Consider the following 130,044-nt stretch of genomic DNA (forward strand, 5'->3'; position numbering starts at 1 on the left):
GGTCATGGGTGTGGATTTCCCCTTGCTGTTCTCGTGATAGTGAGTGACCTCATGAGATCTGATGATTTAAAAATGCGTGGTTTTCTTCACTTGCTCTCTCTCCTGCCACCTTGTGAAGAAGGTCCTTGCTTCCCCTTCGCCTTTCACCATGATTGTAAGTTTCCTGAGGCCTCCCAGTCGTTTCCTGTTAAGCCTGCAGAACTATGAGTCAATTAATCCTCTTTTCTTCATAAGTTACCCAGTCTCAGGTAGTTCTTTATAACAGTGTGACAACAGACTAATACAGATACTGTCCTTAAAGTAGTTGTTTTACAATCCATTTCAGTAAAGGTTTCTTAGGAAGCTGATGATACCAGTTTACAAAACAGAGCCATTCCTTTACATTATCCCCTCTGGTTTTAATAGTTACTTGGTTTTGCCTTTCCCTTGACCATCTTCTTGGCAACCATGGGTCTCAGAGGTAACTTTTGTTGCCCTGGCTTAATTTTTCGTTTTGTAAGTAGCTTTAAGGCTGGTGGCCTGAGCTGAGATAGACTCATATCTGAGCTTGGTCCAGTCTTAAGGCCCAACCCAGCACTCTTTTACTTTCCTTTTAGCTATTACAGATAATAATGAGCAAGGAATTTAATATTTTATCTTTTTCTCATTAGTTTGCATTTTCTTATGCATTCAATGAACCAACTCCCTGGGAGTTGGCCCAGCTCTAAATTCCACTGGAAACTGTTACCTTTAGTGACTGAATGCAATCCACTGCAGCTCCTTAAGATGAGTAACCACGTGGCCACCCAGAAGTCTAAGGTTTTCCATTTCCCACCTTTTTACCTTTCTCTTTATCCATTTAGATTTAGCTATATAATTTTTCCTTTATTTTAAAGCAACTCAAATAGCCTTTAGACTAGAAAAAAAAATACATTTTCTTCAGCAAACATCCTTGTGTTTTTACAAATTTCACCAAAACATTTTTTACTCTTTTGCTATTTTAACTCTTAGTAACCCAAATTCCAAGTGAAAAACCCAAGGTTACTTAATTTAACATAACATGACCTTAAGATTCTAAACTACTGGAGAGAATTTTGAGATTAAATTTACCAAATTAATCTTACCAAATATTACTATAGTCATGTGAACTAAAAGGCATCAGAGCTAGCTTTCGTTAGTCTGATAAGAACTTACTTTAAGCCAATTGATGAGAGCTCCTTCATATAGTTTGACAGTTAAATATCACTTCCACATAACACATTTAGATATAACAGATATACAGACAAAAGCAGATCCTATAAGATTTTTCTTTCTTTTTTTTTTTTTTTGAGATGGAGTTTTGTTCTTGTTGCCGAGACTGGAGTGCAACGGCACGGTGTTGGCTCACTGCAACCTCTGTCTCCCACCCAGCTAATTTTTGTTTTGTTTTGATTTGGTTTTTTTTGAGATGGAATCTCACTCTGTCACCCAGTCTGGAGGGCAGTGGTGCCATCTTGGCTCACTGCAACCTCCGCCTCCCGGGTTCAAGTGATTCTCCTGCCTCAGCCTCCCAAGTAGCTGGGATTACAGGTGTGTGCCACCACACTTGGCTAATTTTTTGTATTTGGTAGAGATGGGGTTTCACCATGTTGGTCAGGCTGGCCTCGATCTCCGGACCTCAGGTGATCCACCTCCCTCAGCCTCACAAAGTGCTGGGATTACATGCGTGTGCCACCATGCCCAGCAATTTTTGTATTTTTAGTAGAGATAGAGTTTTACCATGTTGGCCAGGATGGTCTCGGTCTCTTGACCTCATGATCCACCTGCCTCAGCCTCCCAAAGTGCTGGGATTACAGGCATGAGCCACCACACCCGGCTGGCTGTGTTTTTTTTTTTGTTTTTTTTTTTTTGAGACTCAGTTTCGCTCTTGTTGTCTAGGCTAGGGTGCAATGGCGTGGTCTTGGCTCACTGCAACCTCTGCCTCCCAGGTTCAAGCGATTCTCCTGCCTCAGCCTCCCAAGTAGCTGGGATTACAGGTATGTGCCACCACACCTGGCTAATCTTTTGTATTTTTAGTAGAAATAGGGTTTCATCATGTTGGCCAGGCTGGTCTCGAACTCATGACCTCAGGTGATCTGCCCGCCATGGCCTCCCAAAGTGCTGGGATTGTAGACATGAGCCACCACACCCAGCTATTTACCTTTTAATAACACATTTTTTAGAAAAATGTTTTTCTATAATTTTTAAAATTAGAAACTACCCAGACATTTAATGAATTATATTATTTAATGTAACTTTAGATTCTAAATTATATATCAAGTTTGTTTATAAGCATTTATTCCATTACATTTACCTGATTAATTTAATTTTGATAGTTTACTTAGGTTATTTATGAAAACTGTGATAGTCATCATTTAAAGCTATTTCCTGTTAACCTTTTTTATAGTTTCTTACTTAGGTAAGAAACTTAAGGTTAAATACCAGTATTTTACCAATAACTCAGAATTTAGCTGTTTTCATTAAACTAACAATAGTAAATGTCTTATTTATCAAAAATTACACAAGAAGGCTGGGCATGGTAGCTTACGCCTATAATCCCAGCACTTTGGGAGTCCAAGGTAAGCAGATCACTTGAGGCCAGGAATTCGAGACCAGACTGGCTATGATGGTAAAACCCTCGTCTCTACCAAAAATTCAAAAATTAGCCAGGTGTGTGGTGCACACTTGTAATCCCAGCTATTCAGGAGGCTGAGGTGGGAAGATCTCTTGAACCCAGCAAGTGGAGGTTGCAGTGAGCCAAAATCGTGCCGTTGCACTCCAGTTTGGGCGACAAGAGTCTGTCCCCCAAAAAACAGCAACAACAAAAATTACACAAGTAAAGATAATTTTGTTTTGGGCTGGGTTTACAGTTTTACAACTCTTACATCAAATTTTGACATCTTATAGTATTTGGCAGGCATAAGTTTGAAACTGCTTCCATCAATCAATGGAAACAAAAATGTTGACAATTCTTAAGACATGTCTAATATTTATCAATAATTTTAAAGCTGGCTTATTTATTAAAGATTTTACTTGTGTCACATGAACTTGAAAAACATTTGGGTTTATTATTTGAGTACTCTTCAAGCCAATTTGGTATATTGTGGCCACAACACATAAAGTACATGTACGTATATATAAACACGCACAGTCTTCAGACCAAGATCCTGTTGCTTTTACTTAGAATTCTAGACATGAAATATTAATACAAACTCACTAGTTTACAAAAACAAACAAATGGAGTGGCACAGTGGCTTATGCCTATGATCCTAACACTTTGGTAGGCGAAGGTGGGCAGATCGCTTGAGGCCAGGAGTTCCAGACCAGCCTGGACAACACAGTGAAACCCTGTCTCTACAAAAAAAAAAAAAAAAAAAAAAAATTAGCCAGGCATAGTGGTGGGCACCTGTGGTCCCAGCTATTCAGGAGGCTGAGTTGGGAGGACCACTTGAACCAGGGAGGCAGAGGTTGCAGTGAGCTGAAATCATGCCACTGCACTCCAGCCTGGGCAATAGAGCCAGACACTGTCTCAAAAAAAAAAAAAAAAAAAGCCAAATAAAAAGATTGAATCCAATCAGTGATTTTTTTTTTTAAATCTCAGCAGAATAGTAACTGTTAGGCAGGAATCTAGACCCAACATGGTGGCATTACCCGGCGTAGCAGGCCTTTTGTTAAAGACTCCCTTCACCCTTGTACACACCCGCAGACTTACATGCGTCACAGTTCCAGCTGGGCAACCACACTCCCCCATGACCTGCAGCTCACCTGCATTCCACAAGTTTGTAAACAGCAGTTTCGGTTAACAGTTTCCAAAGACCCCTTCCTCATGACCCTTACTCAACTCCTGCCCTAGTAGTTTCAAGACCCCCCAGGCCCTGTTTGCACAACCAGCTTCCCTATCTCTCAGGCTATAAAAAGCCCCTACCCTCCTCCCTTAGCGCGACTTCCTCGGCCCGCACCTTTGGACTGAGGAACCTCTGAGGAACCTCGCCCGCAAGCCCTAATAAAAGGCTATTCTCACTGCCATTTGCCTTGTGTCTTCGTTCCCGGTTTGGCTCCAGCCTCAGTTTACCTTTACAGTAACGACACATTTTAAGCAGCAGAAAATAAAACAGAGAAATAGAGAACTTAAGAACTCCATAGTTGCAGGTGGATGTTGGCAGCAAGCCCCCCAAAATCTGGCCATAAACTAGCCCCAAGACTGGCCATAAACAAAATCTGTGCAGCACTGTAACATGTTCATAATGGCCCTAACGCCCAAGCTGGAAGGTTGTGGGTTTACGGGAATGAGGGCAAGGAGGCCCACCCAGTGCGGAAAACCGCTTAAAGGCATTCTTAAGCCACAAACAACAGCATGAGTGATCTGTGCCTTAAGGGCACATTTCTGCTGCAGTTAACTAGCCCAACCTATTCCTTTAATTCGGCCCATTCTTTCATTTCCCATAAGGGATACTTTTAGTTAATTTAATATCTGTAGAAACAATGCTAATGACTGGTTTGCTGTTAATAAATATGTGGGTAAATCTCTGTTTGGGGCTCTCAGTTCTGAAGGCTGTGAGACCCCCGATTTCCCACTTCACACCTCTATATAGGGTCTCCCCAACCGAGCTGGTCTCAGCAAGTGGCATCCATTGTAGGGGCTCGAATCCAGGTCGAAGGGTCGCCGGAGCAACGATTGGAACGGAAAACTAGCTGGAGGACACCCAATTACTCTTAAAGCAATCTCCGTGGTGAATAAGAAGGGGAGTTCGGAAGCGTCAGGGTAACAATGGGACAGGTATGGGGTCTGGTTCGTTTCACCCTGGAACTTTTTCATACTGATAATGAGGAGGAACAAGAGTATAGCGAAGTAACAGAAGAGGTTACAGAGCATGTTTATTTACCAGCTAAAGCTAAAGCGGCAAAGGAAGGAGAGGTTCATCCCTACCCTTCTGCACTCCATCCTTACTATTTTGAAGAAACTGACCCCCCAGATCTTTCTTTTCCGGAGGACACTGGGTGAAAAGTAGTTGCCACAGTGACTGTTTGAGCAGTGCCTTGAGCGATGGCTCTTAGATTCAGGCAGGAATTCAGCAAGCTAGGCGAGAGGGTGATTCAGAGGCTTGGCAGTTCCCTGTTAGAATATACCCCCCAGATCAACAGGGAAATATTACAGCTACATTTGAGCCTTTTCCTTTTAAATTACTTAAAGAGTTAAAACAAGCTATAAATGAGTATGGACCAGGTTCTCCTTTTGTAATGGGACTGTTAAAGAATGTTTGCTCTTTCCAGTCAGATGATTCCTACTGACTGGGACACTCTTACTCGAGCTTGTCTAACTCCTGCTCAGGGTTCTTACAATTTAAAACTTGATGAGCAGATGAAGCTTCCATTCAGGCTGCTCACAATGCCCAGGCCCAACCTCAAATTAATATAACTGCAGACCAACTTTTGGGGTTGGCGGCTGGACTGGTTTAGATGCACAACAGGTCATGCAGGATGATGCCATAGAACAGCTTAGAGGAGTGTGCATTAGAGCTTGGGAAAAAATCACTTCAGGTGGAGAACAATACTCTTCCTTTAGTGCTATAAAACAGGGACCCAGAGAACCATATGTTGATTTTATGGCTTGGTTGCAGGAATCTCTTAAAAAGATTATTGCAGATTCGGCTGCTCAGGATGTAGTGCTGCAATTATTGGCTTTCAACAATGCTAAGCCTTGCTCTGCGACCTATTAGAGGGAAAGCACATTTAGTTGATTATATCAAGGCCTGTGATGGTGTTGGAGGTAATCTGCATAAAGCTACCTTGCTGGCACAGGTAATGGCAGGACTGAGAGTGGATAAAGGAAATACTCTGTTTCCTGGAGCTTGTTTTAACTGTGGGAAGCATGGTCACACTAAAAAAGAATGTAGAAAAAAATCAGCGAGTCAGGCCGCCAGAGAGGGGAAAAAAGAAAACTGCTGATCCTGAAATATGTCCAAAATGTGAAAAAGGAAAGCACTGGGCTAGTCAGTATCACTCTAAGTTTATAAGATGGGAACCCGATTTTGGGAAACGCCATGAAGGGCCTATCCTGGGCCCCATTCTTAACTGAGGCATTTCCAGCTCAGGCCATTCCCTCACCCCTGTACAATGTCTGTCCCCCGCCACAGCCAGTAGTGCCGCAGTAGATTTATGCTGCACAAAAGCTGTGAGCCTTCTGCCTGGGAAACCCCCGCAAAAGTTCCCAACAGGAGTCTGTGGACCCTTGCCAGTGGGGACAATAGGATTACTTTTAGGAAGGCCTAGTTTAGGTTTAAAAGGCACACAAATACATACAGGAGTCTTTGATTCAGATTACAATGGGGAAATTCAAATTGTTATATCTACTTCTGTTCCCTGGAAAGCAGAATCAGGAGATTGCATAGCAAAGCTCCTGATTGTACCATATGTGGGAATGAGACAAAGTGAAATTAAAGGAACAGGATGATTTGGAAGCACAAATAAACAAGGCAAAGCAGCTTATTGGGTAAATCAAACTACTGATAAATGTCCTACCTGTGAAATAACTATTCAAGGAAAGAAATTTAAAGGTTTGGTAGGTACAGGAGCAGACATTTCAATCATTTCTCTACAGCACTGGCCGTCCGTGTGGCCAATTCAGCCTGCTCAATTTAACATAGTTGCAGTTGGTAAAACTGCTGAAGTATATCAAAGTAGTTATATTTTGCATTGTGAGGGGCCCGATGGACAACCTGGGACTATTCAACCAATTATAACTTCTGTACCTATAAATTTATGGGGAAGAAATTTATTGCAACAATGGGGAGGACAAATTCTAATTCCAGAACAATTATATAGCCCTCAAAGTCAACATACAGTGCATGAAATGGGGTATGTCCCCGTAATGGGACTAGAAAAAAATTTGCAGAGTTTGAAAGAACCACTTCAAGCAGAAAAACAAAGTTCCCTCCACAGATTAGGAAATAATTTTTGATGGCAGCCATTGTTAAGCCTCCAGAACCTCTACCTTTAAAATGGTTAACAGATAAGCCAATTTGGATAGAATAATGGCCACTAAGTAAAGAAAAACTGGAGGCTTTAGAGAAATTAGTTACTGAACAATTAGAAAATGGGCACATAGCTCCAACATTTTCCCCTTGGAATTCTCCAGTTTTTGTAATTAAGAAAAAATCAGGTAAATGGAGAATGTTAACTGACTTAGGAGCCATCAATTCAGTTATACAACCTATGGGAGCATTACATCCAGGATTGCCTTCTCCTGCTACAATTCCAAAAAATTGGCCTTTAATAATCATAAATTTAAAAGAATGTTTCTTTACTATCCCTTTAGCTGAGCAAGACTGTGAATGGTTTGCATTTACAATTCCTGCAGTAAACAACCTGCAGCCTGCTAAGCGTTATCATTCAAAAGTGTTGCCACAGGGCATGTCAAACAGCCCAACAATTTGCCAAACGTATGTGGGGCAAGCAATTGAACCTACGAAAAATTTTCACAGTGTTACATTATTCACTATATGTATGATATAATTTGTGCTGCTCCCACTCGAGAAATATTACTCCAATATTATGATCACTTGCAAAATTTGATTTCTTGTGATGATTTAATTATAGCTCCTGACAAAATTCAGACTACTACTCCTTACTGCTACTTGGGGACCTTAGTAAATGACACTACCATTGTGCCACAGAAAGTAACCATACGTAGGGATCAACTAAAAACATTAAATGACTTTCAAAAATTACTAGGGGATATTAATTGGATACAACCTGCTCTAGGTATTCCTACCTATGCCATGAGTAATCTGTTTTCTATCCATAGAGGAAATCCTAGTCTCACTAGCCTGTGGCAATTAACAAAGGAGGCTGAGGTTGAGTTACAGTTGACTGAAAAACAAGTCCATTAAGCTCAGATAAATAGAATAGATCCAGAGAAGACTCTAGATTTGCTAATTTTTTCAACTCAGCATTCACCTACTGGTGTTATTGTCAAAGAACAGGACTTACTTAGTAAAGTGGCTTTTTCTTCCACATACTAATTCACGGACTCTAACTCCTTATTTAGATCAAATCGCTACTATGATAGGAAATGGGAGAACTTGGATTGTTAAATTACATGGATATGATCCTGGAAAAATTATTGTACCTCTCACGAAGGCACAAATACAGCAAGCTTTTATAAACAGGCTTACTTGGCAAACCCATTTAGCTGACTTTGTGGGTATTCTTGATAATCATTTTCCTAAAACCAAACTGTTTCAGTTTTTTAAATTAACTAATTGGATTCTCCCTAAAATAACTAAATTTAAACCAACTGAAGGTGCTGAGAATGTTTTTACAGATGGGTCTAGTAATGGCAAAGCTTCTTATTTTGGCTCAAAAAGTAAAGTTTTCCAGACGTCCTATACTTCAGCTCAAAAAGCGGAGCTTGTAGCTGTACTTGAGGTATTGACTGCTTTTGATACTCTATTAATGTGATTTCTGATTCTTCATACGTGTTTCATTCCACACAGCACAGTTAATTGAAAATGCTCAGTTATGATTTCATACAGACGAACAACTGATGACTTTATTTACCCAACTGCAAACAGCAGTTAGGAGTAGAATGCATCCTTTTTACATCACTCACATTAGAGCTTATACACCTCTTCCAGGACCTTTGACTGAAGGGAATCAAATGGCTGATCGCCTAGTTGCTACTGCAATATCTAATGCTAGACACAATTTAACCCATGTTAATGCCTCTGGTCTCAAACGCAGATACAGTATTACCTGGAAAGAAGCTAAAGTTATTATCCAGGGATGCCCAACTTGCCAAATGGACATTCCTCATCTTTTATAGGAGTTAATCCTCGAAGACTGGAACCTAACTCTATTTGGCAAATGGATGTCACACACGTTCCCTTGTTTGGGAGACTAGCTTATATACATGTATGTGTGGACACCTTTTCTCACTTTGTCTGGGCTACATGCCAATCAGGACAGTCTTCTGCCTGTGTTAAACATCATCTTTTGCAGTGTTTTGTGGTGATGGGCATTCCAGTTCTATTAAAACAGATAATGCCCCAGGTTATACTAGCCAAGCTCTAGCTACATTTTTCTCTATGTGGAATATTAAACACATTACTGGAATCCCATACAATTCTCAAGGACAAGCCAAAGTGGAAAGAATGAATCTCTCCCTAAACAGCAGTTGCAAAAGCAGAAGGGAGACAGAGAATATGGAACCCCACAGATGCAACTGAACCTAGCATTATGAACTTTAAATTTTTTGAGCCTGCCCAAAGGCCAGATGTTATCAGCAGCTGAACAGCATCTATAGAAACCAGCTGCAAAGACAGAAACAGAACAACTGATTTGGTGGAGAGATTCAATAACAAAAAGTTGGGAAATAGGTAAAATAGTAACTTGGGGTAGAGGTTATGCTTGTATTTCTCCAGGCCAAAATGAACAGCCTATTTGGATACCATCAAGACACCTGAAACCTTATCATGAGCCAGATGCCAAGGAAGAGACTCCGGGAGGATCCCGAGGACCCCCTGGTTGCAGCTGTTATGCCCAGACCGTTTGTTCCCCAAAGAAGACCACTAGAGTCCAGAGTCAAAGCCAAGCGGCAAGGATCTTTACTACAAGTTCGAACTTGGTCCCTCCATTACACAGCATACAAGAGGGCCTTGAACAATGCGAGTGCTTGCTTTTTATAGCCCGATGTAAACAGGATATGTAAAGTTACAGGGGAACAAGGTAATTCTCTCGGTTACAGCATTACAATTGGTTAATATTATATATTTGGCATTTTTTATTGGTTCCCACTGCGCCCTTATCGGAGATTTCCCAGGTGGTGTTTTTCTGAAGTTTGAAAGAAATATGGAGGAATGTGTTTGTGCTGGGCTCAGGAAGTTGGGAGATATATGGGGGATGTGTCTCATTCCTTTCACAGCCATGTCAAGACTGATGCTGAGGAGGACCCCAACTGTCACAAGCAACACCCGTCGAACACAGCCACCCACCTGAGGACAGATCAAGAAGCTGTCACAGATGGTGGAATAAAACCTGAAGAAAGCAGGACAACCAGTCACAATGAATAACTTAATGGTATCTATGATAGCTATTATCACCACTGCCATGAGTATTCCTTCAATAAGGGCTGGTAATATTGCCTGGATGCAATCACTCTATGACACAGTTACAAATGCTTTCTGATCTCCGTATTTACCATAATAAATCTGCTCCTATAATTGAGGCATACCACCCTCAAAAACCTATTTGTAAACAGGATTGGACCTGGTTAGAAAAAATGAACATACTTGTTTGGGAAGATTGCTTTGCAGAACAGACAGAGGTGCTGCACAACAATTCCTATGGAATCATTATTAATTGGTCCCCTAAGGGGATGTTTAGCTTGAATTGCACCTCTCAGTCTGCGTGCCACAGTCACACTATGTTCAGCTGATCTGAACAAAATGGACAGATGGTAGATATAATAAGTACGGCAAAAGTTCCTGTTATCTGGAACCATGTCAGTATAGTGTCACCTCAACCTCAAATGATGTAGCCCGCTCTAGGAGCTTAACATAAGGATTTGTGGAAACTATTAAATGCTCTTAATAAGATCAAAATTTGGGAAAGAATAAAGAAGCATCTAGAAGGACACTCTACAAACTTGTTTTTGGATATAGCAAAATTAAAAGAACAAATATTTAAAGCATCCCAGGCACACCTGACCTTAATGCCAGGAACTGGAGCTCTTAAAGGAGCTGCAGACAAATTAGCAGCCAGTAACCCATTAAAACGGATAAAAACACTTGGAAGCTCTGTGATTTCAATGATGACTGTGCTTTTAATCTAAGTTGTTTGTCTTTGTATAGTCTGCAGATGCGGATCCCGCCTCCTGTGAGAAGTAGCTTACCGTGACAAAGTTGCCCTTGCTTTTATCTCTTTGCAGACCAGAGAAGGGGGACATGTTGGGAGCAAGCCCCCCAAAATCTGGCAGTAAACTGGCCCCAAGACTGGCCATAAACAAAATCTCTACACACTGTAACATGTTCATAATGGCCCTAACACCCATGCTGGAAGGTTGTGGGTTTACAGGAATGAGGGCAAGGAACACCTGGCCCGCCCAGGGTGGAAAACTGCTTAAAGGCATTCTTAAGCCACAAACAATAGCATGAGCAATCTGTGTCTTAAGGGCGTGTTCCTGCCGCAGTTAACTAGCCCAACCTATTCCTTTAATTCGGCCTATCCCTTCGTTTCCCATAAGGGATACTTTTAGTTAATTTAATATCTATAGAAACAATGCTAATGACTGGTTTGCTGTAAGTAAATATGTGAGTAAATCTCTGTTTGGGGCTCTCAGCTCTGAAGGCTGTGAGACCCCTGATTTCCCACTTCACACCTCTATATTTCTGTGTGTGTGTCTTTAATTCCTGTAGCGCTGCTGGATTAGGGTCTCCCTGACCGACCTTGTCTTGGCAGATGGACCACTGGGCTCTGAATTTTTCCTTGATGTAATTTGTCCATCAGTTCAAAGTGTGCACAACAGACCATAATATGTAATCAGCTCGACTACTAGAAAACCTGACATGCCTTTGGACTTTTCCTTCTCTTTTCTTTTTTGCTTCCTTCCTTCCTTCCTTCTTCTTTTTTTTTTTTTTAAAGGCAGGGACTCTCTCTGTTGTCCAGACTGAAGTGCAGTGGCATGATCACTGCAATCTCCACCTCCCAGGTTCAAGCGATTCTCCTGCCTCAGCCTCCTGAGTAGCTGGGATTGCAGCATCTGCCATTGAAAGGAATGAGGCACATCCCCCATATATCTCCCAACTTCCTGAGTTCAGCACAAACACATTCCTCCATATTTCTTTCAAACTTCAGAAAAACATCACCTGGGAGATCTCCGATAAGGAATGCTAAATGTATAATGTTAACCAATTGTAATGCTGTAACCGAGAGAATTACCTTGTTCCCTGTAACTTTACATATCCTGTTTACATCGGGCTATAAAAAGCAAGCACTCGCATTGTTCGAGGCCCTCCTGTATGCTGTGGAATGGAGGGACCAAGTTCGAACTTGTAGTAAAGATCCTTGCCGCTTGGCTTTGACTCTGGACTCTGGTGGTCTTCTTTGGGGAACAAATGGTCTGGGCAAAACATCTGGGGGCTCGTCCGGGATTCCCCAAGCCCACCAGACCCCTGGTCAAGGGATCTACTAGGATCGATCTACTGATAAGTGAGCCAGCTCGTCTCCGTTTGTCTGTCTGTGTCTGTTCTGAATCTGAATCTGTGACTTGCGAGGTCTGAAACTGGAGCTGGTGCAGTCCTGGCGGACGTGCTATAGGACAGCCAGCGGAGACCAGTGGGAGACATCCCCTGGCTCTCGTCTGATCTAGATTGCGATCTGAGCTGCCGAGCAGCTAACTCTGACCTGGGCTACCTGTGCACGCTTGCGATCTGGGCTGCCGGAGCGCGATCTCGATCGGAGCAGCTAACTCTGACCTGGGCTTCTGGTGCGCGCTTGCGATCTGGGCTGCCGGAGTGCAATCGCGATCTGAGCAGCTAACTCTGACCCGGGCTACCGGTGCGCGCTTGTGATCTGGGCTGCCGGTGCGCACTTGCGATCTGTGCTACCGGAGCCGCTTGCGATCTGGGCTTCCGGTGCGCGCTTGCGATCTGTGCTGCCGGAGCTGCTTGCGATCTGTGCTACCGGAGCCGCTTGCGATCTGTGCTACCGGAGCCGCTTGCAATCTGTGCTTCCGGTGCGCGCTTGTGATCTGTGCTGCCGGGGAGCACTAGCGCGTTTGGGATCTGGGCAGCAGCTGTCTCTGACCCGGGCTGCTGGGGTGCGCTTGCGACTAGATATCATTAATAAGTCAGATCAGATTTCCTTTACAGGGATTCTAACCCACATTCCTTTACAGGAAGAGACTACAAATTATTACAGGATAGATAATACCCAGAGCACTCCTCTATCTCTCCTTATAAGTATTTTCAAAGAAGTAAGAGCAAGGGGCCATGATCTTGGTATAGAAATCAGGAAAGGAAAGCTAATTACTCTGTGCCACTCCAAATGGCCTGCCTTTGATGTGGGGTGGCCACCCGAAAGGACGTTGGACTTGCTGTCATCACTAAAGTCCAAGATTTTCCCACCTGGGCGTGCGGGCCACTTAGATCAAATCCCATATATCCTCATATGGCAGGACCTTGTTGAGAACCCGCCTCCTTGGCTGTCCCCTTTCCAATTAGCCCCTGAACCCTGTAAGGCACTGGTTGCTCGACCACTAAAATCCAAGCAACCAACTGCCCCCCCCATCCTGTTCTACCTGATAGCGGGGACCCACTGTTCACAGAACCCCCTCCATACCCCTCCGGGCCCCAGGCCCCAGCCCCCGGGGCTAAGCTGCGGGAGGGAGCAGGCGGACGGGAGGCGGCCGGCACACACGGGCCCACTGAAAGGGAAAATAACTTTGAAGGGGCCGCGGGGCGGATGCGAGGGTGCACTTCGCAGGCTAGCCCCCCCCCCCAGCCGCCTGACTCCACGGTGGCTTTACCCCTTTGGGAAATAGGACCCCTAGATGACACAGGAATCCCCAGGCTCCAGTACTGGCCATTCTCCACCAGTGATCTGTATAACTGGAAGACTCAGAGTGCTCGGTTTTCAGACAACCCCAAAGATTTACTGGCTTTACTGGATAGTGTCATGTTAACCCACCAGCCCACTTGGGATGATTGTCAGCAGCTCCTCCGAATCTTGTTCACAACGGAGGAGTGAGAGAGAATACAGGTAGAAGCTAGAAAGCTGGCCCCAGGGGACGAAGGTCAACCGACTGCCAACCCCGACCTCATAAATGCGACTTTTCCTCTGACCAGGCCGGCGTGGGGCTACAACACGGCAGAAGGTAGGGGACGGCTACGCCTTTATCGCCAGACTCTAATGGCGGGTCTCCGGGCAGCTGCTCGCAAGCCCACTAATTTGGCTAAAGTATACTCTGTTCTGCAGGGAAAGACAGAGAGCCCAGCTACCTACTTAGAAAGATTAATGGAAGCTTTTAGACAGTACACCCCCATAGACCCAGAGGCTCTAGGAAGTCAGGCAGCTGTTGTAATGTCCCGGAAGCAGACTGTTCTGCAGATCCCTAGGCCACAATCCACCCGACAAGTGAGGGAATTCCTGGGGTCAGTGGGATTTTATAGACTATGGATACCTGGGTTCGCAGAACTGGCTAAACCCTTGTATCAGGCAGCACGGGGGCAGCAGCCATTTAATTGGACAGACGAAGCCGAGTCGGCTATCCAACAGATCAAAACCGCCCTACTCTCTGCGCCTGCACTGGGACTACCTGATGTCACCAAGCCCTTCCACTTATACGTGGACGACAGTAAGGGTGTCGCCAAGGCGGTAATAACTCAGAACTTAGGCCCCTGGCAGAGGCCGGTTGCCTACCTGTCAAAGAAGTTAGACCCAGTGGCTGCCGGGTGGCCCCCTTGTCTCCGAATGATTGCGGCCACGGCTCTGATGGTACAAGATGCTGATAAACTTGTCATAAGTCAAGAATTGCGGGTCGTTACCCCACATGCCATCGAAGGTGTACTCAAACAGCCACCTAATCGATGGATAAGTAACGCCTGGCTCACCCACTACCAAGGACTATTACTAAATCCTATCAGGATAACCTTCCTGCCCCCAACGACCTTAAACCCTGCCTCGCTGCTGCCCAACCCTGACCTGGATGCGCCACTCCATGATTGCACTGAGATACTAGCTCAGGTGCAAGGAGTTCGAGAGGACCTGCAGGACCGCCCACTCCCTGACGCTGACCTCGTCTGGTTCACTGATAGGAGCAGCTTCATGCATCAAGGCCAGAGGTACGCTGGAGCGGCAGTGACTTCAGAGACTGAGGTAATCTCGGCGGAACCCCTGCCCCCGGGGACATCGGCCCAGAAGGCCGAGCTGATAGCACTCACCCAAGCTCTTACCTTAGGGGCAGGGAAAAAGCTGACAGTATATGCAGACAGCCAATAAGCTTTTGCTACGGCACACATACATGGGGCCATTTACAGGGAGCGAGGGTTACTAACGGCTGAAGGAAAAGAGATAAAAAACAAGCAAGAGATCCTAGCCCTGTTAACAGCACTATGGAAGCCAGAAAAGTTAGCCATTGTGCATTGCCCAGGGCATCAGAAACCAACCACTCCAACTGCTCAAGGCAACTTTCTGGCAGACCAAACTGCAAGAAATGTGGCAAACGCTCCCAGCCAACTCCTTGCACTCCAGCTCCCTGACCCGGGCCCCCGGGACTTGCCATATTTCCCTGATTATTCAGAACAAGATCTCCAGTGGATTGACAAGCTTCCCCTGAAACAGATCCAGAATGGGTGGTGAACTGATACTAATGACCAAACCATCCTACCAGAAAAATTAGGACAACAAGTGTTAGAACACATCCACCGAACCACCCACCTGGGTGCTCGGCAGATGATAGACCTGATCAGATGCTCTAAGCTCAAGTTCAGACATACAGCCGAGACGGCCAGCAGCATCGTGACAAGTTGCAAAGTCTGCCAGCTTAACAACGCCTACCCCCAGTCCCAGGCTGCGGCGGGAACAAGGCTTAGGGGAACCAGGCCCGGTATCTACTGGGAAGTAGATTTTACTGAAATAAAGCCAGGAAAGTACGGGTATCGGTACTTACTTGTCTTTGTAGATACTTTTTCAGGGTAGACTGAAGCGTTTCCAACCAAAAGAGAAACTGCTCAGGTTATAGTAAAGAAAATTCTGGAAGATATCCTCCCCAGGTATGGCTTCCCCATCCAGATAGGGTCAGATAATGGGCCGGCCTTCGTCGCTAAGGTAAGTCAGGATTTGGCTTCCATCCTTGGGGCAAATTGCAAACTACATTGCGCTTACAGGCCCCAGAGTTCAGGACAGGTAGAAAGGATGAGTCGGACCTTAAAAGAGACCTTAACTAAAATGACTATAGAGACTGGCGCTAATTGGGTGGTCCTTCTCCCCTATGCTCTGTTCCGGGCCCGTAATACCCCTTACAGACTAGGCCTTACCCCTTACGAAATCATGTATGGCAGACCCCCACCCCTGGTTCCCAGTCTAAAAGATGATCTGCTCAAATCTGAAACAGAAAATGTCTCTGAACTCTTATTTTCCCTACAAGCCTTGCAGAAAATTCATCAAGAGATCTGGCCCAAGCTGAAAGAGCTATATGAGACCGACACCCCCACCGACACCCCATCCGTACCAGCCGGGAGACTGGGTCCTGGTTAAGCAACACCGACAAGAGACCCTAGAACCCAGGTGGAAGGGACCACTCCAGGTACTCCTGACCACACCCACTGCCCTGAAGGTAAAAGGCATCGCGTCGTGGATCCACTACACCCACGTCAAGCCAGTGGACCCAACCTCCGACCTTCTGGAACCAATCACGGTAGCAGCTGAAACACCGGCCACGTGGACTGTGGACAGAGCTAAGAACAACCCCTTAAAACTCACCTTGCGCCAGCAATATAGCTCACTGCAAACATGCAGTTAGGTAGTCTAGCCCTAACGTTAGCCGCCCTAGTGGCCGCTGGGGAAAACACCAATTCCAGCCTCTGCAGCATCATTGCAGTGCCCCCTAATATCACCCTAAGGTCTCTGCCGGGCATATTCTTCTGGTGTAATAGGACATTATCTAAGGACCTATCTAGTCCCTCTGTTACCAACCTACTGTGTCTTCCTGTCACATTAGTTCCCCGGTTGACTCTACTAACTGCTGGCGAGTTCCTAGGGTACACCGGTAACTGGACTAGCACTGCTATTCACCCAGTCCCTAGACCGAGACCTGCACGAGCCATATTTCTCCCCCTCATTGCAGGAATCTCCCTCACCGCAACCCTCATTGCGGCCAGGATGGCGGGGAAAGCCCTAGGTCACACCCTCATAGAAAGCAACAAGTTGTATCAACAATTTGCCATTGCTATGGAGGAGTCAGCTGAGTCCCTTGCATCCCTTCAGCGGCAGCTCACGTCCCTAGCTCAGGTAACCTTGCAGAACCGGAGGGCCCTAGACCTACTCACTGCTGAAAAAGGTGGTACATGTATGTTTCTAAAAGAAGACTGTTGTTTCTACATAAATGAATCAGGGCTTGTAGAAGACCAGGTCCAACAGTTACTCAAGTTAAGCACTGAAGTAAAAACACGGCAGTTTGCTTCAGCTGCAGACCAATGGTGGAATTCCTCTATGTTTTCTCTGTTAGCCCCCTTCCTTGGACCCCTGCTAAGTCTACTATTTCTGCTAACCGTAGGACCTTGTGTTGTTAACAGAATTTTGCAGTTTGTCAGAAAAAGGTTTGACACTGTTCAGCTCATGGTCCTCAGAGCCCAATACCAACCTGTAAACGCTGAAACAGAGTCAGACTTATAAGACCCAAGATTGGCTCTAGAGTTACCTGAAAAGAAGGGGGGAATGAAAGGAATGAGGCACATCCCCCATATATCTCCCAACTTCCTGAGTCCAGCACAAACACATTCCTCCATATTTCTTTCAAACATCAGAAAAACATCACCTGGGAGATCTCCGATAAGGAATGCTAAATGTATAATGTTAACCAATTGTAATGCTGTAACTGAGAGAATTACCTTGTTCCCTGTAACTTTACATATCCTGTTTACATCGGGCTATAAAAAGCAAGCACTCGCATTCTTCGAGGCCCTCCTGTATGCTGTGGAATGGAGGGACCAAGTTCGAACTTGTAGTAAAGATCCTTGCCACTTGGCTTTGACTCTGGACTCTGGTGGTCTTCTTTGGGGAACAAACGGTCTGGGCATAACACCATCATGCCTGGCTAATTTTTGTATTTTTTGGTAGAGACCAGGTCTTGCCATGTTGCCTTGAGCTCAAACTGCTGAGATCAATCAATCCTCCCACCCCAGCCTCCCAAAGTGTTGGGATTACAGGCGTGAGCCACTGTACCCAGCCAGACTTTTTTATTTCGTACAAACAATTGCAAGTAGAGCTGCCATAAAACCAATGGGCTGCCCAAAAGGCAGTTGTTCTTTTTTTTTTCCCCCTCATTCTTAGATTATTTGTGTCCCACTTTTTTTTTTTTTAAAAGAGGAACTGAGCTGTGGCCTAGGGTTTACTGTGGTGGCACAAAGTGTGCTGCTTGTGGGCAGGACTCCAGTGTGTCACTACTGAGTCCTTTCTGCCCTCTGATGTGTGTCAGTTTCCCTCTCTGGAAGTCTGTCACTTTCAAGAGGGCATGAAACACAGTTATCAGCTCTTATATGCATTTCCTGGGTGTGCTTTTAAAACTAATTTTGTTGAAGGATTCCCTGTAGGGCCACTGCATATCACAAGGGGTCAATCCCTTAGATGCTCCCACTCTGGCCCCTTGTCATCTGGGGGCACCTTTAGGCTGAGAGGAGCAAAATCCCTTCTCTCTACAGAGCTAAGGAGCTCAGTTTCTCATCTATCTATGAAAAGGACAGTTCAGTTGCTTGTGCAAATGCACAGACAAGCAAATTGAGCTTAATTTTGGGAGAAAAAGCAATGGAGAAGACCCTTTAGAATGCACCTCGGGGGGCCGGGTGCGGTGGCTCAAGTCTGTAATCCCAGCACTTTGGGAGGCCGAGACGGGCGGACCACGAGGTCAGGAGATCGAGACCATCCTGGCTAACACAGTGAAACCCCGTCTCTACTAAAAAAAATACAAAAAAATAGCCGGGCGAGGTGGCGGGTGCCTGTAGTCTCAACTACTCGGGAGGCTGAGGCAGGAGAATGGCACAAACCTGGGAAGCGGAGCTTGCAGTGAGCTGAGATCCGGCCACTGCACTCCAGCCTGGGCGACAGAGCCAGACTCCGTCTCAAAAACAAAAAAAAAAAAAAAAAAAGAATGCACCTCAGAACTCAAATTAGGATCCTAAACAACTTCCCAGGAGAAAAAAAAAAAAAAAAACAGCTCAAAATAAATCAAGGATCATCAACCAAAAGGAGGTCCAGGGCTAATGAAGACTTCCCAGTTCCACCGGAGGAGAAGCTCGAAGTCGGGAAGGTTTCAATGGGCCCCTGCTGGTACCTTAGCTCCAAGAACAGGCAACTCCTTCTGGGTCATGAATCTTCTCTGAGGCCCCACATTTTGGGGCACCAAATTATTATTGACAAAAAGAGTCAAACTCTGTAAAATATTTGAAGAGATTTGTTCTGAGCCAAATATGAGTGAACATGGCCCATGACAGCCCCAGGAGATCCTGAGAACACGTGCCCAAGGTGGTCACGGTGCAGCCTAGTTTTATACATTTTAGGGAGACATGAGACATCAAATACATGTAAGATTTACATTGGTTCAATCTACATTGTGGTGGTGAGACTTCCAGGTCATAGGTAGATTTAAAACTTTTCTGATTGGCACCCAGGTGCCATAGTTCATGCCTGTAATACCAGCACTTTGGGAGGCTGAGGCAGGAAGATCACTTGAGGTCAGGAGTTCAAGACCAGCCTGGCCAACATGGTGAAACCCCATCTCTACTAAAAATACAAAAATTAGCTGGGCGGGGTGGTGCGCACCTGTAATCCCCACTACTCAGGAGGCTGAGGCAGGAGAATCGCTTGAACCCAGGAGGCAGAGATTGCAGTGAGCAACCACTGTGCTACTGTGTGGAGATCATGCCACTGCACTCCAGTCTGGGCAACAAAGCAAGACTCCATCTCAAAAATAAATAAAATAAAATAAAATAAAAATGTTTCTGATTGGCAATTGGTTGAGTTATTATCAATGGAAGGGAAAGTGAGTTATGATAAGGGATTGTAGAGACCAAGGTTTTATCATGCAGATGAAGTCTCCAGGTTGCAGACTTCAGAGAGAACAGATTGTAAATGTTTCTTATCAGACTTAAAGAGTTTTATCAGTAATTCCAAAAGGGAGGGGGTATAAACGAAGCATGTCTGGCTACCCCTCCCATCATGGCCTGAACTGGGATTTTTTGGTTTTGTTTTGTCTTTTTGAGACAAGGTCTCATCTGTTGCCCAGGCTGCAGTACAGTGGCACAATCTTGGCTCACAGGAACCTCCACCTCCCAGGCTCAAGCAATTCTCCCAACTCAGGTTCCCGAGTAGTTGGGACCATAGGCATGAGCCATCATGCCCAGCTAATTTTTTGTATTTTTGGTGGAGATGGGGTTTTACCATGTTGCCCAGGCTGGTCTTGAACTGAGCTCAGGTGATCCACCTGCCTCGGCCTCCAAAAATGCTGGATTACAGGTGTGAAGAACCACCCCCAGCCTGAAGCAGTTTTTCAGGTTAACTTTGGAACACCCTTGACCTGGAAGAGGGGTCCATTAAGATGGTTGGGGGGTCAAGAATTTCATTTTTGGTTTATGGAGTCTGGAGATAGAGTCACATACCTTCATTAATTTTTGATGAAGTTCCCAAGGCAATTCAATGAGGAAAGAAAAGTCTTTTCAACAAGTGATGCTGAAATAAATGAACATTTATGCGAAAAAAAGAACCTTGACCCCTACTTTATCACATATACGAAAATTAACTTGAAATGTATCTTAGACTTAAGTTTAAAACCTAACTCCAAAACTTTTAGAAGAAAATATAGGAGGAAAATCTCTGTGAACTTTGGTCAGGCAAAAATGTATTAGATAGGACACAGGTAGCACAGGCCATTACATTTTTTAAACAAATTTTACTTTATCTTACTTTAAAAAAGCCCGTTGAAAGACACCATCAAGAAAATAAAAAACAAGACACAGACTGGAATAAAATATTTGCCAAACACATATCTGATAAAGGACTTATATCCACAAAACATAAAGAATATTTAAAAATTAATAATAATTCCAGTGAGTTTGGCTAAAATTAAGAAACCTGGTTAGGCGTGGTGGCTCATACTTGTAATCCCAGCACTTTGGGAGGCCAAGATAGGCAGAATGCTTGAGCTCAGGAGTTCGAGACCAGCCTGGGCAACATGGTGAAATCTCATCTCTATAAAACATACTGAAGTTAGCCGTGCATGGAGGCACACTGCTGTAGTCCCAGCAACTTAGGAGGCTGAGGCAGGAGGATCACTTGAGCCTGGGAGGCAGAGATCACAGTGAACTGAGATCGCTCCACTGTACTCCAGCCCGGGCAATGGAGCTAGACTTTGTCTCAAAAATAAATAAATAAATTAATTAAATTAAATTAAGAAACCCAAGGATACCAAGTGTGGGTGAGTATGCAGGGCAAATGCCATTCTCATATATTGCTGGTGAAAAGGCAAAATAGTGCAGCCACGTTGGAAAGCACTTTGGCAGTTTCTTTTAAAGTTGACTATACAACCCAGCCATCTGACTTTTGGGGTTTTACCTAAGAGAAGTGAAAATACACACCCACACAAAGCCCAAATGTTTCTAGGGGCTTTACTCATAATCACGAAAACCTGGAAACAACCCAGTGTCCATCTACTGGTGAATGAATAAACAAATTATGGTACCTCTATACAATGGAATACTGCTCAATAACAGGAATGAGTTACTGATAACTGATATGCTACAACATAGATCAATCTCAAAAATGTGTGCTAAGTGAAATAAGTTAGATAAAAAGATAAATGATTCATTCAAGATGAATGAATGATTCCATCACATTCTGGAAAAAGCAAAATGATAGGAACAGAACTCAGATCAATATTTGATAGAGGGGCTAGACCATAGGAGGGGATTGACTTCAAGCGGCAAGGCAGAACTTTGGGCATCGAACCTGTTATGGTTATGGTACAAATTGAAATGCTGTGTTACAGTTTTCTTCTGCTTCGTAGTTTTAGGGAGAGAGTCATGGGCTGAAATATTCAGATTCTTTTTGTGGCTTTGTGTGGATAAAAACTGCCCATGTGCATGCATTCCATGAATGGGATTGGGAGTCTGGGTGGTTTACAAAATCCCTCCTCCCTCTTCTGTCACTGCCGGACTGTCCTTGCATTTTCCCTAATAGATGGCTTGGGGGAAGAGTGTGTGTATGACGAGTATTTCATGTATCCTTCAACTTTTTGGCTCTCTTCTGTCTTCCAATATTCTATTTCCCTCTCTTGTTCTTTCTCTTTCACTACCCAGGTTTCAAGAGCCATTCTTTCTCCTTTTTCTAGCTTTTATTTATTTATTTATTTTTTGAGATAGAGTCTCACTCTGTCGCCCAGGCTGGAGTGGTACAATCTCGGCTGACAGCAACCTCCACCTCCTGGGTTCAGTGATTCTCCTGCCTCAGCCTCCTGAGTAGCTGGAATTACAGGCCACCATGCCTGGCTAATTTTTGTAATTTTAGTAGAGACAGGGTTTCACCATGTTGGTCAGGCTGGTCTCGAACTCCTGACCTCATGATCCGCCTGCCTTGGCCTCCCAAAGTGCTGGGATTACAGCATGAGTTACTGCGTCCGCCCTTTTCTAGCATTTTTGTGAGGATGCTCAAATATACAGAAAATAATTTCCCAGCAAACACTCATATACTCATCACTTAGATTCTACAATTGGCATTTTATAATTACTGCTTTCCCACATGTTGCTGAAACTATCTCTCTCTCCCTGCACTAATCCATACTATGTTGATACATTTCAAAGCAAATTGTACACATCTGTCCATTTCCCCTTAGATACTTTATCATATGTATCATTAAATAGAGCTCAATATTTCTTTACAGTTTTTAAATGTAAAATGTACATACAATGAAATTCACAGATATCCAGTATGTACTGCTAAATTTTGACAATTGCATAGTTCTGTTTAACCCAAACTCCTATCAAGATATAGGATATCATCATCAACTCCAGATAGTTTTCTTACGTTTCTCAGTAAATCTTCCACCCCATATTCATAGACAACATCGTTCTGATGTCATCATGGGTTTTTTTTTTCTGCCTGTTCTAGAATTTCATATGAACTGCAACTATGTGGTGTGTACTCTTTTGCATAACCTTATTTCACTTAGCATGTTTTTGAGATTCATCCATATTGTTTTTATTAGTAATTTTATCAGTAATTCATTCTTTTTTAGTTCTGAGTAGTTTGAATATACCACAAATTGCTTATTTATTCTCCTGTTGGACATTTGGGTTGTTTCCAGTTTGACGCTATCAGGAAAAAGCTGCTCGTTATTCAGAGATGCGCTTTATCAGTGTAAGGGCTTCCTTCCCTAGCTTGCTCAGAGTTTTTATCAGGAAAGAATATTTAATTTCCTTCCTAAAAAAAAAAATCCTCCTTTCCAAGAAGCCATGCTTTTCAAGGCTGTCACCATGAGTCCCATAAACTTTTTTTTTTCCCCCCAAAAGAGCATCAGTTTCTCAACCCATAAACTTTCAAGGCCCATCCCTTTAGTGTTCTGATTTACTGTTTTGCAAAATTTAGTTCACATACACAAAGTGTACAATTCATTGGTTGTCAGTCTGTTGATAAGTGCAACCATCACCACGGTCCATTTTAGGACATTTTTGTCACTGCAAGAAGAACACCATACGTATCCTTTGGCTATCACCCTGTTTTCCCTTCATCCCTGCCCCCAACCCTAAGCAAAAATTCTATTTTCTTTCTCTATGGATATGCCAGTTCTGAACTTTCCCATGAATGGAATCATACAAGATGTGGTCTTCGGTGTTTGACTTTTTTTGTTAGTTTGTTTCTTTTTTTTTTTTTCTTAGACAGGGGCTTGCTCTGTCGCCCAGGCTGTGATCCCAGCTCACTGCAGCTCAACCTCCCTGGTTCAAGCAATCCTCCCACCTCAGCCTCCCGAGTAGCTGGGACTACAGATGTGCACCACCATGCCCTGCTAATTTTAGCTTCTTTCGCTTATCATGTTTACAAGGTTCATCTGTATAATAGCAAGTATCAGAACTTTATTCCTCTTTATGGCAGAATACCATTTTATTGTATAAATATCCCACATTTTATTGGCTCATTCACTTGCTGATACATCTGGGTTGTTTCTGTCTTTCAATTATTGTGAATAATGCTCCTATAAACATTCATGTGCAAGCTTCTGTGTGGGCATGGGCTTTTCTTTCTATTGTCTATGTAGCTAGAGTAGAATTGCTGGGTCACGTGGTAAATTTCCCTGGAGTAACTGCCAGACTGTTTTCCAGAGTGACTGGCCTATTTTCATGTTCCCACCAGCAGTGTTGGGGATTCCCATTTCTCCACATTCTTACCAGCAACTGTCGTTATCTTTTTGATTCTAGCCATTCTAGTGGGTGTGAAGTGGCATCTAATTGTGGTCTTGATGTGCATTTTCCTGATGGCTAACGATTTCGAGCATTGTTTCAAGTGCTATTTGCCATTTGTGTATCTTCTTTGGAGAAATTACTATTCAGATTCTTTGCCCATTTTTTTATTGGTTTATTTTTCTTCTTCTTATTGCACTGTAAGAGTTCTTTATATATTCTAGATACAAGGCCCATATTAGATATATGATTTGCAAAAGCTTTCTCCCATTATGTGAATCATCTTCTCATTTTCTTGATGGAGTCCTTTGAAACATGAAATTTTAAATCTTGATTAAGTCAGCTTATCTATTTTTTCTTCTGTTGTTTGTACCTTTGGTGTCATATCTAAAAATATTTTGCCACATTTAAGGTCACAGAGTTTTTTTTTTTAATTTTATTTTTTATTGTGGTAAAATATATCAACCACATATATATAATATATATATTTAATATATATATTGTTTACCATTTTTAACATTTTCAAGTTAGGTTCAGTGGCATTAAATGCATTCACATCGTTCTGTGCAACCATCACCACCATCCATTTCCAGAACTTTTTCATCTTCCCAAACTGAAACTCTGTACCCATTAAACAATAACTCCCTGTATCCCCCTCACCCTCCACCTGGTCCCTGGTAACCAGTGTTCTACTCTCTGTCTCTATGCGTTTGACTACTGTAGGTACTTCATATAAGTGGAATTATATAATATTTGTCCATTTTTTATCTGGCTTATATTCCACTTGGCATAATGTCTTCAAACTTTATCCACGTTGTAGCATGTGTCAGAATTTCCTTCCTTTTTAAAGCTATGTAATAATTCATTGTATGCGTAGATCACGTTTTGTTTATTCATCTATTGGTGGACATTTTCCACCAACTTCCAATTTCTGCCTATTGTGAATAATGCTGCAGTGAACATTGTGTACAAATATCTGTTTGAGTCCCTGCTTTCAACTATTTTGTCGATATACTCAGAAGTGGGATTGCTGAATACAATTAATTAAAAAATTAATTCAGGCCGGGTGCAGTGGCTCATGCCTGTAATCCCAGCATTTTGGAAGGCCAAGGTGGGCGGATCACCTGAGGTCAGGAGTTCAAGACCAGCCTGGCCAACATGGCAAAACCCCACCTCTACTAAAAATACAAAATTAGCCAGGCATGGTGGCCCACGCCTGTGATCCCAGCTACTTGGGAGGCTAAGGCTGGAGAATCTCTTCAACCCGGGAGGCAGAGGATGCAGTGGGTCGAAACTGAGCCATTGCACTCCAGCCTGGACAACAGAGTGAAATTCCGTTTCAAAAAAAAAAAAAAAAATTAATTCAATGTTTAAATTTTTGAGGAACTGAAAGGCCATCAAGATTTACACCTATGTTTTCTTCTGTGAGTTTTATAGCTTCTGCTGTTACATTTAGATCTTTGACCCATTTTGAGTTTGTTTACATGTGGTATGAGGTAAGGTTCCAACTCAACTCTTTTGTATGGAGGCTATCCAGCTGACTCATCATCATGGTTGAAAAGATTATTCTTTCCTCATTGGATGATGTTAACACCCTTGCATAATCGTGCATTTATTTCCAGATACTTAACCTATCCCAATAATCCATATGTCTCTCCTGGTGCCAGCAAGTTTTGCAATTAATAAATGTGAGTCTTTCTAGTTTATTCCTTTTTTTTTTTTTTGAGGCAGAGTCCCACTCTCTTGCCCAGGCTGGAGTGCAGTGGCGCGATCTTGACTCACTGCAACCTCTACCTCATGGGTACAAGCAATTCTCCTGTCTCAATCTCCCAAGTAGCTGGGATTACAGGCGCATGCCACCATGCCCAGCTAATTTTTGTATTTTTAGTAGAGATGGGGTTTCACCATATGAGTTAGGTTGATCTTGAACTTCTGACCTCAGGTGATCCAACTGCCTCGGCCTCCCAAAGTGTTGGGATTACAGGCGTGAGCCACTGTGCCTGGCCACTTTATTCTTTATTTTCAGGATTGTTTTGACTCTTCTGGCTCCCTTGAAATTCCATGTGAATTTTAGAATCAGTTCATCAATTTGTATAAAGAAGTCAGCTGGGGCCGGGCGAGTTGGCTCATACCTGTAATCCCAACACTGTGGAAGGCTGAGGCGGGTGGATCACCTGAGGTCAGGAGTTCGAGACCAGCCTGGTCAACACGGCAAAACCCCGTCTCTACTAAATATACAAAAATTAGTCAGGCATGCTGGCGCACACCTGTAATCCCAGCTACTCAGGAGGCTGAGGCAGGGAGAATCGGTTGAACCCGGGAGGTGGAGGTTGCAGTGAGCCGAGACCGAGCCACTGTACTCCGAGCCTGGGTAACAGAGCAAGACTCCATCTCAAAAAAAAAAAAAAAAAAAAAGTCAGCTGGGATTCGGATAGGGATTACACTGACTATCCTCTAACCTCCAGTCAAACCTCAGCCTCCAGATCACTTCTTAGCTAGCCCCCTGCCTCCAAGACCAGCTAACACCATATTTTGTGGTCAGCATCTTGTCTCCAACAAAAGCTCCCAGATCCTTCAGAATTATTCTGTTGAGGCCAAGGCCCCTACCTCCTACCTGGCCAACCTGCCTTTGTGGCCTTCCAGCACCTAAATTTCTCTGTGTTACTATTTTGACTACAACAATGTGTCCCAGGTGGGCGTGTGCCTCTTCTGTGACTTGTCAAGACAGAAACCCAAGGGCACCAAGTGTCTCCATGAAAAAACCAGTGTGGTGTTAGTGCCTTCTTGGAGGATGCAGAAGCTATCTCAAGATGAGTCAGATCACACCTTAGATGCCCTTGGATCTCCCTTGTCCTAGAAAAGACACTGAAGCTGCCCCCATTGGATCTGCACGGACTCTGCCAGCACCGGCCCACATCTCTGTGGCTTCCTGAAGAACTACTTCCTAAAGTAGGTGATGAAAGTCATGGAGAAGATGAGCTTCCACCTGACCAACCTCCACAGGTTGGGCTCACGCAGTACTTCCTTGGAAGAGTCACTCTCAAGCGTGATTAGGGACCCCCCCCCAAGTTCAGTGACCACGAGGAACACTGCTGCAGCCCCTTCACCTCAGGGAGTCCATGAACTTCTGTCCCCATCCCCAGGGCAGATGGCTGACACACTCCCCAGACATTTTCCCAAGCTACAAATCAAGTGGAAACACATTTTAAATGGAAAATAATTAAGATAATTGAAGTGGAGAGCAGAATGAAATCTAAAATAGATCCAATCAGAGTCCCAGGAAATAGGAGAGAAAACGAAGGAGAAACAATCTTTGAAGGTAATTTTTAGGCCTGATAAATACATGAATCAAAAGGTAGGTGCAGGAAACCACAATATATATCAAGCAAAATCAATACAAAGGAAATCAGAGTTAAGTTGCAGAATAGCAGGAACTAAAAGCAGATCTGAAAATCAGGGAGGTGAGACTTTTCAAGAACAAAAAAGCCATGAAGGGCCAGGCATGGTGGCTCATGCCTGTAATCTCAGCACTTGTGGGAAGCCGAGGCGGGCGGATCACTTGAGGTAAGAAGTTCGAGACCAGCCTGGCCAACATGGTGAAACCCTGTCTCTACTAAAAATACAAAAATTAGCCGGGTGTGATGGCGCACACCTGTAATCCCTGCTACTCGGGAGGCTGAGGCAGGAGAATTGCTAGAACCTGGGAAGCAGAGGTTGATGTGAGCCAAGATTGGGCCACTGCACTCCAGCCTGGGTAACAGAGTGAGACTCTGTCCCCTCGCAACCCCCACCAAGAAAAGCCATAAAAGTGTATTATATCCAGGATATAGTTGGGTTTTTGTTTTTGGTTTAGCATTTATTCCATTTTACTGCTTAAAAGCAGAATTTTTGAGCCCTTTCACAGCTGTAGGGCCTGGTAAACTAAAACCTCGATATATGGTGCAAACGTGTGTTGAATTTAGGCTTAGTGTGTTTTAGAGAGAAAGAGGAAGAGATAAGGTCTTGCTCTTTCATCTAGGCTGCAGTGCAGCGGTGCCATCATAGCTCACTGTAACCTCCAACTCCTGGGCTCAAACAATCCTCCCACCTAAGCCTCCTGAGTAGTTGGCACTACCGGGTGTGGGCCACCATGCCCTGCTAAGTTTTTACTTATTTAAAAAATATTTTTTGCAGAGACAAGGTTTTACTGTGTTGCCCAGGCTGGTCTCAAAATCCAGGCCTTAAGGAATCCTCCCACCTCAGCCTCCCAAAGTGCTGGGATTACAGGCTTGAGTTATCACAAGTCAGTCCAGTTTCCCCTGTTTTATCTTGCATTGCTGTTATACAGTTGTAACTGCTGGAGTTGTATCGATACATTATTATTAACTCAAGTCCATTATTTACATGGGGGTTCACACTTTGTGTTGTACAATTCTATGGGTTTTGACAAATGCATATGTCATGTATCCACCATTACAGTATCATAGAGAATAGTCTCATAGTCCTAAAAATCCTGTGCCCCCTTTTTCACCCCTCCCCTCACCTCTCCACTCACCTTGAACCCCTAGAAACCACTGATATTTCTACTATCTCTATATTTTCACTTTTCCCAGAAGTCATATAATTTGAATGATACAGTATGTAGCTTTTTCAGACCAGCTTCCTTCATTTGGCGATATGCATTTAAGGTTATTCCATGTTTTCTAGTGTTTTGACAGCTCATTTCTGTTTAGCACTGAATAATATTCCATAGTCTGCATAGAATGGTTCATAGTGCATTCACCTACTGAAGAACATCTTCATTGTTTCTATATTTCAGCAATGAGAAATAAAGCTGTGGTAAACATTCATGTGAGGATATTCTCTGGATATATTTTCAATTCACTTGGGTAAACACCTGGGAGGTCAGCTGCTGGTTCGTATGGTAAGACTACGTTTACATTTGTAAGAAGCTGTCTTCAAAAGTGGCTGTACCTTTTCCATTCCCACCAGCAATAAATGAGAGTTCCTGTACCTCCACTTCTGACCAGCGTTCAGTATTGCCAGCGTTTGAGGTTTTAGCTATTCTAATAGTTCTGTAGTGGTATCTCTTTGTTGTTTTATTTTGCGGTACACTAGTGACCTAGGATGTTGGGCATCTTTTCATATGCTTACTTGCCATCGATATATCTTCTTTGGTGAGGTATCTGTTCAGATCTTCTGCCTAGCTTTTTTTTTTTTGAGACGCAGTCTCACTTTTTTGCCCAGGCTGGAGCGCAATGGTGTGATCTCGGCTCACTGCAACCTCCGCCTCCCGCGTCAAGCGATTCTCCTGCCTCAGCCTCCTGAGTAGCTGGGATTACAGGTGCCTGCCACCACGCCCAGCTAATTTTCATATTTTTAGTAGAGATGGGGTTTCACCATGTTGGTCAGGCTGGTCTCGAACTTCTGCCCTCATGATCCACCTGCCTCAGCCTCCCAAAGTGCTGGGACTATTGGCATAAGCCACTGTGCCCGGCCTCTGCCTACTTTTTAGTAGGGCTGCTTTCTTACTGTTGAGTTTTAAGAGTTTTTTTGTACACTTTAGATACATATTCTTTCTTTTTTCTTTTTTTTGAGACATCCTTCTCTGTCGCCCAGGCTAGAGTACAGTGGCTCAATCTCCTCTCACTGCAACCTCCATCTCCCAGGTTCAGCCAATTCTCCTGCCTCAGCCTGCAAAGTAGCTGGGACTACAGGTGTGTGCCACCATGCCTGGCCAAGTTTTTGTAATTTAATAGAGACAGGGTTTTGCCATGTTGTCCAGGCTGATCTTGGACTCCTGAGCTCAGGCAATCCACCACCTCGACCTCCCAAAGTGCTAGGATTACAGGGGTGAGCCACCGCGCCCAGCTAGATACATATTATCAGAGTAGCTGGGACTACAGGCATGTGCCACCATGTCCATCTTTCTATTTTTTGTACAGATGGGGTATCACCATGTTGCTCAGGCTGGTCTTGGACTCCTGAGTGCAAGTGATCTGCCTGCCTCAGCCTCTCAAAGTGCTGGGATTACAAGTGTGAGCCACTGCGCCTGGCATTGTCTTTTTTTTTTTTTTTTTTTTTTGCATGGTTTGTGCTTTTGATGTTATATCTACAAACTCATCACCGAACCTAGGTCACCTAGATTTTGGCCTTTAGTATCTTCAAGAAATTTTATAGTATTGTGCTTTGTATTTAGGTCCATGATCCGTTTTTTAGTTTAATTGTTGTAAAGGTATAAGGTCAGTGTCTAGATTCCTTTTGCACATGAATGTCCAATTTGGATGTTGGTTAAAAACAGTATCATTTCAGCCAGGTGCAGTGGCTCACACCTGTAATCCCAGCACTTTGGGAGGCCAAGGCAGGTGGATCACCTGAGGTCAGTAGTTTGAGACCAGCCTGGCCAACATGGTGAAACACTGTCTCTACCGAAAATACAAAAATTAGCTGATGGTGGGCACCTGTAAACCCAGTTACTCGAGAAGCTGAGGCAGGAGAATCGCTTGAACCCAGAGGCGGAGCTGCAGTGAGCCGAGATCATGCCACTACACTCCAGCCCGGGCAACAGAGTGAGAGTCTCCCTCAAAACAAACAAACAAACCAAAAAAACAAACACACACACACTATCATTTCTACATCAAATTGCATTTGCTCCTTTGTCAAAGATTAGTGGGTACACTGGGTCTATCTCTGCACTCTCTATTCTGTTCCATTGACCTATTTGTATTCTTTTACCAATCCCAAACTGTCTTGATTATTGTAGCTATATAGTATGACTTGAAATCTGGTCATGTCAGTCTACCAATGTTCTTTTTCAGTACTGTGTTGGCTGTTTTGAGTCTTACTGTTCCATACAAACTTTAGAACCACTTTGTCAATATACAAAAATAACTTGCTGGATTTTGATTGAGATTATGTTGAATACATTGATCAGGTTGAGCCTCGGTAACAATGTTGAGTCTTCTGATCCATGAACATGAAATATCTCTCCATTTATTTATTATTTATTTATTTATTTATGATGGAGTCTCACTCTGTCACCCAGGCTGGAGTGCAGTGGTGTGATCTCGGCTCACTGCAACCTCCCAACCTGGTTCAAGTGATTCTCCTGCCTCAGCCTCCTGAGTAGCTGGGATTACAGGTGCGCACCACCACGCCTGGCTAATTTTTGTATTTTTAGTAGAGATGGGGTTTCACCATGTTTGTCAGGCTCGTCTCAATCTCCCGACCTTGTGATCCGCACGCCTTGGCCTCCCAAAGTGCTGGGATTATACACGTGAGCCACTGGGCCTGGGCTGGTATCTCTCCATTTATTTAGGTATTTTTTATTTCTTTTGTCTGAGTTTGGTAGTTTTCTTCATATAGATCTTGTACATATTTTGTGAGCTTTATGCATAAGTATTTCATTTTTTAGCACTAATGTAAATGATATTGTTTTTAATTTGAAATTCTAATTGTTCATTGCTAGCATACAGCAAGGCAATTAACTTTTGTATACTAAACTTGTAACCTGAAACCTTACTACAATAGTTTATTAGTTTGTTTTCTTTGTCATTTCTTTAGAATTTTCTAGATAATCATTCCATTGGGAATAAAAGCTGTTTTATTTCTTCCTTCCCAGTCTGTATGGCTTTCTAAAATTTTCTTTTATTGTCCTATTGCATTCACTAGGATTTCTAGTAGAATGTGGGAAAGTAATGGTGACAAGAGGCAGCCTTGCCCTGTTCTTGATCTTAAATGTGAGAAATCTAACTTTTCAACATTGAGTATGATGTTAGCTATATATTTTTATAGCTTCTTTTAAAAAAATCAAGTTGAGGAAGTTCCTCCTCATTCCTAGGTTATTGAGAGTCTATTAACATGAATGAATTTTGAATTTTGTCAGATGCTTTTTTCTACATCTTTTGATTGATCATATGACTTTTCTTCTTTGGCTTCTTGATGTGATAGATTACATTTTCAAATATTGAACCAGCTGGGCATGGTGGCTCACACCTGTAATCCAGTACTTTGGGAGGCTCGTTAGGTGGAACGAGAGACTTGAGAAAAGAAATGAGACACGGAGACAAAGTATAGAGAAAGAAAAAGTGGGCCCAGGGGACCAGCACTCAGCATACAGAGGACCCACGCTGGCACTGGTCTCTGAGTTCCCTCAGTATTTATTGATCATTATCTTTACCATCTTAGAAAAAGGGATCAACTAGAGAGGTCAGCAGTAAGACATATGAATAAAGATCTCTGTGACATGAATAAGTTTAAGGAAAAGTGCTGTGCCTTGATATGCATATACAAACATCTCCATAAACGTTTTTAGTGCATAAAGAGCAGCATTGAGCTAGCAAGTCCCACCTTTTGCCCTAAGGTGGTTTTCTCCTTTCTCGGTAAACAGAACATACAATCAGGTTTTACACTGAGATGTTCCATTGCCCAGGGACGAGCAGCAGGAGACAGACGCTTTTCTCTATTTCAACTGCCAAGAGGTCTTCTTTCCTCTTATACTAGTCCTCCTCAGTGACCTTCTTCAATGGGTGTCAGGCTGGGGAAGGGAATCAGGTCTTTCCCTTCCCACGAGCTATTTGGCATCATCACATGGGGAGAAACTGACAATACCTGCAGCTTTTCTCAGCAGAGGTATCCCTAACACCTTTGGTGTGTATGTGTCCCTGGGTACTTGAGATTAAGAATGGTGATGACTTTTTCACAAGATACTGCCTTCAGGCCCTTTGTTTAACAAAGCACACCCTGCACAGCCAAAAATCCATTAAACTTGAGTCACCACAGCACATGCCCTGCAAGCACAAGGCTAGGTAGGGTCACAGATTAACAGCATCTCAAATACAGAACAAAATGGAGTCTCTTATGTCTACTTCTTTCTATATAGACACAGTAACAGTCTGATTTTTCCCACAGGCATGCAGGTGCAGCACATGCCTGTGGTCCCAGCTACTGGGAGAGGCTGAGGTGAAAGGATCAGTGACTCTGTGTGGTCACTCACTGCACCTGTCTGAATGATGTGGGTGAGACCCTGTCTTAAAACCCAAAAACCAAAAACGAATACAATTAATCCTTTATATCGGCAAACCCACCTCATGCCTAATTCTATTTGCTATTTGCTAAGATATTTTAGGTAGTTTTGAAAGGACAAAGATAGATGTGTAACGCCCCTTACACCCTTTTTTGTTCTGTTTCTAATACACTAGAGATTTCAGTTCTGTGAGTAATTGTTTTTCTTGTACAGATTTTGTTTTGCGCCACACCAGAGATTTGTGTTCTGGTAAGGTCACAAGATGTGTTTATAAGATAAACTCTTGCTGCCATAACTCCGTTTCTCCCGCCAAAGGCTGAACCAAATATCAGAAATGCATGGAACCAACTTAGTTAAAGCCAAATCGCTTTGTTCAAACACTCCAGCTAATCATATATCTGATTTGGCACAACCTATGCCTACTTTTCTTGTATTTATATAACACTGCTCGAGCTCAGTGGGAGTTTCCTGCCCTGCCTCGCTTCTGGGTTTTAGCCATATTCCAGGTTCTAACCTGTAATAAAGATCCTGCTGCTTAGCTTTGACTCTGGACTCTGGTGGTCTTCGGGGAATAAACGGTCTGGGCATAACAGTTTTGCATCCATATTCCCACAGGATATTGGTCTGTAGTTTTTTTTAATTTACTTTGGTTTTGGTATTAAAAGGAATTGGGAAGTTTTTTCTCCTCTTCTATTTTCTGAGAGATTGTATAGACATGGCATAATTATTCCTTAAATATTTGCTAGAATTCTCCAATGAAACAGACTGGGCCTGAAGATTGCCTATTGTGAGTTATGAAATTAGAAATTCAATTTCCTTACTAGCTATATGGTTATTCAAATGATAAATTTACAAAATTAAACATACTCTTACAATATGATCTAGCACTCATACTCCTTAGTATTTATGCAAATAAAAACTTATGTTCACATAAAAGTCTGCATGTAGATGTTTATAGCAGCTTTATTAGTCATTGCCAAAATTTGGAAGCAACCAAGATGTTCTTCAGTAGGTGAATGAAGAAACTGTGTTACATGAAACAATCGAATATTATTCAGTACTAAAAAGAAGTGAGCTATGAAGCCATGAAAAGACATAGAGGAAATTTAAATGAATTTAACTACGTGAAAGAAGCCAGTCTGGGCCGGGGGCGATGAGTCACACCTGTAATCCCAGCAATTTGGGAGACTGAGGTGAGCAGATCACTTGAGATCAGGAGTTCAAGACCAGCCTGGCCAACATGGTGAAAGCCCGTCTCTACCAAAACTACAAAAATTAGCTGGGCATGGTGGCGTGTGCCTGTAATCCCAGCTACTCAGGAGGCTGAGGCAGGAGAATCATTTGAATCTGGGAGGCGGAGGTTGCAGTGAGCCAAGATGGCGCCACTGTACTCCAGCCTGGGCAGCAGAGCAAGATTCAGTCTCAAAAAAAAAAAAAAAAAGGAAGCCAGTCTGAAAAGGCTACACACTAACACACTATGTAATTCCAACTATATGACATTGTGGAAGACACAAAATATCAGTCGTTGCCAGTGCTTGGGGGGAGGGAGGAATGAACAGATGGAGCACAGAGGATTTTTAGGGCAATGTATTCAATCAGTTGTAGCAATTTGTACTTTTGGAGTTTTTGGTCCATTTCATCTAAGTTGTAAAAAATATGTATAGAGTTGTTTGAGCATTCCTTTATTATCCTTTTTGAGATTTGGAAGGTCTGTAATAATAGCCCTTGTTTTATTCCTGATACTAGTAATTTGAATCTTATTTTTTCTTTCAGTCTTGTGAGAGATTTTTTTTTTATTTTGTTGATTATTTCAAAGAACTAGCTTTTTGTTTCATTGAGTCTCTCTTGATTTTTGTTTTTCATTTTCATTGATTTCTGCTCTTTATTTTGTTGAATTATGCTCACTTTGGGCTTCTTTTACTCTTTTTACCAGTATCTTGAGGTGGGAGCTTAGGTTATTGATTTGTGAGTTTTCCTCTTTAAGTATGCACTTACTACTATAACTTTCCCATTCAGCACTGCTTTAACTGCATCCCACACATTTTGATGTTTTCATTTTCACTCAGTTCAACATATATTTCAGAAATTTCCCTTGAGACTTCCTCTTTGATGCATTTATTAAAGTGTGCTGTTTAGTTTCCAAGTCTTTAGAGATTTTTCTTTTATCTTTCTGTTATTGATTTCTAGTTGATCCACCGTGCCAGAGAACACATTTATATGATTCCAAATTTTAAAAATCTGTTTCATGGCCCAGAATACAGTCTATCTTGGCATGTGTTCCACGGGCACTTGAAAAGGATTTGCATTCTGCTGTTTTGGGATAGAGTGTTCCATAACTGCCATTTAGACCCTGTTGATTTATGGTGGTGTTGTGTTCCTCTGTATTTTTGCTGATTTTCTGTCAAGTTGTTTTGTCAATTGTTAAGAGAGGGGTGTTAAAATCACCAACTGTAATTGTAGATGAGTCTATTTAATCTTTTATTTCTATTGGCTTTTACTTCACATATTTTACAACCTTGTTATTTTGTGCATAAACATTTAGAATTGTTGTCTTCTCAGTGGCTTGACCCTTTAATCATGTAACATATCTCATTCCCTGACAACTTTTTTCGCTCTAAGGTCTGCTTTACTTCATATTATACAGCCAATGCTGTTTTCTTTTGATTAATGTTTGCAAGGTATGCATTTTATTCCACTCAAAATTCACTTTGAATCTACCCATATTACTAGACTGGAAGTAAGTTTGTTACAGACACCATATAGTTCATATAACTGCATTCGTTTTTATAAGCTCAGCCAATCTGTCTTTTATATTTAATGTTCTTAGAGTTCATGTAACTACTAACGTATTAGGGCTTAGAGTCTGCCACTTTTTAAATTAATAAACTTCACATTTATAGTTTTAGGTTTACAGCAAAAGTGAGCAGAAATTAGTTTCCATATAGCTTGTTCCTGCACATACGCAACCTATCTATACCCTGTATTGCATTGGTACATTTTTTTTTTTTTTTACAATCAATGAACCTACATTTACACGTCATCACCCAAAGTTCATAGTTTACATTAGAGTTCACTTTTGGTGTTGTACATTCTATGGGTTTTTATAAACATGACGACATATATCCCCACCATTGTAGTATCATACAAAACAGTTTCATTGCCCTAAAAATCTTCTGTGCTCCACCTATTCATCTCTCCCTCCCCATAAGCACTGGAAACCACTGATATTTTACAGTCTTCAAAATTTTGTCTCTTCCACTCTGTCATATAGTTGAACTATACAGTATGTAACCTTTTCAGATTGACTTCTATCACTTAGTTATATTCATTTAAATTTCCTTCATGTCTTTTCATGGCTTGATAGCTCACTTTTTAGTATTGAATAATATTCCATTGTTTGGATGTACCATAGCTGTTGTTGTTTTTGTTTTTTTGGCAGAGTTTCGCTCGTTGCTCAGGCTGGAGTACAGTGACGTGATCTCAGCTCACCAGAACCTCTGCCTCCTGGGCTCAAGTGATTTTCCTGCCTCAGCCTCCCAAGTAGCTGGGATTATAGACATGCTCCACCACGCCCAGCTAATTTTGTATTTTTAGTAGAGACGGGGATTCTCCATGTTGGTCAGGCTGGTCTTGAACTCCCGACCTCAGGTGATCCACCCACCTCGGCCTCCTAAAGTGCTGGGATTATAGGCGTGAGCCACTGCGCCTGGCCAGGATGTACCACAGTTTCTTTATCCATTCATCTACTGAAGAACATGTTGGTTGCTTTCAAATTTTGAAAATGATTAATAAAGCGGCTATAAACATCTATGTACAGGTTTTTGTGTTTTCAATTCATTTGGATAAATACTAAAGAGTGTGAGTGCTGCATCATATGGTAAGAGTATGTTTAGCTTTGTAAGAAAATGTCAAACTGTTTTCCAAAGTGGCTATAAAATTTTGCATTCTTACCAGCAATAAATGAGAGTTCTTGTTACTCCACACCCTTGTCAGCATTTAATGCTGTCAGTGCTTTTGGTTTTGGCAGTTCTAATAGGTATGTAGTGGCATCTCATTGTTTTAATTTGCAGTTTCCTAGTAACACGTTATTATTGAGTATCTTTTCATACATTTACTTGTGATTTGTGTATCATTTTTGGTGAGATGGCTGTTCAGTCTTTTGTTCTTTTTTTTGGAGACAGTTTCCCTCTGTCGCCCAAGCTGGAGTGCAGTGGTGTGATCTTGGCTCACTGCAAGCTCTGCCTCCCAGGTTCACGCCATTCTCCTGCCTCAGCCTCCTGAGTAGCTGGGACTACAGGCACCCGCCACCATGCCCAGCTATTTTTGTATTTTTAGTAGAGATGGGGTTTCACCGTGTTAGCCAGGATGGTCTCGATCTCCTGACCTTGTGACCTGCCTGTCTCAGTCTCCCAAAGTGCCGGGGATACAGGCATGAGCCACCGCCCCTGGCCCTTTTGTTCATTTTTAATTAGGTGTTCTTTCTCTTATTGTTAAGCTTTGAGTCCTTTGTATATTTTGGAGAACAGTTCATTATCAGATCTTTTGCAAATATAAAACTTGTCTTTTCATTCCCTTAACTGTGTCTTTTGGAGAGCAGAAGTTCTGAATTTTAATGAAGTCCAGTTTATCAGTTATTTCCTTTATGTAGTGTGCCTTTGGTGTTGCATCTAAAAAGTCAACCAGGTTTTCTCCTATGTTGTCTTCTAGGAGTTTTATAGTTTTGCATTGCACATCTAGGTCTATGATCCATTTTCAGTGAATTTTTGTGATGAGTGTAAGGTCTGTATCTAGATTTATTATTTTTTTTAACATTAAAAAAATGGTAGGATTCACCAGAAATCTGGGTCAAATGCTTTGTTTGGAAGGTCATTAATTATTGATTCATTATCTTTAAGAATCAAAGGTCTAGTCATAGTCTAGTCATAAAACAAATTCTCTATTTCTTCTCATGTGATTTAAAGCAGATGTGTTTTTCAAGGAATTGGTCCATTTCTTCTAGCTTATTAAATTTGTGAACATAGTTGTTCATAATATTCCTTTATCATCCTTTTAATGTCATGGGATATGTAGTGATGCCCTCTCTTTCATTTATTATTATTATTTTTGAGATGAAGTCTTACTCTGTCACCAGGCTGGAGTGCAGTGGTGCGATCTCAGCTCACTGCAACCTCCACCTCCCAGGTTCAAGCGATTCTCCTGCCTCAGCCTCCTGAGTAGCTGGGACTACAGGCACGTGCCACTACACCCAGCTAATTTTTGTATTTTTAGTAGAGACTTGGTTTCACCATATTGGCCACGATGGTCTCGATCTCCTGACCTCATGATCTGCTCGCCTTGGCCTCCCAAAGTGCTCAGATTACAGGCATGAGCCACTGAGCCTAGCCATTTTTTATATTAGTAATTTTGTATCTTTACTTTTTTCTTAGTCTGGTTAGAGACTTATTTATTTTATTGATCTTCCCAAAGAACCAGCTTTTGGTTTTTCTGCCTTTTTTTTTTTTTTTTTTTTTCCACTGGTTTTTCTTTTTTTCTTCCTGTGGGTTAATGGACTTTTTTTTTTTTTTTAGAATTCTATTTTGGTTTATCTATAGTGTTTTTGAGTATATGTCTTTTCGTTGCCTTTCTAGTGGTTGCTCTAGCTACTACATTGTATTATGTATAGCTTTTCACAGTCTACTGGCATCAACATTTTACCTGTTTGTGTGAACCGAAACCTTACCTGTATGCCCCTTTTCTTTCCCACATTTATAACAATTATTTCCTGTACATTCAGTGAAAACCCCAATAGACAGAATTATAATTTTGCTTCAATAAATGTAACTTAGAAACCTATGAAGGTGTACTGTATTTACCCGTATTTTTACTCTTTCTACTCTTCCTCCCTTATCTTCCAAGATTCCTTCTTTGATGGTTTCCTTTCTGTTTCAAGAACTGCTTTAGCATTGCAGCCAGAACCACCATTTTCCAATAATTCACCAAAATGACAAACGCAAAAGGAAAGAGGAGAGGCACCTGATATATGTTCTCTGGGCCTTTTATAACATGCAGTTGTTCCTTTGGCCACATACACATGAATCTAACAAGAAAAGTCATACCATAGACATCAGTATGGGAACTGTTTGAAAAGGAATGTCCCACAAATGTTACCATGGCAAAACTGGGAGTCCACAATGTTACCCACCATGCTGTTGGCATTGATGTAAACAAATTAAGGGAAACACTCTTGTCAAGAGATTAATGTGCATATTGAGTGTAGTAAGGACTCTAAGGGGTGAGATAGCATACTGAGAAGTGTGAAGGAAAATGACCAGAAAAAGAAGGAAGCCAAAGAGAAAGGTACCTGGGCTTAACTGAGGTGCCAGCCTGTTCTGCCCAGAGAAGCACACTTTCTGAGAACCAATGGCAAGGAGCCTGAGCTGCCAGAACCTATTCTCTACTAATTCATACCATAATAGGTGTTCAACACAACAACAAAAAGACCTTTGGATTGTTAAACAAACAAACAAAAAACTTCCTTTAGCCATTTTATTAGGACAGATCTGCTGGCAACTAATTCTGTTAGTTTTCTTTTTTTGTGTTTGTTTTGTAGACAATGTGTCATTGCTTTTGGTTGCACTTTCCTGGTCCTTTAGCTACAGCGAACGGGCTCTTCTCGAACCTTTGTCTGTATGCAGCCTTTCCAGGTTGTTGGGTTCTCCAGTAACCGGTAGTAAGTATGGGATACATAAGGCAGTAAGAAAATCCAGGGAACTCACCACTATTTTATTCCTTGATTCCCAAGGTCTCTAGCGATTCTGCCTTCTTTTTTCCACCTTTCAAAGTGTTCTTGTCTGTTTTACATATAATGTTCAGGGCTTTTTAAATGAGCTTAGAAGGAAGAATAGAGAAAAGTATGTTTACTCCATCTTTTGGAATCAGAAGTCCTTTCCCGATTATTTTGATGTGTGCGTGTGATGATGCTGTGGTCATCTTTTTAAGATATACTGATTTACAGATAAAATATAATGTCTGGAATGAACTTCGTAATAATTTGGCATGGGTAAATGGGTAGGAATATAGGTGGAAGTGAGATTAGCCATGAACGGATAAATATTGAAGATGAGTGATGGGTATATGGAGGTTTATTACCCTATTTTATTTTTGTATATGTCTGAAATGCTCCTTAAAAAAAAATTTCCTGACTACCCCACTCTAATATTACAGAATCTTACAATAATCAAGATTTATCTATAGCTACTGTCTATGTTCCCTGCTACAGTATAAACTTGTTAATAGGGACTCAGTCTATCTTGGTCACAATTATAAGCTCCAAAGCTTCAAAGTGCCTGGCATATAGTTGTTACTCAAATCACCATGTTTTGTCAAATACAAGATGCCACAGATTGTAAAAGATCTTAATTTTATGTACCAGTAGGAAAAATTTCTGCAAACTGTGACACATACTACCAGTTTTCTATTTTTGAGATGGAGTTTCGCTCTTGTCACCCAGGCTGGAATGCAATGGCATGATCTCAGTACACTGCAAACTTCGCCTCCTGGGTTCAAGCGATTCTCCTGCCTCAGCTTCCCAAGTAGCTGGGATTACAGACGCCTACCACCATGCCCAGCTAATTTTTGTATTTTTAGTAGAGACAGGGTTTCACCATGTTAGCCAGGCTGGTCTCAAACTCCTGGTGTCAGGTGATCCACCCACCTTGGCCTCCCGAAGTGTGGGGATTTCAGGCGTGAGCCACTGCGCCCAGCTGACATACTACCAATTTTTAGAAGTATTTTGATTTGGGAGATGCCACAATGTGAAAACATGTCTATTGGTATCTGCGGAATAAATAAACTAAATAATGTGAGATTTAGATAATGGCGAATATGTGTTCAAGGACAGATCATGTATTAATCGATAACAGTTATATTTTTGAGTCTATTATCAATTCTTCAGTGAATGTTCCTTATCAAATATTAAAAATTTATGTCTAAGTTTGTAGGACTATTACAAACCTTAATAGAAAATGCGAGATTCCACAATGATGGTCTCCACCTTTTACCACCAAGAACTTCCTGTATTAATTTATCCCCAAGGTCTCCGTATTTTAAAATACTTTGATAACCAAGTAAAGTTCATTTGTTAAGCTAATTTTGTCTTTTATGGAATAAATTATACTGTTTGGATTGAGGTAATATAATTCCAGCTACAATAAAAGACACTTCACTTTTTGCCCTACTTGTATGGATTCACTACAGGAAAATGTAACATTTCCATTAGAATATAATTTTGTAACCTCTAGTGCTACTTTCCTGGAGTTTAGGCCCCAGTGGAATCGGGATGGCAGTCACTGACTGGCTCTTAGCTCCTGTATTAAGTCAACAAAGGGCATTTAGCTGGCCCATCTTACATTTATGTTAGGAGTTAGGCATTTGTTTACACAGCTCTCCAAAAAAGAGTCTTACCTTCTGTGTTCCAGAATACCCAGCTGGGTGACTTCTTACTTGGATTAATGATTTCTCTACCACAAGAACCAACCTACCCTGTTCATGAAATATTTTAAAGAACTGGTCACTTAGTCTTGGGCTGCACGGGAGGGGACGAGTGTGGGGCTAGAAAAAGTGAAGACATGAAACAACCATGAATCTGCAACCAAAGCACAGACTGGGAAAGATTTTAGTATCAACAGAACTAAAGATAGATTCTTCCAAATTTGAGAGATGACTAAAAATCTTAGTTATTGTGGTAAAAAAACTTCAGTGACAAGTGGCTGCCTTCAGGTGCCAAATCTCACTATCCTCTCAATCTCTACATAAACAAAAAGAGCTATGGCCACCAGCCAAGGCCCTGTCATTTTCCCACCAGTAGCAGGAGGTCAGGCCATTCACTGAAGTGCCTTATGAATAGGATTTGACGGCCATTAGCATTTCCTGACAGCTGATGGTAAACCAGAACATCAACAGGGTGGTTTAGGATTGTTTTGGAAATCTGAGTAGTGCTTCTGTGATGAAACTCTACTTTCGGTTAACATAGGATTGGCTTTGGCTTTCATTTTAACCTCTGAAAGACATTATTGTTTATGTTTGTCGCCAGATTTAAAAATGGACAATTGTGATAAAGGACGTTAAACAGAACCCAGATAATGCCTAAACCTAATTGTTTCCCACCAGTTCAGTTTTATTTAGATTTTATGTGCTCACATATAGACACACTTAAAGAGCATATGTTTATATATACATATATAAAATATAGATGTATGGGAATTTCTGACAAAGTGATTTATTAATGAAAATTTATTCACTATATAACCTTTGAATACCTGAGAAACTTCATTATGTACAAATCAGCATGAAGTTCCCAGTTCCCAAACTTTGGTTATATGAATATGCCTCAAGCACCACAAAAGAAACATTAGTCCTAATTTAAAAAGAAAAAAGTACCAAGAAACAAAAAAAATCTTCAATTCTCTTGAATCTGTTTTCTTTACACCACATCAGGAAAACCCCCTTTTATTCCACATTTCCTTTCATCTCAGTTTTCAAAACTGGTATAAAAAAAACTGATCAGAAGAAAAAAGACAGACAAACCATTATAGATAAAAGTGATTATCTCAAAAGGACAATTTCTGGAAATTATTCTATCTTAAATAAAGAAACTATTTTAATCTAGGAGGTTTGCATTATGCAACATATATGAAGAAAAACCCTAATTAAAACTTAAACAATGCAAGCCTATTAAGAGTTGAGTGGAAGGCTCACAGGGAGATTTTTAGCAAAATCAGTTAAAGAGATTCCTGGATTTCAACTTGTTTCCTGGCATTGCTGGCATCTGTGGGCTGCAGAAGCAATTGGTATAATATATGGGCAGGAAGAAAGAGACCCGACAGGCTGAGCACAACCTTCCATGGGATTTCACAAGAGATCTGATGGACAAAAGAAATAAACATCAAAGAATGAAAACTGAAAAAGAAGAAAATAGAAACAAAACATATCTAAGTCCACGTGAGTCAGGATGGAGGGGGTTTAGATGTATCAACTGACAATTGCATATGTGTGGAAGAGATTGCATCCTTGACTACAAATGTGGATTATATACACATTTATATTAACTTAAGTCAATTCATATATTACACTACACCTGACAGCTCAAAAGGACGTCTCTGGTGGGAGGTGGGAGAAGATGCTATTGGTTCGGCTCCTCAGGTCCCTGTCCTTTGCCCTGAATGGTCAGCAGTCTCTGCACAGGACTCGGCGGCATGGTATATGAACGGATAAAGCTTGATGTCTGGTCCAGGGGTGGAACAGTTTCTGCATTCTTCATTGTAATATCGTAGCAACAGCTTATACACGTCTCCTGGAGAGCCAAAGGTCAGACCAGAGGCACATTAAAGTATGTAATTGAAAAAACCTTAGAAAGAACACTCCAGTTTTATCTTAATCTAAATAGCATATGCTCAGATTTGGCTTTTGAAAATACAGCATGAATTTCATATGCCTGAAAGGCTTTCCCAACATAAATTAAACAAATTTTAAAAACTCTTTAAAGCAACAACTTCTTAGCTCATGATAACAACAGGTTATACAGGTACACTGTCCATGCACCCTCCTGGGAGTTCACGGCAGCCCTCGTTATACACTTAGCTCCTGAGGTAGGAAGCACACTGGATGAGCACTGGCAGGTCTGAGAAATAGGACAGTGGTGCTTCTCAGACCTGAACTTACCTTCATTCATCTCTCCCATTTTAGATTTTTATAGACACAAAAGCAAAAATGAACACTAACTCCAGCTTCTTGACCTTACTTTAGTAAGCTGATGTACTCTATCAAGACTGTGGATGAAACTTTGCCAGAACAAAAAGACTCTGCACATGCTGCCCCTCTGAGAGCTTTGTTCTTCCCGCTCAGAGTCATGCTTTTGTTTCTTCGTACCCACTGTGATTCATCCAGATTTAGCAAGTGTTTCCACTGAATGGTGTATAATCCATCTAGATACCAAGTGTCAAGAGTATCTCCTACTTACCAACAGTGAGTTTCCTTTCAGTAAGGAAAATGTGCATGCTGTAAATGTCTCTCATCAATTCTGAGTCCCCAAAGGTGAAATAAACCACATCTCGCTCAGCTGCAGCAGCTGCCAGTATCTGTATTAAGGCTGAGGCAAAGAGAAAACACACAGTTGTATAATGACACTTCCCACCTAGATACCTTTAGCTCTTTACCAGCTGGTGTGCCACAGCTTCACCCTAGATTAAAGATTTATAAACCTAGTATACATGATATTAGAAATGGGGAACACAAGGCTGGGCACGGTGGCTCACACCTGTAATCCCAGCACTTTGGGAGGCTGAGGCGGGCAAATCACCTGAGGTCAGGGGTTTGAGACCAGCCTGGCCAACATGGTGAGACCCTGTCTCTACTAAAAATACAAAAAAAAAAAAAAAAAAAAATTTAGCTGGGCATGGTGACGGTTGCCTGTAATCCCAGCTACTTGGGAGGCTGAGGCAGGAGAATCGCTTGAACCTGGGAGGCGGAGGTTGCAGTGAGCCGAGATCGCGCCATTGCACTCCAGCCTGGGTGACAGAGCAAGACTCCGTCTCAAAAAAAAAAAAAAAAGAAAAGAAAATAAAAGAAAAGAAAAGAAATAAAAAGAAATGGGGAACACAAGATGGACATAAATCATCTAGTTGTGTGGCTTTTCAGATATGCTGCCAAGAGTATCATCAAACTATAGAATTCCAACACAGGCATCTTTGCTGAACCACAAATAATGGAAGCCGCAAACCATGGGACTAAGGTGGTATTTATATTCGCTTCTACTATATCTGGAACTAAAATTTTTGTGTTTGCTTACTTGATATAATTGCTGTGTCTTATCACACAGCCACTGGTCTTTTGTATAGGCACATTTGGGAGGTTCTAATGTTCTCCTTAATCCCACAGCAGGAGTTCTCAAAATGGGCTGGGGAGCGCACCTGCATCCCTCCTGTACTCCGACCTCCACTGGTCACTGCAGCACGGGAGGCAGAGTTCCTGAAAACACTGGAAAGTCACTCTCTGGTGTACTATAAGAATGAAAAAACAATCGAGATCTACTATCTCCAGGAATCAAAGTTACAAATCACTGAGCCTGAAGTATGTTTCCGAAAATTTAGTTACCTTACAATCTCAGTAGATAGGGTTTATTTTAAATAACCATAAAATTGAATATAGTTACGATAAATGCCCTTTTGCTAGTTATAGATCTCTTACTTCATAAAAGGGAAGATGGGAATCAAATTAAAACATTAAAGAGGGTATATATATTTTTTGAGATGGAGTCTTGCTCTGTCACCCACACTGGAATGTAGTGGTGTGATCTCGGCTCACTGCAACCTCTGCCTCCCGGATTCAAGAGATTCTCCTGCCTCAGCCTCCCAAGTAGCTGGGATTACAGGAGCCTGCCACCATACCCAGCTAATTTCTATATTTTCAGTAAAGATAGAATTTTTTTCTCTTTAGAAAACGGTTTCACCATATTGGCCAGGCTGGTCTTGAACTCCTGACCTCAAGCAATCTGCCCATCTCAGCCTCCCAAAGTGTGCGGATTACAGGCGTGAGCCAATGTGTCTGGCCAAAGAGGGTATCTTTTTATAGTTTTGATTTTTTAGAGCATGTTAATATTCTACGTATTTACAAATTAAAATTAAAATACTAAGAATAGGAATGGGGAGAAACCTGTAACTGAAGGTAAATTAAAACAAATGAGCGTAATTTTAGTTCAAATAAATAACATAACTAAACTGAAGGGAAACGAAGAAAAGGAAGACAGAAAAAACCCAACAACTTATGAAGACAATATATATAATATATGGTCTTAGGCCAGAAAGAGAGAACTGCAAACAAATTCCTAACTCTTTTTACAAGGTTTGCTTACCATACTAATGGAGGCGAAGCAACTCCGAAACTATTTTGAACTGTATTAGAGGAATGAGCAAATGAATAAATGTGTTGATGCTGCTGGGAACTGGGGTCTCACTATGGAAGAAGAGACACACAAACATGGAATGGAGGAAGACAAAAAAGAACTGTGTGGAGATGGACCGAAATGGAAGGCATTGGTGTATACTCGTGATGTCGAAAATATGTGTATCTGTGTGTGTGTGTGTGTGTGTATGTGTACATATACATTTCCTAGCTCTGTCTGCCAAAAGGGTCAAAAGGGAGACACCATAGTAGCAATGACCACACTCAGCGCCCAGATCTTGGTCTCTACTATAATTCCCCCTAAATGGAACTAGATTCCTCAAGAAATGCTTAATGCTATAGTTTGAACAAGAAAGGTACAAGATGATCTCAAAATATTTTGTTATACCAGAAAGTAAAGAAATGCTCAAATGGATAAAACGAAACAAAAAACAGAAGGGCCAGCTCTTGCCCACAGGAGAAAGCCAAAGACTAACTGTTAAGTGTGGAGGGGGTGTTAGAAGAGGAACATCCTTTCTTTGCAACCACTGTGGTAAAGGTCAGGCAAGAATCATTAACATATGCTAAATCTAGGGAAAATTTTGCCTTTGTCTTCCTACAGATTGCTTATTAGTTACAAGGGAGGAAAAAACCCTCAACTCTGCAGTGGGGAAACTGGGCAACACCCTGACACGGTGATCAAAATTAAGATCCCCAGTAGTGTCAGATGGCCATCAAGTGCCTCTTGACAGTGTCACTGACGCAGCATTCTGACGGAGAATGCATAACCTTAACCTCATCACAAGGAGACAGCAGACAAACTCAAAGAACACTGTATTCTTTAAACACATCAATGTCATAAGAGACAAAGAAAGGCTGCGGAAATATTCTCGATTCAAAAGGAGGCTAACAAACATGACAACTAAATGCAGTAGCTGACCCTGGACCCTGTGCTAGAGGGAAAAAGGCTAGAAAGGGCTTTATTAGGTCATCTGACAAAATGGGAATATAGATGAAAGAGTAAATAAGGTATCAGTGTACATTTATGAATTTAATAACTATAATGTGTTTAAGAGAATATTTTATCCTTAGGAAATACACATTGAAGTATTTAGAAAAGAAGGCATAGTATATGTAAGTTAGGCTCAAATGATTCAGAAAAAAATTGTGTGCAGGTGTATACATATATATGCATACATAAAGGTATTTTTATTTTTATAAATTTGAAATTATTTTTAAACAGACAGTTTTAACAATTACATGCGAAGAAAAAATTTTAAGTTGAACCAGTAAAATTTGATATAGTTGAGTATTTCCCAGATTTGGGAAAGAATCTATGACATTATAATATATGTAAGATTCTAAAATACCATCAAAGTATGTCCTAATTTCCAAACTAATATTTATTGAGTATCCACAACATGGGAGGTGCCATAACTATGCCTCATTAATCTCAGAGTATTGAAAGTAATTAACTTCAAAATAGAGATAAGTTTTAATTAAAACTGCTCAACCAACTTATGCATACATTAAAGCTTCAATACACCCTATTTCAAAAGGTTCCTAATTGACCTAAACTACACATAAAAATGGGAACTAATGAATCATCATCTTTCTTGACCAAAAAGTACCACTGCTTACCTTTTAGTGAAAATGAAAATTTAGCTTTAAGTATTTACTATTAAAAAAGACAGAGACCCAAAGAAGAGTCTTTTTCATCCTATTTCCTACTAGATCTCTAGTCATTTGCCATTTGTGAAAATGAAGTATTAATAAAAACATTTAAAATTTATCTCTTTATAGAATTTATTTTATATTAAGAGAAAATCAAAAAGTAAAACCAATTCACATTACATTCTTGATTTCACACCCATTTCTATTTGAGTACATATTGTACCATAAGCATGTGTTAGACTAGTCAGGACAGGGAGGCAGGAGATCCAAGTTCTATCCTCAGCCTTCTGCCAGATATCTAGCTCTGTGACTTTAGCCAGTTACTCTCTGGGCCTCATTTTTCTCAGTTACACAATGGAGTTAAATCAGATGCTCCCTGAAGATTCTTTCAGAGTTCAGAAATTCATAACGACCATTATGATTGTTTTCCCTCCATTGGATGCTAGACTATAAATACATAAATGAAATTTCCAGAAAGATAATCTCGATCCTAGATACATCAGTAAACACTGACAAAAGTTTATTTTAAAACATCACTGTCTTCAGGCCTTCTTGTCTACAACACCCCCAAGATCTTTGCAAATTTACACAATTATGCTTCATGATTTAAGTGAACTCTCTTGCATCAAAAGTTAGATGAGAATAAATTACAAGTCTATTAGAGTATGTGGACTGATTCCAAGTATGATATAAAAACATCAAATTCTAACTTAAAGCACAACTATGTGCCAAAATAATCACTTAAATTAACCTGCAGGGAGTTTGGTTTTAATTTTCTTTTTGGCATCAATGTTAAGCTATGAAAAAATATAAATAAATATGAGTAACATAAAAAGCAATTCATAGTGTCCTGTTGCAACAAATGGACCAAGCACAAAATGGGTAAGATGATTGATACTCACACCACAGGTGTGGTGTGAGGCCACCAGCATGTAATATTGGTAATGACTGCTAACACTGGGCTCTTACAGCACACTGAACACTGTTCTAGGAGCTTTACAAACACTACCTCATGATTCCTTACAAAAACTCAACAAGGTAATTATTACTTCCATATTGAAAATAAAGAAATTTAGGCACCAAAAGATTACATAATTTGTCTCAGGTCACACAGCCAGAAAGTGGTGGAGCTGACTGGAACACCAACTCAAGAACACATGCCCTCACCCACTGCTTCTGGGCTGCTATGGCAATCCATGCTGGTCAACTCCAAGCAGACCTTACCACATGCCAGCCAGAGCAATGTCTTTACATTGTTTATTCAAACGATTTAAATGCATGCTGTCAAGGAGGCCAAAATAGTAGATCTGAAAGTACTACGCACGTCCTTCTACTGAGCTTACTTGGTGAGCTCTCACACTTTGGGTACCCTGAGAGCTCAGCTTTGCTCACCAGTCCCAAAAGCATTTCACTTCTTGTTTCTACCACACAGCACTCTTCGAGGCCAACTCTTATTCTCCAATTAGTCTTGTCCTCTGGCTACTGTTTTAAATCTTGACACTCCCTCCCTCCTTTTCCACTATGGATGTTACTAGTGGCTCAATCTTTGGTCCTTTCACCTACTTTAAACACACTCTCTCTTCAAGAATGCAGCCACCATTTCTAGAATGGCAACTCCCAAATCTAGATCCAGATCCAGAGCTTGCTGCCAATACAGATGAAATAACAAAAGCACACAAGGGCTTCAATCCTGGTTTGAATCCTGGCACTACCACTTGCTATCTGTATGACTCAAGGCTAATTTACCTCTCGATGCCTCAGTTGTTACCCCTATACAGACAAAAAAGAAAACTTACCTAAATAGGTTGTTGTGTGCTAATACAGGTAAAGAATATATTTAGTACAATTCCTAGTACATAGTATGCACTCAATATGTTCTCAACTGATAACAACAATAGTAATGAACACATATTGGTTTTTGAGGAAGACGGGGCCAAGTTTGAATGTTGGTGCTGACACTTGCTAGCTGCTCTCTTGGGACAGGTTTATTAGCTATCTATAAACCTTGGTTTCTCATTCTTAAAAGTGGGGCAACAATGGAAGGGTAACTGTGCAAACCATATGAGAAAATGCAGTGATTGTTAAACCTGGCTGATCCCAGCTGAAGATAGTTAAAAAAAATTCCTAAAGCCATTTTCCAGGTCCACTAACTCAGCAGTATCTGAGGTGCTGACACAAGTTGAGTATCCCTCATCTGAAATGCTTGGGACCAGATTGGTTTTGGATTTGTTTTTTTGGTAATATCTGCAATATCAGTTGAGCATCGAAATCTGAAAATCTGAAATTGAAATGCTCCAAAGAGCATTATCTTTGAGCATCATGCACTCAAAAACTTTTGGTGAATTTTGGAGCATTTTGAATTTTGGATTTTCAGATTTGGGATACTCAACCTGTAAGAAATACATACTTGCTCCAGACACCTTTGAATACACATTATCATGCAAGACCCCATTCTCAGCACTGGGGCCACAAAAAAGGATAACACAGAAATGTTAAGAAAGCAATCTTCCTGAGCAAGGCTAGGAGAGACCAAGAGAGAGTGATCTGTTCTGGCAGAAGAAAGCAAAGTGAGGAGGAGCCTGTGGTAGACAAACTGAGGTGACCTGATCCAATGCTCTATACTCCTACCTTCCATTTTTGGTTGGAAGTCACCCCTTTCCCAACTCCATAACCACACTTCCTATAAAGCTCAGTCAAAGGGCTAGTGTAGGCCAACCACAGCATGTCAGAAAATGACATCAGTACTGTCTAGATTCTTTTTCTAGAGAAATCATCTTTCTGGAGTTTATCTTGATTCCAAAATTACAAAATAACTAGTAATATTAGTATTTAAGTTTGATATAAATAAATGGACATAAGGTCTGAAAGAAATTTATAAAAAGTTTTTATATCCCAGAAACATTTCACTTAATATACATAAGTCATGGAAATAAATTAGAAATCCTTTAAATCTCATTAGGGGATGTATCTTGTGTTTCTTGATTCCTTGGCTCTAACAACTTGGTTCAAGGGATGAGAAGTAATCCCAGTTGGTCAAATTAGAGTATTTTTGTGGCATTTTAAAACTAAAGGGTCCTCCTTTCTTCTTGGGTCACTCAACTGCAGGGTTGCAAGACTGGAATTATTTGGTCCTGGTTACTGCCAGTCAGAGATAATGTGAAGGAGACAGATGAAAATGAGGCCATTATATTGAAAGAAGCAGGCAGGAGAGGAATGAACACAAACAGAGGGAGAGCCTGATTCTAGGATGGACTCATACTTGAGGTCAACTCTACCCTGCTTTGCTCAGCCACGTCAAGCAACAGTACCCTTTTAGGTGGAAGGCATAAGCTACATTAGTGTCTCTTTCAACCAAAAGAATCCTAATACAGAACTTTTTTGGTGGAAGGGAATGAGGGTCTTTCTGGAGTAGTTACTACTGGAGTAGAACCTTACAAGGGACAGAAGTAATTAGCCAGGTACAGACAGACAGTTACAGAAAAATGTGCAAAGCCTAAGATTAATTAAAGGCACACAGAAGCCACTGAATAAATTTATTAAACAGAAATTCATTGAGCATATTTTATTTGCAAGTCACTTTTAGGTACTGAAGGTAGGGAATGGGGATAGAAAAGAAAATGCAAAAAATGCAACAAGACACCTTTTAATGATAGTAAACTGGCAATGGCATACTTGTTTACAGGTCAGGTAACATATACAGGGGAGTCCAAGGGAGAGAATACAGTCATGGGTTCTCAGTTTCTGTTTCTGATTGGGCCAGTAAAGCCCTTTCCTCATCCCTCTTTTCCACTTATCGCTAGAGAGAGAAACTAAAAACTACAGCTTCAGGCTGCTAAGCACCTAAAACAAAACAAAACAGAACAAAAACAACAAAGAAATAAGGCAAGCTGGACAAACTTATAAGTAAACACCAAAGGAAATGCTAGGAGAAATTTACAAAAACACAACAGAAGAAGGAATGTTAAAGAAGAACTCAATTCCTTCACAAAATAAGCAAGTAAAGTCAGAAGGATAGAGTCTGACCTAAAAGGTATAGAATCTTACAGCAAAACAGTAAGTCTTATACCTTTCAGAGACACCTTTCCAAGTGTCAACATGTCTGCAATAACTGACTATGTTAGGTCATAAAGAGAAGTTCGAGAAACTCCAAAAAGTAGAAATAGTATTATCTACATTCTTTGATTACAATGCAATAAAATTAGACAAGAGATAAAAGCAAAATTTTTAACAAACTAACCATTAAGAAAATTTTAAGTTATCTCCTAAAATTCTCATGGGTGCCTCGGGTCTGGTGGTACATTTGAGGCAGAAGCCCTCCCACGCAAACATCTCTGCTGAGACGAGATGTAGAAAGTTAAAAAACTCCAACCATGAGAAAAGGCCAAAATTGTAACTTTTTCTGAGTTTATAGGAGAGCTGAGTTTTTGAGGCAACCAAAGGGTGACAAACCCCTCTGAGAAGATAAAATACATGAACTGTTTTATTTTTGAAAGTAACAGGAGAAAGAGGTGGTCACCACACAAATGGGAAGGAATAAATCAGCTAAAACTTCAATGAAATGTTAAAAGCCAACTATGAACTAGGGGGTCACTTTGGAACAGTTAGGAGCACCAGAAATAAGTAGAGCTTGCACTGGCTCAAAAGCTTTCACATGCACTTCCACAAGGTGCTCAGAAAGATGCAGGTCAGGCAGGAGGCCACAGGGAGCCCCTTCGGTGGCACAGGCACGCAGGAGGCCACTGGCTGCTGCTGGAGCCAGGTCCCAAAGCCCCTCCATTTCCCCCTAGTCCTTTCTCTCCTAGCCTCTGGCTCCTAAGGCCACTGGCTGCCTGAGGAAGAAGGTTGTTAGTAAACTGTCTATTGAATGAACTAATATATTTAAAATGTTCTCTTAACAGTTGTCAAAGTAATGTATAATTAAAGTAGTTCAAAACTAATTGTGAGGCTGGGCATGGCAGCGCATGCCTGCAGTCCCAGCTACTTGGGAGGCTGAAGCAGGAGGATCCCTTGACCCCAGGAGGTCGAGGCTGCAGTGAGCTATGATCACATCATTGCACTCTAGCCTGGGTGACACAATGAGACCCTGTATCTTACACAAACAAACAAATGAAGTGTGGTAAAACACAAAACTCATATACAATTAAGTAACAAGCATATTAAAAATATTTTGCTGGCCAGGTGCAGTGGCTCATGCCTGTAATCCCAGCACTTTGGAAGCTGAGGCGGGTGAATCATGAGGTCAGGAGTCTGAGACCAGCCTGGCCAACATGGTGAAACCCCATCTCTACTAAAAATACAAAAAATTAGCTGGGCGTGGTGGCAGGTGCCTGTAATCCCAGCTACTCAGGAGGCTGAGGCAGACCTGCTTGAATCCAGGAGGTGGAGGCTGCAGTAAGCCGAGATAGCGCCACTGCACTCCAGCCCGGGTGACAGTGCAAGACTCAGTCTCAAAATAAAAAAAATATTTTTTGCCTTCTTTCTTTTATAATTTTCTTTTTTTGTAAGAGATGTGGTCTTACTATGTTGCCCAGGCTGACCGTGAACTTCAGGGCTCGAGCATTCCTCCCACCTCAGCCTCCTCAGTAGCTGGGACTATAGGCACAAACCATCGTGCTCAGCTTAGCCTTCTTTCTATTAACAATTAAAGAAATACAAGTTTAAGGATTTATACCTGCCCATGTTACCCACCATGAACGTTTTTTATAAGATTTTTTGTTACAAAAACAATATATGCTCACAATAAAAAAGATGCAGATTAAAAATAAAGTATAAAACATCACTGACCAGGTGTGGTGGCTCACAAGTATAATCACAACACTTTGGGAGGTCAAGGTGGGAGGATCCTTTGAGCTCAGGAGTTTAAGACCAGCCTGGGCAACATAGTGAAACCCCATCTCTACTAAAAATAAAAAATGAAAAAACCCTAACAAAACAAAACAAAAATTGTCACCCACCAGAGACGAACCATAGTTAATCTCGGCACATAAACAGATAAACATAGAGAACCTCAAATTTGTGTGTGATATTTTATATCCATAATTTAATTTTAAAATGCTTTATATGGCATACATTGTGTATTTCTCCCATTTGTCAATATTCCAAAACCATCTTTCCCTGTCAACAGATACATTTCTATAATGGTTTTTAAAGGAAGCATAATATTTTACTGTATAAATGTACCATAATTTCTTTTTTTTTAGCATCATAGTTTTAGTAACCAATTCCCCACTGAAGGACATTATGACTCATTCTAAATTTTTAATGAGTATTTAGGCTAATGAAGGGGAGGGAAACGTCACAGTTACTCCAAAATTTAAATCTCAATGGTTGAGGAAACGAATTATATAATGGAAATCTTTGACTACTATGCTTGATAGGCACCAGAGCAGGCACAGCTGCAGTCTGAAAGGCTTTTAAGCCAGAAAAAAAGAAAAAAGGAAAAGAAGTGAACACATTTATAAAGCTTTCCAAACTGTCTATCACAAATGACCATGGCTTACTGCAGACCTAGCTTCTGGATTGATGACTTGAATCTAGTCATTCATTTTACTTAAGAGAAAGACAGGAAAAAAGTGTCTGTCTTAAGATCAATAAGCCCAGACTGAAAAACAGGTTTCCTCAAACACTGAAAATAGTACCATGCAGTTTTTGTCTTTGAATTTGAAGAAAATGTAGGTGAAAGTCTTTAGCATAAAGGGACAGGAAAGATCTTTACAAGCACACCACAAAAATGTGAACACATAAAAGCTAACTCAGTAACTTCAGCCTAATCAGTTGAAATAAATGAAGCAGAAAAATGTTTGTAATATATAACAGTTAAACAATTAATATGTTTTAACATACAAAGAGTTATTATTAGCCAGTGATAAAATCAAACTACTCCCAAAGAGATGAATGGGCAGAAGGCATGAAAAAGCAATTCACAAAACAAACAAATGGCCAATAAACATGAAAACTGTTGAACCTCAAAGAAATGAAAAAGAATGACAAAGTCCTGTCGTGGTGATGCTGTTCATGTGAGGAAGACAACGGGAATTGATATCACCTTTCAGAGTGCAATCTACAAGGATCAAAATGAAGTATACGTATTCTTTGAGTCATTAATCTCACCTCTAGGAATTTACCTTAATTACACATTATATATATATATATAATTGTACTATACACTGTAGTACTGCTTATAATATAATGAAAACAAACTGTGAATGGAGAATCTGTGAAATAAATTATGATACATATATGCATACAACAGAATACTGTGTAGCCACTAACAAATGCTGAGTACTCAGTAGATCTACGTTTGTTAGACGGATAGTTGAAAACTATCCATGAGACTGCAGACTTTCTAAAAGGAGGAGGCTATAGAATAGAATAGAGGCTGTCACCTCATCAACAGTTACACAGATTGCCACAGAGATGACCTGAAGGATGGCCACCAAATGCTGACAGTGAATTCTGGTGATTTTTATACACTTCATGGTATTTTTCTGGATTTAAAAGAAATAATAAATGTGTCATTTTTATAAAAATATTAAGAAGCATTTTACTGATGAGGGGAAAGGCAGTTACATTATGACAGACTCAAGCATTCCCAAAGAGATGAATTTTATCTAAATATAGTTCGGCTATTAAGGCTAGCTGGCTGTTTTATGTCTGCTTTACTTTGTTAACTGTGGTATAACAAAGAATTTTTCTGGCGTGCCATCTTGGGTTCCTGGTAGAAGCTTCAAAAACCCTTGGAATTTCCTGAGTGCTGGTGCTTTTGTTCTGCTAATGAGGTGATTCACATTGCACTCCCGGGAGTCAGGGGAGGGCAGAGACCGAGCTCAATCATGTGGCCAATGATTTAATCAATCATGCCTATGGAATGAGACTTCAATGAAATCTTTGGTCACCAAAGGTCAGTGCAGCCTCCTGACTGGTGTACAGACTGATGTGCCGGGAGAGTGGGGTGCCCTGACACTAAGGGGAAGGGTTGTAGAAGCTCTGCTTTCCCTTCTAGGCTTCGCTTTATGTGTTTCCTTTACAATAAAACTGTCATGGTAAGGACAGGACTTTTTTCTGAGTTCTGTGAGTCCTTCTAGTGAATTATCAAACCTGAGGTGGGGACATGGGAACCTCCTGGAACAGCAACCAGCTGGACAGAAATGTGAATGGCCTGGGAATCCCCCTGAAACTTGTGGATGGAGTCTGAAGTGGGGGCAATCTTGTGGACTCTGTCCTCAATAGGCAAGATCTGCAATTACTCCAGGTAGTTGGTGTCATTTGCAATGCAGTACATCCAGGTGGTGTCAGATCAGTTGGGATGAAATGGAAAAGTAATCATCCTAAGTAATGACATAGTATTATTTTCTGTAACTGATACTTCGAAAAAATGTCAATGTAATAAATGGCCAATAGCTTTGTTGATCGGGTTTTGTGAATTTCCTACCACAAACAATAACACATAAGAAATGTTTCTGCTTCTTGGACAGCCAGATGCCTCCTATCTGTGCCATTCATGCAACTCTCCCAGGCTGTGCTCCCACAGCCCCGTGGGCCTCCACTACATTACTCATTCCCGTGTACTGCATCGGTCTCATACTGCCTCTCTCTCATATGCTGGACTGTGAATTCCAAAGCAAGCATCACATCTTCTCCATCTTTGTATTCTCAGAGCCTACCACTATGCCTAGAAAGTGGCAGAGGTGCTATTAAGTTTGGTGGATGAATGAGTCAATGAAATAACTGTCCATAAAAATCACTCCAGTGAAGGGAAGTGCTTGAGTGCAAGCTCAGGTTTGAAACTTCACAGTCATTATATGCTTTTCTCCCCCTGCCAACCTTTCAATATTCAATGAAATACTGTGTCCTGGGAGATCAAAGTGATAAGCAACCTTTGCAGGAAAATGATAAATTAAAATAAGAATTACTTTAAACATAATAGGAAAAAAGAAAATAGTGTTAAATATTCCTTTTCCTTTTCTCTTAGATTTTTGTGGTCTCATGACAGGACATTAGCAATCTGGCTTTAACGTTTTTTCGTGGTCAGAATGCTTTTATCCTTCTCTACAACAACTTACCTTTTAACCTGGCATCACCCCCAAAGGCACCACAGCCCCAGTTTCCTGTGGCCACTGCAGAAAGATTCTCTGAAGAAATTCCAGGACGGAGAAATCCACAGTAAGCCTGCAGGATAAAAGAAATATCAAAGCCTGTGAGTGCCTAGACACTAACAGTGTTTCTGACTAATGTACTAGGATCGGTGTCCAGTATTAAGCTTATGTTCAACTTCTCATTTTTTTTTTCCCATAGGGGCCAAAATAGAGGGAAAAACAAAGAAGGAAGAAGGGAGAGAAAAACCTGGGATTATGCAAGGAAGAGACTAAGAAATGATAAATTCTAATATTTATTTGTTTGAATGCTAAGCAAATAAAATTCCTTAAACTAATACAGGTCCCAATTTCTTTTTCCACTTCAAACAAACAGAAATGAAAATAGCAGCCGGGCGCGGTGGCTCAAGCCTGTAATCCCAGCACTTTGGGAGGCCGAGACGGGTGGATCACGAGGTCAGGAGATCGAGACCATCCTGGCTAACATGGTGAAACCCTGTCTCTACTAAAAATACAAAAAACTAGCCGGGCGAGGTGGCGGGCGCCTGTAGTCCCAGCTACTCGGGAGGCTGAGGCAGGAGAATGGCGTAAACCCGGGAGGCGGAGCTTGCAGTGAGCTGAGATCCGGCCACTGCACTCCAGCCTGGGCGACAGAGCGAGACTCCGTCTCAAAAAAAAAAAAAAAAAAAAAAAAAAAAGAAAATAGCAGAGATATTTCAAGAACTAATAGGATCCCAATTATAAACTACTAGGAAAAACCACCAAAAAAGAAAGGCACTTGTTAGAACAGTTTTCTTTTTGTTTGAAGGCTTTAATCACTATTCTTTTCATCAGGCAAAGGGTCACTATTATGCCTCCTCAGCATTCTCTCTCTGAGTTATGGAGACTAGATTAATAAATGTGCTTCCTGCTACTGAAATACGTAACAAAGAGCAAGCAACTGTCTATAGAAGGGATTCCTACACCTGGTTATGAAATAACCTTTAAGATGCCTTTCGGCTCTAAGATTCTCTAGTTTCACAGCTCTGTTTTAAGCTAGAATATTTAAAAATTTGCCAGTAATCTGAGAAAAGTAAAATATATTCTGAGGATGCTGGCTAAGTATTAATTAAATGAACAGCTCATTTTCTATATGAGAAGACCATTGTGTAAGATCCCAGAGTTCCTGATTTCCACCTCTTTGCTGTCAACTAGTTGGTCTTTCTGCCTTCTTTCTACATTCTTATTTTCTGAAGTGATCAGACTATAACAGGTTTAATATAACAACAAAGCAAAACTCCCCTGGGTTCTCAAGTTCCAAACAAAGCCTAAAATATAGCTTACATATAATAGCAAATACAATTAAAAGAATGATCTTGACAAACGTTCCCAGAGAAAAACCAAGGATAAAGAAAGATGCTTCTATGAAACCCACACATAGAAATATAGTAAATTGTTCTTTGAAGTTTTCACAAAGGTATAAAAATTTATTTTACAGACTGTCTCGATGGATTAACAAGGCTATTCCTTCCATACCCTCCTAGACTGTAAATCCTGACAGATATTAATTATAAGTTGGTACCAGATCATTATTCAACACTGTAGTACAGAGCTTACACAAGTACTCACAAATTACCTGCATAGTCAGACGCATGGAGCTTCTGAAAATCTCTTTCAGGTCAAAAAAATCTAAGAGCTACATTTGTTTTGAATAGGCTCTTGAAAGACAGTCTGTGTCATTATACCAACAAGGGAGAGAACAAACCCTCTGGAAAAATAAACATAACTTTGCCACTTTGTTTCATGTCAGAATTTTCTAACACGCCTAGAGAGAAGGAGGCTTCCTCAGATTCCTAGTTCATTTCTGCGTTTTATACTGTCAGGATGGTTTTAGTTTCTTTCTTACTGCTGTCTCTAAATAACTGGGTTAACTTTACTTCAATGTGCAAAAACAGCTTGGTGAAACTAAAGCCTAATGATTGAGAATTTGAAACATTTAAATTATTAGAAGCAAAATCTAGTATAAAATATTATCAAATTTTCCTGGAAAATTATCTATCTTGAAAAATGGCCATAAAAACAAACCATGAAACTGAAAATAAACCTCATTCAGTGTTTAGATCAAATTTTTAAAAGCTCATGGCTGTAACCCCAGCACTTTGGGAGGCTGAAGTGGGAGGATCGCTTGAGCTCTGGAGTTTTGAGACCAGCCTGGGCAATATGGCAAGACTTTGCCTCTACAAAACAAAAAAATTAGCCAGGTGTAGTGGTGCATGCCTGTGGTCTCACCTACTTGGGAGGCTGAAGTGGGAGGACTGCTTGAGCCCAGGAGGTCTAGGCTGCAGTGAGTTATGATGGCACCACCACACTCCAGCCTGGGTGACAGTGAGACTCTATCCCCCATCCCTGCCACCAAAAAATATTAATCAGATAAAAATTAAATGACAAAATTACATAGAAATTAGAATAACTGGTTATAACGATTAAATACAAAATTATTTTATTCTGTTAAGAAGCAAGAATTTGTAAGGTCAAAAATAAGACAGCGGTAGTATGCTGCCCCGAGCCCTCTCTGGAAGGTCAGCCCAGGCTTCTCCCTTTTCTAGGAAGAAGGATACCTTAAGCGCTGGAGATTAGGGCAGAGCCTTGAATCAGGGCACCTTTCCTTTAAGGAGTAGGAATTGAACTCCTTTGGTAAAGAAACAAAGATCAGATAAGGATAGAGGCCTCAAAAGAGTTGCCAAGTTCTCACTCCATAGAGAGAGGCACTAGGAATTCTCAAGAGCTCTATACTGGCATATGCGTTTGTTTTCCCTCACCCAGAGCAAGAGTACTTGAGAAGACTGATCAGAGAGCTGCAAGGGTAAAAGAAAGCCAGCTTGAACTCTGGCCATACCCTGGCCTGATATTCTGCAATGACAGAGCAATTTATTTTTACTAATAAACAACTCAGAAGGGGGAAAAGAAAAAGGAAGCACTGAGACCTCAGGATAGTAAGCAGAAGATACCAATGAACAACCCTATCTTGGAATGAGTTTTGATGGGAAGGGAAGAAGACAGGGAACATAAAGGTAATTTGGGAGTCCTGAAGGTCGCAAAGGGGTGTGTTGAGAAGCAAGATGAAAATATTGGTACCTAGAGTTAAAAACCAGAGACCAATCAGGAAATAGTAATGATAAAGATGTAGGAAAGAAGGAAAGAAAATGGAAAAGAGACCAAACAAAACTGGTATAAGAGTCTACAGGCCCAAAATGAGGCCCAGGAAATAAATGGTATCCAGGGGAATAGTCTGGCACAAATGTGCACATGCACACTTAAGTAAGATCTTTGGCTTCAATATCAATTTTAGCAGGCCCAAGCAGATAGACAGTTACGTGCTGCATAGTGATGTTGCAGTCAACAATGAAGCACAAACACGATGATGGTCCCATAAGATTAAAATACCATATTTTCATAGTACCTGTCCTATGTTTAAGACACAAATACCTACCATTGCATCACAACTGCCTATAGTATTCAGTACAGTAACATACTCTACTGGTTTGCAGTCTAGGAGCAATAGGCCATACCATCTAGCCTAGGTGAGTAGCAGGCTATATCACTTAGGTTGTGTAAGTACTCTGTGATATGTGCACAGTGACTACTTCTCAGAACGTATCTCCATCTTTAAGTGATGCATGATTTTACTTAAAAGATTTCTTTCATTATCATGTAAATACATTATTCTATTTGCTAGAATAATTTAATAATTATTGTTCCTAAAGAGTTGCTCATTTATATGAAATCAATCTACTATACTTCTTTAACTTAATACAGAGTAGATATTGATACTGATTTTCTGAGGTTTTTAGTATTCTGTGATTTCTTACGACTTTTTTTTTTTTTTTTTTGAGACGGAGTCTGGCTCTAATGCCCAGGTTGGGTACAGTGGTGTGATCCCAGCTCACTGCAACCTCCACCTCCCAGGTTCAAGCGATTCTCCTGTCTCAGCCTCCCGAGTAGCTGGGATTAGACTTTATCTCTAAAATAATTATAACATTAATACATTGTTTTTGCTATTCTAAAATGCAAAATAAAATGAAAGAAGTATGCAGATCTTAGTTTCCTGATGTATAAAATCCAAGACTGGGATATGTATTTAATTGTTATTCTGATTCTATATGTTGGGAAACTTAAGGGAAAACCCACTACAAATGATACATTTGGAACATTCTTGAAAAGTAAAGTGACACATATTTTATGAAAAGATTATAAGTGCTCAGATGCTCAATTTCTTAGAAATATCAGCAGCAAATATTGACTGGTTTTGTTATCAAGCTTTGGTTTAATAACAGACCTATTCCAAATATGGTGGTGAATAATAACAAAAACATCAATAAACAGATCAATTTTTTAAAAAGGTAAATAGGGATGATTTCTATCTCTCCACCTTGTTCAACTTCAGATTCAGCAAGCTCCACAAAACATACTCATTACTTAATCCTACCTAAAATCCTACCTAACATGGCAAATACAACTTTTCACAGGTGGTTTCTTTCTTCTCTTGCAGTGCTATTTGCCACTTTTACAAGATGAAGTCATAAATCTTTCTAATCCTGAGATAATTCTCCTTTAGAATGATACCCAGCTGATCTCTCACAGGATTAAACATTGCTTCACAGTATCAGTCAGATAAAAGGAGACTGGTTCCCTCCTTTAAAAACCAACTCTACTTGCAGGTCATGAAGTGGGTCCAGTAAGACCGGCGGAGCCTGGACGGAGCAGACCTTTTCCAGAGGCCTGGAAAGCACTTTGTAGGATTGGCTTTTCAATTATTAACTGGTGAGTAATGCTTAAAAGTAGCAAACAGGTCCCCAGAGGTCAGAGATCCATACTGAATTCTGACGGTGAAAACTGGTCTTACTGCTTTTTCACTTAGAAAAATGTGGGTTTTTTTCTTTTCCTCCTTTCTCTCTGGCATGCATACACACACAAGTAGAATTGTGCAAGTCATCTCTAAAGTGATTTCACACAGACTTCTGCTCTAAAACAAAGTTTGCAAAACATGAGATACAAAATATTAAACATTGTCTCCAAGTTGTGCTGTCAGTTTATGTGAGATTCCTGCTGCTCATAACCAAAATTCTTAAGTCAATTTTAATAGGTAAATGTAATTAGTAAGGGACAAATGCTTTAATTTAGAAGGCCTAAAGTTGTTTGGATTAATTTCTAATTAAGTTGCCAATGACATTTAACAAAATCATTTACTGCTTTTTCCTTTTTCAGTGAAAGAATTAAAAAACTAATTATTTGCTAAAAGAACACATTTTTTGGAATATATCAGTGAATAAAAGAACACACATTTATCAGATGCCTTCCCATGTGCCAGGCTCTGAACTAGGTGCTTTCTTAAAGTTAGTCCAAGTGTTGATAGGCTCTATTACACTCGAGGTATTTCCTTGTCTCACAGGAATTTGAAAAATAGCAGGGAACCCTCAAATTTCCTTGAAAAAGTGTATCAAACAGAAAAGCATATTGAGAAAAGCATTTAACAGGTACCTTGCTCACAGCAGAAGTTTATGACCACAAAAGAAGAGTGATTCAGACATAAGCAGGTAGGAGACTATTCCAAAAGCAGAAATATTCTCAATTATTTAAGTTTGAACCATAAAAAGTCTAGAAGGTCAGACCTAGTTATAGTAGTCTCTATGTGGAGGACTTACATTTTTAAAAAATGATTTGGCTGGGCGCAATGCCTCATGCCTGTAATCCCAACACTTTGGGAGGCCGAAGTGCACAGATTATCTGAGGTTGGGAGTTTGAGATGAGCCTGACCAAAGTGGAGAAACCCTGTCTCTATTAAACACACAAAAATAGCCGGGTGTGGTAGTGCATGCTTGTAATCCCAGCTACACGGGAGGCTGAGGCAGGAGAATTGATTGAACCCGGGAGGCGGAGGTTGCAGTGAGCCGAGATCATGCCATTGCACTCCAGTCTGGGCAACAATAGAGAAACTCCATCTCAAAAAAAAAAAAAAAAGACTTGAAGTCAGGGGAGCCTGGATTTGAGCTCTGGTTTGGTCACTGACCAGCTATGTGACCTGGCCTGCGACAAATTACTCAACTTCCTAAGAAGTGAGCTCACTGTCTCTAAATTAGAGACAAGAAAAATAGTTATGCCTCCCTGAGTGGTTAGGACTAAATCAGACACTGCATTTAAAGTGCTAAGTAGAATGCCTCATACAGAGTAAGCAATCATTTACTATTGTTATCTGTATAATTTGAAAAAAAAAAAAAAAATCCACCTGCATTTGACTGAAAGGAATCTTTTATGAATTATAAACTAGACTTTATTGACATGAATAAGTGACATGAATAATTGCAGGTGGAAAATGAATGTACACCTGCATCACTATACATTAAAAATGAACCCCTCTGCTTCATATGGCTTCATCTGTCCCAAACTTGATTTGACACTCAACTTACTAGGCTTTATTGAGCACTCGAAGAGTATTTAGGAAATATATAACATTTTGTGACATATTGATTGATTTAAGATAATGTACTTATGTAAATTCTAAAATGTTTACCTCGAAAACCTAAATTAACATTGTCTAAGATGTTATTTAGGCCAGGCGTGGTGGCTAAGGCCTGTAATCCCAGCACTTTGGGAGGCTGAGATGGGCGGATCACCTGAGGTCAGGAGTTGGAGACAAAACTGGCCAACGTGATGAAATTCCCTCTCCATTAAAAATACAAAAATTAGCCTGGCGTGGTGGTGCATGCCTCTGGTCCCAGCTACTTGGGAGGCTGAGGCAGGAGAATCACTTGTACCCGGGAGGCGGAGGTTGCAGTGAGCTGAGATCGTGCCATTGCACTCCAGCCAGGGCAACGAGAGTGAAACTCCGTCTCAAAAAAAAAAAAAAAAGTTTTTAAATTATCGATCAAGTCATTTAACAAAATATTCCTGAGACACTTCCATAAGGCAGTGTGACTGACCGCCGCCAACTCCCAATGAAATAAAACTCTTGTTGCCAGATTACTTAAAGACTCATTCTTAGTATCAAATGCCCCTCATGAGGACTCTATATTCTATAAATAAATGTTCTTCCATGTTGCCAATATTTACAACTAACTTAACCTATTCACATATATCTTTTAAATTTCTGGTGTCTCTGAGGATGGTCAAACTGAAGGTTGGTGATACACAAGTAAGTGCAGAGAGAATCAACTGGACTTGGCAATTTTAAAAAAGACTTATGCCTGAAGTTACCTTCTTAAAAATTGAGGATAACTTCTAAAAGTGAATGATCTAGTTCTCACAGAAAAGTATATGTGGGAGTATAGACTTCACTCATAAAATAGGGAACCTTTCACTTTGTATTAATGTATTAATCATGGCTACACACATTTTGGTTCTACTTTCCTTTTCATATATTTCTCTCCAACAATCTACTGCTTATATAAATGTCCTCTTGACCATGTGACAAATTCACATATACATGTTTAGGTAAGTAAAACCTCATGAAAATTTAAAGATAAAACTGATTCTACTCGATATGCTCTATCATAAAAACTTCATGGCATTGGGGACAACTGCTTTAAGGCAAGAGTTTGGAACAGTGAAAATAGGCTTACATTTAAAATGTATCTAATTACTAGTAAAAGGTACTTTTCAGGCAGGGCGTTGTGGTTCATGCCTATAATCCCAGCATTTTGGGAGGCTGAGGCGGGAGAAGATCGCTTGAGCCCAGGAGTTCGAAATTGGCCTGGGCAATATGGTGAAACCCGGTGTATCTATAAAAGAAAAATTAGCCAGGTGTGGTGGTGCACACTAGTACTCCTGGCTACTCAGGCGGCTGAGACGGGAGGATCACCTGAGCCCAGAGAGGTTGAAAGTCTGCAGTGAGCTGTGATCGCGCATGCCACTGCACTCCAGCCTAGGCAAAAAAGACCTTGCTTCAAAAAAAAAAAAAAAAAAAAGATAATCTTCAGTACAGGCAAATCTCTGACTTTCAGAATCAGGCAGGAGAGAACTTTAGAACTGTTGATACATCAAAGGCCAGACATTCTGGATAGCTTTTCTGAGGGATTACTTTTTCTTTTTATTTTTAAATAAATGATGTCTGTTATGTAAGTTCAACTTTAAAAAACAGTGCATTATTCTTCAAACATTTTATAAAACTTGAGAACTCTAAACATTAAAATAATTTAAAAAATTATACATACGAGAATATGTTCAACAATAAATTAGATTCTCCCAAATAGATCAGGATATAAGATACTTAATTATGTTCAAAATATCTACTAAGTTTTAAGTGTAGTAAAAGTCTGTCTAGATCACTGTTATTATTCTCAGAAGTCTGTGTAGGAACTGGCACACCATGTATAACCATGTAAAACCACAAGCCTCATTATCCTAATAATCTCATAACCAAATCCTACTCATGGGAGTGAAACACTGATCTTCAGAATTGGGTCAGTCTTCTTGGCTGTGTGAATAATTTGTGGAACTAAAGAAAATCTCTAGGCTGGGCGCAGTGGCTCACGCCTGTAATCCCAACACTCTGGGAGGCCATGGCTGGTAGGATTGCCTGAAGTCAGGAATTCGAGACCAGGTCGGCTAACACAGTGAAACCACATCTCTACTAAAAATACAAAAATTAGCTGGGTGTGGTGGTGGGCACCTGTAATCTTAGTCCTTGGGAGGCTGAGGCGGGAGAATCGCTTGAACCCGGGAGGCAGAGGTTGCAGTGAGCTAAGATCACGCCATTGCACTCCAGCCTCAGCCACAAAAGTGAAACTCCATTTCAAAAAGAAAAAAAAAAAAGAAAATCTCTACTGAGTGAATAATTTGAGGAACTAAAGAAAATCTCTGCTGTTTTGGGAAAGCCCAAAATCCAGAGAACAGACTCAGCTCTCTATTGTGTAACAGAGTTTATTTATTATGGTTGCCAATACTGAAAATCTGAACAACAGGTATGGCTCATTTTTATATTTCTGTAATACAATAAAAAAGAAAAAAATGAATATAGTAGGCAGCACTAAGTATTACAGAAAATAATAGATTCCATCATAAATCTTACCTAAAATAGAACATTTGACCTGGCTTTTTCAGTTTTTCTGTTTTAACCCTGATAGCATACTTTGTAGAGAAAATGTCATTAAGCAGGTCTGAGAAAAAATTTTCAGAGCTCATTCGTTTCTATATGGTTTTACAATGATAATGTTCCATAGCAGCTAAGGTACTTGATGAGATAAATGCATGTGTGGGGTTTAAAACTAAGCAACAGCCTATCTGGCAACCTTAGCTGCTAATCAAACAATTACAAAATGGAAAGTACATCTTGTACAAGCTGACACAGCCATTAAATCAGGAGAGCTGTGGGCAGACATACTGACACTGCAAGAATTACCAGAAAGCATTAATTTCAGCATTAATAAAATGGCAGTAAATAGATGACAGCTGCCGGATGAACTAAGAAATAAGGTTACTGGCCTTGTTCAGCTCGCGTCTGATTTTCTCAGGCACAAACTGATCGAGGTAGCGTCTGAAGTGAAGAGCATCGATGGCAACGATTTCAGTGCAGCGCCGCTGCCAGTCGTCCCTGGGACAGGATGGAAAGGGGAGAAAAGATAAGGAACAGGTAGTCAGTTGCTCAAATGAAATCCTCTCAGGGGTCAGGTTGCCAAGACTTTAGCTGTGTTAAAATATTCAAAACAAACAAACCAGTGTCTGCAGGTCTGAGCAAAAGGAAAGGAAAAGAAAGGAAACACCCTTTATTTTTAGATTGAGGCATATACAGTGTGCACTGTCAGACATTAAAGAGTAAAATGAAAAATTACCCAGAGACAACACAATGACATAGTGTAAACAGGTAAATCATTTATAGTAAGTCTCAGAGGTTAAAGGATTTGGGGGCAAACAAAAGGAATCTAGTTCTTTGTTTTCCTCTAATACTAAGGACATGGCATTTGCATCTTGACAAAAGCTCATTCCTCCTTTGCTTTGAGAGATCCGCTTTAAATCACTGGGGTTGTAACATCACTATGTACTGTCCAGGAAATTCCTAAGAAGTGTTACAAAAATGTGAAATAATTCAGTACAGCATTCTACCTACTGTGCTCAATTGCTGACTGTGAGAAACTATTTTTAAAATAACAAAGACATCAAAGCAGACAATACCATGTTGCCTGTGGAAATAGAAAGCAATGGTTGAGATGATAATTTTGGAAACATGTAAAATCCCAAATATTTAATCTCTTTATGAACTTGCATATATTGCTGTGCCAAGCGACTTTTCAAACCGAAAACCAAAATAGAAATCTTCATGCTGGTTTGTAAATAATTATCAGGAATAAACATCTACGTAGATGTTTGTTGCAACCACATATTTTAAAAAAATAAAGAGAAAGAAAGCAGAGGATGGACTTGAGACATTACGAGGAATAAATTTGTGGTACGTGGGCAAGAGCTGATTCTTTCTGCCACAATGGCTTTCTCATCAAATAACAAACAAAATAAAACAAAACAAAAAATCCCACAAGCTTTCAGGTAGCATTTCTGCAAAATTTTATCTCTGGTAAACTAGAAGCAAGACTGTCAAAGTAGAAGACTATATTTCAAGAAGAAATAGGAGACAGGAGCAGCAAACCACACTGCAGGTTCTGCCATCAACTGGTTTGTGGCATTAGGTCAACTGTCACAACATAGGTTTCCTCTATCTAATTTCACAGAAAAATTAAATATAACTTAGTAAGTTGGTCAAAGGCTTTAAGCTCTAATTAGAACCTATTCTACTCAGATTTAAACACGGAATTTAACCTCCACAGCTTCTGATTGTAGTTCAGAGGTAAAGAACTGTAGAGAATTCTGCCCCTCTTTGTCTTTGCTTTAGACTTTTCGTTTTATCTTCTCTGTTCTTCCCTTTGGTACAGGAAGGTGCTAATAGTGTTTTAAATGACAATGAACCTGTAATGCTGATTTCTTTTCTTTTTCCTTTTTAAGTTCACTTGCTGAAATACAAGCAGAGGGAATGAGAGTGTGTGAGGGTCAAGCCCAAATTCCTTTGTTTTTAGTCATGGAATACTGAAGACAGAAACAGACTTACCTTTCACTCCCATCTTCGTGGCTCCGGGACCAACGATATGTCTCGGCATAGCCTGTGTATTCACTGTACTGCTCAGTACCTGAAACAAACAATCTGTCACTATTAACTTCACACTTAATGGCAAAAACATTCCACCTACCACAACATGGCAAGAATCACTTCTGTTTAGCACTGTACTGAAGGTCTCTCCAGCCAGTGCAATAAAGCAAGAAAAGAAACAAAACGGCATAAAGAACGTAAAAAAAAAAAGTCAAACTGTCCCTATTTGTAGATATCATGATTGTTTACATAGCAAATTCTAAGGAATCACTAACTAAAGAGAGAGGCCAGGCGCAGTGGCTCACGCCTGTAATCCCCAGAGGCAGGTGGATTACCTAAGGTCAGAAGTTTGAGATCAGCCTGGCCAACATGGTGAAACTCCACCTCTACTAAAAATGTAAAAATTAGCCAGGCGTGGAGGTGTGTGCCTTTAATCCCAGCTACTGGGGGGCTGAGGCAGGAGAACTGCTTGAACCTGGGAGGTGGAGGTTGCAGTGAGCCGAGATGGTGCCACTGCACTCCAGAGTGGGAGACACAGCGAGACTCAGTCTCAAAATAAAAAAAAAGAAAAAAGAAAAGAAAAGAAAGAAAGAGAGGAAATTAAAATAAAGAAAAAGCATGTAAGTAAACTTAGTAAGATCAAGGGTATGTTTGTATACTAGCAACAAACAATGAGAAAATAAACATTTTTTAAAAATCCATTACCCATAATGTCAAAAACGATAAAATACCTAGGAATAAATGTAACAACAAAGAAGACCCTACTGGCCGGGTGCAGTGGCTCACGTCTGTAATCCTAGCACTTTGGGAGGCCGAGGCTGGTGGATCACCTGAGGTCAGAAGTTCAAGATCAGCCTGGCCAACATGGTGAAGCTCCGTCTCTACTAAAAATACAAAAATTAGCTGGGCGTTGTGGTGTGTGCCTGTAATCTCAGCTACTCAGGAGGCTGAGGAAGGAGAATTGCTTGAACCCAGGAGGCAGATGTTGCAGTGAGTGGAGACTGTATCACTTCACTCCAGCCTGGGCCACAGAGCAAGACTCCATCTCAAAAAAAAAAAAAAAAAGACACTATTAAAAAAAAGAAAACTTAAATGGGACATATACTCTCTTGAGATAGAAGACTCAATATTGTTACAATGTTAATTTTTGATATAAAGATTCATATCAATCTTAACACAAGTAGACATTAAAAAATAATAATTAAGAAGGTGACTTAAAAATTTACAAGGAAATGCAAAGAACCTAGAATGAACAACAACAACAACAAGAACAGCAACAAAAAACAAGAAAATTGGAACACTCAACGCCCTAAGTTGAACACTTACTTAGTCTTGGCCTTCAGAAACACCAAGAGTTGAATGGAATTAAGCAGAATTCATAAGTACAATCACACTTGTATCATCAACTGATTTTCAACAAAGGTACTAAAATAATCCATTAGAAAAATATTTTCTAACAAATATTGCTGGAATAAGTAGATATTCATAGAAAAATCCATAAACCTTAACTGTGACCACACACTACAAATAAAAATTATTTTGAGATGGACCACAGACATAAACATAAAACACAAAACTGTAAGACTTTCAGAAGAAAATACAGGAGAATAGCTTTACGACATTGGGTAGGTATAAATTTCTTAGACAGGATAAAGAAAGCAGTGACCATAACATTTACAAAACAAGCCAGCCAACTGCCTGGGAAGTGAGGAGCGCCTCTGCCCGGCCGCCGCCCCATATGGGAAGTGAAGAGTGCCTCTGCCAGGCCGCCAACCTGTCCAGGAAATGAGGAGCGCCTCTGACCAGCTGCCCACAGTCCACAAAGTGAGGAGCACCCCCTGCTCAGCTGCCAACTGTCTGGGAAGTGAGGAGCGCCTCTGCCCAGCCAGCCAACCACCTGGGAACTGAGGAGCGCCTCTGCCAGGGCGCCGCCCTGTCCAGGAAGTGAGGAGAGCCTCTGCCCAGCTGCTCATAGTCCGCAAAGTGAAGAGCGCCTCTGCTCAGCTGCCAACCACCTGGGAAGTGAGGAGCGCCTCTGCCAGGGCGCCCAACTGACTGGGAAGTGAGGAGCGCCTCTGCTCAGCTGCCAACTGTCTGGGAAGTGAGGAGCGCCTCTGCCTCGCCGCCGCCCCGTTTGGGAAGTGAGGAGCACCTCTGCCCAGCTGCCCACAGTCCGAGAAGTGAGGAGCGCCTCTGCCCAGCTGCCAACCGTCTGGGAAGTGAGAAGCGCCTCTGCCAGGCTGCTGCCCTGTCCAGGAAGTGAGGCGCGCCTCTGACCAGCTGCCCATAGTCCGCAAAGTGAGGAGCGCCTCTGCTCAACTGGCAACGCCTGGGAAGTAAGGAGCACCTCTGCCCGGCCGCCCAACTAACTGGGAAGTGAGGAGCGCCTCTGCCCGGCCGCCCCACTGTCTGGGAAGTAAGGAGCGCCTCTGCCTGGCCGCCGCCCCGTCTCCGAAGTGAGGAGCGCCTCTGCCCGGCCACTGTGCAAGGGTACTTGGAAGGTCACCTTCCAAGTGTGAAGTGACAGCCTTGCGTGTGATCTTTTCTGTCTTTCCCAAGTTTGCATTTTCAACATTAAAGTTTACTTTTTAGTTAAAAGTTTTTAAAAAATTTACAAAACAAAAACTAGAATAAGCAAAATTAAATACTTCTGGTCATCAAAACCTTCAGGGCTGAGTGGCGTGGTTCATGCCTGTAATTCCAGCACTTTAGGAAGCTGAGGCGGGTGGATCACTTGAAGTCAGGAGTTTCAGACCAGCCTAGACAACAGGGTGAAACCTTGTCTCTACTAAAAATACAAAAACTAGCCAGGCATGGTGGCATGCACCTGTAATCCCAGCTACTCGGGAGGCTAAGGCAGGAGAACTGCTTGAACCTGGGAGGTGGAGGTTGCACTGAGCTGAGATCATGCCACTGCCCTCTGGCCTGGGTGACAGAGCGAGACTCCATCTCAAAAAAACAAAACAAAAACAACAAACAAACAAACAATGAAAAAACACCTTCAGGAAAATGCTTAGACAAGACTGGAGAAAAAATATTTGCAAATCAAATATCTGACAAAGGACTTGTGTTCAGAATATGTGACGAACTCCTACATGTCTATATAAAACCACAACCCAATTTAGAAAAATGGACAGAAGACTTGAATATAAACTTCACACAGGAAGATATACAACTGGCTAACAACCACATGAAATATTGCTCAACATTATTAGTCATCAGAGAAATGCAAATAAAAAAAAATCACAGTGAGAACCCACCATACACTCAAAAGAGAGGCTAAAATAAAAAAAAATAAAAAAAGAGTGACAACACTAAATGTTGACGAGGATGCAGAAGAAGTGGAAATCTCATTATATATTGCTCGTAGAACATAAATTGGTGTAACAATTTTGGAAAAGAGTTTGGCAATCCCTTATAAAATTAAATATACACATATTCTTTGACCTAGAACTTCCATCCCTAGATATCTACTAAACAAATATTGAAAATATGTGCTCACAAAAACTGCAGAGAATACTACTACTAAACAAATACTGAAAATGTGTGCTCACAAAAACTGCAAAGAATTATGTTCATAGCAGCTTTATTTATAATAGATTTGTATCAGTCATTGTTCAACCAGAGAAATGGAACCAGTAGGACATATATATGAAGAGATTTATTGCCAAAAATTGGCCTACACAATTGAGGAGCTGACTAGTCAGGTCCAAAGGGTGCACAGGAACTCTCAGGCATGGGTGAAGCGACAGTACACAGAATGAATCTCCTCTTCAGAGAAGCCTCAGCTCTGCTCTTAAGGCCTTCCACTGGACTGAATCAGGCCCAGGCAGATTATCACTTATTTAATGCAAATCATATTGAATGTAGCCAAACACAGTGGCTCACGCCTGTAATCCCAGCACTTTGGGAGGCTGAGGTGGGCAGATCACTTGAGGTCAGTAGTTCGAGACCAGCCTAGCCAACGTGGTGAAACCCAGTCCCTACTAAAATTACAAAAATTAGCTGAACGTGGTGGCAGGCACCTGTAATCCCAGCTACTTGGGAGGCAGAGGCAGGGGCATCACAGAGGTTGCAGTGAGCCAAGGTCACACCACTGTACTCCAGCCTGGGCGATAGAGTTGAGACTTTGTCTCAAAGGAAAAAAAAATGCTTATTGAATGTAATTAGATTAACTCCTTTACTTGTAGACTTTGATTACATCTATAAAATACTTTCACAGCAATACCCAAATTAGTGTTTGACAGAACAACTGGGGGCTGTAGCCTAGCTAAGTTGACATTACAAAAAAAAAGACTATCACAAAACTAAAGTGGAAACAATCCAACTATTGATAAAAAATTAATAAAACATTTGCCATGATCACACAAAGGAATACTCCTGAGTAATAAAAGGGATAGAACCACTGATATATTAAAAAACAAAGATAAATCTCACATTATGCTAAGCAAAAGAAGCAAGATACAGAAGTGTGTATGATATATATTTACATGACATTCAAAAAAAAAAGAAAAAAGTAATTTATAATGAAAAGAATAAAAATTATGGTTGTTTCTGGGGTTGGGGACTGACCAGAAAAGGGCTCAAGGGAAGTTTTTGAGGTGATAGACATTTTTTTTTTTTAAATGTCTTGATAGGGGTGTGGGATATAAAAGCATATCTATTTGCCAAAACTCACCATATTATCCATTTAACACTGTATACTTCAATGTGTGTAAATTTTACTTCAAAAATAAAAGAACTGTAAACAAATATTGAACTCCATTTAACAGGCTTACTTTCTGCAGGGGCATGGTTTAGAAGTTCTGAAACCACCTTTTGTATATATTAGGCTTAAACAAAGGAAAAAAATTGAAGATATTGGGAGCCACATTCTTCACAGTTGGGGAAGAGAGTTCCAATTATGGAAAGGGGGAAAGACTACAATATAGGCTGTGATGCTGGTTAAGAATGGGAGGTATCGATATAAATTCACAGTTTTGTGTGTGTGTGTCTGTGTGTGTGTGTGTGTGGTGTAACATATGTTCTAGTTCAAATCTTGGCTTCCAAAAACTAACAAAAATCCAGGACCACCTGCAGAAATGGTTGATTCCAGAGTTGGTGCAGGGAATATACAAGATAAGCCTACAACATCTTTTTGTGCTAAAAAGATGCAGATGCTCAAAGAAGAAAGTGCATTAAAGAATGATGGGCACATGTCAAAGGCACACAATAGTTTGAAGGCATTCCCACTGATTGAATATGGGACAATTTAGCATCAGATAATAAGCAATGGATCATAATCCACTGAATACAATAAGAATGCAAGTGTCTATACTTCTATATATATTAATAAATAATATTAATAAATAAGTATACTAAATAGAAAACAGTATCACTTCAGTGGGATTCCTACCAAAATGAATAACCTGAACCTAATTAGGAAGAAGCAGTGGGCAAACACAAGAAGGACAATCTACAAAATAACTAGCCTATCCACTTTAGAAATATCAAGGTGAATGAACACAAGGAAAGGCTGAGAAATGGTTCCAGTTTAAAGAATACCAAGGTATGAGCCTGGACTAATTGAAGACTGGAAAGAAAGCTACAAAGGTCATAATTGGAATAACAAAATTATATTATAATGTAGATTAACTAACAGTACTGTATCAAATTAAATTTCCTGATTTTGATAACTGTGCTGTGCTGATGTAAGACAATGTCCTAGTTCTTAGGAAATATACAACAAGTATTTAGGGGTAAAAGGTCACAGTATCTCCAATATATTCTTAAACAATTCAAGAAAAGAAAATAGACAAAATGATGAAGTAGACGGGACAAAAATGTAAACTGTTGAATTTCAGTAAAGACTATATGGAAATTCCATGTATTATTCTTTCAACTTTTCTGTGAATCTGAGTAAAGAGTATATGGAAATTCCACGTATTACTCTTGCAACTTTTCTGTAAGTCTGAAATTTCATATGTATACACATAAAAACACATAATATAAAGCTGGGCAGGGTAGCTCACACCTGTAATCCCAGCACTTTGGGAGACCGAGGCGGGAGGATCACAAGGTCAAGAGATCGAGACCATCATGGCCAACATGGTGAAACCTCATCTCTACTAAAAATACAAAAATTAGCTGGGTGTGGTGGCATGCACCTGTAGTCCCAGCTACTCAGGAGGCTGAGGCAAGAGAATTACTTGAAGCCGGAAGGTGGAGGTTGCAGTAAGCCGAGATGGCGCCACTGCACTCCAGCCTGGTGACAGAGTGAGACTCTGTCTCAAAACAAACAAACAAAAAAACACAATAAAAAACCACATAATATAAATAAAGCTATGAAAATACTCTATTTTCATATATGATTAAAAATTTCCAGAATCAAAAGCTCAAAGATTTAAACTCAATACTAGAATTACCAGTCTATTATTTAGTATACTGTTTCTAAAAATAATTTGTATTTTAATTATTACACATTTATCTAGAATTCTGGGCAAGATATTCATACTAAAAATCAAGAAAATAACTAGAAAATTTATGTTATTTCTTTTATGAAGCGTTCCTTGTCACCATAAGTAGGGTTGATTGTTCCTCCTCCATGCTCCCAAGGTACTTTGCACATAACATTAGTAGAGCACTTAACATATTGAATTGTAATCTGAAAATCAATTGTATTTCCACATAGTAGTAATGAATAAAAACAGAAATTAAAAAAAAATTACAACAGCAACAAAATTATGAAATACTTATGGATAAATCTGACAAAATGGGGAAGAATTATACAATGAAGACTATAAAATACTAGTGAGAAAAACTGACATGAATAAACAGAGACATATATCCTAGACATGTGTCAAACACAAAACATTGTTAAGATGTCAATTCTCCCCAAATAGATCTATAGATTCAAAGTATTCTCAAAATTCCAGCAGCTGTTTTGGTAAACATTGAAATACTGATTCTAAAACTCGGCAAAACAACTCTGAAGGAGAAAAAAGTTGAAGGACCCATACTACCTGATTTTAAGACTTATTATAAAGCTATAGCAACCAAAACAGGAAGAACAAAAACAACACATTAATAAGCTTACTTCAAAACTTAAAACTTCTGTGTTTCAAAAGTCACTGTGAAGAGAATGAAAAGACATGACACAAATATCTGATAAAGGATTTATACCCAAAATATACACAGCTTTCAAAACTCAAAATAAAAAACAATGAAAAGATAAAAGATAGCTTCATGAGTGTAGTCATATGTCCAAACTTATGCAATTGTATACTTTAAACAAACAGTTTATTTTATGTCAATTATACCTCAATAAATCTGTCTTAAGAAATGGAATCTGACTCCCTCACTAGATTCTCAGCTCCTCAAGGGCAGGGATTATAAATTATAGGCAGGGTGTGTTGGCTCATGCCTGTAAGCCTAGCATTTTGAGAGGCTGAGGCAGGAGGATTGCCTGAGCCCAGGAGTTTTCAGACCAGCCTGGGCAACAGAGTGAGATCTCATTTCCACTGAAAATTAAAAAAAAAATTAGCTGGGTGCAGTGGTGTGAGTCTGCAGTTCGTGCTACTCAGGAGTCTGAGGTGGGAGGATCCCTTGAGCTCAGGAGTTTGAGGTAACAGTGAGCTATGATTGTGCCACTATAACCCAGCCTGGGTGACAAAGCAAGATCCTGTGTCTTAAAAAAGGAAAAAACAAATAACATTTTAATCTACATTAGCATCTTGTAATGCAAGAATATAAAAGCAGTTGAGTAAGAACTTCCTGAACAAACATAATAATAAATGAGTCAAAGAAATTTAACTGATATTAAAATAATGAGTCCAGAAATAATCTGAAGGCACTACATAATTGATGCATACTAAAAATTCACATCTACAATAAATGCATGGTATGGTAAAAAGAGCACTGCACTGAGATTAGGAAACAAGAGAAACTCGAAGTGAATCTTTACTAGCTAGGTGACCTTAGATAACCAAACCTCACTGGACATCATTTCATCATCTGAAATTCAGGGTTCTTAATAATTCTTATTTTGTTTACATCATAGAATTCCTTGGAAAACTAAATAAGACAAGTAAAAAATTCATTCAAACCCACAAAGCCATCAATATTGGTGTCATCAGACTTAAATTTTTTAAGGGGGTAGAGAAATCACAGATATGTGATTCTATTTACACGGGGGTGAAAAGCAACCGGGTCTACTTGCCTGATAGGAAACGAGACAGCAAGGACTACTCCTTCTTTTCTGTTTTCTGCCTAGCAGTAGACAGCTTTGTTTTTCCTGTTCATAAAAAGACAAACTGCCTATTCTGATCTGTTAACTCAGAAAACAAATACTTGTTCTGTCTTTTTAAAAGAAAGTGGCTGAAAAATATGAAATATCAATTATCATATTTCTACTTCAGGTTAATATAGTTTCAGTGTTCTTTTCTAAGAGGAACAAGGTTAGATTTACTTCCTTCCCTCCTTTATGGGAAATAAAAAAATATACATACAAACACTTTTGTGCCAAACAAGTTAAATCCTGGGTTTTCTAAGTAGACACCTTTTAACATGCCAACTGTCTCCTTTGAAAAAAGTGAATGCCTTTAACTTGTTTAAAATGTAAATTAATGAACTATGGTGAAAATATAAAGGTAAACTGGTAACAGCTACTGAGACAGAAGACTGAACTTTGTGATAGCTCTCACTAGAGATGGGCCTTTAAAACTTCACAGTCGGCCGGGCGCGGTGGCTCAAGCCTGTAATCCCAGCACTTTGGGAGGCCGAGACGGGCGGATCATGAGGTCAGGAGATCGAGACCATCCTGGCTGACACGGTAAAACCCCGTCTCTACTAAAAAATACGAAAACTTAGCTGGGCGAGGTGGCGGGCGCCTGTAGTCCCAGCTACTCGGGAGGCTGAGGCAGGAGAATGGCGTAAACCCGGGAGGTGGAGCTTGCAGTGAGCTGAGATCCGGCCACTGCACTCCAGCCTGGGCAACAGAGCGAGACTCTGTCTCAAAAAAAAAAACAAAAAACAAAAAACTTCACAGTCAAAGACCTTCACTTAAGGAAAAAACTAGAAGGAATCCATTAAAATCTTATGAAGAGTGCATGACCTCTATGATTTTAGATTTAGTAGTAAGAAACATGGTTATTTTCCCTTATTAGGAATAAGAGTTTGTAATGAACATGGGACAAAAATATTTGGAAATTAAAAAAAATTCTACTTACCAATGGGTTGTTGAAAGCAGGTTTGTATAAACACCATTTTACCCAAATTTTATTAGCATCACTCAAACAGCAGTGATTATGCAGTAGATAGAAAACTCTTGCTTTTAATTCTAATGATTATTAAAAACTTAGAAAAGACAAGCATAAAAATGTTTAATTTCCAAACATTTTTGGAAAACTCTAACTGAATTTGGACCTTTTGCAATGAGCTGGTGTCTTAACAGGCACCTCAAATACTGTAACTCTAAAAGATGTCACCACTACTATAAGTGATGGTGTCTACTTGTTATCATTTCTATCAGCTCTGCTGACACTCAGAAAAGATGTAAAGATTTGTGATGTCTGGGATAATCTGATTCACTAGCGGCAGGTTTTATGTTAAATATATGAATACTCTGCCCAGTAAGTTTCATGCCTAGGCATCTGGTTTATGTGCTCACCAAACAGAAGCAGAAAAACAACTCTCAGAAAACTAACACCCTTTAGTATTGAAACTATTTTCTGGATGTTGTATAGAAACAAATAAGAGGGAAAAAAAAGAAGAAGAAATGGGAAGACTGGAATTTTAACTCTTTCCCTCTATCTATACTTACTGAAAGGTTTTTAACTCATGGCTGCCCCAAGGAGGATCACAACAAACAGAGGGATAACACTGTCTGTATAAAAGTATTTGCCTGTTTGCATGACCTGTTTCATAGTCATTTAAAAGACTGATACCAACCAGATATCCCATAATGATGATAAATTTAATTTATTTCCAATTTCTCAAACTCTTCTACAGATTCAGGCAGCACAGTCACAGCCATTAGCTCACTGAGCTGGATGCATCATTGAAGGAATGGAATTGATCAGGCAGATAGATTGCAGTGCATGGCTAAGAGTCTCCTAAGGAGGGAGATGGCAGAAGTCCAGACATCAAATAGATGATGAAATGGCCATTTCCATTAAGGTAACATCACATCACAGATATTAATTAGGAGGCACTATAATAAAGTTAAGTGGATGTGGGAGAAAATGCTGAGTTAAAAGTCACCCCGTATGTCCTTAGCCTGAGGTAATTACAGATCTGAAGGTGAGTCATGGATCTGCAATTTTCCATTCATTTTATAATAGCTGCAGGAACGTTTAGAGATTACGTGAAAGGAGATTAGAATCCGTTTTTAGACTGGGGACAAATTATCCTTAAAAAAAGAAAATATTCTAACGTTTTCCTCTTAACATTCCTGTTTTATTCCTAAGGAAAATGACATCCTTTATTTACATTAACAACATTAATGGAGGATGACAAAGTACTGACTACTTTCTTTCTTTTTTTCTTTTTTTTTGAGACGGAGTCTTGCTCTGTCACACAGGCTGGAGTGCAGTGGCACAATTTCGTCTCACTGCAACCTCTGCCTCCCACGTTCAAACCATTCTCCTGCCTCAGCCTCCCAAGTAGCTGGGATTACAGGCTCATGCTACCATGCCTGGCTAATTTTTTGTATTTTTAGTAGAGATGGGGTTTCACCATGTTAGCCAGCATGGTCTCAATCTCCTGACCTCGTGATCTCCCCCAGCCTCGGCCTCCCAAAGTGCTGGGATTACAGATGTCGGCCACCTTGCCCGGCCCAGTTCTTACTACTTTCTAGAGAAATTAAACAAATGAAACAAGTTAGCTTTAAGTTTAAATGCATTTTATCAAGTTTTTTATTTCAAGAATGTAAATTCATCTTAAAAACTGATGGGATATTTTGTTCTAGTCTTCAGTCCAAATCTACCTTAACAGTTAAAAAAAAAAAAAAAATTTTTTTTTTTTTGAGACGGAGTCTTGCTCTGTTGCCCAGGCTGGAGCACAGTGGTGCGATCCACTGCAAGCTCCACCTTCCGGGTTCACGCCATTCTCCTGCCTCAGCCTCCGGAGTAGCTGGGACTACAGGCACCTGCCACCAGGCCTGGCTAATTTTTTTGTATTTTTAGTAGAGACAGGGTTTCACTGTGTTAGCCAGGATGGTCTCGATCTCATGACCTCATGATCCACCCGCCTTGGCCTCCCAAAGTCTGGGATTACAGGCGTGAGCCACTGCACCCAGCCGGAATAGTAATCTTTTAAAGTATTATTTGATGTATGTAAATGATGAAGACAGTCACATTCCAAACCTGCAGAGCTTCCCTACAATAGTATGAGAGCAACAGCCAAAGTGTTGGTTGCCCAACAAAATAGATTTATGCCAGTTTTTTTGTTCTGTAATTCCTTGCAACCTCATCTCCCTTAGCACCTTGCCCAACTGTAACTTCCCATGTGTATCCATGATAACTAACAAATGCAGACAGATGGCCAAAATGTGAGTTGAGGAAGTGTTGAGTATGAAAGGAGTTTATCTTTCCATTTCAGTTTAATTTGGATCATAATCTCAGAATTCTGGATGCAGTACTCCAAGTCACTAACTTCAAATGGCTGACTGAGGCTCTATCTAGGAAAAAAATTCCTTTGCGGAGGTTCCAATCTTAATTTCCTACATAAAGTCAGACAATTTACAATTTTTTTTTTTTTGGCTTTATTTCACCAAAACAGCAGAATCACGGGGATAAAAATTTACACAGGATGTCTAAATGGTGTAGATTAACTCATTGAAAGCTCCTTTATCAACGGGTGCTTACAAAAGATAAAAAGACATCAGTCAAAAATGGTGCAGTAAAAACCTCTGAAAACTCTCTCCTCCATGAAAGCAATGGGAACACTGTGATGAGCACTGTGAGAATCAACTGAAAAGTAGCCAAAGGCTTGCAGCAATCCAGGGAGTGTTTATTCAAGAAAAACCAGCTGAATCTTGGTAAAAACAGTAAATTTTGTAGTGTTTCATTTGCCTTATTCTCATCCCACTCTCCCAAGCTCCATCTCGGCCTTAAAAACTAACATTCCTGAATCACAGTGAAAATCAGCAGCCATCAGAGGGGGCAAAAGAAAGCTCCTTCAAAGCCCAATTCTCAGAGAACTATCATTATTTGACCTGTCTGGTGGTCCCCTGGAGGGCCCCGCTCAGAAGGCTGTCTTTACTTTACAGGACTTGGAGCTTGCCCAGTAGGAAAAGCCTAATTCTTGTGAGGGTTTGATGAAAACAATTACAGGCATTGTTTAACACTAAGACTTCCTGAGGTGGTGGCTAAAAGCTGGGGCAAACAATAGGCTAACCAAAAGCTTCAAAGGAAAAGCTGAAGAATGAGATGTCCACAAAGGGCTTTGAAAAGTTCTAATATATTAAAACAAGAAGGAATCTAGAGGGCTCATGTGTGCTCATGGCCATATGAATGCTCAGGAAAAACCAGAGAAAGCCCTCAGCTCTCTCCTCTGCCTGACCTTGACAGGAAGTGAAGGCTAAGGCAGAGGTATCAACTGCTTGGTGTAGTGTTGAAGGTAGGCTGCACCTGCACATACATCCCTTCAACAAAGACTGAGAGACTTATTAGTTTCAGGCATTTAAGGAACTCTGTTAAAGTGTTAGCTGACTACTAATCTAACGAGCGGGGACTTCACTGGCCACATACAGAAAGAACACAGCCATCACAAAATTAGTTTAGAAAAGTCATTGAAAAAAACAACAAGAAAGATGAACTGTGATGAAAAGTGAAAATCTGATTTCCAGGGTCACACTACATTATTTTAAATGTCCAGTCTTAAACGAAAATTAGGAGACATGGAAAGAAATGAGAAAGTATGACCCATACTCAGAAAAAAAAGCAGTGATTAGTAACTGCCCCTGGGGAGCCCTATGTTGGACTTAGTAGACAAAGAATTTACAACAGCTATTTAAAATATACTCAAACAACTAAAGAAAACTATGTCTAAAGAACTAAAGTATAAGAACGATATCTCTCAAATAGAGAATATTAATAAAGGGATATAAATTATAAAAAATAAACAGAAATTTGTAATTGAAAAGCACAATAACTGAAATAAAAAATTCACCAGTGAGATTGAAAGCAGTTTAGAGCAAGCAGAAAAGACAATCAGTGAACTTGAAGACAGGTCGATTGAGATTGAGTCTGAGGAACAAGAATAATAAAGAATGAAGAAAAATAAACAGAGCTTCTAAGACCTGTGGAACATCAAGTGAATCAACAGACACATAATTTGGGAGTTTCAGAAGATGAGGAAAGGGGAAGAACAAATATTTGAAGAAATAATGGCCCAACATTTACCAAATATAACAAACATTAATCTAAACATTCAAGAGGTTCAAAAAACTTCAAGTAGGCTAAAGTCAAAGAGATCCACATGTAGACACACCATATTCAAATCGTTGAAAGTGAAAGTGAATCTTAAAAGCAAAACATAAGAAAGAAAATATACTCTTCTGAAGGTGGTCTACAAATCTATCTGAGGCACAGTGTGGCTTCAAGATTAGACTTTGGAGTAAGTTTTGTCATGTATGTCTTTGGAGGTCATGTGGTTGGGTACACATTTTATATAACTCATGGGGATGTTTTTTCTCCTATTATAATCTTTGGGAATAACAATAAACTAAATTCTACAACCCAGGTGAGTGTTTAGACCCCTACACTCATCTCCAAGCAGTAACAGATTCTAAGTGGAAATAAAAAAATCCACATGTGCAGGAAAAAAAAACAGTACCAGCAACTGATGGTGCATTAATGGCACTTATGTGGGAATATTCTTTTAAGTACTTGGATAAAAGACTCAACTTACATATGGTGCCTGATTAAGAGTTTCTTAAGAGATATGAGGTAATTTTTATTGATAGCTTATTCACAAGAAAATACTGTTACATAGTGATATCTCAATCTGAAGAAACAAAAAAATTAAATCTCTATAACAGATCTAAAGCATATATTTGACTAAATTTCCCCCCTTCTCCTCCCATGTTAACGTAAAGAAATCAAGAAGAAACACCAAGATAATCAGACTTTTTTTTTTTTTTTTTAGATGGAGTCTTGCTCTGTTGCCCTGGGTGGAGTACAGTGGCGTGATCTCAGCTCACTGCAACCTCCACCTCCCAGGTTCAAGTAATTCTCCTGCCTCAGCCCCCCAAGTAGCTGGGATTACAGGCGGCTGCCACCATGCCTGGATAGTTTTTGTAATTTTAGTAGAGACGGGTTTTCGTCATGTTGGCCAGGCTGGTCTTGAACTCCTGACCTCAGGTGATCCTTCTGCCTCGGCCTCCCAAAGCGCTAGGATCACAGGCATAAGCCATGATGCCTAGCCATGATAATTGAACTTTTTCTTTTACGATTCAAAATAGGGTAAACAAAAGGTTACTGATTTATCTAAATACTGTTCCTGTGCTTCTTATATTTATACAATTGTCTTCACACTAAAGTACAAGAAACCACTTGAAAATTATTTTTAATAGAAACAAATCACTCTCAAATGGAAAAATTACAATAGAATACATACTAGAAGCATATCACTATATTCTTCTGAAGAGCATTATTATGTCATAAAATTTCAAACTGGGGGGCAACTGAATAGTTTTTATCTCCGTTCCTCAGATAAAGATGCCAGGAAAGAAAAGGTAAAGATAAGCTGTCTTACTTAAGATTAGGAAAATAAGGCTGTAATAATTTCAAAAACTAAGTATAAATTAATGATAAAAATATTGGGACTAATGCCCATGGAAGAGAAAAGCTCTACTGGGTAGTCTCTAGTCTTCATGACAGATATTCACAGATGGGGAAGACTATCCCATTATCCAGGCTTCCCAAAACTAACCTGTGATAATTAGACATTCATTGTGATCCAGCACCTCAGTGAAGAGCCGTGAAACAATCAACTCAGGATTGATTAAAAAGCGGATTTCTTCTTGCACAAGTCCTGCACTGGTTACACCACCTCCAACAAAACGATTTGCAAAATCCACCTGTAGGGAAAATGTGGCATGTTAAATAGTGGTCAAAAATACCTATGATCAAGAAGCACACAGTCTCTAAGCTCTCATCTTTTCCTCTCCCATGAAAATCAATTCCCAAATAAGTAACCTTCCCAGGAAGGGTAGATTATGGTTGCTTAAACTCTTTCCATCTCACTGCAGTTAACACCTCTGCACATTTATCTGGATCCCAGAACCACAGAAGGAATCTGGAAAATGGAGCCTTTAGGCAAAACATTATGCATTATACAGATTCTTGTTTATAAACCTATTTGTGTCTCAGGAGCCACAAATCAAGGGAGGTCTTTACCTGGGAAGGTTTCAAAGTCATTCTCCCCCATTCACTAGTCAATTTCCCTTTATGTATTTCACGTAACTTGAATGTAATTAAACTTTTCTTATGTAATATGGTAACCAAACACTTGCTCTAAAGAATTGAAAAGTTTAGTAATCAACTTTTTGGGTAACCTTTTCCAACCTTATTGTAAGAATAAAGAGATCGAATTTTTTTCCTTCTAAATTCAACGCCAAACCCCAAACTACATGAACATTACAAACTATTTTTTTTAAATATAACTAAGGAAAAAAGGAAGAAAAAAAATCCCAGTATAGCAACAAAGATTCAATTAAATTAATATTTCCAATTAGGTTGGAAACTTTTATGCTTCATGTGTAGTAGTATGATGGGATCCCCAAACTCCTACTAATAAAGAAGAGATACACAATCCTCCAGAGAAGCGAACTCAACTTGCTGGCATTATTTCCGTTTGTCCAGTGCGTCCAGCACTATGCCAGCCTCATGAGGCAGTATGTAAGAAATAGCAACCATCTTTCCCTTAGTGAGACTATCTTAGGAGTTAGATTACACACACACACAACTTGTGTATATACACAGTCATACACACAAGTAAAATAGAATTGACTAAATACCATGAGGCTTATATGCTTTCAAACTATTTTAAAATATATGATTTCTTAAAACTTCAGTGTTCTTTAAAGCAACTGATACTAAATGACAATCTGAAGCCTATTTTACGAAACAGTAAAACAAGAGTATGAATCGTTTGATATATAAAAATATATGTGAAAAGACAGAAATTAATAGAAGTCTTCTTTTACCATAGAATAACTTAGAAAATAATAAAACATACCACTGAGTAACTTCAAATGAGTTACCAGAGAGAATCGCATATTTGGATTTGTATTCTGGAGTACTAAAACCAATGCTAAAAAACCAGAGTAACTTTTTAGCTTATATAGGAAAATAATTTTGGTGAAACCAGTCTGCTGATTAGAATTAGTTACCTATTACATATGAGGTCTATGGGCACTGGGTGATTCATGGCTTAAACTGTCCAATTCAACAAATATTTACTGAGTATTGTGCTGGGAATCACTGGATACAAAGATGAATAAGATATGTATGGTTCCTGGCCTCACGGCATTTGCAATTTAGATAGCAGTCAGAATGAGCATAAGCAGAATGAGAAGATGATTATTAAAGAGCTTGTTACTATGTATTTGATACTTCCTAAAAATACAATTAACTAAAATTGGGGCATGGGAGGAAGCTAGGAAAGTTTTACAAGAGGATGTGGCAGCTGATATGCAGGCTGAGGGCATAGCTGCACAAGGACACAGGGCAAAAAAAAACAAATGTAAATCACCGTATGAGGAAAATGGTAAACAGATTCCTCATGCTTGCCTGCATTGTATAGTAGTTGGAGGCTTATAGTTGGTGATAAGGTGGTCTGAGGTCTAGGGAATTTTTACTCAATTTCCCTCTGAAGGTTCTGGGAAAGATTCAAGAAACACCTGGACCTATGTTTTAGGAAGATAATTCAGGCTAGAGTTTAAAGAATAAATGGAAAAGTGTAAAACTAAAAGTAAAAAGGCTGGTTAGGTGAGTACTGAATAGTTTATACAATCACTACTAGGGCCTCAAACAGGAAAATGGTAAAGGAAAGAGAAGAAACTCAGTAACGAAATAAAATGGGCTGTACTTGAGAACTAAGAGACTGGCTGAGTGCCTAGAAGTATAATGATATTGTGACTACGAATTTGAAACAGACGAGGTTTAAGATTGGTCTAACTTAATTTTTACTGGAATAAGGTACATAACAAAAATAAAAAGATAAGCTCTATCCAACTTATGTACTACTTGATAATGATCATGAAATACATTCAATGTGTATGCTATTGTTTATGCTTTGAGTAAAAGGCCAACATTTGTAACTTGAAAGGTGTGCACAGAAATAAAAACACTAAACTCAGTATGCCTCTAAAAGCCGGAGTCTTGTAGAAAACCAAAGTTTTACACTTAAAAAAATTCTTAACAATAAAGACCCTCTACAACAGTTGAGAAACCTGTTCCAGTACATGAAAACAAGAATGTGAGTGCATCTTTATTTTTAGCCAGTTATTTTCCAAGTCACTTTAAAGCTACTCGTTCAGATTACTCAGCTTCTGAATTACAACAGGAATGACAACGCTCCTCAGAGTGGTTTTGTTGTTGTTGCCACTCAGCATAATGTAATTTATATGCTACACAAGGAGCTGTGTCGCATTGCAATACAATATTCCCCGATCTCCTGGGGAGACATGGCATGGGTAGGGAGAACAATTAATAGCAAGAAGCCCTTACGGTATTCTTTTAATCTATCGAGGTCTCACATTTCATCTACAGTATATTCCTAGGAAGTGGTGAGGATCTCAACCTTAACTGTTGTCAAATTCCTTATTGAATTGTATTGTAATGAAAGGTCAGCATTCCTGTGGTGCTAACCAGCCATAACTTTTGTTTAGTTCATGTGTATTAAGAATCTCTCAGTTTATCCAAGACTTTAAAGATGGAAAGAACTTTATCAAGAGGGGAATGTGGGGGAAAAAGTGATATTAATTCGAACCAATATTTAAGCATATTTTAAGATTAGTTTTAAAACAGAAAAAAGGTATAGGAGTAAATACAAATTTAAATATGTTTTGTTTTTGTTTTTGTTTTTCCAAAGTAAGCACAGGAAAAATATTAATTCAGCTATCCTAAGTATTTTCATTTATAAGCTCAAATAACCACTGGGAGAAGGTGATTTAGAATAAAACGTAGCTTGTTTCTTTGGAGATTTTAATTACAAATATGTCCAAATAAAAGGCCATTTAAAGAAAGAATCTGTTTCATTTAAATAATAACTAGACACAAATTTTATAGTAAGCATTAAGTTATTCAAACAAATCAGTCCATTTTCAGGCAACCGCTTTCTTTAGATTCTGAACCAATATAAGCACCAAATAAGAATCTAGGAAGAAAAATAAACTATTATCAATATAAATGAGATGGTATACAAGCTTCTTTCAAAGAAAACTCAGTTTACAATGCTCTTATAAATGGGATAAGAACACAAAACACTAACATTTTGTCTCTGATTAGTGAATTTTAAAGCAGCACTATAAATCAAAAGGTTAGGTTAGATATTACTATATTTTAAACATGGGGTTGTTAACCCCCTTCTCCAAAAATACTTTTTAAAGGTAAAAGTAGTAACAGATTATAAACAAAGATTGAGGGGTGGACAGAATTACCTGCTTTTAACAGGGAAAAGACATAGCAAGCATAGCTAGCTCACATGTATGAAACTGTTACATACGAGAGAGAGGCCTTTCTTATCAAATCAGTTTTAGATGTCTGCCCCCTCAACCTAAACAAAGCTGTTGGTGGCTGAAAGACATCTCAATCTGGTCATCAAGTAGGGCAGAGCAAGAAGAGCCTTTAAGGAAAAAGAATAAAAATGCTTGGTGACAGTCTGTCAAGACTATACCCTGGGAATTTCCTCCACTGTCAACCTACAATCAATGTCTGAAACCAGAGGCTGATGCTGTCCAGATCTTGGGACTTTCTGTCAAAGGCTTTTGAGAGAAGCACATGTAAGAAACAGAGAGTATACACTGGTAAATAACAACATTACCAAGGCTGTCAAAGTGATCTGTTTGGTGTTTTTCCTTCATTCTGCTATCATGCTTCTTTGCATTAAATCAGTTTAGGAGATAAATAAACAGCTTTTCAAATTTCTTTTGCTGTCAGAAGTCTGAGAAGAAAAAGTCCCAATCATACACAGACACTACTGAGATTCACCTACCTGTAGCATGCCTCTGCCATTTTCTTCTATGGTACCTTCGTAAGTGACATGCAATCGTGTCAAGGGTTTTTCACATCTACAATGTAAAAAGACATTCCCTTACTTATTATTTTAATGACAAGTGCTTCACTGTAGACAAATGTGAAAATATAGGTAACTATTCAGAAAGTGAAACCACCCCAAATCTCAGAAGTCAGAAACAGATGCCTACTGTTAACATTCTTGGTACTGATCCTCCTTATTCAAACATGTAAATATACACATTTAAATTAAAATGAGATAACATATTGTTTGAAACCTGCTTTTCCTCTAAATAGTATGAAAGTTTTTATTCTTTAAAACAGTTGAAAAACATTGCAAAATATTTAAAAAATTAAGATCTATGAAATTTTGTTATGGCTAGGGTTGGCAATCTGAGGAAAAATGTAGAAAAAATTTGGCAATAAATCATAATGATTCTCATATGGCTTCTATTTTCTGTTTTCACTGTTTGATAACTCTGTGTGTGTGTGTGTGTGTGTGTGTCTTGATGAAAATACATGCCACAGAAATTCTGAACAACGGTATTTTTCTATTAATAAGGTTAACAGATAAACCTAGCATCTGTAATTCAGAAGGCATAATTATTTTCTTTCCCTTTCAACCATGGTCACTGAGATATTTACTTGACTTAATGTTAGATTAACAACAAATTTCATTGTATTAATAGCATTTGTTAACATTATTTTCCTTATTAAATATTTTTCTCCTGATCACTTACTGAATAAAAAATATAAATTATTATGAATGAAACAGAGGAGATCCAAAGTTCTAACTCACCTAAGAGTGCCAATAATCTTTTTTGGGAGGGAGGAGATGATTATATTTTTAGAAAATAGTCTAGGAGGTTAGCTGGAAAAGTACTGAGAATTGCTTGATTCCTTCCTGGTCTCAATGAGTTTAAATACATTTCTGGCAAAACTCCAGACCAACAGGCTGATAGCTTTAACTCAGAAGGTAATTCTGCACAGGTTCTGTCTAAGAGCTTTATTTGTATTAATTCATTTAATCCTCTCAACAACCCTATTACTATCTCCTTTTATAGATGGGGAAACAAAGCACAGAACATCTAAGTAAGCTAACCAAGACTAGTAAATAAAGCAGCAGAGATGTGAAACTATGTAGACTCACTCAATGGTCCAGGCTCTGAATCAGTATGCCACACTTTTAGAGAAATTACTTCCCCGGTCTCTTGTAGAAAACAGTATCATAAGTTTAACATATATTTTTAAACTTTTTTTTGGTCCTACTTTCCTAGCCATTTTATTCAGAGGAAGACCCTCCCTGTGAGCATACTACTAAAATCTCTGGGCTGTCAAGTCAGGACTTCAGAACAGGAATTCCATCTGTTGTCAACTATTCTCCATGACTGAAACTAGAAACTTTATAGTATAGCTCTTAATAAAATTATGAAATTGCTAGAAACTTTTTCTTGGTTTTGTTTTGTTTTGAAGCATTTTCTAACTTCCCAATAGGTCATCCTCTAAACTCCTACCCCAAGAGTCAAAGACATAGATGATTCTGGCTCCCTGTGATTAAGCCTGGCTAAAGTATTTGCTGATAATCAAACGGTTAACTATAACATGCCAGAAACTTGGAATTCAGTTCCAACTCCTGGCACCCATTTAGCCCCTTACTCTTGGGAACACCAACAATCCTCAACTTTTCTTCATTCTCCCTCTTTAAGTGAATGCATGTTTCTGGTTCTGTGGAGTCTGGGAGACTGATTTTAATTACATTCTCCAACTCACTTATGAAGCAGCTAAAACAAAAAAGAGATCAATGAAACAAAAATAAGTTAAATTCTGCCTATCAAAACTAAGGGGACAATCTCGGTCTCACTTAGAGGCAAAGTTACTGTGTCTCACTGACAAAGCAGCCTTGCCAGTCTCTGCATTTTGACCTGTCCCTTCTCTCCCACATGGTGGTATACAAATGGGTGTTCTTTCACATTAGCGCCAAATGAATATCAGATGCACAGTAGAGAATCTGGATGACTTAAAAATAAGCCCTCAGATTGATCTGTAAAATCTACACCAAAGTAACAGGAATAAAACATCTGCATTCCTATTAGAGACTAATAGAAGAGTGAAGAAAAATAATCCTCTGCACCACAGAGATGCACAGCAGAATGGTACTTTTAATTCCAGGCACCATATTTTAAGAGGGCCCAATGAATGGGAGTATGTTAAGAGCAGAGATAAAGGGTTTAGAATACGTATTACATGTGAAATAGAAGAAATGAATCAATTTAGTATGAAATTATGTGCACTGTTAGAGAGGGAAGTAGGTCAAGAAGTCATTAAGATACATGAAAAGAAGGGTCAGATGCTAAAACTACAAATTCAGATGTATTTATGTAGCTCCAGAAGGAAGAACCAGGAATGGTGGAGAATGAATGTAGAAAACATTTTTAGTGAATGAAAGCATGAGATGATAACACAAGCAGCCACCATTGGAACAAACTGATGTGAAACAGAGGATTTCCCATCACTGAAGCTATCCAGTCTCCGTCCATCGCAGGTATTACAGAGCTGATCAAGAGTTTTAGTAGGCGGCTGGGGTTCCTTTCAGATCTAACATGCCATGATGCCAAAATGCTGTACATGTTCTTATCTTTTTCAGGCTCATTTTTTTCCCTCTCTTCAGGTTGCTTAACCTTTTATCTACTTCCCTCTATTAATAATCATCTAAACCATGCACACAAGTCTTCTGAAGTCAATTTCTTTATCTTTCACTTCACTTTATCTTTATCTTCACTTTCACTTGATGGATGAAAACAACGCAGGAAAGCCACCTAAGCAGATATGACTTCTCAAGTTAACTTTTTAAAAGTGATTTCCATTCATCACTAATTTCAAACAAAACAATTACACACTATCATAAAATATTAGAAAATTATTAGAAAGTGAAAACGAGAGGCATTGGTTAAATATGTTTAATACGCTTCATCATGTCCTCAAACATATTTAAAAAGTTAATCCACACTTCTTTAAGTGTATTAGGGGACTTGCTTTAGATTAAGAAATAGTTAACTATTTCAGGACCCTTCTTTAAGTGTATTGTAACTATTTCAGGACACTAAGGACCTTACAAATCTGAATTAGCTCAGATTGGCTGCTATCTCCTCAATATTTTCTGATAAATAAGAAACAAACAGAAAATACCAACTTCCACAAAATCTACCAGTAGTACACAAGGGGAGCCAAACTTCAAAATTCTTGCCACTCAGACAAACTCTAAACAGTTACTGTTTACTAAAATGTAAATAATAAAAAGACTTTTCTCAATCTTGTCCTCCAGAAAGAAAAGCCATAAAGTTCAAATACTAACCAAAAAAAGGGTAAGGAGAAACATTTAAATATTGGTGTTCCTTTTATTAGTGTCTTCACATACAACACTCCTCAATTCTAAACAGGACTTTCTTTCAGAAAACAAAACCAAGACAAAATGGTAGAAATCAAAGGGTTATAGACTTTGATTTAAAAGGCATGACCTTTTCAAAAATGAAAGCTATTATTGGATCATTTATGAGAAGAAATTCCCTGGCACTAGGATAATTAGAGGTTGGAAAACCATCTTTCCAGGTGCTATAAAATAGAATCCTCTCATGGTGAAAGAGTCCTTCTAATTCTAGGGGTCCAGGATTATTTTTATTATTATTGTTACCTTTCCCATTCTGGAAAATCTTCAAGACTCTGTCTTGTAAATGTCACCAACCCAGTAGGTTCTACAGAAGCAATAAAAGAAAAACATACCCAAAATAAGTTTCAATTTTGAAAAGATTATACACATACACACACACACATACACACTCAGTAAAAGAACAGGTCCAACATTGGCTATAAAACTAATCAGGAAATACAAAGTCTAGCATTGGAAAATAACAGAGTATCGATTGAAAATAATATTAACCTTACAGGGAAACTCCTATAAAATAATAAGACTTCACTAAACAAAACTATACAAACAACAGCACAACAGTAGGATTTGAGTGTTGGTACTTTCTGGTAAAGTTTTTGAAGTTGAATACACTTTTTTTTTTTTTTTTAAAGCACTGAAAAAAAGGATGTATAACTGGTGCAGCTTACACAATAAAGACAAAATTAAGTTCAAATTTGTAGAGTCCTTTATAAACAAAGGACTTAACCCTACATTCAAAGACTGGTGAATAAATACACATTTATATACTTTATGGCAAAGTGAAATGCCACAGATTTAAAAAGGAAATCATTTGCACATCCTCTGGAGTTAGTACAGCTAAGTCCCGGGCTTAGACAGTGGGCAATCACTCTACTTGTTAGTCGCAGTCTTAGCCAGAGGAGAAATTACTGGTTCTAAGAGTTTACAGAACAAAGATGACGTATTTTTCAAGAAGCAATAAATTTGGGAGGATCAAGATGAAATACTATTAATGCAGTCAATAATTTTAGAGGATGAGGTCCTTTTCTAGTCAGATTTACTTTTTTAAAAAAAGCTAGTAGCAAAAGAAACAAATAAATCAGCTGGCCAGAAGTAATTTGTCTGATTCAAATCAAAGAACAAACTAAAAAGGCCATGCCATTTCTGTTTTCTTGAATAGAAGAAAAGCTCTTAAGGAAAGAGAGAGATGTCAGGAACTATTAGTGATGGCGGTGTCTAGCCCAGTGAAAGCCTTGCCATCATTCCATTCCTACGCACAATTCCACATTTCCTTGTTCTCAGTCAAAAGCAGGAACCACTCAAAAACCATATGGAGCAGTTGCAGTAGAAAACAAAATTTTTTCTTAACATGGGTCTTACATTCTTTAGATATCTAATCTTAGGATAAATGGGTAACATATTTAAAACTCACAAGTAAGTGGTCAAACAACTCAAACACTAGAGAAGCAATTCCATGAATATAATAGAAAACATCTCTCTTGTCATTCGGCAACTTAGCAGAGAAGTAAGAACGTCAAATGTCCTTCATATATACTAGGAGATGCTAAGAGAAATTCATAAACACTGCTGGCAAAGCAAGAAAAGGCAGAAGAACATGGTTTCTTAGATTAACAAAAATGCCCTGAGAGCACGTCTGTTAGCTTTCTTTCATAACAAGGCAACTTTCATCTCAGAATAGGATACTTTGGTTAATCAAATACTTCCCATAATAAAGTCACAATATATACTACCTACAGTTCGTAAATTTTCAAAAACCTGATCTTTAAGATACTTTATCTAAAACTATACAGAAAATAATTTAATTTGCAATGCTCTTTAAAATATTTCAGTCTCAAGATCTTCATCAAATATAAAATATACATGTTTAACAACACTGAAAAGTTGGTCCTGATGGAATTCTATTTTTATCAATTCTAAAAGGCATGTTTTTTCACATATTACGTTTCCGAAACTGGAATACATCTTTTAGGAGGTATCTTACCATAGGTCTAGAGGTGAATTTTCCCAGAGAATATGTGCATCTGCTTCTGCTGTTATCTGGGAGCACTATTAGCCTGATATCATCCGAATTAATCCTTTGTGGCAGGCCTTTGTGGACCACACTGGTGGTGAGGCTGCACACCTAAAGCTTAGGGCTTGTGGTTCAAATTCTCAGAGAAATGTTTTTTTTTCCCTTTCTCTATTTAGAGTCAAGGTTGAGACTTGCATGTTTCTTTATGGTCCCTTTTCTGGATGATAAATTAATTTCTCATTTATTCTTAGGTGTACCAGCCTCGTGGGTCAGGTCTCCTACTAAACTCCCTGTCCGGAGTGGTTTTTTCCTTCTTAGAGGTATATAATGTAATAGCACTTTTTAAAAATAATCTATGACATCTTAGATTCGATGAAATATGGTATCTTAAATAAGTTTCTGAAGTCTACTGAGTAGGCTCCAGAACTTCTACACGACTCATTATATTGCAACCTCTTTTATTCTCTTTAGTATTTCCTCCTTAAACTGTTAGCTTTACATACTGAAGACCAAGAGCAATGTTGTACTGCATTTCTACAAAGAGCTTAATTACCATGTGTAGTGAAAAAGTCAGGAAATAAAATGTCTAGTTATAATTTATTTCTTCAAATTCCCAATACTTATAATGGCATATACATTTCTAGTTGAAAAAACAGACTTTTAGCTTTTTTCTCAAAGTATCTGAAATCCTAAAATTTAGAAAGCCAAGTTGGTTTTTAGAGAAGATATATATGATTTGACTCCCAGGACAAAAAAGTAAACTCTGTACTACTTAGTTATAATAATTCTTCTTAAAACAGCAACTCAAAGTACTGTGAAAACAAAACAAAACAAAACCAATAGTAATAATTCGAATTAGGCCTAAAATAGCCAAAAAAAAGTAGTCATCTTTTTTTTTTTTTGAGACAGAGTCTTGCTCTGTCGCCCAGGCTAAAGTGCAGGGGCACAATCTCAGCTCACTGCAACCTCCATCTCCAGGGTTCAAGTGATTCTTGTGCCTGAACCTCCCGAGTAGCTGGGATTACAGGCTCCCACCACCGTGCCCGGCTAATTTTTGTATTTTTTTTTTTTTGAGACAGAGTCTTGCTCTGTAGCCCAGGCTGGAGTGCAGTGGCGTGATCTTGGCTCACTGCAAGCTCCGCCTCCCGGGTTCACGCCATTCTCCTGCCTCAGTCTCCCAAGTAGCTTGGACTACAGGCACCGGCCACCACACCCGGCTGATTTTTTTGTATTTTTAGTAGAGACGGGGTTTCACCATGTTAGCCAGGCTGGTCTAGAACTCCTGAGCTCATGATCCACCCACCTCAGCCTCCCAAAGTGCTGGGATTACAGGCATGAGCCATCATGTCTGGCCTTAAATAGTCATCTTTTTAACAAATCATTACAAATTCTAATTTGATTTTGTATCTCATAGGTCCAAATAATTCTGCATTTTAATATTTCATTCAGTACAGGGCACAAACCTGAAATTCAATAAGCTATGAGATAAATAATCCCATATCAAAGTAGCATATAATTTTCCCTTAAATATCAAAATCCTGATAATTGATTTCATTCTAAAAATTTAACAATGTCCAATAGCAACACATTCAAGGGGGAAAATGCCAAGTACACTGAATGCAAGTGTAAAAGAGGGATATGAGAAAAATGACCTTAAAATGATTCAAAGACATGTTTTAAGACAATCCTACAACCCAGAACTGAAAAAAAGCCATTTCACTTGATCAGATTGACCTCACCTACTTAGCACAAAGAAACTTTTGAGGTGTTCTGGTTTACATCCACTTGTAAGAAAGGCTACCCATTGATAATAGCTTACATTTATTAAGCATGTATCTTCTTGTTTCATATCTATAACTACCCTATAAGGTAATGGCCATTATTGTATTATTTCATAGATGATAAAACTGAAGCTTAGAGGTGTCAAGAAACTTGACTATGGTCATTCAGCTTCTGAGATAAGAGTGGCAATACTAATCTATTATCACTGGTCATTACTAGTATTTGTTGGACATTTACTAATACTGTCTCAGCTGCTATCAGGTTCTGGGGAAGCAAGAATGTTAAGGTTCAATAGAGGAAGATGGAGATACAAAACTCAGTACAAAACAGTTTTATAAGAACTCCACAAAAGGCTTAGGGGGGCACAAAAGAGAGGAATGGTTAGAAAAGCAATGCGTTAGTTGACTTATGCAAATAAACTAGTGAATACTTCTTTAAATAAAGAGCATCCAAAATTTATTTCCTGGTCAATATACTTTCTCTGGTTTTTATTCGTGAAAATCTTTTGACGTATATTACAGATTTCAGAGAATATGGGTCTGATTTCAGAATATGTAAACCCCGCCCCCCTACATTTACAGCACACATTTATGCTCATACACAACATAAGCATAAAATCTAGGTTATAATGTCGAATCATTACTACTGTTTCAATGTGGTTGGGACAAGAAGGTTTATGTTAAACACAAAATGTTCCTCACATGTCACTTGACTTGAACTGTTCCCATCAGCAAGAAAAATTACAGTAAGAATGAAAGGAATTTACTTTTCTCTGTGACTCTTCTAAAGTAGCAGAAGAGCGTTTTAAGTTTCTCTGGTTTCCTTGATGAACGTCCCTCAAACAACCTAAAAGAGATAAAAAATAAAAGAGAGTGGAAGATGAGTTAAAACGCCTTAATGATTCACAGAACTACATCCATATTGCTACCAAGTAATAAAAAGAAATAATTCTTCCAGAAGACAATTCTGTAATGACAAGAACTGGAAAACTGGTTTAGATTCAAATAGCATCTGGAGAGAACTGAAACCAACTAGAACCAGGCTTCCTCAAAGCTGTTCAAATCAGATGGCATTTGCTACCAACCACATTTCTCCAACCTACCTTCCACCATGGAGAAGGCACCATCTAGCCATCCCAGTCAATTAGGGTCAGTCAGTGCACAGCTACTTTCTCAAAGACTAATAACATTTACAATTCATAATGTTAACTAGGTAGTTTGATAAATAACAAAAACAGTAGCTGAAAAAAATCCTTATCTGAGTGTTTGTGAGGAAAGGAGAGTGGAGGGGAATGGGGGAAGGGACACAGGCAGGTATAACAAGGTATCAGGGCTCAATAATCCTTGTTAATTAAACAACTAGATTCTTTTATGCACTGAATGTCTGTGCCCTCTCAAAATTTGTATGTCGAATCCTTAATCCCTAATGTAGCTAAATTTGGAGATAGGGCCTGTGAGGGGGTAGTAACGGTTAAATGAGGTCATAGGGGTGGGACTCTAATCTGATAGAACTGGTGTCATTTTAAGAAGAGAAGGAGAGTACTCTCCCTCTGCCATGTGAGGACAAGATGCCAGCCAACCTATAAGCCAGGAAGAAAGCCCTCATCAGGAACTGAAGCAGCAGCACCTTGATCTGCAGCTTCTAGCCTCCAGAACCATGAGAAAATAAATTTCTGTTGTTTAAGCCACTCAGTTCTATGGTATTTTATTATAGCAGCCCAAGCTGACTAATAGAGATCCTTTGCATGGTAACCAAAACAGTGCCTACCCTGTGTCATCTAGTTTTCAGCAACCCAGACTTGGATTACTTAATTCAGTTTTCTTTGAAATGACATGGCATTGTTATTGGTAACATATAATTCAATTTATTCTGAGGAAAGAAAAGCAGGGCTTTAAAAGCATTATGACCTGAGTAAGTACTCACTAAGAGATTTCTAACACAAAAGCATGCTTTTGAGCATCAGATCTAGCTTTCCAAAGGCATTTACAAATTATAGAGATTCAGTGGCTATAAATGATGAGGTACTCTTCATCTGCCTCTAGTCATGTGCTCTGACTTTAAAACCAGAAACCCTTCAAGTAAAGTCCACGTTAATAAGTGCTGAAATGGGTCATTGTTTTTCTTGATTACAAGAGCAAGCTTACGTAACTACACTGAGAGGGAAAAGTTAATTCCACGAGAAAATCCTATTGAGCGACTGAAATAAATTAGGAAAAGGAAAGGAAATGCAGATTTCAAATGGTTCCGTTTTCAATGATCTGAAATCTGTATCCAGGGTCAATTTCTGGAAAAACAATTTATATGAATATTTACTTCCTAAAAAGAATACTAATGTAGGCTAGTATTTTAACCAAATCTAAAATCAGATCTCTCTTTAAAAATAGTTTAAGACAGCCTGTGTGATAATTTTTACTTATTTAAAAAAACATATCTTTCTAAAATATTTAATACACATACTCTTATAATCCAGCTGAAAGAAAGGCTCTTTGAGGGTGCAGGTTTCAGTGGCTTCTTCTAGAACAGAGTTTATTTAAGTCAAAATGAAGAAGCCAGATGGCAGTTTAATTAAACATCCTATATCAATAAATACGATTTACTAAATGAATACCTTAGGCTCCACTGCAAAATCTCTTTCTAGGCTCACTATGTAGTACAGGAAAGCAGTATGAATGTAAAAGTAGCCACCACCTTTTCCTAAAGATGAACTGATGTACTATACAATTCAATTAAAGGATAAAAAGTACTTCAATAGAACTATTGCATAGTGAGGGGAAAATGGCTGTTGCTCTTAAGAAATAATTCTCCAAAACATAGAAAAAGTGTCCCTAGCTTCCATATGTGGTCATCTGTGTATAAAATCACATAAAAGGTCACATACTTCACAACCATGATGACAAATTATTAACTTTAGGAGCCTCGTGAGACTGCAGATTTATTATCCTGGCAAGACAGACTTTCCTGGAAGATTTTATGGCTGTTATTATCAATCACTACAAATGAACACCATGGTTTATTTTGCAGGTCCAAATCTTAAAGGTACAAATCAAGCAGAATCTCAATGTACTCTGTTTATTCACTGCTCCAGTCCTAACTTCAAATCACTGTGTAACCAAATACGCTTTACCATCTTCCTGATAGAGCAGGGGGAAGTGCGGGAAGTGTGGTGATGGCTGCAGGGGTAAGAAGTGGAGATAAGTCAGAGGAGATGAAGTAGGTTTAAAATTCTTGTGACAATTCTCAGACTTGACTGTTGTGAAATCTTAAAGTTGTATGCACAGCCACTCAAATAAAATGAATTATCCTGATAGGGAAGCAAGTAAAAATAACATAAATAGACAGGCAAACAGCATGAATGAAAGTCATCCCAGGAGTGATAAACAATCTGAGAGACAGCTTTTGGGGGTGAGGAGGAAAACAAAAGGACTGAGGCTGGAGCCCAAGAAAGGGGTGAAGGGTGAGAAGAAAGATGGGACAGGGAAGACAGAGAGAAGAGAAAGGCTGATAGAAATGGGGTTAGAGACAGAGGGCACGAGAGACAGACACACAGAGAGAAAGACACACACAAACGGGCTCAGAGAGTGAGACCTTCTCATAATCATTAAGCATCACTCCCCGCCCCCACTCCCCCTGTTTAATTTAAACTTCCCAACACTTTTCTTTTTTAGTTTAGATTTTTCAAGTCCTGGGTATGTATATTTGAAGGCACATTTTAGGTCAGCAGTGTGCACACAAACCAGGCCACAATAACTCCTCCGCATGTAGGGAAGACATTTGGGCATTTAATTGAAAGATAATGATAGATTATTAAAGAAATCAAACAGAAAAAGCCAGTCAGGAAACCTTACTTTGTTCTAAACAAAACTGTTTGTATTTTCAAAGACAGAAGTCAGTCAAAGGTCAGATACTTCTTAGCTGGTGTTCTTCTTTGCATACTTATTAAGGAGAAACACAGTTGAATAAAATCTTTCCCTGAATGGAATACTGATAACATTACTGGAATTTTATTCTAGGTATATCCATCCCCACCCCTGCCACAACCCACTATGCCATTTCAAGTTAAGTAATAATCCCATTAGTATACAGTAAATCAAGCCCAAAGCACTACAACCTCCATTTTAAAATACGAGCAAGTGATAATCCGGAACCCAGCCAGAAAGTCATTCCTGGCTCTTCTGTGAGGCACTCTGCCATATGGCCCCAGCAGCATTTTCAATCCAGGGAAGAGGCAGATGTAAAAACCTCCTGGGCTGACCACTGCTGAGACCCACAATTTATCTCTGACCATCTAGTTTCCATGCAAACCCAGAAGCATCAATGCTAATCACATTGGAAGCCTTTATATGAATGTTTAGGACCTGAAAGGCAAGCAGGGAAAAAGGTCAGGGGTATTTAATATAACTAAGCAGGCTGAAAGAACACAGCAATAAATAAAAAAGGGAAGACTTATTCAATTTATTGACGTCAGCCTCCCAACACATAGTCTTACCATTTTTCTTATTCAACTAGCTAGCCATACCTCTTTTGAGATTAAATACACTCTCACACACACAACTCCCCACAGCTAGAAACTATAATCGTAAGTAGAAACTATGCATAAAAGGAAATAACACAATAAAATGCTACATAATCAGCTTAACAAATGGCTCATCAGATTAAGTACTGGATCTTTCAAAAGCTACATGAAAGTGGGGGGACTTTCGGTTGTTTGGCATTTCTGGAGCACTCAGAGCGTTTTGCTCACGACAAGCATTGAGATATAATAAAAGAACACTGAGTTTGAGTAGAAGACAGTGATCAAGTTCCAGTTGTGCTAACAATTCATTTACTCTCCCTGAACCTTATTGTAGAGAGGTTTCCCTACCTAGAAAATTCCATAGACAGAATCAAAGCAAGACATGAAAAGACAGCATCAATGGTGATGTACAATCGTTGTTCCTATTATTTGCTAGCTTAGGCTCATTAAAACACATACCATCTCACAGTGAAAGGCAAGTGCAGATATTCTGGCTGCTTAGGATTCTCTATAACATTGTGGAGACTAACACTGGGTTACCTGCCTTAATTCATTTTCCATGTTCTGGTATCCAAAAGAACATCTATCACCTAGGAAGACAAGAATATGCCTGACTTCAAATCTTCAATGGAACTACTTAAAGTCTTATTTGTGAGAATAAGTATCTGCCGTGTTTAAATTGCCACGGTCACTCTGGACTTACAAATGGCTTTAATTCATTTAATAGATCAATAGTTATTTCTAAAAATAGGTCTAATTTTTTTTTTTTTTTTTTGAGATGGAGTCTCACTCTGTCGCCTCTGTAGGCTGGCAGTGGCCAGGGTCTCAGCTCACTGCAAGCTCCGCCCCGGGTTCACGCCGCATTCTCCTGCCTCAGCCTCCCGAAGGCTGACTACAGGCGCCAATCGGGCCTCGCTAGTTTTCTTCTTTTTTTGTATTTTTTAGTAGAGACGGGGTTTCACCGTGTTAGCCAGGATGGTCTCAATCTCCTAACCTCGTGATCTGCCCTTCTCAGCCTCCCAAAGTGCTGGGATTACAGGCTTGAGCTACCGCGCCCGGCCAATAGTTCTAATTTTTGACTAGCCATGAGGTAAGATTAATTCAGTTCATTCAAAGGGAGACTGTGTAGCAGAATGGTTAAGGGACACAGATTCTCAAAGGAGACTATATCCTGCGTTTGAATCCCAAGTCTACTAGTTACTGTGTTAACCTGGTGAAGTGACCTCCCTCTCTAAACTTCCATCTCATTTTAAAAAAGAGAGTAACAACAATTCCTAATCAATATCTAATTCATATGGTTAATGTGACAAGTAAATGAATTTCAGATAATGCAGAGTAAGCTAAGGTACTTGAGCTAAAATAAGGCATTACATAGTGCCCAGGCAAAAAAAAAAAAAAAAAAAAAAATCAACATTCATTTATATAAAGTAGTTGCATTGTTCTAATTAATATTCCCTTCATTTAAAAATATGGTCCAACCTTGATTCTCATCCATCCCAACATGCTTTCAGCGCTAACTAGCTCAGTCTTCAGGATAAATGACCATGTACAATGAAAAAGATAAATCTGCCATCGCCAAGAAGCCCCAGACTTCCCCACTCAGAAGTTTGGCTGAAAAGCAAAGGTCTTTTAAAATTAAAATATATATTAAAATTGGCCCAGTGCAGTGGTTCATGCCTGTAATCCCAGCACTTTGGGAGGCCAAGGCGGGCTGATCACAAGGTCAGGAGATTGAGGCCATCCTGGCTAACACGGTGAAACCCCGTCTCTACTAAAAATACAAAAAATTAGCCGGGTGTGGTGGCGGGCACCTGTAGTCCCAGCTACTCAGGGGGCTGAGGCAGGAGAATGGTGTAAACCCGGGAGGCGGAGCTTGCAGTGAGCCGAGATCGCACCACTGCACTCCAGCCTGGGCGACAGAGCAAGACTCCATCTCATATATATATATTATATATATGAGACGTACATTATATATATATGTAAATTCTGGTAATTGGTGACAGGAAATTGGAAGTCACCAAAGCCAAGCCTTCCCAAGACATCTTGACCTCTGCTTGTCAGCCATCAAGCACCGGTGGGTCTTTACTGTTGAGAAAAGACAGCTGTCAGCATTGTGGCCTCCCCACAGGACTCTGTGGATTCTATTTCTTCCATAAGAAATAAAATGCTATATGCTAAGTAAGTAAAACAGGGTGAAGTAGACACAATGACAATGTGTCTATGGAGGTGTAATTGGAAAGAAGCTATCCACACTAGCTTTTTTGGAAAAGCCTCAAAAAATCCATGAAATTCCACCCTCAAAATCAAATTACAAAGATTGTCCACTCTTTTTAACTTTGTGTTCAGCTTGATTTCTGACAACTGACTTGTTCTTCCCCTAACTCTTTTTTCTTCTGCACATAAAAGTAATACCTGGGCTGGGCATGGTGGCTCATGCCTCTGAAACAGGTTCTTTATATACTTGCAACTGCAGATTCCAATGCTCTGTGTTTTCTCTCAATTCTACCCCAATTACTAACAAAATCAGAGGTAGAAGCTATGTTTGATTATATGTGGCTTAAAAATAAAACATCTCATAATTCCTAAGACTAAGATATAGTCTGAAAAGTAAAAGACAACAGACTGAGAACAAAGCGTCTAAATTATAGTCTTAGCACTCTGCCACTAACCAGCTCCGTTACTCAAAACAAGTCACTTAATTCTCAAATATCTCATCTGTAAAATTTATTTTCATTCATTCAACAAGCATTTATTGAAGGCCCACAATGCATGAGATTTTGTGAAAATAACAAAGAAGAGGACAGTTAAGATCTCTGCCCCACTGAAATGATTAAATAAGCAATTATGAAGTAGTCTAGGTGGTACAGTAGGAAAAGTAGGAGACAGTAAGGGTGCACATCTGGTTGTACAAACCTAAGAAGTACCCTGGATGCCTCTCTCCACCCATAAACCAACCCTGTCTATCACCATCACTCTGGCTATCCCTTCAAATGTCTCCACACCTCTGTCCCCTCCCCTACACTATCCGAGCTACCACCCTCTATCCTGGTGCATTGCAATAGCCTCTCCAATTGGGTAAACTCAGTTACTCTGGCCCCTCTCTGCTTGATTCCCACATTACAGCCAAAATAAACTTTTGAAAATGTAAAATTGAACACGTGTGCTAGTCTCCCTCTACCCCCATATCTAATCCTCCAATGACTTCTCATTGTTTTCAGATGGCCTAGTGAGACACAGCATGGTCTAGCCTCCACCTACTTCTGCAGCCTCTCCCATCTCCATGTTCCTTCTCACTCTCTGTGCTGCAACCACACTGTCTTCTCTCAGTCTCTGGGCATGTCAGGTCCTTCTTGCGACAGTGCCTTTGCACGTACTCTTCCCCCTGCCTAGAATGCAACCATCTCTCCTTCTCCTTGGCAAAACTCTTATTCACCCTTTTGTACTTAATTCAAAAGTTGCACTGGGCATGGTGACATGCACCTGTAGTCCTAGTTACTTTGAAGACTGAGGTGGGAGGATCTCTTGAGCCCAGGAATTTGAGATCAGCCTGGGCAACATAATGAGATCCAGTCTCAAAACAACAACAGCAAGAAAAGTTACTTCCTTAAGGAAAGTTTTCTTTATTAAATTATATCTTTCTTTAATAAAATGTCATGGTGCTGTGCACCTCTCCAGAGGTACACAGAGGTTAGCATAGGAACCTAGAGTAGCAAACCTATCCTAGCAGATTCTGAGACACCAGAAAAACTGATACGTGAACTGAGTATTGAAGGAGGAATAAAAGCCATGTGGAAAAGAGAAGGGCATCTGTGATATGAGGTTTGAAAATGAGATAATACTATGTAACAGTAAGAACTCAGAAACTGGCTTCTCCTTTCTCTGTAACCTCAAGGCACTCAATATACTGTGGGGAATATTGCAGTTGCTCATGTACATTTGAACTAAACACTGACTAAATACCAGTATCTAAAACTTAGCTACTGTACAAACTTGAAAAATAGATTAAAAACATGCCCCTTGCAACTAATATTTATGTAACCAAGGAGCATATTATATATATATATATATATATATATATATATATAAAAAATACTATACTGTTTGCTAACACTAGGATTTTAAAGAAATTTTCTTAGATAACATTATTTTTCATTCTTTGCTGCCCCTTCCTTAGTGTTGATAGTGGAGAATAATCATATATAATAACAAATTATCATCAATATTTTAATGTTTGAAGGTCATAAAAATATAACCCAAGAATTATGACAGTTTAAGAGCAGCTTATATTCAAGTCCTCTGCTATACTTTCACCTGCCAAACACAGAATAAATGCACTGAAATGTCTAGTTTTTAAATTTTTTAATTAAAAATTTATATTAGGAACTAACCAGCTGAATTCTAGAATTCATCTTAAGAGAGTAACAACATTCTCCAATTTTAAAAGGCTAAAAATATGGCCTTTGGGGCTGACACTCTGATATTGGAGAGAATTGTGAATTCATTTCTCTGCTGCCATGTGGAGTTGTAAGAAAAGCTGCCCATATAAAGTAAGTTGCATTAGAAACAATGACACTCTACCAGCAATGAGCACACCTATCACCCAGATACTGGTCTCTAAATACCATTGTACAATAAAAGAAACCAGGAATCCTTGAGAAAATGGTTGATTCCAGGATTGAGGCATGGAAAATATAAGATGAACTCGGAACAATGTATGATTCCAGAAAGTTAACGCTCAAAAAAAGGATGGGGCTTATCAAAAGAACATAGGAGTCAACCTGAAGGAGCCATAATAGCCAAAGCTAAAATAATTAAAGCAGTAAAATAAATAATACTATTCAATTTAAACTCACACAACGAAATAAATATCCATGAGTCCATTCTGATAGTTTAAAAACGGGGGAAAAGGGATAGCTCTTCCTTACAATGGAATTTCAATTAGCAAATATAGAGGAAGAAAGCAGAAAATTCACAATAGGCAAACACTATGGTAATAATCATTGCAGACAAGATGCACCAATGGATGCTAAAATTAGTAGGGATAAATGTGAGGCAAAATAACATTTGCATAGTGTTTTATCTCTTGGAAAATATGTATTAATCACAAAAGGAAATATATGGTAACTTTACAGTGGAAAAAGCCAGCAGACACTACCTTAGCCAACTGATCACCAGTAATAAGAAGTATGATCCCATTGATACGGTGCACTGAGGACACAGGATCATTTCTGTGGTATTCTGCCAAAAATGCATGACCTCATTCCAATCCTGAAAAAACATCAGCCAAACCCAGATTGAGAATATTCTCCAAAATAACCGGAATGAGTACTCTTCAAAACTGTCAAGATCATGAAAGAAGAGAAAAAACAAGGAACATGCTGGAGGAGACAAGGTAATTAAATGTAACTGGGATGCTGGGTAGGATCCTGGAACAGAAAAAGTATACTAGGAAAACTGGTAGAATCAGACTCGGTGCAGTGGCTCACATCTGTAATGGGAGCCCGAGGTGGGCGGATCACCAGAGGTCAGGAGTTCGAGACCAGCCTGGCCAACATGGTGAAACCCCATGTCTACTAAAATTACAAAAAATTAGCCGAGTATGGTGGCATATTCCTGTAATCCCAGTTACTAGGGAGGCTGAGGTGTCAGAGTCGCTTGAACCTGGAAGGCAGTGAGCCGAGATCTCACCACTGCACTCTAGCCTAGGTGACCGAGCAAGACTCTGTCTCAAACAAACAAAAAAAGAAAGAAAGAAAGAAAGAAAAACTGGTAGAATCAAAATAAGGTTTACAGTCGGCCAGGCATGGTGGCTCATACCTATAACCCAGCACTTTGGGAGGCTGAGGCAGGAGGATTGTTTGACTCCAGTAATTCGAGATCAGCCTGGGCAAAACAGCCAGACCCAATCTCTACAAAAACTTTTTACAAATTAGCTGGGCATGATGCTGCATGTCTGTAGTCCCAGCTACGTGGGAGGCTGAGAAAGACTGCTTAAGCCCAGGATTTCAAGGTTGCAGTAAGCTATGACAGGCCACAGTACTCCAGCCTGGGCAATAGAGTGAGACACTATCTCTAAAAAATTTTCAAAAATAAAATAAGATCTACAGTTAATAATATTAAACCAATGTTAATTTAATTTTACTATGGTTACATAAGATGTTAACACAAGGTGAAGCCAGCTAAGCTTTATACAGGAATCCTTCGTACTATTTTTATAACTTTTCTGCAAGTCTAAAATTAGTTCAAAGTAAAATGTTTTTAAAGAAACTGTATTAAAAGGGCAAATTAAAATAAGTGGTACACCCAGCAAGGTGGTTCATGTCTGTAATCCCAGCACTTTGGGAGATTGAGGCACCTGGGGTCAGGAGTTTGGGACAAGCCTGGCCAACATGGTAAAACCCCATCTCTACTAAAAATACAAAATTAGCCGGGCGTAGTGGCACACACCTGTAATCCCAGCTACTTGGGAGGCTGAGAAAGGAGAATTGCTTGAACCCAGGAGGTAGAGGTTGCAGTTGGCCAAGACTACGCCACTGCACTCCAGCCTGCACGACAGAGCGAGACTCCGTCTTTTAAAAAAAAAAAAAAAAAAAAAAAAGTGGTGTTACTGCATCATTCTACTTTGGAGACAAAAGCAGTATGGCAAACAAAAGTGAGTTTTGTTTGTGGGTCCGCTCTATGACTTTATCTCCTACTCTGCACACTGCCCCACCCTCAGAGGCAGGCTCTAGGTGACCAGGGGCAGTGAAGGGCATTACACACAGCCTGCTGGGAAAGGGGCACAGATTACAGCAATTTCTCAAGTCTCACACTGAAATCAGGGAAGAAAACTCATATATCCTATTCATGGGTCCCATAAAGATAATTCTCAAGTGAAGAAAGAAACAGAGGTGGGGATATGAGAGCAGTGAGTAGGAAAGAAGAAAAAACACTGGTTTGCCAAGAAGATTCTTTACAGTATTTTTGTTTGTGTAGAAGATAGAGAAAGTAGTTACTTGGGAAAATGGCTGGAATCTAAAACTTTATCAATACCTTCACACTGTATTAATTTAGTCAAGTAGTTTGAACATTCTTTTGTTTTTCTTTTTCACACTGATAAATTAATCATGTCTATAAATGGTCAAAATCACCTTTCATTTTTCATCAAAACAATTGCATTTTTTAAGTCTCATAAGACAGCTCATGACTTTATACTCTCATTTTATAAGACTTTTGTAGAAAGGAGGATTTCTCCTCTACCTTTCACAGTATTTCAGCATTAAGGAATATAAGCACAACAAAAGTTCTCATGAATAATCAAACTGAAGAGGCATGTGGAGTCCAGGAACTGGGGAATCATCTGAGAGGACAGAAAGAACATGGGCCCTGGAGCAAGACAGGCCTGAAATAAAATCTCAGTTCTGTGACTTACTAGCTCCTGGATCCCAATCAAGTTCTTTTAACCTCAATGAACTTTAATCACCTTGCCTGCAAAATGGTGAAAATGTCACTTAAGTACTGTAAAAATTAAATAAGACAACGGCATATAAAATGCTTGGCCTATGGAATTCACTCAAAAAATATTATTAGTTCCTTCCACCTTTGTCTTTTTCATTGTTAAAGAGGTGTTTTCTGAAAACATACCGATTGAAGTTAATGTCTGGGTAACTAGAATACTCCGATTTCATCTTAGCATTTCGTCGTGGAAATGTGCAGAAGAAAGCATTAGCTAAAAGACTGGCAATCTGTTCCTGCGACATTGTGATGGAATGATTCATCTTCTGTTTCAGGAGCGGTATTGGCTGATAAAAGAAAGAAAAAAATACAGACGAGAAGAGCAATAATTAGTTTAGCAATTTCGAAAGCAGAGCCACCAAATTGCATTTGCTAAATTAAGGCAGAAATAATTTCAGGCCATTCTTGAATCCTTAAATCAGCAATATTGTTAAAGTCAAGGGCTGTTTATCAGGGATGATTGAGAAAATGTACTTACTTGACAAACTGCAGATTTCTAATCAATAATAATGGTAGTGAAGAAAATATAAAACATTACTTATTAGTGAAAAACAAGATTGCTTCAGCAAGTAAATAAAAACACATTGCCCATTTAATGAAAAATTAAAACAAAAGATGAAACAAAAATATGTAACATTGCTTAAGCTAAATTTTGTTCTTATTTATATTAAAAATCATTGCCCAGGCCAGGCGCGGTGGCTCACGCCGGTAATCCCAGCACTTTGGGAGGCCGAGGCGGACAGATCATGAGGTCAGGAGATCGAGACCATCCTGGCTAACACGGTGAAACCCCATCTCTACTAAAAACACAAAAAATTAGCCAGGTATGGTGGTGGGCGCCTGTAGTCCCAGCTACTCACGAGGTTGAGGTAGGAGAATGGCGTGAACCTGGGAGACGGAGTTTGCAGTGAGCCGAGATTGCGCCACTGCACTCCAGCCTGGGTGACAGAGCGAGACTCTGTCTCAAAAAAAAAAAAAAAAAAATTGGCCAGAATAAACTTTCTTAGTTCTAAATAAAATGATCTAAGATAATTCAACAAAGAAGGCTTTACCCTCTTATTCCAAATTACACTTCATACTGACAATTTCTTTATAAGAATCAAATCTAACTTCATTAAAGTGATTAATAGAACATGTAAAAACCACCATACGAACATGTATAAGTTGTAAAAAGATAGACATTTCTTACATAATCAAACATTCCAAGTCAAAGAAGATATAAGACACTTTTTCTTCAAATCTTTTATATCTAAAATGTCTTCCAGTTATACCACCAAATTCACTTACCTTTTATTGTCAGTATAATCCACACGACCTGAGTATTGTGTTCAGTGGATTTCATTTAGTTCGTAAACCAAAAATAAAATTCCAAGTCCCCCAACCGACTGAATGAACCCCTCCTCTCAGCCATGGGGATTCCAAAGTTAATATGAAACACTAGTCCACACCATGATAGGAAGTGTGGGTCCGACATGCCTCATTATATGCTCCTCACTTTAGAATTCAGCACAAGTGACCAGCATTAACATTAAAACAGAGGCCTTAAAACTGATGAAACAGATTTTTTATAGTAATAAGACACAATTCCAGCCTGACTTGAGTATAGCATCACATGACAGTTAGCAGATCTTGAAATAATTGAAGTATTTTACCCCAAAATATATTTCTTTGACATATTTTGAAATAGCCCTGCAAAGCTGTCTGTTGGGAAAATCTACACTCTGTAGAGAATCCCTATTCCTTTCCAGGTGAGAATTAAGAAAGGGTTTGGTACCTTTTTAGGTCTGATAAAAGCTCCGAAGCCTACTACCTGGAGGTTTCATCCACATGATGAAATCTTGGTCTCAACAAATCCTTATCTTAACCCAGATATTCCTTTCTATTGATTCCAGGTCTTTAGATAATAACTCTTCCAACCAATGGCAAATCAGAAAATCTTTGAATCCACCTAAGACCTGTAAGCTCCCCTTATATGTATTGATTGATGTCTTATGTCTCCCTAAAATATATAAAGCCAAGCTATAGCCTGACCATCTTGGGCACATGTTCTCAGGATCTCCTGGGGCTGTTACAGGCCACTGGTTACTCATATTTGGCTCAAAATAAATCTCTTCAAATATTTTACAGAGTTTGACTCTTTTTGTCAACATATTTTAAATGTTAAAATGGTTTTAAAGACATGATGATAAAATCAAAGACCAACTCCCAGTTTATCCTTCAGCTGTTAAGTTTCAAAATGCTCCTACAGAATATTTAGAGATGCATTTACCTTCTCCCCTTCAGTAAGACACAGAACTAAGAGTGTCGGGTATCTGCACTCATCTCAAACTGGCATGCCTAGAGCAAACTGTCCTGATCATACCTCAGGAGTCGACACCCAGAATGAACCTGAGGAAAGGGCAGGCAAGACAAACCAAAACTGCAGTGCCGAATAATGAATGCTTTTCTAAGTACAGAAGTACACATCATTGCTAGAATAAGAGTTTGCCAGAAAAAAGAACAGATTAAACTTGCAATTCAACTATTTCTCTTGGAAAAATTCAAAGGTAAACAAACAAGCAAAAGGCAAAGAATCTATTTTCACTATGTTATACAAAATTCTGTCCCCTTCAGGTCTTAGCAATCACCATTTCTGAGAAAAATAGAGAGCTCATATTGATCTCCATTTTCCATCCTGTGCATTTATTCACAACCAAGCAACGAGTGTAGAAAAGGTGACAGTGCATCAATGGCTTCAAGCAAAGTGTTGCTTGGTTTTAGTAAGAAATGAGTTTTTAACTACCATTTACCAAATTATTCAGAAAAATGATTTTAAAAATTAATGGTAAATATTTCAGGCTTAATGGACTTCAAACACAAACATTTCTTGTCTCCCAGATAAACAAATAGTATAATTTTAAATAGAGTTAATGATTTCTGCTCTCCTGGTGAGGGGAAATGCCTAAAAACTCATTATTTGGAGAAATGAGGAGATGTAAATCTTATTGTCAAGCACTCAGCTCAACAAAATAAAAGGCTGGTTACTGTGAACCAAGATATTTCAAAAAGTTCCTGACCAAATTTGTTTCCTTTAATTTTCTTTTGATAAATCTAAAATTTACCTTTTAGATTTGGCCTAGAGTACTTCAATGTGATAAATTATTAAATATCAACATATACAATTTAACTTGCGACAAGATGTATTTTGATCTCAAATAAAAATCTTAACTTTCACAGCAGAGGTTGACTTTTCAATAGAGGGCAAAGCACAGAATTAAGATGCTCTCCCCATTGATATGCTAATGGAGAAGAAAGTCATTGGGAGAAGCCAGGACAAAAAGCTGAGGACCCAGGGGTCTGATTTTGGTTCCAAGGGGCTTGTTATAGCTTACAAAGTTAGATGCTTTTGAATAAAAATTTCTCATTAAATGAAATATGGAAACTCTCATATGCATGATGGGAAGAGAAGAGGATTAAATGGCCCACTCCCAAAGGCTACCTACTATCTACTATTGATTATGAACTACATATTGAATTCAAAAGGCATATAATTAAGCACCATGCAAACCAGTGACACAAAGAGGATCTCTCTTTAAGGAGACTATAATCCAGTGGTAAGAGATATATAATGACAACAATTATAAAACAATGATTTGAGTGCTTCAGGAGGGAGGAACCTTGTCTGGGAGGCAGGGAAGGCTTCACAGGGGAAGTAACAGACAGGCATACCTAGGAGGTAGTGAGAGATTTTACTAAGTAAGGAAAGAAAGGAAAAAGAACTAACATGGAATATGATCAAGCAAATAACTTCCAACAGAAACAAGCAGAAGATATGTTTTAAAATATATTTCCCCTGCCCAATAGTAAAACTTATTTCAGACACAATGCATTACTGAGGTGAAATTAAAGTTACATAAAATTGAAAACATCACACTGGAAAACATTTCATGGGTCTCAATTGAAGATGGTATAGTCCAAGAAAGCATCTGGACATGTGTGGGTTGTTTTCTGGTTGCCCCAATGACCCTATTTGTGGTGTTTAGGGTGTCCTAACGACATACGGCAATGGATGGGACCATGATACACATTCAGAAATTGTTCCACCCAAATGTCCACAGGGCCCCTGCGGAGTAAAATGCTAGCAGAACCCTGGCTAGCAGCCATGCAGCAAGAGGCGTTGGCCCTAGAAATAGAAGACAAAGGCAAATTCAAGCACCACTGTGAGAAACACAGGAATAAAATTATGAAGAACAAAACAAACCCTGTGGAGGTTTGAAAATACGTTCACAAATTATTTGATGCTCCTCTCTTTAAGAGGTGGAGTCTTGGGCACGGTGGCTCATGCCTATAATTTCAGCACTATGGGAGGCAGAGGTGGGAGGATCACATGAGGTCAGGAGTTCGAGACCAGCCTGGCCAAAATGGTGAAACTCCGTCTCTGCTAAAAATACAAAAAATTAGCCGAGTGTAGTGGCACACGCCTGTAGTCCCACCTACTCAGGTGACAGGCAGGAAAATCACTTGAACCCAGGAGGCAGAGGTTGCAGTGAGCTGAGATCATGCCGCTGCATTCCAGCCTGGGGGACAAGGGTGAAACTTGGTCTCCAAAAAAAAAAAAAAAAGAGGTGGAGTCTAATACTCCTCCCCTTGGGTATCAGCTAGCTTCTAATGAACACTAAAACAGCAGAAGTGATGCTAGGTGCCTTGAGAAAAATGGGTCACAGAAGACACTGCAGCTTCCTTGCTCTCTCCCTTGGATTGCTTGCTCTGGGGAAGTTAGCCATTACATCATAGGGACAATCAATCAGCCTATAGAGAGGCCAATAGCAGGGCCTTCTGCCAACAGCTATGTAAGTAAGCCAACTTAGAGGTGTGTCCTTCAGCCCCAGGCAAGCCTTCAGATGACTGAAGCCCTGGCTGACATCCTCACTGCAACTACAAGAGAAACCCTGATCCACAACCACTCAGTCAGCTAATCTGCTCCCAAAGTCAACAGAAGCTGAGAGATAATACATGTTTATTGCTTTAAGCCATTAATTTTGACATAATTTGTTATGTAGCAATATAAAATTAATGTACTCCAAACAAAATAAAATACAGGATTCTTTATTTTTAAAAGTTAAGGCCGGCACAGTGGCTCACACCTGTAATCCCAGCATTTTGGGAGGGCAAGACAGACGAATCACCTGAGATCAGGAGTTCAAGACCAGCCTGGCAAACATGGTGAAACACCGTCTCCACTAAAAATACAAAAAGTAGCCAGGTGTGGTGGCACACACCTGTAATCCCAGCTACTTGGGAAGTTGAGGCACAAGAATTGTTTGAATCCAGGAGGCAGTGGTTACAGTAACCTGGGATTTGTGCCACTGCACTCCAAAAAAAGGAACCTTAGCCAGGTGTGGTGGCACATGCCTGTAATCCCAGCTACTTGGGTGCCTGAGGCAGGAGAATTGGTTGAATCTGGGAGATGGAGGATGCAGTGAGCCAAGATTTTGTCACTGCACTCCAGCCTGGGTGACAGAGCAAGGCTCTGTCTCAAAAAAAAAAAAGTTAAGAAAGTATCATTAACTCATTTGTTAGAGAATACATTACTTTGGGGGAGGGTGAGGAAGGAGTGGGTAGTATTAAGCCATTTTGAAAATACGCTATTCCAAATCCATTAGTATGTTTTGAAATAATGAGTGCTTTTTAAAGTTAGAGGTTATTTGAACAAAGAGAGAAAAAAGTCATAGTAAACAAGCTTCAACAGTGTAAACAGAAGCTGAGGAATGGAATGCTGCATTTTTAATGTCCTTTTGTAGTACTCTCTACCCTCTAATCTTTTCCTTAATACAGCAAAATTACCATACTCTTTGGCAAAAACTGTTTCCCTTCTCTTCTCTTCTCTTCTCTTCTCTTCTCTTCTCTCTCTCTCTCTCTCTATCTGTGACCTTGGCCATTCGAGTTTAAGGGAAATTCAATTGTCGGTCTCAGCGAAGCTACTGAGGAAGCTACATCCACTAACCTGGGTGCAAATATTTGGCAGACAGAGTGCAATTTTCACCATATCAGGCAAAATGGACTGATATAAATGTTGAGCTTCTGCTTCTTCAAGTACCTGAAAACCAATAAAATAAGTTATGTGAATAATAATAACCAGTAAATATAATAACCGATGAATATGTTTGTCATGAAATTAAATCACATATCTGCTTTTCATGGAACCCCATAAAGTGGCACACTTACCAGCATCACCAAACACATGTAAAAATACATCAACAGGTGTATACAAATAAATTTACAAATTTATTTCCAAATGTATATTTGGCATTAAGGCAATTCACCTTAATGCCCTCTGAAAAAACTTTAAGTATCCCAAATATCAAATATCCCTCACACAGCATTCACAATAAAGTAAAAACACTTGCAAATGGAAAACAGTACATTCTGCCCTTGGTTATATCAACTAGAAACTGCTAGACCACGAAGGACTCTCTTAGAAGCCCCCAAGGACCCATCTAGCTTCAACGGTCTATAATTGAAGAAATCTCCATAAAAGCCACATTAATTACTTCAGAGCATCCTCTGTGGGTCAAATCTAATCTACTGGTAACAAACAATGAGGTTTCTGATGGTCTTAGAATTTCTCTTTTCTAGACACCCTCGGAAAGTGAAAACCACCATTCCCATATCATAATTTGAAGCACAATAAAGATGCCATGCATGGTCCATTTTTGTCTTTTATAAAATTTCCCATCACTTTAACACCTTTTAATCTAATTTCTTTCTAAACATCAGGGTATTTCTTTAAAAGTACTGGAAATGACAACATTCTTAATTTAGAGATACTACATATATAGTCTGGACTGAAGTAAATACTTTATCTACTTGAAATCACATTTTAACTACAAGAGGCCTCAGTTATAATCTAGTCTGATCTTGTCACTACTGGAGAGAAAGCTGAGGCCAAGGAGGTTACCTGATCATCCTACATTGAGGTCAATTAAAACTAAATCAGAACAAGAACCTAAGTGTTCTGGTCTTTATGCCACAGCTCTTCCTACTTCCCTATGTGACCAATGTTTGGAATCGATGAAGAAACAGACTTTTGACAAAAATCAGGAACTAAGCAGAAATAAAGGTAAAACCATTTGTTTAGCTGCAGCTGGATAGGGTATGTGTATAAACAGAAAAAGTAACAAAGATTATTTGCCCTGATTTTGCCAGTAAATTCTAACACTAAGAATTTTCGTTATACCAAAACTCTAAAACCCAAACTATGTTTACTTCTCTTTTAAAATTAAGATGAGTAAACATATTCAGAATGAACAGAAGGATATTTGTAATTCAGAGAATTTGAAATTCAATTAATCATAAGCATATAGAAAATTAAGTAAACAAAAGACAATTATTAATTCTGGAGAAAACAAAAAGTTTTGCAAGAGAGGAAAAGCAATCACAGCCCATGTATGACTAGTGTTTATACTATCCAACTGAAAAAACAGACTACTGATGTAATTGAAATGAATTTGAAAACTATAGTGAGAAAATGGGGAGGTAGAAATGAGGTTTGCATTTATAGAGGTGGAGAAAGTGAGAATAAGAGCTAAATCCTAATCTTCTAAAGGGGGACTTGTTTTAAAAAGAGTTTAGAGTAAGTAGTCAAATGACTGCCTCTTTATAATCTGCCTCCTTAACTCTGTTAAAAATAAGAAAACTAAATTTTAAAAAAATTATACTTTCATAGATGACATTCTACTATTTTAGAGGTACACACTAAAGATACTGGCTTCTCTACACCTGAAAATGTATAAAATACAAATACATTAATGGATTTGTTTAAAATATTCAAACTCTTCCCGTTTATAATTTATCTTTTTTTTTTTTTTTTTTTTAAATAGAAACAGGGTCTGCCCAGGCTGGAGTGCTGTGGAATGACTATAGCTCACTGTAACCTTGAACTCCTGGACTCAAAAAATGTCTTCCTGCCTCAGCATCCTGAGCAGCTAGGAATACAGGCCTTTTTGCTTTTTAAAACTATTTATTCTGAAATAATTATGGTTTCACAGGATGTTACAAAAATATTACCTCTCACCCAGTTTCTCTCAATGGTTACATTTTACATTACTATAACATACTAAAAACCAGGAATACCAGTACAATGTGTATCATTCTATGCCATTTTATCACACGTACATGTGTGTAATCACCACCAAAACTAAGATGCAGAACCATTTCACTACAATAAAGATCTCATGCTACCCATTTATAGTCACACTCAGCTTCCTTCCTCTCACTATTCCTAACACCTAACACCCATTAGTTTGTTTTCCAGCTCAAAAATTTTGCCATGTTACCTAAATGGAAACGTACGAGTCCTTTGAAGTTGATTTTTTTTTACACGGCTTAACGCCCTTAAAAGCCATTCAAGTTATTGCAAGTATCAATAGTTCACTCCTCCTCATTATTAAGTAGAATTCCATGGTATGAATATAACAGTTTGTTTAGCAGTTTCATCTACTGAGAGGCACTTTGGTTTTCAGTTTTGTACTATTATAAATAAAGTTACCTTTACTCTCGACCTACCTATACTGTTGTCTGAAATTACTTCCTGTACACAGCACAGTATGTCATTTTTAAAATTCACTCTGCAAATCTGTCTTTCAACAGATGAATTTAGGTCATTTATGTTTAATGTAGTCTTTGATATGTTGAAACTTAAATCTGTTATTTCATTTTATTTATTTTATCTGTTTTCTTTTCCCCTCCTCTTTTATGGGTTACTTGAACATAGTTTAAAATTCCATTTTTGTTTATCTAAAATGTTTCTGACTGCATCTCTTTGAATAGATGTTTTTCTAAAGTAGCTGCTGAAGAACTGCATTACATACAGCTTATCAACATTTACTGGTGTCAATATTTCACCAGTTCCAGTGAAGTGTAGACTTTACCTTCCTTTACCCTTCTCCATTTATAATGTAAATATCTTCAATATTTTCTCTACATACATTGATAACTACACTAGACTGTTTTACAATATTTGAAAACAGTGAAAAGTCAAACATAATTTACAACATTCAAAAAAGTTTTTTAAAAAGTCTATTATATTTACTATATTTTTACTCTTTGTTGTTCTTTCTTCTTTCCTGATGTTCCATAATTCCTTTCTTGTATAATTTCTTTTCTGTTTCAGGAAATTTCTTTAGACATTATTTCACGGTAGGTCCGCTGATGATAAGTTCTCTTTTCCTTCACCTGAGAGCATCGTGGTTTCCTCTTCCTTTCTGAAGAATATCTTAATTGGATATAGAATTCTGGGATGACAATTATTTCCTTAGTCCTCAAAATTTTGTGCCACTTTTTTCTGGTCTCCATGTTTGCTGATAAGAGATCTACTGTCATTCAAACTGTTTTTCTGTGTAGGCATTGTGTCATTTCTCTTGCTGCTTTCAAGATTTTTTCTTTGCCTTTGGTTTTAAGAAATGTGATTATAGTATGTCTTGGTATGAATTTCTTTGGGTTTATCCTACTTAAGGTTCGGTCAGCTTCTTGAATCTGTAGATTTATGACTTTTCTCAAATTTTGGAAGTTTTCAGCCATTATTTCTTTGAATATTGTTTCAGTCCCACCCTCTTTCCCCTCTCTTTCTGTTCATATGATGACACAAATGTTACAGCTAAACTCTGCGTTTTGTTTTTCATCCATTTTCTCACTGCTGTTCAGAATGAGTAATTTCTCTTAATTTCTTCCAAGTTCATTGATTCTTTCCTCTACCATTCCCATTCTCCATTAAACCTGTCTATTCCATTTTAAAAAATCAGTTATTACATTTTTCAGTTCTAAAATTTCCATTTGGTTTCTCTTGATAGTTTTTTTTTTTTTTTCCTTTGCTGGGACTTTGTATTTTTTCATTTGTTTCAAGTATGTTTTTAATAGCTCAGCCTTCTTGTGAGGGCTACTTTAAAATCATTGTCAGACAATTCACATCTGTATTCTCTTGGGGTTGGTGTCTATTGAGGTTCATTTTTCATTTCAGTTGAGATTTTCCTGATTCTTTTCTGGTTATGAGTGACTTTTATTGAAATTTGGATATTTGGGGTATTATAAATCTTTGGATCTTATTTAAATCTTCAGCCAGAGCAGGCCTTCTGTGATACTGTGCCAGCAGGGGAATGGGATAGCTACTTCATTACTAGCAATTGAGGGTAAAAATTCATGTTCCCCAGTCAGCCTTTAGTACCCAAAGTGGAAAGTGAGAGAGGTACCTTGATAGTACTGGGTTGGGGTGAGAGTTCAAGCTCCCCACCAGGTCTTTACTGATACCACTTTGGTGCCATGACAGTACCATAGTCCCTGCTGGTCAGTGGCCTTCTACCTTTCAGAGTCTTATGTTTGTTTTACACACAAGGTCCCTTGTTTTTCACTGTAATTAGTGGGAAGGACAGAGAGAAGTGACTAGTCAACCATGTTAAACCTAAAGATATTAAACCTTAAGTGTCTTAACAGGCTGACATGTCTCCTTTGGGTACCCATCTTTGTCTTTTAAAACTGACACGAGTGGCTGCTGCGGTGCTCTGCTGACAAACTTTACAATATCGCTTATTTATCTGATGAAGCATTATTGCACTGTACTTCTTCACAACTGTCAACACTCCAGACCTAATGCTGCTTTGGAAACACAAAAAGAGAACCTAAAAAATGTCATTTAAGAACATAAGCGGCTCAACTACTGTTTGAGATGGAATGCATAATCTAAAATATCACCATGACCTTATAACCTGTATAATGCAAACTGGGATGCAAGTAGGGAAAAGTTACTTAAGATGTACATCACTTCTTAACTTCAAGAAAAGCAACAGCCATATTCTAAAAGCAACAGTCAAATAGTCTATAACAATTAAAGAAAAATAAACATATATTACTTATTATGATGATAATGATGATTATAAGGGAGGTAAGCATTTACATGATGGTAAAAAAGAAAGCTGTATTAAATTCTCCCACAAGTAAAACCCTGCCCTCTACTGGATAGTCTGCACAGATAATTATATACAGCGAGTGTTTTGATCTGTGCGTGTGCCCGTGTGTGTAGCAACTTTTTATTCTAGTCTCAGAAATTGGCTGTATATACATAATATATATATTTCAGTCAGAATTGATACAATGAATTTCAAAATTATACTGCTATTTTGCCTATCTCCTCTCCTTATAGATCTGTTCATTCGACTGGCTGATAAACAAATACCTGAGGAACTATTATGTGTCAGGAATTGTGCCAGAAGATGACAGAAGGGTAAACAGTAACAGACGTGGTCACTGACATTGTGAATCTCATGGCACAAAGCCCTATCCTCTCCCCGTGACCCCCAAAACGTCAGCCCTAACCTAGGAGGGCAGTAATAACTGCAACCACATCATAGTGACTGTGGAGAGGCTATTTTTTTCCTTCTCTCCACAAATAGAAACAAGCTACTAAAATAAAGGAACTAAATCTGCCAAACACCAAAACATTATAAATTATTTAAATATCTACAAACATACAAATAGAAAAGAGATGTTTACTTATTTCTTCTTTCTTTGAATATCTGATTAACTACATACATCTGTGAAATATGCTCTAATATTTATGAAAGACATATTTACACATGACTAAGTACCATACCTGACCTATGGAAAATATTAAATATTGACTACTGAACTTTGAATTAATAAGTGAAATCTGTAGCTCATAAAATGAGAAGACCAGTGTCATTTCAATAAAAGAAAATATTTCCATAGATCTTTTTCAAACAGTTCAGAGCAAACAGCTTTAAAAAAGTAATCAGGCCGGGTGTGGTGGCTCATGCCTATAATCTCAGCATTTTGGGAGGCCGAGGCAGGCAGAGCACAAGATCAGGAGATGGAGACCATCCTGGCTGACACAGTGAAAGCCTATCTTTACTAAACATACAAAAAATTTTTCTAGCCAGGCGTGGTGGTACATGCCTGTGGTCCCAGTTACTTGGGAGACTGAGGCAGGAGAATTGCCTGAACCTGGGGAGCAGAGGTTGCAATGAGCCGAGATCACGCCACTGCACTCTAGTCTGGGTAACAGAGTGAGACTTTGTCTCGGGAAAAAAAAAAAAGTAATCAATCACAAATCAATGAATATAAGAAAAAGCACAAGCTGCTCAGTTTTCTCTATTGGTCTAAACCTAGTTAGATCCCAATAAAATTGTGAAAAGTTACTAACAATCCTCTTTAATAAAAAAAATCAAAATCTATATGAAAAGTCTAGAACATGAAATTTTAATTAATAGACAATTTTTCAATAAGAAGTACACCACTCCAAAACCTAAATAGCAAAGAGGAAATATCCTCGTAATCCCGTGGTCCTCATATATATGGGGAATAATTACAAAAATTTTTCTCTACTTTGGAATACTGTGTAGCATTTATCATTGTATAATATGGAAAGACTTTTTAGGCTTTCTCTTAAGGCAAAAACAAGTTGTAGAAAAATATAATATTTTAAAAATTGATATAACACAAAACTGTGTGTTTATATGCACACACACCTAAGTTCTCAGAAGTTTGGGGAGGAAATATGCATCTGTTTATATCTGAGAAGAGGATATCTTGGCAGTGGGTTTATGGGTAATATTTCTTTTCTTTTATTTACATTAATTTTCTTCATTGAAAATACATGACATTTTAAAAAACATTTTGCCTTTAGCGATGTAAAAAAATGCCCTTTTGTCATATTTGGTGAGAAAAAATACTAAATTGTTTGAGCAACATAATTTCAACTGATAAATGCACCTATGTGAGAGCTCTGAAAAAGAAACATAGGTATAAATATTGATTATGTTAATATTAGAAACATAGGTGATCCACCCACCTCAGCCTCCCAGAGTGCTGGGATTACAGGTGTGAGCCACCATGCCTGGCCAGGAAATTTTTTTTTAAAGGACCATTTCAGACATATACAAAAATAAAATAGGGTAACGAACCTCCCTATATCCATCACCCACCTTCAGTATTACAGGCTCTTGCCTGTCATCCCAGCACTTTGGGAGGCTGAGGCAAGTGGATCACTTGAGGCCAGGAGTTCAAGATCAGCCTGGGCAAGATGGTGAAACCCCATCTTTACTAAAAATACAAAAATTATTTTATGGTATGAATACAACACAATTTGTTTATTCATTCTCTTGTTGACAGATACTTGGGCTGTTTCCAGGTTTTGGCTATTGTAAGTAAAGCCGCTATAAACATTCTTCTACAAATCTTTTTGTGTGTATATATTATTCTATAAATCTTTTTGTGTGTATATATTTTCGTATCTCATAGGTAGGTATAGAAAGGAATGAAATTAATGGGTAATAGGGTAAGTATATGTTCAGTTTTCTAAAAAACAGCCAGACCTTTTTCCAACACTGTTGTACATTTTAAACTCCCAACAACAAAGCATGAGAGTTCCAACTGCTCCATATCGCTACCTACATTTGGTCTTTTAAATTTCAGCCTTTCTAGCGCCTGCAGGCTAATATCTTATTCTAGTTATAACTGGCATTTCTCCAGTGACAAACAATATCAAGCATTTTTTAATGTGCTTATTGGAAATTTGTATACCTTCCTTTGGGAAATGCCTTTTAAATTCTTGCTCATTCTCTAATGAGGTTGGTTGTCTTTTTAATTTTTCAATTGTAGTTCTTTATATATTCGGGATATATGTCCCTTGTCAGATAAACATTTTGCAAATTTTCTCCCTGTCTTTTAAAATTTATTTATTTCTATTTATTTATCTGAGACAGGGTCTCACTGTGTTGCCAAAGCTGGAGTGTAGTAATGCAATCACATCTCCCTGCAGTCTTGACCTCCTGGGCATCAATCCTCCCATCCTCAGCCTCCCGAGTAGCTGGGACTACAGGTGTGTGCCACCATGCCTAATTTTTGGATTTTTAATAGAGACCATTGCTGCCCAGGCTGGTATTGAACTCACGGGCTCAAGCAATGCATCTGCCTCAGCCTCCCAAAGTGCTGAGATTATAGGTGTAAGCCACCACACCTGGCCTTCAAGTGATCCTTCCACCTCAGCCTCCCACGTAGCTGGGACCTCAGGCATGTGCCACCATGTCCAGCTAATTAAAGTTTTTTTTTTTGTTTTTTTTTTTGTAGAGACAAGGTCTCCCTATGTTGCCCCGCTGGTCTTGAACTCCTGGACTCCAGCGATCAATCTGCTCTGGCCTCCCAAAGTGCTGGGATAACAGGCATGAGCCACTGCGCCTGGCATCCCTGTCTTTAGCTTGCCTATTTTCCAAATACTTGTCCTTCCGTCCTTATGAGTTTTAAAAACTCGTAAATACTTGTATTTCCGTCACAAGTATTTATAAAGATGTCCTAGGAAATCTTTGTCAACTCCTGAGCTACAAAGATGTTTTCCTCTAGAAGCTTATAGTTTTTGCTTTTTCAGTTAGAATTCAGAATTATTTTCTATGTATAGTATGTGGGAAGGGGCGATTTTTTTTTTTTAAGCCCACATGGAAATCCAGTTTTGCCAACACCATTTGTTGAAAAGACACTTCTTTTCCCTTGTATTGCTTTGGCACTTTTGTTGAAAATCAAATGTCTGTATAAACATGGGTCTGTTTCTGGGTTTACTACTTGGTTCCACTGATCAATTTGACTGTTATGTCAGTATCGCACTGTATTCATTTCATTTCCTTGAGCTGCTGTGACAAAGAACCACAAACCAGGTGGCTTAAAACAACAAAAATGTATTATCTCACAGTTCTGGAGACTAGAAATCTGAAACCAAGTTGTCGGTAATATCACGCTCCCCCTGAAGGCTCTAAGGCTCTTCCTGGCCTCTTCCTAGCTTCTGGTGGCTTCTAGCAATTCTTGGGGTTCCTTGGCATTCAGATACATCACTCCAATCTCTAACTCCATCATCATATAAGCGTTTTCCCTCAGTGTCTTTGTCTCTGTGTCCTTTCCTTCTCTCATAAGGACACCAGTCATTGATTTAGGGTACACCATAATCCAGTGTGGCCTCATCTTAACCAGTTACATCTGCAAAGACTATTTCCAAATAAAGCCACATCCTGAGAGTCCAGGTTGACACTAATTTTGGGGGACACTATTCAACTCACTACACATACTGTGTTGGTTACTGTAGTCTTATCGTAAGTATTCAAAGCAATTCATGTAAGTCTGTAAACTCTGCCCTTCTTATTTACAATTTTTTTGTAAATAAGAGTCCTTTGTGTTTCCATATAAATTTTAGGAAACAGCTTTGCATTTTCTACAAAATGCCAACTTGGTATTATGATTGGAACTGCATATAGGGAAAACTGATATCTTTTTTTTTTTTTTGAGATGGAGTTTCACTCTTGTTGCCCAGGCTGGACTGCAATGGTGTGATCTCGGCTCACCGCAACCTCCGCCTCCTGGGTTCGAGTGATTCCCTTGCCTCAGCCTCCTGACTAGCTGGGATTACAGGTGCCCACAACCATGTCTGGCTAATTTTTTTTGTAGTTTTAGTAGAGATGGGGTTTCACCATGTTAGCCAGGCTGGTCTTGAACTCCTGTCCTCAAGTGATCCACCCACCACAGCCTCCCAAAGTGCTGGGATTACAAGCGTGAGCCACTGCACCCAGTGGAGAACTGACATCTTAACCACACTGAGTCATCCGGTCCAAGAGCATGGCAGATATTCTTTTATTCAAGTTTTCTTCAATTTCTCTCAGCAATGTTTTATGGTCTTCAAGATACTGGTCTTACACATTTTTTGTTAAATTTATTTCTAAGTATTTTATGGGTTTTAGTGCTATTTTTAACGAAATTTTTAAAATTTCATTTACTGTGGGTATATAAAAATATAATGATTTTTGTTTACTGACCTTATGTCTTGCTAAATAAATTAGTTCTAATAGTTATTTTCTAGGTTCCTTGGGTTTTTCTGCATAAACAAACACTGTCAACTACAAAGAGAAACAGTTTTACTTCTTCCTTTCTGATTTTCAAACATTTTACTTCTTTTTCTTGCCTTACTGCATTGGCTAGGATTTCTAGTACAATGTACTCTTTATCAGATTGAGGACATAGTTGTTAACAGTTTTTTTTTTGTTGTTGTTGTTTTCTGGAGACAGTTGCTTTGTTGCCTAGGCTGGAGTGCAGTGGTTCGATCTTGGCTCACTGCAACCTCTGCCTCCCAGGTTCAAGCAATTTTCCTGCCTCAGCCTCCCGAGTAGCTGGGACTATAGGTGCATGCTACCACACCCAGCTAATTTTTGTAGTTTTAGTAGAGATGAAGTTTTACTATGTTGGCTAGGCTGGTCTCGAACTCCTAACCTCAGGTGATCTGCCCGCCTCGGCCTCCTGGAGTGTTAAGATTACAGGTATGAGCCATCACTCCCGGCCTGCTAATAGTTTTATACTCTGAATGGTTACTAAATTTTGTCAAGTGCTTATTCTGCATCTATCACAATAATCACACAGCTTTCAAAATATAAATCCAATCCTGCATTTCTGAGATAAACTCTGCTTAGTAATGATGTATTATCCTTTTTGCATATTTCTGGATTTCATTTGCTAATATTTTATAAAATCTTTGTCACATACTATTATCAGAGGTATATATATGGCTTTATAAATGAGTTGGAAAGTGCTCCCGCCTCCTCTCTTCTTTGAGTTTCTGTGAACTTAGTATTACATCTTCCTTAAATGTTTGAGAGAATTGATCAGTGAAAACATCTTGGTCCACACAGTAACCAATGTTTAATTAGGCATATTTTACTAGGTATTAATCCTTTGTCTCTCATATATGTTAAAATAGTCTCCCCTGTCTATCATGAAACCACTAGTTTTATTATTTTTATTTTTTAATATCTACAATATAGTATACTTGAGCCCCTTTTTCAGTTTTATCTTTATCCTTTCTGTCGCTTGTTTGCTACTCTCCAGTGATACTTAACTATTTGCACCTCCCTAATGTACCATACTGACTTCACTATATACTATGATCAAATCACAACCTTTTGAACCTATTTTCTTACTTATGAAATGAAAATATCTTGCAGAGATGTGGTCAGAATTATAAGCTTTTCAACAAATAACAGCTAGTATTATGATGATGATGCATTATTTTACCCTCTGCCTTGTTTAACATTTTATTACCATTAAACCACAAATTACGCTTCAGGACTTAGTTCACATCTCCCTGGGAAGCCTTCACTGATTGCCTGACTGCCCCTTACTCTGTGACTCTAGAGCCAAAAGTACATACTTGTATTAGAACACTTACTGTGGTTACTACAATTATTTATGTGTATTTTCTGTCCTCTAATCTGTGAAATACAAAAAAATTTAAACATCCTGTGACCCCCAGTACTAAGCATCGTATTTAGTGCTCATTATTTGCTGAATAAAGAGTTGATAAAACCAAAAACATTGCATTTTATCTTCAAAGTGTCCTTGCAAGATAGAAACGACAAGGGCATCTGGAGAGACTAAAGCTCCAAGAAATAAGCAATTTGCCCACATTCAAAAACTTAGTGGTGGCTGGGGATGGTGGCTCACACCTATAATCCCAACACTTTGGGAGGCCAAAGCAGGTGGATCACTTGAGGTCAAGAGTTCGAGACCAGCCTGGCCATCTCTACTAAAAATACAAAAATTAGCTGAGCATGGGGGCCCACACCTGTAGTCCCAGCTATTCGGGTGGCTGAGGCATGAGAATCACTTGAGCTGGGGAGGCAGAGGTTGCAGTGAGCCAAGATCACGCCACTGCGCCTCCAGCCTGGGTGACAGAGCAAGATTCTGTCTCAAAAACAAAAAACAAAAACACATTGGGACGAGATGCCAGAGCTTTTCTTCCCAGGTTCACGAGGAAGGCTATAAAAGAAGTACCGGCCAAGAAAGTGGAAGACTAGTTATAGGCCTAGATCTGCATTTACTCTCATATTAACCATAGAAAAATCCCTAAATTCTTTATTTCCTCATCCATAGTAAGGATAATTCTATAACTTTAACTTACAGAGTTATGAAAGCTCTCAGATATAACAGTGTTTTGTGAATTCTAAAGCTCCATATACAAAGTATTAATATCTAATGGGCCAGTAATTCACAAACTTTCTAGAGCCTCTTTCTTCTTTTATCACCCCCATATCAATTAACTGCCAAGTCCTATATTGATTGATCCAGCAGGATCTCACATATTTATTACCTCATCTTAATCACTACTAAACCACCCTCAGCCCCTCACCCAGTCTCATCAAGATTACTACAATAATTTAACTGTTGCCCTGCTGATAGACCACCTTCAGTTTCTGCCCAAGTAGACTCTGATGTGTTTCTGCTCCATTTCAAAGCTTTCAATGGCTTTCTGCTGCCTTTTCAATATAGAACAAATCCCTCGAACTAACAGTCAAGTTCTCTTACCCTAGATTCTTATCTAGTCTCATTCAGCATGTATCTCTCTCTCTCACACACACACACACACACACACACACACACACACACACTCTACCTTCTGTGTAGCCTACATACTAGGAAATTCATAAATTCATTCTTCTATAGCATCTGTTTGTGCTGCTACAGATACAATCCTGGAATATCTTTCCTCCTTAACTCCAAAACTTATCCAACCTTTTGATCTTGCTCAAACAATAGCCTGCTTCAAGTCTATCCAAATTTACTCTCCAGCTAAAAAGTAATTCTCCCTCTTGTAATTTATTTGTATTTTTTTTCACAAGACACTTAAGACTTTATGCTTTCTGTTGTTATTTATGAATGTGCCTTCTAGCTCCTACTAGAAGCTCCTTTAAGACAAGATTTATGATTGATTCACCATTCCTACAACAGAGGTGTTCATATGTAACACTGTCAATAAAAATATGTTAAATTAACTGACACTTTCTATCTGGGTTAACTGATTTTACAAAGCTCATCCTCCTCCTCTCCATCACCTTTCAGAATCTCTGTTATTTAGCAAAAATATTATAGTTTTGTTTTGTGTAAGTTGATCAAACTGTCTATAGGATAACTTTTCTATACTGGAACTACCTCTAAGTTTTCCCAAGTCTAAAACACAGGCTTACATTTCAAAAATTAAAAGTCCAAAAAAATTAAATGTTAGCGGAAAAACAATCATACTACTAAATTATGTAAGGGTAAAAAAATCAACTGGAGAAGGTGAAAGTTTCTAACATTTATCTGTGCACGACTTGGGCTGACACTTTGAAGAGAAGAATGTGACAGCTTACAAGAAAACAAACTCACTCATTCCCCTTAATTTCTGAAGGCTCATGAAAGTCTGACAGGCCAGCCACAGGGTGATCTCTCATGTGTATCGCCCATGACAATTATGGCTTCAATAAAAACTCCATTTTTAATAAACTCCAATTGGTTTTCAGGAAATAGCCAGGTTAACATGTTCATATTTAAGAAGGCGTATTTCACCAATTAGCAGCTAACTAGTTGATAGACCTAAATAAGACTGTACACGGAGAGGTACAAAATCAATGTGGTAGCAGAGGGCAAGGTGACGTAAAAGGCTGAGTCCAGGAGTCAGCTGTGGTGACACATACAAAGGGCTGTGCTGAGGATCATCTTGTCCCTCTACTTTCTTTTGGTTTGATTTGGTTTTCCTCTTCAAACAGCTATTAAGAGTCTCCCTATGAATTTTCAAAATGTGTATGACTCAAATCTGGGAAATGCTGATAACAATCACAGCTCATTATAAGCATTTGAAATTATTTGCCCTAATGATAGATAAATGAGATATACCGAGTTTTTAAAGTATCCTGTAATTCACACTGGAAATAACCAGAGGTTGTCCTTATATTAATTTAACAGTTGCTTAATATCAAATAATCGGGCTACTATACACTTTGATTCCTCCCCATCAAGGATTGCCAGCAGAAGGGGGAAAAGAGGAAAAGAAGTGCTAAGCGATGAAATCTCCTTTCATTCTTAGTCTCCACTCCTAGGCCCAGCTCTTATCAGCTAGTGTGGGAAAAAGGAGGAGGAATGAAGGGAGAAAGAGTCCTCCTGCCAATCCTCACCACAAACCTACTTCCAATCTCTCCTAAGCACTGGTGTTTTTCTAATGACAGAACTCTGCATTAGTTTTTCACTTCAGAAAACAAGCCATCAGAGGCTTAAAATTCACAGGCTTTCTGGATGTGGTGGAAATTTCACCATCATGACTCCTAATTCCAAATAATTAACAACTAGTCTGGGAACACAATCAGTTTAGGAAGAATATCTTCATCTAATTCTTGAAACAAAATATGCCTCTAATCAAAAACAGTCACACTATTTTCCTACACAAACTTCATTAAACACGAAGAACAGAATTGTGTAGGTTTATAAAACATGAAGGAAGCTCTTCTTTAAACAGTATTTATCGCACAATCATTATCTATTTTCACGCTAATAATAAACAGCAGAATTCTTACCTTAGAAAAGACCAAACATAAAAATATACCCTCATTATCCTATGCCTCCAAAGAATTTACTTCTCAGTACTATTATGGTAAATGATTATTCCACACTGGAAATAAACCCACACTGGCACAAGACACTCTGATAGGTCTTTCCTATCTCTCACTTCTATTACTGTATGACTACGAGGCCATATCCATCAATCACTTTTGTAAACACCACCAAACCACATTGCTATTATGTTCAAGCCAATGGATACTTTCAATACTTTCAATACCACACTATTATCCATCTTTATAGACAGGCAATCAAACTCAACATGACAAAATTTCAGAGAAATAGCTAATGGTGATGTAAGTTTTCTAGCCCTAGAAGTAAAATGGATGTAATCTGTCCAAGAAATACAGGTGAGCAATAACTTCAATCTTTTTTTATAGTTTATACTTTTAAATAATTAGCAGGTTTTTTGAACTCTAAGAAGTACTTTGAAAAATACTTATTTTTAAGTAATATATTTTTTTAAGAGATGGGGGTCTCACTTTTGTCACCCAGGCTGGAGTGCACTGGTGCGATCATAGTTCACTGCTGCCTCGAACTCCTGGGCTCAAGGGATCCTCCTGCCTTGGCCTCCCAAGTAGCTGGGACTACAGATGTATGCTACCACACCCAGCTAATTTTTTTTAAAAATTTTGTAGCGATGGGGTCTCACCATCTTGCCCCGGCTGGTCTTGCACTCCTGGGTTCAAGCGATCATCCCACATCAGCCTCCCAAAGTGCTAGAATTACAAGTACGAACCACCAAGCCCAGACTTAAGTAATTTTTAAGGTAGTTCAATGACAGCTTAGCACACTCACAGCATTATAAATGTGCCATGCAAATCAAGTAACATACATACATACATATTATAGTGCTTAATTCTTAATTTAATTATTAAATTATCCAGTATGAAATAATAATATTATAGTCTGAACTTCACTCTTATTAAGGATGAAACAAAACTAATTTTCCTAAAAGGCTTGAGGACACTCTGTGGAAGCGCACTCTTTGGAGAAAGAACAAAAATGCTAATACATTAGTAGTTAAAACAAATGCTATTACAATGAAAAGATCTTTTTAAAAAATGGACAAGTTCTACTCAATAACTCAATTATTTGAAGTAATATCCATTTTAAAAAAATTCAGGCCAGGCACAGTGGCTTACGCCTGTAATCCCAGCACTTTGGGAGGCCAAGGCGGGCGGATAACAAGATCAGGAGATCAAGACCATCCTGGCTAAACATGGTGAAACCCCGTCTCTAATAAAAAAAAAATACAAAAAAATTAGCTGGGCGTGGCAGCGGGCGCCTGTAGTCCCAGCTGCTCGGGAGACTAAGGCAGGAGAATGGTGTCGACCCGGGAGGCAGAGCTTGCAGTGAGCAGAGACTGTGCGCCACTGCACTCCAGTCTGGGCGAGACAGCGAGACTCTGTCTCAAAAAAAAAAAAAAAATTCAAAACGCAGTCAAAGAATGTTGAGAAATCTCAGAAGTTCCCTGTAAGCAGGTTTCCATGTAGAAAGATAATGTCAGATGCAGAAGGATCCTTAGGAATGACCTAGTACACTGCTATCCAATCTAACTTTCTGCAGTGATGAAAATGTTCTATATCTGTGCTGTCCAGGATAGCAGCCACCAGCCATATGTGGCTACTGTGACTGAAGAACTGAATTTTAAATTTTATTTCATTTTAATTAATTTCTATTTAAATAGCCATATACGGATAGTAGCTACTGTTTGGACTCCACAGATACAGGCTTTCTTGCTATACCACTCCAGTGAAATAGTCACCAGGGCAACCAAAAGAAGATTCAACGGTTTTCAGACATATGTAGATACAACTACAGATTACTAAATCTGTAGCTTTTTGTTTAGAGGTTTTAAAATACACCTAATTTTATTCAACTGCATCAGGCTACTTTTGGTAACCCCAATTCATTTTAAAAGAAGGATGAAAATGGTCAAATATTCCTCTTGAAATAATTTTGGTTTTATAGCCTATAAAAAAATGAAGGCATATAAGGACCGATGTGGCACGTAGTTACATCACATAAAACATTAAGAGGTCAGGTTCAATCTATCATCTGGTGCATTCATACTCCTTTTGCATGTAGGGAATTAAAGAGGTAAATGGGCCCCTGAAGTGTGAAGTTACAGAGCTCAGAAATCCAAGAAAGAGAACAGCCTCTCCTTTCTACTGAATTCTAGTCATATGTTGCTACTTAGTCCAAACACATATTGAACACCCACTTTGTCCAGGGCATTAGATTGAGCACTGTGAAAAATAAATACCAAGACAAACAATACAAGGTGTCTGTCCTCTAGAAACTTACTACTTTTTAGGGTAAAAATGCTACACAACAACTATAAAGCCTGGGCACAGTGGTTCATGCCTGTAATCTCAGCACTCTGGGAGGCCAAAGCAGGAGGATCACTTAAAGCCAAGAGTTTAAGACCAGCTTGGGCAACATAGTGAGACATAGTCTCACTCTGCCACCAGACTGGAGTGCAGTGGTGCAATCTCGGCTCACTGCAACCTCTGCCTCCTGGGTTCAAGCGATTCTCCCACCTCAGCCTCCAGAGTAGCTGGAACTTACACGCCACTACACCCAGCTAATTTTTGTATTTTTAGTAGAGATGGGGTTTCACCATGTTAGTCAGGATGGTCTTGATCTCTTGACCTCATGATCTGCCTGCCTCAGCCTCCCAAAGTGCTGGGATTATAGGCGTGAGCCACCACGCCCGGCCAAAAAAATTTTTTACTTAGGTAGGTGTGGTGGTGTGGACCTATAGTCCCAGCTACTCTGGAAGCTGAGGTGGGAGGTTCTTGCTTAAGCCTAGGAATTTGAAGTTGCCATGATCATGTCACTGCACTCCAGCCTGGAGGACACAGTGAAACCCTGTCTCTGGAAAAAAAATAAATTAAAAAGCTATAATAGCCGGGCGCGGTGGCTCACGCCTGTAATCCCAGCACTTTGGGAGGCCGAGGCGGGCGGATCACAAGGTCAGGAGATCGAGACCACGGTGAAACCTCGTCTCTACTAAAAATACAAAAAATTAGCCGGGTGCGGTTGTGGGCGCCTGTAGTCCCAGCTACTCGGGAGGCTGAGGCAGGAGAATGGCGGGAACCCGGGAGGCGGAGCTTGCAGTGAGCTGAGATCCGGCCACTGCACTCCAGCCTGGGCGACAGAGCGAGACTCCGTCTCAAAAAAAAAA

General features: G+C 39.3%; 1 protein-coding gene across 3 annotated transcripts; it reads right to left on the reverse strand.

The window, feature by feature from the left end:
* Positions 1–42,291: 42,291 nt before the first annotated feature.
* PARG (poly(ADP-ribose) glycohydrolase) lies at positions 42,292–113,710 on the reverse strand. Of its 3 annotated transcripts, XR_004177010.1 has the most exons (13): positions 112,393–113,710; positions 106,539–106,696; positions 95,169–95,248; positions 90,856–90,916; positions 87,148–87,223; positions 82,861–83,008; positions 67,909–67,987; positions 66,297–66,405; positions 56,811–56,916; positions 45,105–45,194; positions 44,156–44,284; positions 43,274–43,489; positions 42,292–43,058 (listed from the first exon to the last, which is right to left on the reverse strand). XR_004177010.1 is itself a non-coding variant. In XM_031652362.1 (12 exons), the coding sequence occupies exons 1-12, from the start codon at positions 112,432–112,434 to the stop codon at positions 43,335–43,337; spliced, it is 1,233 nt and encodes a 410-aa protein (XP_031508222.1). In that variant the 5' UTR covers positions 112,435–113,709; the 3' UTR covers positions 42,292–43,334. The 3 variants fall into 3 exon arrangements, 2 of the variants coding, with proteins under 2 accessions (XP_031508222.1, XP_031508223.1); XM_031652362.1 differs by having other exon boundaries at positions 42,292–43,489; positions 112,393–113,709; XM_031652363.1 differs by lacking the exon at positions 45,105–45,194 and having other exon boundaries at positions 42,292–43,489; positions 112,393–113,698.
* Between the last annotated feature and the right edge of the window lie 16,334 nt (positions 113,711–130,044).

This window comes from Papio anubis, chromosome 11, assembly GCF_008728515.1.
Source record: "Papio anubis isolate 15944 chromosome 11, Panubis1.0, whole genome shotgun sequence".
NCBI classification, from domain to species: Eukaryota; Metazoa; Chordata; class Mammalia; order Primates; family Cercopithecidae; genus Papio; species Papio anubis.

Bases quoted from the DNA above. Each gene is read 5' to 3' on its own strand.
- PARG (XM_031652362.1), bottom strand. From the start codon at position 112,434: ATGGTGAAAATTGCACTCTGTCTGCCAAATATTTGCACCCAG. The intron at 67,988-82,860 runs GTTAGTTTTGGG...TGTTTGTTTCAG, and splicing joins TGAATGTCTAATTATCACAG to GTACTGAGCAGTACAGTGAA. The intron at 66,406-67,908 runs GTAAGTCTGTTT...ATCCTGTCCCAG, and splicing joins CACGAAGATGGGAGTGAAAG to GGACGACTGGCAGCGGCGCT.